This window comes from Amphiura filiformis, chromosome 3, assembly GCF_039555335.1.
Source record: "Amphiura filiformis chromosome 3, Afil_fr2py, whole genome shotgun sequence".
NCBI classification, from domain to species: Eukaryota; Metazoa; Echinodermata; class Ophiuroidea; order Amphilepidida; family Amphiuridae; genus Amphiura; species Amphiura filiformis.
In genome coordinates this window covers 53757639-53874062 of record NC_092630.1, presented here as the reverse complement: position 1 = coordinate 53874062, position 116424 = coordinate 53757639, and the positions used below count along the sequence as shown (strand labels likewise).

Here is a 116424-nt window from a genome sequence, read left to right as displayed (position 1 = left end):
CGACTTATTTCTTTTGATGTGTTTATATTGATTTTCAAATATATCCAAACAAAGGTAATTTCTTTTGTTGCATATTCTTTTGGAAACGCTTCCAACTATTCACATCTTTGGAATTAAATGTTCAATTTGTGGAGTTTTCTGCAAAATGTAGCCTTATACAATCATGTAAAAAACTGAAAAGAGAATATGCCTGACTTCAAACTCATTTTGCTTGTTCACACAACATGTCTTGTCTGTCCTTAGATTGTGAATAAGGAGTTTTAGATTTCCACGACAACTGGTTATGTGACAGTAAAACACCAAGTGTTGTTGTCGTCGACTTTGTAATGCGTCATTGTCCAAACTGTACAACACGCGAAGAGTCTGATAATCGTCGTGTCAACAACAACGTTTTGTGTATTACCATCGCAGAACCATCCGTCATGGAAATCGAAAACTCCCTATTATCAAAACAGCACTGGGACGAATTGGGACAGTCCCTAATCTTATTGTACCTCGGTAAGTTACCACTGCTGGGAATTGAACCCGAGACCTTGTGCACCTGAGGCGAAATTTCTTGTTAAATCGGTTTATCAGCTCTACCTTCCGTGCCAATTCCATGCCTTTTCATTTTTTACAACCGGTGGCCCTTCTCAGCTGACCAATTACAGGGCAAAGTGATAAAATAATGCATTCACAGGGATGTAATTGAGCAATATATTCATTTCCTGAAAATACATCTGGTCCTTGGACAGGTGGTCGAAGGCTTACATGCGGTATTGAACATTTAGGGGGGTTTGTCCAATTCCAGAAATGTTTTTCTCTTTACATTTCAGTAGTTTTCTTTTGGCCAAATTTCCGGAATTCTGGTAATTTCTGGAAGATTTACATCCCTGTATTCACCTTCCTGTGTATATAGGCTGCAGATACCCAGTGTGTAAGGTTGCAGATATCCCATCAACCCCAGACCTGCCATCTGTCCCTCATTTTGAGGAACTGTCCCTCATTTGGGGTTTACCAAAGTGAAAATGAGGGACAGTCCTGCTTTCTGAAAATATCAGTGATGGCAAATTTAAATGTTAGAACAGCCGAAAATGATGCAAATTGCACTTTTAAAATTTTGCTATAGCATTCTCTTTAGTCTATTGTGATAAATTCAGACCTGCAAAACCTTCTCTGAATTGCACACCTCAAGTCTTTGAATTTGTCGGTACCTGGTTTGTGTACATGTACAAGGTTTTGGTCTAAATGTCCCTCTTTCTGACTTCCGTAGGTTGGCAGGTCTGCAAAGCCCTTTTAAGTAAATGAAATGACAAAACCACACACAAAAAAGCTACTTTGACAATGCATTGTTATTTTTTTACTATTCAACACCATTTATATCCGCTCATCCCCAACAAGTATAGTACAGTGATATTGGTACCAACTTTGTGATAACACAACAATACATTATTACAATACAATACATATATGCACAATATACAGAAAGCCAAAGAAATGGCAAAGCCTGCTTTACAAAGTGTCCCAAACACAATGCTGCACCATACTTTTAAAATTGTCTTGCAAATTACCTTTCACAATTTTTTTTTTAAGTATTGGTATTTGTCATAGAAATGCAATACAATTAAAAATGGACAAGTCAAGAAACTTCAGCTTTTGATTTAAAATTGATGAAAATGATCACCAAATCATTTGCTACATCATTCTATCTGGGACACACATTGACTACCATCACAGCCCTAAAGGAGCTGCTTGGCAATCAACAAATTTTTTTTGTCATGTTTAGTACAATTGAAATCATAATTTTTGTTTGATAGCATAAATCTATAACACTTATTAATATCTAGGAATTGGCCAATTTGAAATAACAATTTGACAATTAAAAACAAATGTTTCAGTGTCAACATAATACATTTTTCCAATGTTTCATTTTGCACTGAAATGCAATATTGATCATTTTATAATCTACAATACAAGCAGTGTACATTTCAAGACAATGTACTGGATAAATTTCTGTACAGCATGCAAGTAAGTATTAACCAACACTTACTTGGTTTGGATCAACAAGCAAGTCCGCAAATTCACTCCACCAGCACTTTATTTCTGTGTCCATGAATTGAACATTGCAAAACTTAACTCCCTTTATTTGGTTAGTTTATTAGTATTCTTATGCCAAATTTATACTTTGATTTGGCTAGCTTACAGCACACCAGGAAATTTGAACCAATAAACATGCTTGCATCAACTTGGTACTTAGTGACCTCATATAATGTCCATGAAGACATCAAGCTTCACCCCAAATTTGCTTTTTATTGAGAGAATAAACCAAAAGATCCAATCTGACCTATAAAAGAAACTAACATAATTTAACATTGACACCCTCCCTCCCTCCCTCCCTCCCTCCCTCCCTCCCTGCCTAAAACGTAATACTGAAATGTTGAAAATTCATCATTTTCTTCATCAATATTTTACCGATCTTTTATAAGCTTTCACCTCCTTTTAGTTTCATTTATAGGACATTTTTGTTCTTTTGATCCTTCCATAACAAAACTGTGTAGCTTGTGATGATTGTACACTTGTCGAGGCATACCTCGCATTTTTACTTCTTAGTTTTTACATTCATAGTTCCTTGTCAATTCTAGTTCATACCCCGCAAAAATATCCACTGTGTAACCTGCTATACAGTGGTGTTATTAATCATGGAGTGAAAAAAACAAGGAATTGCAACTGGTGCCAAATATGACTATTTCACCAGTTCACAAGCCTCGATCTTTCGCTTTTTATGACATGCACTTATATGCAACTATTCCAGTTGAAGCACATACACTCCAATGGAAGACATGATCTTAATCTTCACACAGGGAGTGTGAATTTCAAATGGAGTTATCTGAATGAGTGACTCCATTTGAAATCTACACCGCCTCTGTGGGAGACAAAGGTTATATCTTTCATGGGGGTGATGGATCAGATATAGTAGTACATCACCATGCTATCAATCACCCTAGATTCAGTGGTGAATATCACTAACATTTACAATGCATCCAAAACAGTCCTACACCCATTGTAACACTTCCATAGGATTTAGGCCAAGGCCTATATGTTAAAGAGTGTGGACTTCAGCTAGGTTAAAGGACTTACGATGCATTACAGATTTGAGTGAAATTCAACCATTCCCTGCTCAGATTAGTTTCCAAGTCAATGTGCCTGCTTGTATGACAGTTATCATGGGAGGAACTAGTACTTCCCAAATGTAGATTACTTCAAACACTAAATACAACAATCTGCAAGGCAATAGTAATCATTTCTGATAAAACAACAGTTCTTTGTTTTATAAACCGACCCTGTGAATATACTGAAATATTATTCAGCCTCAAAATTCAAAGCGTTTATACTAAATTCTAATAATAATAAGTAGATAGGTATAACAGCTATGAGGCTGCTTCAGATAACACTAGTCATGTAATTGCTATAGAACTTAGCTCTACCTTGTAAAATGAGAAATACAATATCAAGGGCTTATTTATAAGATACTTCTATGTTAAACCTCTATTATGCACTTAGAGAAGATAAAGTTAGTTGAAAAAAACCTCATGTCTGCAAGTGAAGTTATTCTTCTGTACATCATATGTTGTATCCTTGCCAATTGCAAACAAAAATATGGCCACACACCTATCTTAGTGCATCTTTCACATCAATTAGAAACTAGACCCTCTGTATATTGTACCCATTGCTTTTCTTTTCTTCATTATCATTCTAATACCTACTGATTTAGAGGGTGTTAACCTATACAATTGAATATATGAATACAAAAGCCACCTAAGTCCATACTTTGGCCAAATTGAGTTAAGCATGGGAAATTGTTGCTATACATAGGCCTGTCATATGCATGAAAGAACAACTCAAATTCATTCTCTGTGTCTATTGGGCATGTGAAAAATAGCATGTATGAAAGAATCACCCAATTCCATGATTTGAGTCTTGTAACACATTGATTGAAATCCAGTATGTATAAAAGTCCACTTGTAACACATTCATTGCTAGAGAATGACTTTTGAACAAAAAATGGGTTTAATAAAGGAAAGTGTGTGGTTTATATTACATGGCAGAATGCTTATCAACATTATACATACCTGTGTGCTTTATTTTGTATTATCTTACTAGTGGTAATCTCATTCTAACATTGTTGTCTTTGTATATGATTCAAAAACCACCTAAGTCCAAAATTTAAAATGAACCCCACGAAGTCCCTGAAATGCTAATCGTCATACCTAATACAGGTTAATCCACTCATTTGCACGTAAAACTTACCATATTGACCAGGTAAATCTAACTGAAGGAATTAAAATGATACACGGGTTTTTCTCTCAAAATAACTTCGCATGGACTTAGGTGGCTTTTGTATTCATGTATTCAATTGTTTACTGGAATTATACTACCATATATGAGTGCATTAAATGACCCAGTTCAAACTCAATTGCATTAGGTATTGTATTACTACATATTTTTGTTTCTTAGTTATTTGGTTCTTAGCATGTCAAGTCAGAGCACTGTGACCAACTTATTTTGATAATATATTCTCAACATTAATGGTCATGAGGGCTGTAAATGGATGGCTTTTGATGGATATGTGCATCTTGCATCCCGACAGAAGATACATAGTTCAGCTTTTCTGTTCAGTTAAAAGCAGCACACGTTGTGCCATTTGAAATCCGCACTCCCCCTGTGGAAGATTATGGAAATATCTTCCATAGAAGGAGTATGCATTTCAAATGGAATTAAGACATTAGGCAGCTCATTTGAAACACACCCTCCTTCTTTGGACGATTCAGGTTGAATCTTTCTCAGAGGGTGTATGAAATTCAAATGGAGCTGCTAGTGTGCTAATTCCATTTAAAATTCATACTCCCTCTGTGGAACATATTTCCAAAATCTTGCACAGGGGGAGTGTGGATTTTAAATGGAATAGCCCAATGAGACTGGGTGGTTTGTTTTAAAAGTGTTAAGCACACACAACAAAATGTAACCAGGGACTGCCGTTTGAGAGGAGTGAGAGCAATCACTCCTCTACAGCTCTTCTTAAGTTGCATTTGCAAGAGCGATTTATAGCTCCTTAACGATAACTCGTTAAATTCTTTATGCTTTAATTGCCACAGGTGCAAACAGCTCTTCTAAAGCTCTTCTTGAAGAGACCGGAAGAGCATTCTACAGCTCTTTTCTAATTTTCAAAAGGCAGTCCCTGGTAACATGTTTTACAATGTTATGATCAGTAATCAACACACTGATCACATAATTCACACAAAACAGCAGTGGTACATAACCATTACTTCGATGGTAAGTCAGTGTATTATTCTAATAGCTTGCGTGAAAATGTTGATGTGGATCACCATTTTGGAGCCTACTCTGTCAGAACAAGGTTTATCCATCATGTAATAGCCTACGTGATATTAGGCTATTGTCAAGACTACATTAAAGGATCAGTTGGCTAACTCTTGACTATGCTTACATACTCAGAACAATCAGAACTTGAAAATATTCAAGTTATCACAAAAAGGATACCTGCATCTCCTATGAAATGGGCTATTCCATTTAAAATCCACACTACCCCTGTGGAAGATTTTGCTTAAATCTTCCTCAGAGGGAGTATGAGTTTCGAACAGAATAGACAGTTGTGTAACTTCTATTTGAAATACTCACTCCAGTTGTGGAAGATATAGGTAAACCAGAATACAGAGGGAGTATGGGTTTCAAAATGATTAACCCGACCAATTACATTTGAAAAACATACTCCCCTGTGGAAGATATATCCAAAATCTTCCACAGGGGTAGTGTGGATTTTACCCCGCTGATCCATGTCATAACACCTCAATCACATTGATCTGGAACCATTCGCTTATGAAGATAGCCCCACTGGCTACAAATAATACTGTTTTAAAGACTCCCAGTGTTGACTATTATGCATATCTGCATCTGCTAAGATCACAGGTAAAACATGTATGCCATTATGTTAAAACAATTTTTTAATCAATCAAAGCACCAAAGTTAATTAGTCACAGCTAGCTAGTTTCAACTGGGTCGTCCTTAGATTTAACATTTTATTCCTCAATTTACAAACTCAAGGCCACTCTGTGACATCTAAAATGAATATATGTTTACATCTTTTTTTGTTATTAAAAATATACATTGGTGAGAGCCTTGGGTCAAATGTCTTATAAGGTGTCACTAGTAAACTGATTAAGTTACAATTTTAAAACACTTTACATTACAGGACTGATTCAAGACAGACTTGAAGAGCATCATGATGCTTTGGTTTAACCCCCTGAGCTCTACCTGCCGATCTAACATTACCTCTGATTGGTCAATTACATGATATCTTCATTTTAATCACCAACCAGAATGGAGCGTTGAAAATAATTCACCCCAATTTTTTTGTGTGGTGAAATTATTCTGATAATGTTGCCGATTGGTCCAATTGATAATGAAAACTTCTTTTGACCAATAGGCAGGTAGTTCTCATGGGGTTAAGACAAGTGTGTTCAGTTTCATTGCATTTGGCCTATTTGTGACTGTAAAATGAACACTTCTTTAAACCATTTTATGAAACATGCCTCAGTTAGTTTAAGATAACTTCTTTGTTTTCATTTAGTTCTTATGCTTGTTAACAACATTGCATGTTTTTCTCTTTGAAGTTCCAGAACAATTTACTGAAGTGAAACTAACTTCTAACAAAGAGTGTTGGAACTCACCAAGTCTCATGATACATCTTCTGCATTAAAATCTAAGGAATTCTTTAATTCACTAATTATATACTGTTAAAGAGTTGTATTGATTCCAAGAAATATCAAATATCGGACATACGCAGAGAAGTTGTGATGATGTAGGAAAGTGACACAAAATAGGTAGGCAAGAAGTATTTGTACAGTGGCTTGATAGCAAATAAAAAAACTTGTGTAGATAATTTAATATCATGCCGACTATCTTTTAAAAATTCTGTGTGTGGAATCCAACCAAATCCATCCACTTGTACCTAGAAATTTGTGTTTTATTTCTTTATAATGAACCAAGAAACACAGAAATACCAAAAGTTTGCCACATGTGGCAAAATAAGTCACAGGAACACTATTTTGCCTTCCATGAGCAACATGCCATCAAGTCGGAGTTGGGACTCCTTGGGCCCAATCTCTTTGGATCTAGTAAAATGAGTGTCAGTTTAGACAAAATTAATTTGAGTTCATTTCGCATGATATTAAGCCTCATTTTACAGGTTACACAAAATGCTAACAATCAAAACTGAATTTATGTGGCTAAAAAAAGGGAAGTTGAATACTTCTTGTCACCATTTATCTCAAATCCATTTTGCCAATGTTTAACTCTTTATGCTCCATCTCAGCATATGCTGCTTGCTGCTGTATTTGAACCCCCATACGGACAGTATGTGATGTACTCAGATAACCAATGTGTCTATTCTAATTGAATGTGGCCATATCCAATTATCTTCCATCCATGAATAGATAATAGATAACCAAAGATAACATGAATAGATAATCTGTACATATCAGTTTGTAATGACACAGAATAGTGCAGATGTTTTCGAAAAGAGTGCTCTACAACCCTATCAAATTACTTAACACATAAAGATGCAATGTTAAACCAATATTGAATCGTTAACAAATTTAGACCACATGATATGAAGAAGTAAAGGATCAACTTTTGCAGTCCTTTGATTCCTCACATCAATTGTTGGGGCTATGGTGCAAATAAAAAAAAGTTGATCATTGCAGAAAGTTCAATAATTTATACTAGAGAGCCAAACTATAATATATCACCAAGCAATACTGACACATTTCACAGCTCAACCTTATCAAAACAATATAGAATGGAAAAGATTTAATGACAAAAAAGAAGTCATTCACATTTTTTGAAAAGTGCAAGGGGATAACAGCAAATCATTACAAAAAAGTATTTGTCTACATGATGAATGTATTGTACAAACAAATTGAAGCTGCCTCGGTGAATGACGACACAAAAAGATTCACCAATGGAGAACAATTTATACTCATGCAAAACAAGTCTTATTATGTGGATCTTCAATCAGTAAAGCTATAAGTGGCAATTAATTCACAAGCTGATGTCAAGGTACTTTGTATCTTGACATAGCCTTATCTGTGGTGTGATCAATCAAAAATCAGTCTGAAGTTGGGCATATTCACTTTTCATTTTTCTACTTTAATGTATAAAGCATTTACAAAGTTACATTTTACAGAAAAGCTCATTGAAATTGGACAAATTGTTCCAAAGATATGAGCAGTTGACAGGTTTCCAAAACAATAGGAAAGAGAAAAAATTATTTGTTTGACTATATCTCAAAATCAATATTTCCGACTTCCTACTGATTTTGCTTGATCACATCACATATTTAAACAACAATTTTTGTAAACCTAAAACAAGGGAGGTCATTTTACTCAAAATTACAAATTGTTTGTTAAATATACCCAAGTCACTGGACAAGGTTTATAAACCCTAAACTTTATTGGGAAAGTACATCCATTCAATGGATTCACAGTGGATACTTTTTTAAATTAAATAATCTGGATTCTCAGAATCAAAAACCGTCAAAAAGATCTGAATGTAAATCAACACATCCCTGCGTGCATGAGTATATTTTGCAGAACATTGTATAGATATACAGAGGTTTACTAGAAAGGACAGAAACCCTTTTTAGTGGCTTATGTTGCCTTCAATATCTAACTACAATTCACATGCACTTGTGTCCAGGCAACAAACAACCACTGACAAAAATACAAAAGTGTTTTTTTTTTAAATTATTCTTTTTAAAATCTTTTTTACATCAATCCACATCCCACTATGATAAGAGTCTATCCCACTAGTGAATGTTGTGTTGTGTCTTTTGACAGTATTAAGAGGAAACTACACCATTGTATTGTCACCACAGAAACAACATTGGTCACCAAGTATTTTTGTTACTTTTTTTTCTTCTTTTGTATCTTTCATATATAAAAAAAGGAAACATGCATTGATAATTGTTATTATAGTGTTTGTTGTGCACAGACACCAAACAGTCATGACTTTGGTATCTACTTATGAGAACGAAATCAAAACACAACTGATGGAAAGCTTATTTTACACGGGTCACCAACTTGTTAACCAGTGGTCAAATGGATTACAACTTCCATTGAATGTACCTACCAATCACTACCTGTTAAAGTGTCCATGAAGATCCCTGCAATTTTAACTGCATACAGTGGGATGCAAGCTGGCGTGTCATGATTACCTGTAAGTTTGTATGTTGTACCACTGAACCAGTTGTACATGGAGAAGAAAAGCACTCTCTTGCTCGTAGTGAGCATACATAGCGTACGCATTGAAGTCGGGTTCCGATTGACCGATTCAATCATAACATCAAAGAAGCATACAATGCAGAGCAGTGTTAATGAAAGGAACACAAAGCTGGGCATATGTTGCTCATTAACAGGGCATGTGTGTCGATCATAGCAAGGAAGTGGCATACTTCTCTTGAATAGTCCTATGACTATATCGCTAGAGCAGGTGGCACTTCGCTGCACCATCACCATGACCAGTATACAACCAGGTACACAATTCAAAAAACTTGCCTAGCACCTGTTTCAAGTAGTTTTTGCATGAATAAGACATCAAACTTTCAAACAGTGGGTCAAGATGTAACCCAATGCCCTCTTAATAAATAGACTTGGCTACTATTGGCCATTTCCTCCAAAGATTATCCACAGTTCTGAATGGGTTGGCAAATGACACATCTTCTAATGGAATGAAACTGTTGCTGAACCCTTACATCTTCATCATACTAAGCAATCTCAAGGAATATAGCCATTTTTTAAAGATGCATTTCTGTTGCTCAATTGAAAAAGTGACTCCTGATAATTATACCAATTGAAAGTTGCTAGCATGACCTAGCTTCAAGCAACCCCTCGATACAGGTATGCATTTGATCACTAGTACTTTCTTGGCGGATAATACAATTGCAAGTATAAGTATGATATGGGCATTAGAGGACATAATTTTACACATCCCACCAGCACAATACAGCAACCCACATAGTTCAGTAGCATTGTCTTAATACCGGTAAACCACTGGGTAAAAGTTGGTATGCTGGTCATCTTCTGGTAACAATGAGAGGTAAGTCCCACTGCTTCCCGTCAGCTGATCAGGGTTACAGTTGCATTTTGAAGTTCTTTCTCTCTAACACAGTTCAAGTTTGAACTGGGTTATGACTAGTATTTAAACATGGTTCAATATATTTCAAACTGGTTTAAGAAGTGGTTTTAACATTCACATACACAAGTTTTGTAACAGGTTTTGAAAATGAAGTTTATACAGCCATTTTCCTAATATAGACATCCCTGCTTAATAATGGCAAGAAAACTCAATCAATCACTATAACAGGCTGGTTCTTGTTACTATACATAGTCATGTTAACAGTGATATTTTGACCTGGACTCAAGATAAGTCGCACATCTCTCAGCCCTACTAGTATTATTCAATTTATATAAGGGACATGATCTCAAATCATGTTATCATCAATATTCATATATCCAGGGTCTCTCTCGCTTTCTTTCTCTCTCAATAGACATTAATTTAATTACATTGTCTGCTTACTCGTTTCATTTCAGCAATAATTGATGATCACTTGCTAATGAAATAAAATGCAAACCTCTGACAAGATAGGGTTGTGGACAGTTTTTAAGGCCACTTTTTCTGGGTTTTTTTTCAGGGCTGTGGTATTTGACTTATTTTGAGTCCTTGACAGATTTGTAAAATTAAAATAAAAAATAAAATAAAAAGTGTGAACCAATGATGGAACTTCAACTTCTCACATGTCAGTGGTAAACAGAGTCTACAAACACAAGTTTCATAGTATAATGATTGACTTTGAACAAGCGTTTGACCACCTTGATCAAGCTGTCAAAAAAGTTACACACGATTCATGAGAAGATATGTGGTGTTTGGTTGTAAGTGAGCACTGGGATCACACTCACATTGTCATACAGTGAAAGTTACCAACTACTAACAGGTCTTATAAATAATTTGCGGCCATCAGGGAACATACATATTGGCCATCAGGGAACATACACATTGGCCATCAGGGAACATACACACCTTGTATACATACTTTTTATAGTGTATACTACGTAAGACTCGGTCTACTCAACCATGTTATCCAGGAGGGCAACTGGTTCCAACTGCACCATACGCGTGTGTTGATGCTTGCAAAGCTGCATGCGTACCGAGTGTTCCACGATAGACACAAATTAGTTAGAAGACCTGTAGTTATGAAGTATATAATACCACGCAGTCTGTGCACGTGTAGATCCAGGTTTCTCTTCAACAATGTCAACTACTAGCAGTGACACGAAACTGATGTATATTATCAATCATCAGGAACAAGATTATTAATAAAATATTGGACTTGCACCCATTTGGTAAACACATTCTTGCTCCCAAGGAGGTAATATCATATAACTTTACCTAGTGAAAATAGATATAAGTACCAAAAGGTAAAACAACAGCAGAGTCAGTACAAAATAGTACACCTAATTTATTTTTATTAATTTGTCTTGAGATTGCATTATGGCCACCATATAGTCCTCCATTTTTGCAGGTGTTTTCCCATTGCATTGTCACATTTTTGGTTCTTGCTCTTCACTTTCCACTCAGGTGACTAGCTTTGTTCAGGCCTCTGGTTCTCCTTCTTGATGTTCAGCTTGGGTAATCGCCCACAAGATGTCGGACTATACAGTGGCCTTTAGCGACTGGAGTAGTATTCTCTAGCTCTATTCCCAAGTTATTCTACTTTCGACAATAAAACAAGACAATTGTGCTAGTCAACTGTCATGCCATATTATACTTCACATCTTCATCTCAGAAGATAGCTTTCACTGAGGTGACAATTGAATATTATCATGTAAGCCCAACACCACCACCACAACCACATCTTTTTTTGGCACTAAGTTGTGTTCATAATCTCTTTGGAACAATCACACCCACCAGATGTGACCGTTTGTATAGCGTTACTGGTTTGTATTTTGAGTCCCATCTTGAAGATTATATTATATATATTTATATATTTATATATATTTATATTATATACTATACAGAAACCAGCCAACTTTTTTGTTTTGAAATGAAAAACACATTGACATATAGATAACTATCACACCTAATTTTGTACTTACTTTCACTCAAAAAATGTTTTTTTAACATAGTTCACATGCTTATGTACTCTAAAATAGCAAAAACAACTTGTCTATTTGATAATCAGTCCATTAGATTTAACTGCAGACTGGGTATGTTTGAATAGACCTGATTCCTTATATTTTGGCCCATTTTATCATACAGTTCACCTCTCTCAAGTTTGTGACAATGTACCATTCAAATGTGCTATTCTACTTGAAATCCGTAAACCCCCTTATGAAGACATGATTTAATCTCCCACACAAGGGGTGTAGATTTTAAATGGAATCACCCACACAGGTAAACACATTTGAAATCCACACTACCTGTGTGGAAGATTAAGGTTATGTCTTCTACAGGGGGTGAATGGATTTCATCTGGAATAGCCAAATGCTGCTGCAACCACAGTAGAGATTCATGCCCTTCCCATCATGCAATCTTTCAGGGTCTTTAAAAAACCAGCACAAAATCAATGTTGCCAAATTAAGACAACACCTTTGACTTCAAACTTGGGATAGGGCCAGTAATATATGCGCACAAAGAGTATCCGTACACTTCAAACAAAAGCAATATCTTTGACACCAAACCTATATATGACCAAATAATGTGGTAAATAGATGAAGAAATTTTTATACTCATTTGGAATGATGCGATTTTATTTCCCCCCAACTTATACCAATTTAAGTGAAAAAGAGAGCATTTCAAAAGTGACAAGTTTGCATAGACTTTCTTTCTATAAAACTAATTATGAGCACAGTGAATGATTGTTGATCCGTCATGCTGTAATGATCCTGTTCCAAAAATCTGTGTGAATCGCCATGAAGGAGCATATATCCCAAATTTATCACTTTTGAAATGCTCTCTCTTTTTCCATTCAAATTAATATAACTTGGGGGAATAAAGTCGAATCATGCCATATGAGGTATCAAAATACACAATACAAAATTACCCATCCATTGTTTATATCATTTGGCAATTTAGGTTTAGTGTCCTTTAAGATATTGCTTTCATTTTAAGTGTACAGATTCATTTTGCTTGACCCTTTTGATGACACCCTATAATGCTTGCAAAGTTCTAGGTGCAAGTAAGCACCATTACACAGGAGATTTGAATTTCTGCTTTGTGTAGCACCTGCATGCAGAATACTCCAATGTCACAAATTTGAAGAAAACACAGGAAGCGTAGCTGCATCCAGCTATCTGGAATTTATTATTAAAATATTATTGCAAACGTCATATAAATTTTGTTCAAATCTATGGGTCGACATAATTCCCACCGAGTCAAGATTTGACCAGTAATACAATCATTATTATAGGACAGGTGTGCTTTTGCTCATTATAACACAATACACAAACTAGTTCAAAATAGTAAAATATTACAAACACTCTTCAAGTTGATGAATATTTTTCATTTTTTTTAACTTATGACTAGGAGTCAAATAGAGATTTTTGTGCATTTTTTTCAATGATTATTTTGTTTTTTTCATATAAATATAGGCAACACATGATATTCTGACACAGGATGATGTACGTATTGTATCTAGTAATAATTGTTCCCACAAAAAAATGGTTTTAAAAAAAGAAAACAAAACAGAACGCGGAGCCAGCTTTAAAAGACTGTCACCATAATTACACAATTAGTTTGTTAAAAACTGACGACATACCTCTTTGTTCTTCGTCATCCCGAGGCTAGGAAGGGTTGTACGACCACTTAAATTGCGTATTATACATGCGAAGTGGCAGTAGTAGTTACGTGTTCGTAGATGAATGTCGATAATTAAAAGTATATACATACCAATCTTTGTTTTGGTGTGCTGTAACACAAACCAATGCATGTACAGTTTTCATCCAGAAAAGATGTTAAAGTTTTCTTTCATCGCTAATTCTTCTACATCGGCAAACACTGTTTCGAGTAGGTCCTATGACTCTATTATAGACTTATAATTGTGAAAGACATACTCCAATGTCTGTTTGCTCTGTCTGTTTTGCCTTGCTACTATAGAATGCCTGCATCCTATAAAGATGGCTGCTAATAGCCCAGCTTCACTACTTCATGTTATATTTTCCTATGCTGGGGTTTCACATGGGATAAGTTTAACACATTCTTTGTCTTTGTGAGTCATGAGTTTTGCTGCCCTCACTGCCAGCAGCTTGCGACGACAACATATGTTAGCTACGACAATCGCACAGGTGTCATTGATGATGAGCATCGTTCCTCTGAAAGTCACAATCAAAACAATTTGCGTTATTGATATGTATCAGTAAACTTGATCATCTACAACTAATCCATTATAGCTAATAGTCAGCTTCTTAAACGGGATTAACTACTACTATCTAAAGACTAATTTTGAGTAGACCTTCTACTGTACTTGACTAGTGCTGGAGGATAATTTGGGGTTATATTTTTGCAAATTATTATTGGTGATTTTAATTAACAGGACTTGTGCACCAACAAAACTAGACAAAACGAGTGGAACAAAAGAAGAACAAGAAGAAGAGTAGTATTCTTACTAGTTTGGCGTTGTACATTAAGCTTTGTTCCCATAATAGAAGTTAACAACAGCACTTTAAAGTGGAGAAAAAAACAAGAAAAAAACGCGATTAAAATTGGTACAATTGATGATTGTTTTGATTCAGCATGCAGGTAGGGGTTGGAGTACATAAAAAGGTACAATTCATAAATCAATTTTTACTTTTGTTTTGATGGCTGTTTTGTTGTGCACATGAATATGAAATACAATGTACCACCGACACTAAGTACTGGTGCTCTCAAATAGTTTCAACATACAAGTTCTTTTATTTGGTGCCTGTCTGGCTGAAGTCGGAGTACAGGTAACATTAAGACAGCAAGCCCATACTTGCGGGTGCACTGTATTAATGACTTGCACTGAATTTTATACTGTATCACATTTCTTCTCTCCCCTTAATTGACAACCTTATCTTTCACATTTGAAGTCTTTACACTAGACACTTTACAGAACAAACCATGCCTAATTCAACTATAAGGTCCACAACTTATAAGTCCCCCCATACTTTTTAGAATAAGTCGAAAAATATTTAACGAAATGTAAAAATGTAACAATGTATGTTGTTTTACACATGTGGACCAATTTATAGCGTCACACATAATTGCGTTCAGTCACAATGGTTAATTGTGTAATTAAAGAGGCCGTTTTAAAAGTTACACCCGAGTCCATAGCAGTCAAGTTTTTAACAAACATATGAAAAGACCTGGCCTACTGTATTGTTTAAGAGTTGACTCCTATGGACTCAGATGCAACTTTTAACACTTTTGTTTAAAACAGCCTCTCTTTTTACATTATAATGAGTCATTGTGACTGAATGCAATGACATGTGATGCTATAATTTGGTCCATATGTGTAAAACAATAGGGCTACCCACACCTTTTTACATGTTTGCATTTTATCAAATGTTTTTCGAGTTATTTAAAAAAGTATTTAGGGGTAACTTAAAAGTTGTGGACCCTATATCACTAAGTAATTTAAATGATTCACACTAGACACTTTACAGAACAAACCATGCCTAATTCAACTATCACTATAGGTATTTTAAATAATTCTTAGCCAAGGTGGGACTCTTAACACGCTTACAGCTTGGCGATAAACACACTGGCATGTAACACGGTCCATAAGATTGCATTCACACACCTTACATGTACATGCATGCATGATACCCTTACAGGGACGTTCTACATTGGCCAAGAATTATTTAAAATACTACATGTAGTATACTATGTCCAAGTTAACTAATAAGTTTCTAAATGGTTCCATCCTATTGTGACATTTGTCAAGTGTGTATGCACATAACAAGTTAGACCAGGTATAACTTTAGACCCTGGTCTAACTATGGAGATTAGTTTCTCGGAGAAGGAAATTTTTGGTATTTACATACCTTATTCTATAATATTGCAGATCCTGTTTTTTGAAGGGCATATACATGTAGCTTAACATTAGATTGTTACAATATAATTTTTGGACTCAGCTAGGAGTAAAAGAGGAAATGAAAATATTAAAAGTGATATCTCCCAAAGGCTAACCTCCATAGTCAGACCAGGTCTTAAGTTAGACCTGGTCTAACTTGTTTTGTGCATATGGACCTTAGTGATCCTGCTTAATGCCTAGAAAATAGGCTGTAATAAATTTCAGGTGGACATGATTACAAGTACTTTAATTATGTGCCTAACTTAACTTTACACATATTGCATGTAACAAACATATATTTGACAGTGATAATTATTAGGAACAAAAGTCATATTAATCTACACTATTAGGTCCGTATGCACAAAAGAGTTGGACCGGGTCTAAAGTTAGACCTGGTCTCAGTGGAATTTAGTCCCAGGAGAAAGGACATTTTCCTTTACATTTGCTTAAGATATTTTGTATTATTTTTGAACTCTGCATTTAAATCTTTAAAATTTGCTAGCTACTTTAGGAAGGAGATAGGAGTAAAGGACCATTCCTGATGGAACTAAAATCCACTTAGACCAGGTCTAACTTTAGACCCGGTCGAACTCTTTTGTGCATACGGACCGTATTGTCAATTTTATGCTGTCTCATAAGTGATTGTGGACTGCAGAAACAATTCAAAACAAAATACATAAATGTGATGCGATCAAGCTGAGTGAGTCTGATGTCGATTAAAATCAAAATTCAGTTTTCAATTTCATTAAATGAGCCATTCTCAGAGCTTTGCTAAAACCCCATGATAATTAGACTTACTGTTCCAGAGATATGCCAATTTTCAGTGTTGCCCAGAACAGTTAAATACAAAGGAAATTGAATACTGTTATTGGCTATATCTGAAAATCAATATTCCAACATCCGACTCATTTTGTTTGATCACATCACAAATAATATTCCAAAAGTTGGGATTTTTCATTTCAAATCACGTCCATACTTTATATTGCTAAGTAACAAATACTCAAGTGAATAATAACAATATGCCTGGATTGGAGAAGTGTTTCTTTTAAAAATAAAGTGCAGCTAAAAATATCTCTGGGCTTTTTAGACAGTAAAACCAGGGAAAGTATGATGTTCTGCATTGATTTGATGGGAGTATATTGTTATTCCTTTGTTCCTCAAGTTCCAAAGTGATGTCAATGATTTTTTGTGGTAGTGTTGCATGCGTACTGTCACATCGTACTGCGTGATTTACATTACGTACACGATTCAAAACTGCAACCAGCAAAATAAGCACCTACGTCACTACTGAACTTGAGGCACACCAATGTGTATGAGTGTTATCATATTCAAGTTAGAAAAGTATTGTGGCATCACAAAACATTACAAACAAATGCTTAGACTTGCATCCCTATTCGTGTGCATTATCAACTTCATGTGATCAAAGAAAAAGCTGACGTTTTGCATAAAAATTTGTTTTTTTTGCTTTTCATATATGTGATCAAAGAAAAAGCTGACGTTTTGCATAAAAATTTGATTTTTTGCTTTTCATATATGTGTCTCAATGCCAGTGGATGAGGCTGATGTCGGCAAATACAAATTTACTGTAGGGCCAAAAATAGTCATGTCGGTGTTGAAAAACTAAAAAAAATTAAAAAATTTACAAAAATCATACCGACATCTCTTTCAAACCATATAATTTTTTTCTTCATGTTCAAAAAAGCACATTTCTTTCTTCTTCTTTTTTCATTTTTTCTCTGTATTTTGTATTTCACAATGTCCAAGTTCCATGACCTTTGACCGATCATAACTTTGTAACCGTAAATGCGACAGAGACGGTCCAGGTATCATTTTAGTCCATATAAAGTGCTTCATATGAAAATACAAAAATCTCAATTAACAAAGTTTCCAACATGAGCCTCATTCACTCGCGTTGGGTCACATTGAATTATGCATGTCAAAAGTTTCTGTCATCATACTGAATTGAAGTATCTCATTTTTTGTCACAGTAACAATCTTTCAAATAAGGGAAAACAATTTGCCTGAAGTTCCCACACAATAACAACAACAAAAGTACTATTAACAACTAAAAGTGATGACAATGAAAGCAAAGTCTCACAATCTCACCTTATTCCTAAATATTCTGCTGAAGAAACCGGGTTTGGGTGGAGGCGGAGGAGGCTCCTCTAACAAGTCTGACGTTCTTGTGTTGCCCTCACCAAATACATTCAGTTCTTTGAACACCTCAGTTTCTATCATCTGCAAATACACAAAAGCCATCCTTACTCGTTAGATTTTGTAGCTACCTTGAACGTAATTGTCACATACAAGGAAGTAAGCCATGTTTTAATCTTACATGAATTGGACCTGTGCCAATTAATCAAATTGGAGATTGCAGATTCCACCATGTTTGAGTATCGCATACGAAAGGGGAAAGTACACTTGCTGGCAGAAAAGAACAGCACTTGTTTACTTTTTGAAAGCATACACAGCGTAATCATTAATTACAAGAAGTGAATGTTTCTTATATTAATACTATGTGAGTTTTTGGAATTGAATCAAATACTGGAACTTACTCTTTTGCAACTTTGCAACGATGCATCTGGAACCACCAGACTTCATCAGGCAACTGACCCTCTGGACTGGTCACATGATAGATGGCTAGGTAACCCAATATTTATAACAAAGTTGCAAAAAATTAAGTTGCAGTATTTGATTCAATGCCAAAAACCTCCCTTAAATAAACTACTGGATTGACTTCATCAGGCAACTGACCCTCTGGACTGGTCACATGATAGATGGCTAGGTAACTCAATATTTATAACAAAGTTACAAAAAAGTAAGTTCCAGTATTTGATTCAATGCCAAAAACCTCCCTTAAATAAACTACTGGATTGACTTCATCAGGCAACTGACCCTCTGGACTGGTCACATGATAGATGGCTAGGTAACCCAATATTTATAACAAAGTTACAAAAAACTTAAGTTCCAGTATTTGATTCAATGCCAAAAACCTCTCTTAAATAAACTACTGGATTGACTTCATCAGGCAACTGACCCTCTGGACTGGTCACATGATAGATGGCTAGGTAACCCAATATTTATAACAAAGTTACAAAAAACTAAGTTCCAGTATTTGATTCAATGCCAAAAACCTCCCTTAAATAAACTACTGGATTGACTTCATCAGGCAACTGACCCTCTGGACTGGTCACATGATAGATGGCTAGGTAACCCAATATTTATAACAAAGTTGCAAAAAATTAAGTTGCAGTATTTGATTCAATGCCAAAAACCTCTCTTAAATAAACTACTGGATTGACTTCATCAGGCAACTGACCCTCTGGACTGGTCACATGATAGATGGCTAGGTAACCCAATATTTATAACAAAGTTGCAAAAAATTAAGTTGCAGTATTTGATTCAATGCCAAAACCTCTCTTAAATAAACTACTGGATTGACTTCATCAGGCAACTGACCCTCTGGACTGGTCACATGATAGATGGCTAGGTAACCCAATATTTATAACAAAGTTGCAAAAAAGTAAGTTCCAGTATTTGATTCAATGCCAAAAACCTCTCTTAAATAAACTACTGGATTGACTTCATCAGGCAACTGACCCTCTGGACTGGTCACATGATAGATGGCTAGGTAACCCAATATTTATAACAAAGTTACAAAAACTAAGTTCCAGTATTTGATTCAATGCCAAAAACCTCTCTTAAATAAACTACTGGATTGACTTCATCAGGCAACTGACCCTCTGGACTGGTCACATGATAGATGGCTAGGTAACCCAATATTTATAACAAAGTTGCAAAAAAGTAAGTTCCAGTATTTGATTCAATGCCAAAAACCTCCCTTAAATAAACTACTGGATTGACTTCATCAGGCAACTGACCCTCTGGACTGGTCACATGATAGATGGCTAGGTAACTCAATATTTATAACAAAGTTGCAAAAAAGTAAGTTCCAGTATTTGATGCCAAAAACCTCTCTTAAATAAACTACTGGATTGACTAAGCACATTCACTCATTTAACAATAACTCTGTATTTTGATTTCCTTTTTTCTTACCTCATTTTGCCATGGAATGGCTACACTAGCTGTATTGAATTTGGAGTAGAATTCATCATCCTTCTGGTCAAGATTGACTCCTTTCACCGTTGAGAACTGTTCAATGTCCAATACATCCTTGGCATACACTGCTCTAGGCTATTAAAGCAAGTCATACCAAAGCATACCATTATTAACATGATGATGATTAATCAATCAATAGTATATGTACCCAATCCAAAAAGTATGCTAACTTAAAACATTAAATACCTTGTTGATTGGAATAAGAAATCTTTTAGATAGTTAGTAAAATATCATACAATTCGCCTATTGCACGGTTCCGCCATATGCGAGGAGAGCCTCGAACTGGCAATAGACATGAAAGAAAGTATTATGTAACTTTACGCAATGTTATATGACTGGTTCAATTCCCATTCATGCATGCTGCCAGATCGAGGCTCTCCTCGCATATGGCGGAACCGTGCAATGGGTGAATACAGTAGTGAACAAATTGATCAAACATTTAAGAATTCAAAAAAATACAATTGTTAAGAAAGTGCAGCGACTTCACATGTGAGAGCATTTAACTGCTGCTTTGTGTACAATTCACTCTCCTAGCAACACAAGCCACTTAATTTACTGTTGGTGTTGTGATCCTGCTGACTAATAATGCATTTCAACATAAGATTTTTACACTTTTGGAAGTAGGTTTACACCAATATTGCAAAAAGCAGCTATATCATGCACCATCACACCCCCAATTTTGTAGTCGCACAATGAAATGATATTTGCACCCACTCACAAGGTTATACAACCTACATGATCTGCAGCATCCCTTGCTAATATAATTTATTAATTTTAACCCAATATTTATAACAAAAGTTGCCATTCTACACAATATGTAATTTGCTTAATCTCACCCTGAATCCCACAATTGAACTTGAATCATTACTTACATCTGGTACAAATGGAGGTTTAAACTTCCCAGCCTCTAGTCTCATAAAATTTATGACATTAAAGAATGCTTGGTCTTTCACTTCCTTCGCTGATCCATCTTTAAATCCAATTCTTTCCGTAACATCTTTCTGTAGAAGCTGCACAGTGTATAAATGATACGACACTACTGTCAAAGTATGTACATTGTGCCATACATCTCATCATAGCACACAAACATTGTAACTTTTCCCATAAACATACTTCAAATGACAAGTGGGACAAAATATTTTTGAATCATACCCTGGGACCATCTATCTACTATCTCCCCTGCCATTCAAGTTTTTAGTGTACTACAAGTGTCTTAATCAGAGCCGGTATCACAAGAAGAATTATCCTCCATGCATACATACTCGCTACATAATAGCGTGCAATTGATCGAGAGTCTGGTATAAACAATGTTAATGCCAGTGGGCCTGGATGACATTTTTTTTTATTAATAATGTTACTTGTTATTTTTTGTTACAATTTTGATGAAATAAGAATCACAAAATGTTGTGATATTTATGAATGGGGTTCATTCATATATTTTCATGACTAAACAATTGTTTATGCCTCCCTTTAGTCATGACAATATCTAAATGAACCCTAATTAAAGCAATGCTCAAAATCAGTGTTCAATTAAATTGGTAATCTGGGCGTCTTGACGCCCAAAACTGCCATTGGATGACCGGAAATTCACTGCAGATTATCCGTCGGATGCCCTTTTTTAAGGTTTTTTTCTTCTTTTGGTTTTGGAATCTCCCTGAACCTAGAGCTAAATGCTAGGATCATTCATGGTTGATTAAAAAAAAAGTTGTTTGTGTTTTTAATATGTAAAGTCATAAAAAGCGAAAACAAACAAATAACTTTAAAAAAAAAGATCTGTTTTGTTGGGTTTTTTTTTTAAATTTTGAAAACTTTCCACCTAAATATATATACGGATGATCAAATATTTTAGTGGATGACCAGATTGTTTTCCTTAAATTGATCACTGCTCAAAATCCTCTATTCCATTCAACACACATCATGCATTCTGCACCAGGGAGTCAGAGGACCTTTATGGAATTAGAATTACAAATCAAAGAAATCTCTCACAGACAAGTTCTGAACAAGGTTATTTTTAAGTGTGGTTTTTCTGTGGGTGGGGAATTTCAAACAAAAAAAAAAAAGGATGCTGCTTATATAAATGCACCCACTTCAGGGATTTTGAATTGAAGGTTCGCAAACAGCACACATATTTGTGTAGTCAAATTTATGCTCTTCAGACATTCATCAATATTGATAAACTGTATATCCTATAAAAGGTAAACATGCACTTCAATGTTAACATGGAAACTCAATATAAATATCAATTTAAATGACAATATGTGTGAATATTAGAACTGACAACATTAAATGTTAACACAATGCATAATTGACCCTATGTATTGGCAGTAAATACACAACCAACAAAAACATACTGTAAATCATCAGAATGACTCCAATGGTGATCATTCTAATCGAAATTTACATTTTTTGCTTCCATCCCAAACACTCCATCTAAACACATTCTTTGGAGAGATTGTAAGAAAAGCAATACAGCTATGACAACTGAAGATGCTTGTTCTAAAGATAAGTCACAAAATCAGAACAATGGAGCAGGTGTCAGTTTCTACTACAAGGGGGTTATCTACACCCTCTGTGCAAGTTTCATTAGCATTGAAACTGTAAGGACATAATAACCACCTCATTACATTGAAACTACATGACTTCTTTGCCATATACACTCAATGTGACTTAATCCAATTTTAGAACTAGGATCTTCAACTTGTAAAGGATTCATAAACTCTGTATGTGACGTTGTATGTGCAATGCAATCAAATTGCTTGTTAGTTGAAACAGACGTGTGTTATTGATATCCAACAATGACCTCCATGCCTAACGAATGAGGTATTGCGTGGAACAATGACTTCTGCGCGCACACATCCAATCTTAACTGATGCGCATTTATTAACCTGTAGTTCTTATCCTTCCAAAATTCGCTCAAAATAGTTTGCAACATCAATGAATTACAAAATGCTAAATAATTGTGTTCTTTATACCAAGTGGCACTTGTAAATCAATCTGTATCACAATGTCTGTACTGCTCTATTTAAATTACATTTTTCAATCCATCATTTCATATCATACCTTGCGACAGATCTCCTTAGCTTCGTCGTTGAATTTGGATGAATACTTCTCTTCGTCTTCCTTCACCCTCCTATCTACCTCCTCTCTCTTCACTTTCTCTTTCCTCGCTCTGAACGGCGCCCTCCCCTTCTATCATTTCATAGATGATACAACCAAGACCCCACCAGTCAGGACCGAATGTATACCTCTCATTCTTTACTACTTCTGGAGCTGTGAGATGGCAAGATCAAAAGTAACATAAATATTAAATGTGTGTTAGAAATTCTTTTAGGGGTGGCATCAAAGCCCAACCAGGCACAATCTCCTGTTCTGGTAGCTAGACTACCGGCGACCATGTCCAATCGACATTTCTGCTAGCTACGGTAATGGCAACCAGGCCCAATTATCTCCTGTTCTGTCAGCTAGGGTACAGGCGACCAGGCCCAATCACCAGTTCTGCTAGCTATCCCGGTTCTGGCAGTTAGGGTACCAGCGACCAGGCCCAATCGCCGATTCTGTCAGGGTACCGGCAGTCAACTGCTGGTTGGGTTTTGAAGCCATCCCTTATCTACATACAAATGAAGCAGTGTCTTTTTTATTTGAAGATTTTTACCTGTTTTTAGAATTAGTATCCATTAAAAATATTTCACAGTTACAGCAACCAGAACCTTTTATCTTCAAAAGTTCATTCATATACATCGCATCGTTTAACTAAATATAATATGAAATTGATCTTGACCAACCAATTAAGTAAAGATTGACCTGTCAGTTTTGGCCATCTTGGGCGATAGCCATCTTCAGAGTGATGTTGGAGGATCAAACTTCTTTGCAGTTCACTAGTCAACAACTGCCCAAAACTGTTGGGTCAGTCTTAATTTGACTGATTTTGTCAAGATGAATTTCACGTATCATGTAGATCTCTTCAAGAATATTAACTAATTGTTAAACAACAAATAATTTAAACAGTTAAACTTTTGGAAGAGAAAGACAGAAAATCAAGTCAGGTGAGCTTTGCATTGTCAAATACTAATTAGAAATTCAATTGTAATGGTCAAAGTAATCTTAAATTTTTATCTTTTAGCATTAGCCTGATATAAAAAATAATAATATTGAATGGTTATTATCAGGTTGCACAAAAATTACACTCTGCGATTCATCAAATATTTGATAGCTCTACCAATATCATATAATGCTCACATGAATGAGCTTGACTTACCCATGTATCCTACAGTGCCTACTCTCCCTCGAATTGTCTCACCTTCAGGTATTTCTACAGCTAACCCCAGATCTGAAATTCTCACATGACCTGTCAAATACAACAATATGTATCAAGTGTTATTACATAGCAGAAAAAATATCACTTTAAAATAATGATATATCTGTTTACTGTGTATTTTTAAGGAGGATGTTTCACATTTTTATTTACAAGATACAAAATAGTTATCTGCTCTAATATTTTACATATAAAACATTTAAACTATGGCGGAAAGAAGAGCGAGTAGAATCTGTCCAACAAGCTTTTTTCGGGACATGAGTGAGAATCTATTCAATTTGATATAGATTGGTTTTATGAGGCTTCAGAAAATACCTACGTGCAGCTCAGAAAATAAATCACAAATGAATATTATTGTAATTTATGTAAATCACTCTCATTAATGTTATTATACCCAGCAATATTCATCAAAATTTACAACAAGTATGTTTACAACCCAATATACAACGAAAAGTGTTTTTTATTTTGCATTAAACTACTGGGTTAACCTAAAAAAAAATATGTTTGAGAGTTTGACTTAAAAAACCAAGTGATTTTGACCTAAAATTACCACACAAATTATCCAAACTCTCAAATATTTGGCAAATAAGTTAACAGAAAATTTCAACATTGGTGCATCATTTAAACAGTTTGATTTTTTTATTACAAAAAAAATTATTTTTTTAACCAAAAATAACAAACAGTAATCTGATTTCATGGAGCCAGAATGTTTCTTAATGTATGTATATGCATATGATACTACTACATTTGAAAAATACAAAAGCACTATCATCTATGTAACTGTAACAATATTTGGACAAAAATGGTCTAAATTAGCTGAGATTGAAAGTCTTATTTTTTAATTGAGACTGCATAATATGATAAGTTTTATGCCGGATCTGGAGGGTCATGATCAAATCATTTTCCCTGTAACATATTCCACTATACATAGCTATATCAATACAACATGTTGGACTCAAAATAACACTAGACAAGTCTACTGCCCTCTAGTGCCCTAATGTGTGCATATAATTATGACTGAACCACTATACGCAATGTATTGCTGCTACCGTATTGATGCATTACTATACAGCACACAATATTGTGATCAATTAAAAAATCAAGGGTAGCTTCACAATACTCCCTGAATAATTAAAGATCTTCTGAAGGAATTTCTAGAAACCATGAGAAGTAAACCAATAGGTTATTTGGCGACACCTTGAAGATTACACCTTGAAGAAACATGCATATTTGTAGATGAAGCTTGTAATGGGCATTTCCATACTGTGGCAGATTTTGGTAATATTTTCCAGAGGATGATTGCAAATGGAATGAACATATTAGGCAGTTCTAATTGATTTTCTTACATCCTCTGAATCAACCTGAATTAAACCTTGAAGAGACATGCATATTTTTAGATGAAGCTTGTAATAGGCAATTCCATACTATGGAAAATTTTGGAAATTATCTTCCATAGGAGGATTACAGCTTTCAGATGGGATGAACATATTTAGGCAGTTCCATTTGAATTTCATACACCCTCTGAGAAAGAGTCAACCTGAATCTTCTAAGATTCAACCGGAATCATTTTTTTTTAATCTTTTGACTTTTCAACCTGTATCTTCTACCGAGGGAGGGTGATTTCCAAATACAGTTGGTTAAGTTGCTAATTCCATTTGAAAATCATACTCCCCCTGTGGAGGACTTTTCTTAAATCTTCCACAGAGGTATGACAGATTTCAACTGGAACAGTCCAATTATTGAATAGATGTCTCATCAACACTAATCATTTAATTGAACAGACTACCAGAGCTAGCGACTATTGTACAGAACAATAATTACATGCTATAGTAGTCTAATCATTTAAATTAATAGACTTCTACTAAGTACTACATTATTACAAGACTCATTAATTACTCTTTAATATTCTTCCAATTAAATGAGGACATGGTGGATCCGTAGTAAATGTTTTGACACAGTCATAGCTTGGTAACTTGAGGTCATTGCCACTCTGTTGAATGTATGCAACGCACTGTCGACATAGTAAGTAATACATGTACATGATTGCAGTACGTGCAGTCAACAAGATTTGTCATAAAATAAAAGGGAGTTCACACAACGGTGTCTTCTTTCTTGCTAAATAAAATTAGTTTTTAGTGATTGAAAAATTATTCACCCGACAAAGAATGTGCCAGTATCCACTACGCTAAAATATTGAATCGTATATAACATAACGATAGCCAAAACAACAATTCCAATCTGTTAAATTCTCTAAATTCTTCCCCTTCCCCACTCCAAGAAAATGCATGAGTACCATATTTGACACAATTAAGCATCATTTTCCTCATTAAACACCCATATGGACTATTAACCTGTTTACACGTCCAGTACAATAGACTTATAGCATTTAAAATGAAAACTAAATTTCAAGTCAAATCACACACAAAAAAGTCTCTCAGCTTTGAGAACTGAGGATTTCAGATATTGCATTATTTAAATCATAGCTAGTAAGGCACTGCCTCAAGACATATCACAGAAATTTCGTTGTTCATCTCAGAAGTTGCATTACATGCAATGAACCACTCGCATGTAAATTGGGGCTCCACCTGCATATTTTACCTCCCGCAAATTCTAAAACATGCATTATCTTCACTGCCAATTTGAGAACAAACACAGAGCCTAAACATAGAATGCACTCACACTAGTCAAATCACTACTCCCTATTCCAGAAAAATACAGAACTAATTTTTTGGGATTAAAAAAATATTTTCCTCTTTTGCCAAATGAAACATAGCTAAATCCTAATCCTTTAGTTAGTCCTAACTAGTAGCAATAAAAGTCCAAATTTAATATTTCGCCAATTTTTGGAAATAAGGGCCAAAAACATGCGTTTTTAGGGTGTTTTTGTATGTAGTGATCATCAAGCGTAAAGACTTGTACTAAGACTAATTTCAGTTTATGCATCCAATTTTTGAAAAAGACATGTTTCAAAAGCATATACTCAAGATTTCCAAGTCTTTGATTTTTGTGACTCGATTGTAAGAAAACATGCCGAAAATGCATGTTTTTAGCTCTTTTTTCAAGAAATTAGTAAAATAGTGATTTTTTTTCTTTTATCTCCAGTTAGAACTAAATGAATAATTAGGATTGAGCTATGTTTCATTTGGCAGAACGTGATAATATTTTTTTAATCCCAAAAGATTAGTGCTGTATTTTTCTGGAATAGGGAGTAGTCATGAAAGAAACTGGCTGCACAAGTCTAGGAAGAAATGAACCAGTTCCAAAAAAAAAAAATCAAAAGAAGACCTGTGTATTTACATACCATCGTCATCCAAGAGAATATTTTCGCTTCATATCCCTATAGACAATTCTAGCTTTATGTAAATGTTCCAGACCCAGTGTGATTTCAGCAGCATAAAATCTGGCCCTTTCCTCCTCAAAGCCAGGTGTACCCATATTGTGTATGTGAAATTTGAGATCACCACCATTCATTATGGTAAGTACTAGACAGAGGGCGTCTTTCGTCTCGTATGCATATGCTAAGCTCACCTGAAAGTTAAAAACAAAAATAACCAACATTCATTTATAAACATGTGGTATACCTGGAGTGAACAGCAATGGACACCTGCTACACTTTCTTATACAAAACTAATCTGAATTTGTGTTTTTGGCAATGACCAGCTGTAAGTAAAAAGTAACTTGACTCCTCAAAATAATAATTTTGATTTTTGAATTATCATACAGCATTTGAAGGAAAACAGTTATTAATTCCAGTTGATATACATTTGTTTTGTAGTGAAACTGTTAAACTGTAACATAATAAAGGTATGTGCCAATCAAAGAATTTCTGTGCAAAGCATATTGCCTACCTGCACAATAATGTCGACTATTAATAGTAACAGCTTATGTTTAGTGCATACAACATTGTAAATAACATTTCCCTGAAACAGTTTGTGGGTATTCCCAGCATCAACTGCTCTGTATGCATGGTTTCTGAATTTGAGAGGCTCACTTGAGTGTTTGATTTTGTCGCTATTTGATTGCTAATAAGTGGTTTATCAGAACATTTCATCGTGTTAGAGCATGAAAGTAATCGGGACCATTTTGCACAAGAAGCATTTGTGTTTTACACAGGCTTCAATCATGTTAGCTCATACAGCTATCATAGTCCACACAAATTGTCAGTGACCAGCAATGCAGACCTTCATATAACATACATTGGTCACCACACCAATGTTTCCAACAACAACACACATACTAAATGTAGGGAAATCTGATGTGATATTAGCTGCAAATTATCACAACACCACACATACACACCATCCATACAGTCTGTCCAATGTAACTCTGTTCAGGGAAATCTCACTGACATCTTCACCAGTGGTGTGATATCAGCTATAACTTATCACAACAACACACATACACACCATTCATACAGTCTGTCCAATGTAACTATGTTCAGGGAAATCTCACTGACATCTTCGCCAGTGGTGTGATATCAGCTATAACTTATCATAACAACACACATACACACCATTCATACAGTCTGTCCAACATGTCCAATGTAATTCTGTTCAGGGAAATCTCACTGACATCTTCACCAATGGTGTGATATCAACTATAACTTATCACAACAACACACAAATGCACCATTCATACAGTCAGTTCAATGTAACTGTTCAGAAAGAACTGCAAAGAAATCTCACCGACATCTTCGCCAGTGGTGTAATATGAGCTATAACTTATCACAACACCACACATACACACCATTCATACAGTCTGTCCAATGTAACTCTGTTCAGGGAAATCTCACTGACATCTTCACCAGTGGTGTGATATCAACTATAACTTATCACAACACCACACATACACACCATTCATACAGTCTGTCCAATGTAACTATGTTCAGGGAAATCTCACTGACATCTTCGCCAGTGGTGTGATATCAGCTATAACTTATCATAACAACACACATACACACCATTCATACAGTCTGTCCAACATGTCCAATGTAATTCTGTTCAGGGAAATCTCACTGACATCTTCACCAATGGTGTGATATCAACTATAACTTATCACAACAACACACAAATGCACCATTCATACAGTCAGTTCAATGTAACTGTTCAGAAAGAACTGCAAAGAAATCTCACCGACATCTTCGCCAGTGGTGTAATATGAGCTATAACTTATCACAACACCACACATACACACCATTCATACAGTCTGTCCAATGTAACTCTGTTCAGGGAAATCTTACTGACATCTTCGCCAGTGGTGTGATATCAGTTATAACTTATCACAACAACACACATACACACCATTCATACAGTCTGTCCAATGTAACTCTGTTCAGGGAAATCTTACTGACATCTTCACCAGTGGTGTGATATCAGCTATAACTTATCACAACAACACACATACACACCATTCATACAGTCTGTCCAATGTAACTCTGTTCAGGGAAATCTTACTGACATCTTCACCAGTGGTGTGATATCAGCTATAACTTATCACAACAACACACATACACGCCATTTATACAGTCTGTCCAATGTAACGCTGTTCAGGGCAATCTTACTGACATCTTCGCCAGTGGTGTGATATCAGTTATAACTTATCATACATACCACAAATCTACTGTTGACTTTTTGAAGCAGCAATTTCTCATTGAGTGCCATAGCTTCTCCTTTCCGTTTCTTAATTCTTTTCTTTTCCAATTTCTTACAAGCATACATCTTTCCTGTCGCTCTTACTTGACATGCGCATACCTGAAAAATACAATCAAAAATAAAATAGTTGCATTACAATGGCAATGAAAACTCAATAAATACATGCATTTTTAGTACAGTAGATTAAATATATGTTGTAACATGAGTCAAACCCATCAAGATGAGATGACGACTTGGCTGGCTTAATTTATCTAAATATCACAAAAGTCATCCCAAAACATGCTCAAAATACAAATACTAAAATTTGTTATAATCGTGTATTTTCCAATGCATATATTTCGTATCGAGTACATGTATAACCATTGCTTGTATTTCTTGTTCATAAACACATTCATTAAGGAAAATTCTGCATTTTCTGTCCACTATGTGTTACTTACCAAATTAATTATAACTGAATAAAACAATTTTTTAAACGGTAAAATCCAATGAAAACATTGAAAATAATGATGCGAGATAGATTGATACAACAATGCATAGAGACCGCTGTGATGCATATGAACTTTGATCTAAGCTAGCGAGGGTCACTTGTCACATGATCACTTTCCTTCGTTGAACGAAGCGAGCATACACATTACAAAAATAGCTTCGTCAAGCGCAGTATTTATTCTTTCGTCGTAACAACCTTTCTAGCTTCGTTGAACGAAGCAATTATAATCTTCGTCAAATGAAGACATGTGCGTATACATTAGAAAATAATGCTTTATAATCTTCATTCAAACTTAGTTGAAAGAAGAAAATTCCATAGTGTGTACAGGGTCAAGGACAATTTTCCACTTTAATTAGTAAAGATTTGTTTTCACTGAAAATAAACATTTGCATAAAGATTCTGTATGACAGATGAAATGCATTAGCCCTGCAGGTACATACTATATGATAACATGACATTTATTTCATTATTATATTAATATGATCATTTTCATCAATCATTTACTCTTACAAATCCTCCAGGCTGTCTGCATTTAATATCTATGAAACTTTTATGAAAAATAATACTTAATTACTTGTCCGAAAGTACAAGTACAACTAAATGCAGTATCTAATACTATTTTTCACTAAACTTCATTCCTCTTCAATACAATTTTTTTTAAATTTTTGATACACTATAAAACAAACATGATCTGTGGGCATGATCTTCCCCAGGGGATCTTCTTTTTTTTCAAGTGAGAGAACTTACTAAATTCACATCAATAAAGAATGTCTGAAAAAGAAATCTTTCAAAGTAGTCATATTCTGCAAATTAAATTGTAGCATTCAAATTGCAAATTTGTGCTTGTTTCACAGTACGCATTTGCCTTGGTACAATCATTCCTGACCCTGAAGATGGTTTGAATGAAGGAGCATTGGAAGTGACCTCCCCCCCCACCCACCCCACCCCCCACCCCAAAAAGAGGAACTACCCAGGCTGTAATGCATTGCAGTATAGGAAGAGCAAGTTGTCACAGAGGTTGTTCTCTTGCCTTGCCACTGAGTCCCGAGTTCAAAGCCCCAGCCATGCCGAAGGACTGTACGTGCACTAGGTTTATCCCAATCCATGAACGCTTTCAAAGATTTTCTCCAGGATCACCGGTTTCCTTGATTTCAAAATCGGCAATCAGTTGTTTGGTTATCAAAAACTTCCTTCACCCAATAAAATTTGGGGAGCTGCACACTGCACAGATAATTGGTGGATATAACAATCAAAGTGCAGATAGGTTTGCGCCGGGTTTGGCTGCAACCGGCCTAGGTGATACAATCAGAATTCTGATGATTCACCACTGGCAGCGAAATTACAGTGCTTTGAATCCTGTGGAAAACGTGCTACATATATATACCATAACCACTCGGGTATAAGCCCACCCAACCCCTAGATGGCAGATTTCACTTTAAAATGGGGCTAGTATTTGAATTGGGAAGGGGAAGGGGAAGGGGCTAGTATTTGAATTTAAAAATAAGAACAATCATCCCCATTGGTATATGTCCGATGTACCAATAATTTCTAACATCTATCTATGTTTTTTCCCCATTTGTATAAATTATGTCCGATGTAATTTCTATCATGTCAATGTTTTTAATTATAAGTATGGAATGTTAATTATCAACTGATATTCTTGTTCTTAAATATGAGAGAAAAGCATTGATTTGATTTTTAAAGAACTTCGACAAAATTACAACCAGACTTATACCCGAAAGTGCACCTTTGTTCCCAGTATGTTTTGAAAAATAGGGGGTGGGCTTTTTGCTGAAGGTGGGCTAATACCCGAATGGTTGCGGTAAAAAAAATTATTTATCTATTTATTTATTTATTTATTCAATAAAGTTATGTTAATTGCTGGTACCAAGCCTGGTCCTATGAGATTCAAGTTTGCAATTTTATACTACGTATTTACTTCGTGATACTGAGTAATAGAGAGAATTTTATTTTCGGGTACAAATCATGCTATTTTTATAACAATATTTTTCTGGTCTATGAAATCAATTTCTAGAAACAAGATCCATAATGCAGTGAAATTTATCAAATTCCATTCCAATTAAGAGATGGTTTTAAGTACAGCACTTCAGATTGATAAGACCTTCATGAATGAGCTGGACTTCCATCTCCTGAAAGAGAAAATCTATATTCTACGCAATTATGCGGTACAATCACTGCATTGTGCTTATTTATTGCACACATTTTATCCTAATGAAACATGCATGCTTTTAGTCAAAGTCTTGCTTTTCAATATTATAAGAGTACCAGCAAAATAATATGTCAATTGAACTTGTCATTATAATCGTAGAAGCATGATTCAGATTCTAGCCAAATAAAAAAAACAAAGACTTAATTACAATGCTGTGACGTCAAGGTTGGACATATAAACAGTTTAGATGAAGAAGGCATGCCAGAGGCTAAGAGAGAAACTGCTGTGAAAATAGCCATACACGGACAGCAGTACTAGGTAAATTGTTTACTCAAAGTAACTCAATTTTCATAAATTGACACATTGCGTAGTAGTGTACTATCTTTTATACATTAGTGAGTGATGTGATTTTTTATGCGCATGAGTTAATGCATTATAGTAATACATGTAACAAATGTGACAATAAACGTGATAAAGGACAAAACAACAGCAAGAGAATGATAGTATTTCTTTCTTCTTCTTTTTTTCTTCTTTTTTTTTTTGAATCGGTCAATGTGCTGGAAAAAGGTAAAGAATGTTAACTCAAATTCCTCCACTGCTATAGATGTAAAATTATTATAAACAGTTGCATTTCTAGTGATATTGGTTTGAATTGTTCATCTGTTCAATTCTAGGGGCAAACCCAAAACATCCCAAAAACTGAATGAACTTGCAGACTTGCCATGAGAAATGATTAAAAGGAATATTGAATAAATATCAATTATCAAATATGCACCATCATAGCATCATGTATTTCAGGTGCAGCATTCAGCCCTAATGTATATACATCTTTCAATACAAACTAAATTGTGACATGATCAAGAGGAATGAGTCGGATGTCACCACGGCTGTCGCTAATATTGTTTGGGAGATATTGGCAAAAACAGTGTTCAAATTCTTTTGTATTATAATATTGTTTTCAGCCATTGACAATTTGCTCATAACTCGGTACCCAAATATCCGATTTTGTTGGGGTTTGCATCAAATGTAGCAATCGTAAACTGCAAGGTCAAAAACTTCAAATTGAATATTGCCGACATGCGATTCATTCCCCTTGATCGTGTTACAAATATTTTTCAAACTCTTTTTAAAACAATTGTTCTGTTGGCAGTTTTATCATCTGCATCCGTGTCTCTCTAAATAAAAATCTATGGATTCCCAGGGATCAAAATCATCAAGGTCCCTTCTTCCATGAATAACAGCCCATTTGCAACCCCATTATAAAAATAGACCGCAATAGAAACAAGTATTAAGTCACAGCAATAAAAGCACATATGTCAAGTAATAATTACTATGTGCACTAAATGAAATCATCATCCTGACATGGAGAGAGGGAGAGAGAGAGGGGGAGGAAGAGAGATCTAATTACAAAACGTACATTATATATACTGATAAGATCATTTATGTGAATAAGAATTCAGAATGTAAACTCATCCGTAAATGAACAAAAAAATTGTCTCCAGGAAAAGAAAAAATTCTTTGGCATACAAATCCTTACGATTGAATCATTCAAAACACTACCCGTAATCACAAGCAGAGCACTAACATAACGCACCCCACCCATTCTTTCTCTTTTAACCTTGGCAGCAATTTGATAAATTACGTATTGTGCATGTCTAGAGCAAGAAAAAAATGTGTGCTTTTTTTTCTTCCTTGTGATGTGTTGACACAGACAGCAACCACAATGCAGCACTTGCCAATTCAATCATATATCAATTTGTATCTAGAAAATGGGCTATTCTGGTTGAAATCCACACCCCCTATGGAAGACATGACCTTAATCTCCCATACAGGGGGTGTAGATTTCAAATGGAGTCACCCATTCAGTGTCGTCTACTCCAAAATGGGCTATTCCAGTTGAAATACATACACCCCCATGGAAGACATGACCTCAATCTCCCACACAGGGGGTGTGGATTTCAAATGGAGCCACCCATCATTCAGTGTTGTCTGCTCCAAAATGGGCTGTTGAAATACATACAACCCCTATGGAAGACACAACCTTACTCTCCCACACAGGGGGTGTAGATTTCAAATGTAGTCACCTATTCAGGTAGCCCCATTTGAAATTTACACTCTGTGTGTGGAGGATTAAGGTTGTGTCTTCAGTAGGGGGTGTGTGGATTTCAACTGGCACAGCCCAATGGGAAACCGGCAAGAATGAGTTAAGTGCTAGTGCAATGTAATGTACATACATAAGCTTAGGCATGTCCATGCTTGTGTTAACATTAATATATAAGCATTACGCATTAATGATGCCACTATGCAACTATAAAGCTGTCCGTCCACTATATGAACTTCCCGCTTACAGCTGCGCAGATTTTTAAAAATTGCTGTTTATTTGAAGGAAATGTATGGAACAAGGTCATCTTGTACTTAATTGGAAAGCTGGCAGCAGCAATCTACATAAGTGTGAAGGTTATTTTATATAAGATGCAAAATTATATAGAGCACTTGCTAACACACTGCTGAAATAAATAATGTTGACAAATAAGGGCACCTTGCGCCCATCCCAATTTATTTCAAACCAAACTGAGAAAAATAAGCATCAACCTTGGATGATATACTTATAGCATCCTACATGTAGGTGCTATCAAACTGAATAGAGTAAATACCAACAATGAAATGTCATGCTTCAGATGTTGCAAGTACCACCAATTTGTATGGTTTAATAAGCCTAATCGCCATTGTAACTTCCGGTTTTTGAGAGCACTTTTAGGACACTTTGACCTCTGACATATCAGGGAAATTGCTCTAATTATTATTTATTTATCTATTATTGTAAAAATGTTATCATTAAAAATATTTAAATAATTAATTTATATAACAAATATTTTTTGGATTTGTTTTTATTCTAGTAAAACTTTTTTAAATTATTTTTGTATGCACAAAACCAATATTTCTGAATTTTCGCGATAGGTCAAAGGACAAAGTGTCCTAAAAATGCAAAAACTGTCCCACAATGCATTGCAAACTTCTAATGCCGATTTGGCTTATTTGCAAAATGTGCTTGTGTAAGTATTAAATGCAAATTTCAGTACAATGACACCTGTTCTTACAGTTCCATTATGTATTATGTAAGAAATGTGTTATTAATTCTTTACAGCTTTTGGAGCTTTCTAAGAAAATTGTAGTTTTTCTACTGCAGATATTTACAGGTAATGTGCTGATGAACTGGACACTTTGTTCTTAAATGGGAATTAACATTTCAGTATGATCTGCGCTTCCCGAGTATAAGTTTCAAGCTTAAAAATGATATTATTGTATGTTGATGAGCCAATCATCTTTTAATAATCAGATCACAGGATGATTAGCCTGACCTTAATTTCACCTCGGCTATCTGGATGCTATTAACTTACCAGTCAACCTTGATACTAATTCACCTATTGCGCCCTCTCTCTCATCTAACTATTGAACACAACAACTATTGTCTATTGATCACCTGTTCGAATCATGTCTGATATAATTATTGTTGTCTGGAATCCGTGTTGGACATTTTAATGACAAAGTAGAACATAGAGTCTACCTCCAACATGGCTGCCATTTCAGATGTTACTACATTGTACCATACTAATGTCCATACTTTCCTTGGGGCAGGAAAGTAAAATCAAATTTTGTGATTTTCTTAAAAACTGCTCATTTGTGCAGGGAACTGTTATGCTTGTTGGATTCCTTGCATCATTTCCTTTCTGAAAATGTATACTTTTATATATTTATTATCATTATGTTTTGAGATACAATAAAAAATCCAAATTACTGTCATGAGGAAGGCATACGGACTATAATAGATTTATTGCATATATTAATAGGATCAATTTTAAAACTGTTCAGCAATACGAAAACCTTCCCTTTCCCCATTCAATATTGTTAACAAGAGGCCTGATTATTGGAATGGTGCTAAATACTTGCTCCAACATCACTTGCAATGGGATAGAGGGGATTTTATAGGTTGTAATCAAATGAATTCCTTGATTTACAGTGCAAGGTGTCCAAGTGATTTGGTACTGATAATCTGCTTGTTTATTATTGTTTTGGTTTCAATAAATATGGAAGCTATAATCAAAGACAGAATTAAAAAAGACTAGTTTGCGTCTGACATCATCTGTCAATCAAACTCCCCATGAACTTATGGTACTTTTACAAGGCCAAAAAAACTTTTCTTGGCATTGTTGACAGGTGCCTTTCAGAAAGAAAATTTCCTATTACAAAGACCTAACTTTTGAGGCGGTTTGTATGTCTGAAGGCGACAAATCAACCATAAGGCACAATGTTTTACCGCCACATTCAGAAACTCGAATCACAACACTTGTAAACAAGTAACGACGGCTACCCAACTAAAGGCTGCTAGTCAGGTGTAGGAATGCGTGAATTTGGATTCCTCTATAGGCTTCTGATTTTGAGCAGATTCAACAACAACACATCATTGACATTTATACATCAAAGTCAACAACATACAAAGAAGCGGGATAATTCTGGAATACCTCAAACACTAATCAACCTATAACCCTAACACACAGGATGCACAGTGTAAATCAGAATTATGCCAAGAAACCATTCTTACCTCCCCGAAACCACCTTTTCCAAGTACTCTGTATTGTCTGAATGTATTCTTTGTTACTGGTAAACTGTAAATAAAAAAAACACGTAAGAAATGTTACAATATACAACTGTATAACAAAGGCATTATTCAATGTAAAGTACAATACAGCAATACACTTGACAAAATCAGGTTATCAGGAAGATGTTACCGCCGTCGCTTTCCTTCCTGGTCTGTCTACAGGTATCATACATTTCAGTCTGTAATTTTTTTCATAAACAACTACATATTTCTAATACCTGCTCATGAATGTTACTCAATTATGTTGATACCTACAACCCTAGCTTCTTTCTCAAGTAACATACATTGTTGAAGTATGCCACATGTGTTTATTGCAAAATATTTTGTTGCTAGTTTTAAATCTGTAAGATCAATAGTACACTGATCTCGAGTTACTAATAGAAGTGCTCCACACTTCTTTAAATAGAATACCCAAATAAAACATTGACTTTGCTAAATGAATTGAATAGAAGACGCAGTAAGAATGTCGTACACGTACATTAGCAGTTGAAATAATTCAATTGTACAACATAGTGACATGATATAGGTTAATAACGCATGGCACATAATCTTGCTCAGTATTGCATCAGTCTTAACAATACTATTTGCAGTAGTTAATAGAAAAATATGCTACATATAAGGTGTATTTCCTGCAATACGTCAAAATGACTAGCATCATAATCGATTAAATTTGTACAAGGAATAAACGTAATCATTTACTAATGTAAATGTCTCTCCACATCAAACTGGGAAAAAAAGGAAACTAAAATTACCCATGGATATCTGTACAGCTTAAACTTGACACATTTCGATACATTTGAAAATTGAGTGGTAGGTGGCACCATGGGGGAGGGGAAGGGACAAAATACCCCCAGTCAGAGATCTTGCCCCTGCCCCAGTTTCCGCCCAAATCCCAATAAAAAATAAATAAAATTGAAAATTAAACATTTTTGCAGCAATTTTGCGGAAAATTTAATGATTTTTGAGCCCCCTGAAATTTATGTTTCCCCTCCTATGTTCCCACTCCTCCCAGAAAAAAATTCTGGTGTTGCCACTCTTCATATTGGCAGAAAGAGAGCAGTTAATTATCGATGTGCTCTATCATTCAATAATGCAAACTTCTTTAAAGTGACTTCTGCTTTACACATGAAACTGCAAACTGCAATTAAATTTTCTGATATAATTTTAATTTTACTTCACAATTGCTATGCTCAATAAACCGGCAGGTAAATTGTTATGACCAGCTCTCGGCCAGTCATGCCCACTGTTAATATTGCCAGAGTGTATGAACATATTGTGTTTATTGCACCTCATATTAAAAACGAAAATAAACATATTGGCACAAGGTATGGTGAAAATCAACATATTGGCACAAGGTATGGTGAAAATCAACATATTGGCACAAGGTATGGTGAAAATCAACACACACCTACATATCAAGTGAAAATGACACAGTAGCTTCAAACTGAAAAGAACTGCAAAAAAACATTAGTTCTGCCAATAAATGGTTTAACTGTTGCCATGGCTATGGCTATTGTAATAAACCATTTGCAGGAGTGCTAGTGCGTTTGTAACCTAATAGAAAACATGTGATTTGTTGGACGTTGAAGCTCCAAACAATTGTTGGGTATGCATGCAGGCAGTCAGTCAGCTGGCTGGTCAGCAATATTGCATTAGAGCTAGCCATTGGGCTATTCCAGTTAAAATACATACGCCCTCTATGGAAGACATGACCTTAATCTTCCACACAGGATTTGCAGATTTCAAATTGATTCCCCATTCAGGTAACCTCATTTGAAATTCACACTCCCTGTGTAGAAGATTAAGGACATATCTCCAATATAAGGTGTATGGATTTTTAAGTGGAATAGCCCATTGTCGAAGCAGATGACACACATCTTTTTTCAGGCAGAAAATACACTTCAATGAAAAATTGAAAATACAGGATAAAATATCTAAAATCTGGTAACAATGCTCCAAAACAGGATAAAAATAAATACAAGCAAAGAAATTTCGGCAAAAAATAGACAACCGAAAAACAACCACAGGAATTTCTGTTTAAAAACTGAAAAATTCTCATGCCTGTTTTTTTTTTTTAGTCCTGCATGCATTATGAAAAATTTCAGCAAACAGTTGAGGGTCTTCAAACAGAAACCTCAATTTTTACTTTGATAATTAAAAAAAACAATAACAATTTAAGACCAGCCACAAATTTTACAAGATAGTAAGCTTTCCTATGATTTCTTATGTATTTACATTTACAAGAAAAATTTCCCTAAAATTCACAAAAATTCCTGGGAATGAGCCTGGATTCTACATTTTTTCCAGGCATGCTTTCAGTTGATTCAAAGTATGATCACATGACGCAGATATCCTGGTCATTTCAACCACTGATATGAAACAGAGCTGATCTTTGCTACACCACTGTAGCACTGTGATCTTTATGGTTAACAGTAATAATTGCTGATTGCAGTTTTCAATGGAAAAGTGGCTAATTTCGTGCGCAATTTCCTCATATTCGTAACTTGAACAGTTAAAAGGCAACAATACATGTACCTGATAAACTATATGAGTTAGACGACCATAAAGTCAACCTGAAAAATGTTAACCTAAAGGTATTATTTAGAACATACTGAACTGCAACTACCTTACACTGGCAGTATGCCCTCAATTCTGAGAGACCGAGTGTAAACATACTAAAACCCGAGTGATGTTGTGCAGATGAATTTTGATAATATTTCAGCAAAAATGCCAAACAATGAGCGAAAACACACAATTTCATAGCATCAAAATTCTAAAATCTAACATGGTATTTTTCAGTGATTTTAAAGCAGGTTTTCAAAATGGCCTACAACACATAGTTCCACGCTTTATTTTTAAGCATTGCCCACTTGACGCCCAGGCCTATAACCTTATGATTATGTCTCAAGATAATTATCATTATTATTTTCTGTAAATATGGCACTGGTTTTGGGTAATAATAACTTTTGAACGGTAGTCTACCCATGTTTGCTAACACAACACACAATTGTCAAATCCTGAAGATCACCGCATGGTTATCTCAGCTTGTATATGTACATGTAATATTTCTTTTCAACACAAGACACTTAAACACGCATAGCAAAGATAACTTGAATGCAGCATCAACATATATTGCACCAATTTAAACATAGCTCACAAGAGCAAGGAACTTTTCACGAGGTACGTATCAATATAAACCTGTCATGGAGCAGCACATGTCTTCATATGCAGCATACTTTCAGGTTAGGTAGGAAAATTATGACACCCTTACATCAAATTCTCAATCAAAATGTGAGTGCTATTTATATCTATCCTGGACAATATCTGGCTATTCCAGTTGAAACTCATACACCCCATATAGAAGATATGACCTTAAATCTCCCACACAGGGAGTATAGATTTCAAATGCAACCCCCATTCAGGTAACCCTATTTTAAATTCACACTCCCTGTGTAGAAGATTAAGGTCATGTCTTCCATAGATGGTGTATGGATTTCAACTGCAAGGGTCCATTTTAGTCAATATTGTGATGCTAGATTTTCCCCTGATGTGTCCAACCAGGTAATAAACAAATGTGAACAATATATCAATTCACACATGCCATCATGCCCACAACAGTCAATTCTGTCATAATTACATTGCATTGCACCCATTGTTCAATGCATATTGTGAACAACAAAAACCAGGAACAACAATCAGGCCTTGCCTACCAAACAAGGAATGGTATCAAATGTAAAATGCCGCATGCTAAAGATAGCTCACCCGTCCGTCACTTTCTGACGTCAACAACAAATTGCTACTTGTCACTTGGTTTATGTAATAATTTAATGGAAATGTTTTGTGTATAAATCAAATTTTGTTTTCCTTTGTATATCACTTAATTAACAAGTCCACTGCCTCTTATATTAGTAATAATGTCCTTGTCCAGAAGTACTGATCAATAGCTCATCATTCGTCTGTACAAACAAATTTAACAAATTAGTTGACGAAATGCATCACTTACATTAACATGACTCATGAAACACTCTCAGAAAATCAAAAAATTCTGAGACGAATTCATTTGAAAGTGTTTCCTTTTTAGCAGATTTTTATCATTGTTTGCAAAAGAACCAATCGATTATCCAACTTTGTTCGCAACAAAACCGATAATATCAGTATGGTGCAATATTTCATTGAGCTGAAAGCCAAATGAAACCGAACAGACAATATCACAAAATAGGCTCAATCAGTTACTCTATTAAGCTACTTGCGGTTCGCCATTATGCACTATGTGCGGGAGAGCCTCGAACTGGCAGCATACATGAATGGGAATTGAACTAGTCATAACGTTCTGTGTAAGGTTACATAATTCTTCCTTTCATGTATGCTGCCAGTTCGAGGCTCTCCCGCACATAGTGCATAATGGCGGAACTGTGCAAGTAGCTTAATACTCCTGTATTTAAGGCTGGTTACAGGGAAGCATGGCCTAGAGGTACTTGCAATTTTGAGACAAATATAGCTGACACACAAGAGGAATGGTATAAGGTGTCATTTCCACCCCATGTGCATGATTTTTCTCAGGAGGGAGAAACACTCAAAACCTTTCGTTTTGATATATTACTGGCCGTAACTAAAGAACAGCAAGACCTATGGAAATATAAATATGATAACAAAGTTTTGAATCTTTTACTGGAACTTACTTTTACAACTTCCTACATTGCGTCTGATACCATCAGACTTCATCAGGCAACTGATCCGCTGGGCTGGTCATGTGTATTAGACGCAACATAGCAAGTCGTAAAAGTAAGTTCCAGTAAAAGATTTAATTCAAAACTGTGATTTCAACGACTGGAATGACTGAGAATATTCACTATTTTTTTATAAATATCATTACTCTTGTCATTCAGCAGTACGTCTTCATTTCCAGCATATTTTCTAGCCGAGCTACTTACTTACACAAAGGCTATCTGGCTTATCAAAATTATCTATTCCCAAAATGGTCTATTCCCAGTTCAGAGTCTCATTCTAAACTCCATTCAGTTGCTGAAAACTTTTAAGACTTCGTAGTGCCATGAGATGTAATGGACAAAGATCTGTGTTTACTGAGCAACACAAATCTTAGCCTTCTTTACTTACTTTTCTAAGAACTTCCACTGCAAAAACCTGTCGAAATACATGCTGTTCTGGTATTCCTTGAAAGGTTCACCTTTCAGATATTCTCTAACAACTCTGTCAGGACAACAAATCATACAAAATAGAGCATTATATAAAAAGAACAAAACAAGAACATCATCATGAAAGGTAAATTATTCATTAAAATATTAAATGAATGCTAAATATCAAAACTTTTCATTGAATGGGGGGACAAATGCATGTGAAGCGTGTCAAAATTTGCAATTCGAAAGTGGGGAATCTTGATCCCAGATTAAACTTCATGGAACAATTCCCCCTTGCCCACGTATGAACCAAGACCCTAGCTACGCTTTACACATTAAAAATATTTTCTTCCTGTGTATCAGGCCTATACATTCTCATACCAATTACCTTTCTAACTTTATGTTATTATTTTGTCTCCAATTTATGTTATCAATTTCATCTATTCGTCTTTTTGCATTTCAGAAAGGCTAACATGACAATTCTATTGCTGCACATGAACCATAAATTTAATTTACTATTAATGTACACGAATATCTGCAAGTAAATTATACATTTGTTACTAGTAGTACTCACATTCTGCATTGTTCAAAAAGATCTTTGCTAGGTGAGTTCTCCAGGCCTTCTTGACATTGTGTCACTAGTTCATTGCTAATCTCTTCTATTCTTTCTGGGGACTGTACCAGTGGGGAAAAAAACGAGAGAACAAAAAGAACAAACGCATTAAAGCGCCAGATCATTGTGAACCCCAAATAGAATGTGGGTCTGGTTTGACTAGCTGATTCACCACAAAGTTGCTAACCCTTGACACTGGCTACATTAATCATTTCTGTGTGTAGTATTTCTCATGATTGTTGATATGCCCTCATCTCCAGTTTTCTTTTACAATAATTTATAAATTTACAGGATTATAAAATAACTTCCACATTTTACCACTTATCATTTTATGTATATAGGCCTACATGTATGAATGCAGGAAAAACTGCAGAGATATTGATAACATTTTGAACATCCTATTCTAGAAAACTTTGCAAATACTAAGTAACCATGATAACTCCTGACCCAGTTAATTTTACATTTGCCTCAGTGTTTTGAAATAAGAACCCATTGCCTGTCCTTTCATGGCCTTTATACCAATCAATTAGCTGACCACAAAATGTACCTTAGTATTCAAAACTTGATATTTTCCAGATTTTTACCTGGCGCTTTGGCTTTAATGATGTACACCAGTGAGAGCCTCCAAATGCATTAGGCCTAGCTCTTGCACTGCTACATGTACCCTTCTGCAAATATAAACAGTCTACATTTGTCAACATTCTCACTTATCACTTGCCATCAATCGCGTGTAACAATTATTACCAGAGTGTTGCGCATACTACTAGTACTAGGATCCACATCATGCTCATCTATCAAGGCACAGTTCTTTAACCCCAATACATTTGCACATTCATTGAATGAACTTTGAAAATTTGGGTACAAAAATTCATACTCTGAAACTTGAGGTCAAATTTGCACTACGATTATTTAATTGAGGTTATTGAACTATGCCACTGAGAATGAGGCCATTGTGGTCCATAGTGTTATCAGGGCTGCATCAAAATGGTGGCTTGAAATTTCATGGTATGTATAGATCTTCTCCTAATAAGTGAGACTGATTATGGTTTCATCCATATATGAGTAACATTCACACTTTGTACAGGTATACATACATGTAGTGTCACTAGTTGGAGTTAAAATCTTATTGGATACTTTCACAAATTTCAGGAAAAGGTCATCAGCTGATATAAGATCAGATACATGCCACCATTACATGCATGTTTGTTTTTAAGAAAATTATGTTCATTCAATTAATGAGAAGTTTGTTTACTGAGAAAGTCCCACACTATGTTTTGCTGAGAAAGTTCATTTAATTTACTAAGAAAGACCACAAGGCTTTTGCTTTTCTTTAATAAAATTTAACGTCATGAATTAAAAACTTTCTCACATATCATGGTTCAATTCCTATGACACACTATATGTAATTGATATAAAACTCTCATAGATACAAAGGGTTCACAGAAGGCTCTTTTGAACTGAACTGGTTTAACTTCATTATAAACTGCATGCGCACAAAAAGTATCCGAACTGAACACTTAAAACAAATTATCAAAACTAGAGCGATAACCGCACCATAGCTGAACCATGTGGCTTCGGCAGTATATTGTGGTAGGCCTTTACCACTGTCACCCAGAGTCTGTAATGGACATAATCTCGAAATGCTAGTTGCTACAAAGGTATGACCGCCCGAGTGGTGTTAATGAAAGAGGAAAAGTAAAGAATATAAAATAAACTAAAGCAACTGTGCCCTTTGCACGGGCACGAGGTAAGTTCTAAGGCGGATGACTGTGACGATCTGATCAAGCAACAATACTGTGCTGGATAGTATTATTTTTAATAAGACTGTTTCATTAATTGCCGTTTTAATATACAGTACCTTGATCGTGGAAAGCTGGCATTTTGAAAACTTGACTTTTGACCTCTGTATGACCCCCTTAATGACCTTAAATGAATTTTAAAATATTTTCAACATGTTTAGAATGTCGTAAGGATCATTGCGTTTAAATTTCAGCGCAATCGGAGCATTTTGGGAAACTTGACCTTTGACCCCTTTATAACCCCTAATGACCTTAAATGAATCGTAAAATGTTTTAAAAATGTTTAGAATGTCATAAGGATCATTACATATAAATTTCAGCTCAATTGCAGCATTTTGAAAAACTTGACCTTTGACCCCTTTATGACCCCTTAATGACCTTAAATGAATTTTAAACTATTTCTAAATGTTTAGAATGCCATAAGGATCATTGCATTTAAATTTCAGCTCAATTGGAGCATTTTGAAAACCTTGACCTTTGGCCCCTTTATGACCCCTTAATGACCTTAAATAAATTTGGAAATGTTTTAAACATGTTGAGAATGTCATAAGGATCATTGCATTTAAATTTAAGCTCAATCAGAGCATTTTTGGTTAAAATGACTTTTTTGACCCCTGTGACCCCTGGATGACCTCTGACGTTTGGAAATATTTTTATTATATTTATGTTTTCCTCTTTCATATGACACCACTCATGGGGTCATACCTTCGTGGCATTTAGAGATATGTCCATTTTAGACCAAATGGTTAGTGAGTTAGTAAGCTAGTAACTTAGTAAGCTAGTAACCTATTGTCTGTCCAGTTAACTTAGACACCCAGTTTTTTGTTACTTATTTGAAAAAATATCCACTTTCAAGGAAAGTCATGAAAGAAAAGTGTTAACATTCGCTGAGACCTAACGGGATTTTTGTGTTTCCAAAGCATTGAGTGAGAGTTTACCAGAAATTCTATTGAAATTTAAAGGTTTTTCTCAACACTTTAAAAATAATCCGTAGAAGTTGGGTACCATTATTTTGGAAGGTCTCATTATACAGATTTGTAGGTATTGTGATTTTGGATAGTGAATGGATGAATAGTAAATTAATTATACTCCTCACCAAAAACATTTTATAAAAATGAAAAATATAATTCAGTTCATAAAATGCAGACAGTGTTTCTTATTGGTATATTTATTCTTAGTGTATTAACGCAGTGATCCCAGTTGTCCCTCAACCAATTACAACAATTCGGCGCGGTATTTGAATCTTGTTCTGTGCATGCTTTTGGCTTGGCCCAATTCCAAGAAAATACAAATTGTATGCCCTATGAATTAGGGTGATTCACAAAAAATGAAATTGGTATTTTTCAACGGGACACCCCCTCATTTTGTTCATTTTGGTAATAAAATCATACCTGCAAAATATGAAAAAATTCAAAAAAGTTTAGGGGTGCTACCGGTCAATGAACTTTTGTACACAAAGTCAATGGGATTTATGAGCCATTTTCTTTACAACACAAAAAAGCCATGTTAATTTTCCCTGATTGTGCCAAAAATATTTGATCATAGTGTGAGTAATGTCCTTAAAATAAATGCTAAAGAAAATTGTAAAAATGTTACCCGCTTTCCAGAAAATTGCATTTTTGTGAAAACTGTTACATTTGGGGCAAGGCAGTTGCTGGAACAGCCAAAATATTATGGTACTTGGCTAATATAAAGTTGTGTTTATGGGGCTCTAGTTCTTTTTTTTTTTTTTTAAATGTATGTAGGTTTGTAACTGTAAATTATGTTATTCAAGTGTTGAATGTGTGTAGGTTTGTAATTTTATGTAAGTGTAGTGTAATGTTTAATGTGTAATCCAGTAGTAAATGAGTCTTAGCCACTCTAGCTCTTGTCACAAGTACCTTGCACAAGGTGTAGTTTTGAACTGGCCACTATCCAATGTTGTGACCCCAATTTATATACATTTCTTTTCAACCATGGTGAATCTAATCCTTCCTGTGGTCATTCAATTCAAACAATACAAATCTTCATCAGGTATATGGCCATAATGACCACCCCTGATACAGATGTATGGATTTTGATAGTTACTATTACATAAGATTTCAAAAGCTGGTATCACCATTGGGGTAAACTAATATGTGAAGAATTTTAATCTTTTTTTTTTATCAACAGTTCAGTTCAATAAGGTATAAATTTGGGGTGCCTGGTGGGATTCCGGGGATATCCCAGGGTATTCTTTTCTTGAGCTACACTCCCTCTGTCACTTTTGAAACATTTTTTATTATTACAGTCAACTATGAACTTTAATTTGGTAAAAACTCATGTTTTCACAAAGTTAGGTATATCATTGAACATTTACTTCAGTTTTGCAAGCCTGGTAGACTTTTTAGGCCCTGAAATAAGCGTTTGAAATTTTTGACAAAAAAATCCCATTGACTTTGTGTACAAAAGTTCATTGACCGGTAGCACCCCCTAAACTGTTATGAATTTTTTTCATATTTTGCAGGTATAATTTTATTACCAAAATGAACAAAATGAGGGGGTGTCCCGTTGAAAAATACCAAGTTCATTTTTTGTGAATCACCCTACTATGAATGTTCTGATGTTATTGGTGAGGAGTATAATTCACAATACACTCCAGACGCACAGTAACTTGCCCTATCATTTGTTATAATGCACCAACTGTGACATCTTTTGAGTTATAGAGGTTGTGCATGAAATTATTGATTGGCTCCAAACAAAGGATTTGAACCGGTGTCCTTCACCGAAATCCACAGTCCATTCAATCAAATATTGTCATCAACCTATTTGATCGTAGTGTATTTGTTATGCGTGTGAGACGACCTCTCGCGGTGATTGCAAACATGCTTTTGTTGAATGCATTCGAGTAGACCGCCATTATTGTGAATTAGTAAAAGGATCAAAGAAAAAGGGTGTCATCACTGATCAATATGCATGACTACAATGTTCAAACACCCCTTACTGTAAATAGATTATCCCATCAAAAGTTTCAAGTCATTAGGAATATTCGGCTGGACCCAGATATCTTGCTGTAAATCGGTCAAAATTGAATAAAACTAGACAAGGAAGAATATTTTTTTTTTTTTTTTCTAATAATTTCTGTTAGGTCTGACCGTGTTTAGCAACTTTTCTTTCATGACTTTTTGCCAAAGTGAAAACTTTTCGAAATATATCCTAAAAAGCGGGTGTCTAAGTTATTTGGACAGACAATAGTAACATTCACTCATATAGGCTGATACCATTTCATGGTTCAGCAAAAAATAATCAACAATGGATACTTTTGTTCTGCACATTTTGATACCTCATTTGGCTTGATGCAACTGTATTTCCCAATGTTATACTGAATTGAATGAAAAAGAGAGCATTTCAAAAGTGACAAATTTGGGTTATGTCCCTTCAGGGTGATTCCTTCCAGCTCTTCTATAACGAGCTCATTATAGTGTGACAGGTCAACATTCGATCTTCGTGCTCAGCCTCATAATTAGCATGTTTTGAGAGATAAGTCGATGAAAAGTTTTTCTCTTTGCACCGTGCTGTATTTTAAGTGTTTGCACCGTGCTGTATTTTAAGTGTTTGCACCGTGCTGTACATGTATTTTTAAGTGTTCTGATACTTTATTGTGTAATTTACTTATCATGCTTATGTACTTATGCTTGCCTTTGTGGTAGGCCTGTGTCTTTTATATGGTTGCCAATATGATCTGTCTTTTATTTTTGTATATATGCTTGCCAATATTGTTATCATTGTTGTAGCTTAAGGGATCTAAAATGGCGTTTATTGCGTTTCGACAGTATTTTTGTGGGACATGAGAGCACCTCAGACCTATCAATTGTATTCTGAATCTGAAGCATGTCTTTCTGATATCAAATAATTTTCATTTTTGAAAATCACAATATAATACAAATTTTATGACAAATTATAAAAATTTGATATTTTTCAAATTTTTGATATATAACAGTCCTCGAAGTAAATTATATAAATCTAATGATATATTCTTAAAGTGTATGTAGCTGGTAGGAAAAGCCGACAGTCAATTGAAATTTTTGACCTCTCATATTGAAGATATGGATTTTTTTCCCAAAAAGACCTAATTTTTTTTGGTGTTTTTGGAAAAAAAATCCATATCTTCAATCCGAAAGGTCAAAATTTTCAATTGATCATCGCTTTTAATCCCACCTACATACACTTTAAGTATTAATCATCAGATTTATAAAGTTTACTTCAAGTACTGTTAAATATCAAAAATATCAATTTTTAATGATTTGCCATAAAATGTGTATTAAATTGCGAATTTCAAAAATCAAAATTATTTGATATCAGAATGACATTCTTCGTATTCAGAATGCAATTCGATATGTCTGATATGCTCTAATGTCCCAAAATAAATACTGTCCAAACGTTCATACCCCAGCCCTTAAGATAGTACTTTTAAGATATTTACCTAGCTGGGGGGTTTACACCCCCAGCTAGGTACTGTAATGCTCTCCGATTCTTCTTTCTTTCTTCTTCTTCTTCTTCTTCTGGCAACAAACTTCAAAATGCTTCTCCTCCTACATGTTACACCCTACAATTACGTAACTTGCACATATGTATCACCTATATCCAGTGCCCATATGGTGCAAACAAAATTGGGATCAAAGGTCATTAAGGGGCATTTTAGGTATATAACCAAATATCTTCAAAATGCTTCTTCTGCCACATATTACATATTACAATGACGTTACTTACACATGTGCATCGGCTTTACCCAGTGCCCATACCTTGTACACAGAATTGGGGTCAAAGGTCATTAAGGGGGTAAAATCTTACAATTGCATTATCTGGACATCTGTAAGGAGTATGGGGCTCAAACTCAGTGACAATAAATCTCATGACCAGGGGAACATTTTGCAGGGGTCACGTCAAAGGTCATGTAGATGTCAAATTTTCTAAATGCATTTTCTGGACAGCTGTTAGGGGTACGGGGCTCAAACTCCACAACAACAAACTTACTGACCTGGGGAACATTTTGGAACACTGTGCAAGGGTCATGTCAAAGGTCATCTGGGGTCAAATCGTAGAATTTCATTTTCTGGATATCTGTAAGAGGTGCGGGCTCAAACATGGTGACAACAAACCTCAAGACCAGGGGAACATTATGGAACATCATGCATAGGTCAGGTCAAAGGTCATCTGGGGTCAAATCTTAGAATTGAATTTTTTGGACATCTGTTAGGAGTACGGGACTCAAACTCGGTGAAAACAAACCCCATGACCAGGGGAGCATTTTTGGAACATTGTGTAGGGGTCAGATACCTCCACAACACCAACATGCCCCAGCTAGGTTTGTGGTCTATGACCACCATTTGCCACTAGTTTATATTTGTAGTTTAGTATCATCATTGTAAAGGCGCCTTGAGGTCAGTTCTGGCATAAGGCGCCCCATAAATACGTTTTTATTATTATTATTACTTTTGGTGTGCAGTATATGTATCAAGTACATTTTACCTACAGGCAAACAGAGAAACACAGCTAAAGATACATGGCTATTATTTTAAGAGCGCACAATATACTTCCTCCCCAACTGTATAATGTACTACATGTACTTCCTGTTACTAGGTTATATACAAAGTACATATTTTAACAAGGTTGCATAACATCCAACTTTCAAGGTAATGCTATCTATTACATGTACCTGTTATACACAATGAAGCCAAACTGGAGTGCATGTTACCAATACCACTCTCTGTCTTTAGAACCTGCAAGATAAATTGCTCCGATCCATATTTCTTACATTGGTCAATTTCAGACCTATAGCATATTCTTTCATTTTTTAAATGTTAAATTGGAAAAATAGAGGTGCTTATGTATTTTTTCAATGAAAAATGCACTCTTGTCTTGTGCTGATACTACCCAACACCCCCCAACAATTTGGGAGTCAACCAGGTAGAGTACCTGGTCATGGAGACTAGTTGTTTTGCACTTGCAGGTAGTTATTAAACATTGTTTATTGCTTTCTTGAAGGTTGCTTTGTCTTCGATGTTGGTTAAGTTTGCCCGTAAAGTATTCAAATCGGTTATTGTTCAGGGGATGAAGGAAACTTTGTAGCCGTCATTCTTTGTTGATATTGGTATAAAACAATTCACTGCTTGAGAAGTTTTATATTTAGGACTACAATCAAAATGTTCATGTGCTGTTTGCACATTCTTTGCACTTACAATCAAAATTTTCAAAGTATGCACGTGCACCTTCTTACCAATTTCACATTTCTTGACCTTTTGAGAATAATTTGTTTTGGGGTTGTGTATCCGGAAGGGGGTCATCCTGACTGGGGGTAATAAAACCTTGACTCTGGTCACTGACATATTCATAACCCCCCAACCCTTATGACTGCCCATTAGATGTTGACCAAACATTCATACACACATGAAAGCTACTACCATGCTTTCTGAAAGTGACATGTTCAGCATACAAAATAAAACCTTATTAAAATATTTTTGTTCCAAGAGCTTTTTTATATAAATGAAGGAACCAGCAAAATGAAGTTGCTTCACCTCCCCAAAAGTGATCTGAATGACAGAATCAGGAAAAATCATGCAAAGAATATTTCAGAACATGTAAACAGACATAACATTATGATTATAGCAGTATGATAGCACTTGTCTTGAACCTACCTTAGTTATCGTTGCAGACCACAAGTGTGTAAGTGTGTGATATTTTTAAAATGACATGCTCACTTCTATTTGTCTTATTGATCCTACATAACTTTGGGTTACCTCAAATTCGGTAGTGACATTAATGTTTTTCCACTGTTGCGCAGCAAGCGTACCAACAAACCGCCCTTGTATGCATCTGTGCACACTACGCATTTACGTGTGCCTTTTGATACTGCTACCAGTGAAATACTCACCGCGTCACTACCGAACCTGAGGTGAGCCAAAGTTTAGACTTGCTACTCTTGACTTGAGCAAATGAAATTAATGATAAAGAATGAGGAACTTACATCTGCATAGAGGTATTTGGTAACAATTTCGTGAGCCTTTTGACCACGGCCATCTGTTGGTGAAACTTCATATTCACGCTGGAGAATTAAAAAAAAACATTGCAAAATTTTTACAGTTTAATTACTATGACATCTTATATTCATACCACAAGGCTACTAAAAAGTACATTTTGCATTTTCCCTGGGCATTTTCCTCTTTGCACAAGAGCAAGAGCTGCACAATTACAAAATTATAATTTTAGAGCAAAGTAGGGGAACCTTACTGTGAATTTTTCATCCTAATCCATGTAAATTATTCGTACTATCAAATCCAGTGGCCCACTCAACATTTCTTCCTCTTGGTTGTGTATCATCAAACATACTCATCTGTCAGTATGCAGTTCTTTAACCCCAATAGGCTTCTACATGCATAGAATGACCTTTGACTATGTTGGGGACAAAAACTCGTACTTTTAAACAACTTGAGGTCAAATTTTAAGCTATGGTTGTTGAAAAGAAGTCATTGAGCTATGACACTGGGGATGAGGTCATCATGGCTCATAGTGATTGTACAATAGAAAAATGTTTCTTCCAGGAAGTAACACTACAAAGTAATATTGATATGAATGCATTTGAATACATTTTCATCAGTTGCATAAATAAAACCCTACAGGGCAGTCAACAACAAAATAATCAAATAAACAGTGCAGACAATTAAATTATCTATCACTATAAATTTTCTTCATAAAAAACTTAATAAGAAAGCAAATGTGTAGTGCAAAAAACAAGTAACTCAATAAAATAATGACCTTCAATTTAATATATTACCATACACTTACTATGAAGTAGGGCTGCATTGGCAACTTGGATTTTTCATGTCAACAGAACACTGTAGTTTATTAAAAGTGTGAGTGTGTTTGTAAGCAGTAGCAAACAAGGATATAGATGATAGTGGGATGGGACACCCAGGAACCTTTGATGTCAATGGTTATGGGAGGGGGATGATGGGAGTGCAGAGATGCCAACATTCCAGAATAGGAAATAGGGAGGTTTTGCTGAAATTGTTTGAGGGAATGAGGTGACCGAGCCAAAATTGGGTGGGGTACAGGGGCCCTGTCTTAGGCCCCTGGCAGGGGTCAGTGCCCCCAAGCATCTGAATTTTAGCTTTAGGGAGGCCCATTTGACTGTAATGTTCTCACCAATTCTCGGTACCCAAATCTTTTCTTTTTCAAAGCTGGATAAAGTTGCATGTTTTAATTACTTTTGCTTCTATTGAACAGCCAGAACCGCAGGGTCAGTCTGTACTTGTATCTAAAGTCTGCACAAAAAGTAACTCAGCTATAGATACGACTATAGATTCAGAACTAATAATTGTTTTCACAATATTTCAACATAAAAAGAAGGATGTTTTATTTACGCGCATTTTGATACCCCATTTGTCCCATTTTGTTCAATATTGACTATACAGTAGTGTTTTGAAAGAAAATTACCCCAATTTAAAAGTTGCAGTTATTTGTATTGATTTGAAGTAAGCGCGAAGATAATGGCGGGCTTTACGTGTTTACAGTGCTGGCATTATAACCATTGATCGCTGTAAACTGCAACTTTTAAATTCGGGTATTTTTCTGTAAAAGCACTACTGTGTTGTTAATATTGTACGACATTTGACGAATGGGGTATCAAAATGCGTGTAAATAAATCATCCTTCTCGCTATGTTGAAATATTGTGAAAACAATTATTAGTTCTGAATCTATAGGCGTATGTATAACAGCTGAGTTACTTTTTGTGGAGACTTTATATTAAATAACCTTAAGGGATCTAGAATGAGCGTTTATGGAGTTTCGACAGTATTTTTTTGTGGGACATGAGAGCACCTCAGGCGATCGATTTGCATTCTGAATACTGAAGCATGTCTTTCTGATATCAAATAATTTTCATTTTTGAAATTCACGATATAATACAAATTTTATGACAAATTATTAAAATTTGATATTTTTCACATTTTTGATATATAACAGTCCTCGAAATAAATTTTATAAATCTAATGATATATTCTTAAAGTGTATGTAGCTGGGAGGAAAAGCCGACGATCAATTGAAAATTTTGACCTTTTATATTGAAGATATGGATTTTTTTTTCCCCAAAAGACCTATTTTTTTTGGTGTTTTGGGAAAAAAAATCCATATCTTCAATACGAAAGGTCAAAATTTTCAATTGATCGTCGGCTTTTCATCCCACCTACATACATTTTAAGTATAAATCATCAGATTTATAAAGTTTACTTCAAGTACTGTTAAATATCAAAAATATCAATTTTTAATGATTTGCCATAAAATGTGTATTATATTGCGAATTTCTAAAAATCAAAATTATTTGATATCAGAAGGACATTCTTCGTATTCAGAATGCAATTCGATATGTCTGATGTGCTCTAATGTCCCACAATAAATACTGTCCAAACGTTCATACCCCACCCCTTAAGGGTAACAATTCAAATCCAGGTGCATCCACAGTTGAATAGTGAATATGCCATCACTGTCCACAGTTGCCAGTTATTTCATGTACAATGTATATGTGAGTGCGAATTGTGGGTGGGGGCATACGTGTTATGTGCGTTTGTTTTTGCCAGCAAACGAGGACATGCACTCGCACTTCACATTCAAACTGCGGACCACCCTGCAATGGGGGACCGTCCTTGGTTTCTGGAGGTCTGCAAACGACCGCAAATGCACGTACATGTACCGTAACCACCCGGGTATAAGCCCACCTTCGGCTATAAGCCCACCCCCTATTTTCAAAACATTCTGGGAACAAGGGTGCACTCAGGTATAAGCCCAGTACTAAATTTTGGCCAAGTTCTTAAATCAAATCAATACTTTGCTCTCATATTTAAGAACAAATATAAAAAATATCAGTTGATAATTAACATTCCACACTTATAATTTTAAGAAATTGACATAAAAGATAGAAATTACTGGTACATTGGGCATATACAAATGGGGTGATTGTTCTTATTTTTAAATTAAGCCCTTCCTCGGTTATAAGCCCACCCCATTTTTGAAGTGAAATCTGCCATCTAGGGGTGGGCTTATACCCGAGTGGTTACGGTATTTGCGATATACGACCTCTATCGGTACATAAGAAATAACGTCCGCAGTTGCTAGGTTAAATTCCATACACAAACAAAATGGCGGAAAACATCCTCAGTATGTTGATTGAGTACGGATTCAGACTACCACGTTTGCATGGTCCTCAACAGTGTCCACGTTTGGAGGCGATCACATGTGGGGGTGTGTGGGTAGGTGTACATGGCTGTGTGGTGTAAGCAATATGGTAATATATTCCCAGCTGAGATTATTACCTATGTTGAAATCCATACAACCCAACGTGGAAAAATATCAAGTTCAAAGCTAACCCAGTGAAGTTCAAATTACCACATCCCTGATACACACAAATACAGTTATAAATAAGTACATGACCAATATATTCTAAGACCACAGGAGAACTCTGACCATGGACGGAAGATATTACAGACAAACTCAAAACAGACAAAGTCTGTTTGAAAATAATCTGTATTAGTCTGTGACTATGACAATATCCTGTGCATGAACTACATTGCACCTATGCTCTACACAGTCCACATGAGTCTGTGCTATCTACTGAAGATAGCAAGAACATGTCCATTGGTATGCAATTAAATATGTGGCTTTATTCACCTATTAAAATTATACCTTTCAAGACCAGATTCATTTATGCAAAGAAACAAATGCACTATGAGATATGCTATAGAACAGAACAGTCCAGTATGTCAACCATTTTCACCACCAAATTTAATATAAATGACTACATCAATAAATCGAATCACAACATGAAAATGTTGAAACAAAATATAAAAGGAAAGAGTATACACAAAGAGATCCAATGCACCATTTTGCATGTATTCTGCTAATAATGGATTTTTCTAAATTTTGTTGTGCTCTTCTCTTTTCCTTTCAATCATGCAGAATTTTACACAGCCATGATTTCCCATCCGGCAAGAATTACAAAATATGATAATAAAACTACTACCAAAATTAATGGCACACTGGTGGTATAAATTACCTCATCTTGTAATGGTGAGAAATGCAGATGCTCTCCACCTGTGGCCACAAATAGTCTATCCTCTACTGCTGCATTTGCTACATGTTATAAATGGGATCAGTTCAAGTCATAAATCAACACAGAAAATATCACAGCTTGCTTGGAGTGCTCGGCATATTTCTCTTTTAATATGTGCACACATACATAACCTATTTTTTTCTATTCAGCATTAGTAATACAATCAAAATATTGGTGACCTTTCTTATAGTTAAAGCTATACAATATAATTTATTTTTAATAATTAATCTGAAATTTATCACAATTAATAAAGCTGTCGTTGCAATTACATTTTGGTACAAACGCCTCATTATTGTTTCAAAATAAGCAATTTACTGAGATGACACAAACTGAAAAGACTAAGATTACAAGGTCATTATATATGGAGCTCTATGGTCACGTCACGTCTGTTCATTTCGTTACTGTTGTAAATTTCACCGGGAAATTTCGCCAATATCTATGCTGAATGCTGAAGCTGAAAAATATCCTTGTTTCCAAATATTGCAATCTGCTGCCTTCACTTGTACAATTTATTTTAATGGTTGCTCTGTTTGGAGACACACATGGGTCCTAATGAGGCCATGTTCAAGAAAAATGCTCAAGGCAGGTTAAAAATTTAAAGGTATGACAAGATAAAAACGCATCATATAAATTACAATTTGACAGAGTATGTGCATGTCTTTAACATACATCGGCATACTAAAATATTGACAAAAAAACTCTAGCAAAATATACCATACAATTAATCACTTATTTATATTAGAAACTTGTGTCAAATTATCAATCCAAAATTAAAATACCCATTACAATACAGTCAAATATGACAATTGCTCCAATTACCAAGTTGAGAAAATCGACCCAGTGAAAAATTTGTGTTAGCCTTGCATTGCTATGCGCACAAATTGCTATAAATAGCCACCAAACACTTTTCAATCACCAAATCTAGTCTACCAGATCCAGAGAAATGACATTCCCTAAGAAAATTGTCAAATACAAAAATAAATATGTAAAAAAAAAATTGATGTGATAATTCTATTTTTAACATTTTAATGCCACCCACAGGCCGCGGGCTGTTTTTAATGGGGGCTGGGCTAAGTGGATGCGCCAGATGGCATAATATGCATGGAGGATGTAAAATGCTTCATAATGAACTAGTGAAAACAGCCTATCTACCAGGTTCATCTTCATAATAATCGGATAACATCAGCAGAAAACAGACTGTTTCGCTCAGCTTATAAAAGAGCTCCTGTGATTTATATGCTTAAAATAGTTCTGACCACTGTAAAACAATTCTTCAAGGGTACTTCAGAGTCTACGTTCAGAGACTGACACACATCTCGGCACTTTCTTTTCTCCTCCCATGATACATCGGACATGACTAGTATCACCATAACCGTCTTGCTCAATCTGAAATTTATTTGCAAGTATTCTAGGTACATGCTCTGAGAAGATGGTTATGTCGCTATCTACCTCTTTCTCTGTAAGTCTAGCAAGATTGGAAAAAATTACACATACAATAAGCCTGCTTACTAGCGTTCGCTCAGAGTGCTGGCAACCTGGCATACATACACACACACACGACTAAATACGCCAAATATATGTGCATGAAAAAGCTGCCTCAACGCGTTGACGTCACTGCCACATCAGGGTGAAAAATGGTTTAGTTCTATTTTTTAAGATGGCTTTGATGGCTATGGTGTCATGCACAGAATTACTTGAAATAATATAGGAAGTGTGCATTGATAAGAAAACCTTACTTGCTCGATAAGTGTAAGTAAAAAAACAATATTCGTTACCATTAAAAAATTCCAAATATCCTTCTTATTTACCGAAATATCTCCAGTCATAATCGTGATAATGATGCTATTTCAAGAAAACTCAGTGATTTATCAAACTATGGCAGCTTAAACAGAAGGGAACTGAGAGAGGCTTTATTAAATAGCCGGTTCTGAAAAAAATATGTATACATAATTTCATCTGTTATAAACATGTACATTAACATTTCATGCAATCAATCAATTTGTAAAGAATCTTACTATAAATAGGGGAATGTTGTATCTATCTATCTATCTATCTATCTATGTGTATAAAGGCTCCGTCAGTTTCGATCCAAATGTCGCCAAATTCATACGGGAGATCGAAGAATATACCGAGACGGTAATGCGAAAATTTGGTTGAAAACGGTCAAGAATTGGCTGCAAAAACAGTGAAAATATGGGTAAAAGCGGGTTTTTGTTATGAAAATCGGTTACCAACCTACGCGTCACTGCAGCTGGCCGGCAGCGTCGGCGTCGTGTGCGTAATCGCGATTACGCCAATGCTTGCAGAACGGCGCAGAGCCACACGATTTTGCGAGCCAGAGACCAGTGGACATGATAATACGGAAAGAAGGAAAAATAATAAAGGACAAAAAGGTACACATGGACGGGTCACGGGATGAAGCGGTACTATAAAGAAAAATTAAATTAAAATGAGGACAAAAAGGTACGAGTAATTAGACCAACGGGTTAAAGTAACTAAATGAAACGGAACGAAACAAAGAAGGAAAGAAACTATTCAGGAAATGTAAGAAAAAAAGAAGCTAAAATAATGAGAACAGAATTAAATAAAAAACATGGAACGGGAAATCACAAGCAGCAAATAAAAACAGATGCTAAAAGGGAAATGTACCTTTTCAATGATTCTACCTGTTCAGTAATTTTTCTTGTTATAGTGAAGGCTCCCATTTACTCATCTAGCGGGGACCCGCGCGAAGCGCGGGTATCCCGCTAGTGATTATAATTCATAATTACAATATTTATATTTATACCATTACCGAATACATGTACATATAGGTATAAGACTATAAAAATACAAATGTACATGAGATGTGGACAGTGGATACCACAAAACGCTAAGACCAATCTTTTTAAATGGGATGAAATAACGTCATACAAAATTATAATACTATTTAAAAAAATATGTCCCACAGACCAAAAACTGGATATAATAGAAATTGATTTAATCAGTATGGCAAAATGGCATTATAAATAAAGATATTTTTTTAATAAGTATATTTAAAAACAAATCAAACGCAGTATAAAACCATGGCAATGAGGAGGCAGTAGGCAATTTGATTTTGAATCTTTTAGAATTCCGATCGCTCTTTAGAGCCATGTACTTTAAATCAGCAGAGAATATTTAAGCCCAGACGATAATTTTGGGATCGCTCTCACAAGAGAATATGTAGAGAATGCTGCCTCAAACAGAAGAGCATTTGGATAGGCCTATCAGGCCTAATTGTCAGTGATGTCAAGTGTATCTTTGCATCTGGCTAAAGCGTTCCTTGCTCAGCTAGATAGTGCAAGAACTGCACATTTATGCCAGGAACAGTTAAAAGCACATAATACTAGTGACAAAGTCAACATTCTGATTCAGCAAGTCATAAATTGCGATTTAACCAATGTAGTCTATAGGATGTTGGCACAACCAAGAGGAAATTAAAGATAGAGCGTGTTTCTACAGAGCCAAATACCGTTTTGGAAACGGTACGGAACCGTTAATCACTCCTGTGGAAACAGCCTCCAACGCCTTTTTGCAACGCCTTTTCAACGCCAACGGAAACCTCGTTGGAGTAGGTTTTTGCCGTTGACGAAGCGGTTAGATTTTCTGTAGAAACAGACCTAAGCTGTAACTTGCCGTTTATTGAGCAAAATCAGGCAAAATGGCTGTTAATCAATATGTAAAGCCACGATTTCTCCGTGATACGGAAAATGGAAAAGTTCACACAATTCGGGGTTTGCTCACGGAAATTTGTAAATGCCACAAAATAGTGAAAAACTGTATAAAATGTCAAACTTTTCTGTTGATTTGCAAAATGTAACAAAGAAAAGTGAGACTCAGTACACCGGTCGATCTTACCGTTTCCGATGTTGATTAAGATACTTCTTGCATCGATCCCGAGATGCGGAAAAACCAATAGTCATTTTGTCCCACATAAATGAATAAATAACAAAACCCCGATCCCCGAGTGGACTCACCCATCCGGTGACGTCACACACGATAATCATCCTTATCCTCCTTGGTTTCTAGATGAGATAGACGTGTGGATTTTTCTTTACCAACGCTAAGTATCATTACGAACCAAAGGCCGAGATATACAGTTTGTTTGTTACACCTGAGGTAAAAAACCAACCAGTATAGTACGCTAGGGAGATAGTTTTGACGACATTTTTCGCTAGAAAAGTGACAAAAACGATCCAAAAACTTAGCTTGTATGAGTGTTTCCGTTCAGTATACGGGACACACGTTTTCAAAATGGCACGCCCTTAGGACGCCATTTTATTTTTGTTCTCACGTAAAACAACTATAGCAGACTAGTAAGTTACAATAGATGTTTGTACAGTACTGTGTATACATGTATGGTGAGTGATTATCGCTATGTTTATGGTGTGCTCTATCGTTATATCTTTCAGTACGCGTCTGATGACGAGTTACTGCTAAGAGTTCGTGGGTTTCGAAGGACCAGCCTGACAAATCTATAGCAAAAGGTTTTCAGTTTTTCATCCCTTTGTACATATATTTTTATATCATACCACTACATCAGCGACAGCCACTGTGCGTGTGGGTCTGTTTATTGGGCTTGAGCTTGTGTTCGGGGGGGGTAGTGCTATACGCTCCCCGATTACTACAATGTCCAGGCCTTGTCAATCATGCCCTTCCCTTGTGGCAGAGTGGGACCCGCATCCACTCTGCTACACCCACAGGGATTGCTCTAAATCGAATAAGTGTGCTTCTTTTTGCATAGGCTTATCGGACATTCACTTCGAGGATTTAGAAAGTAGCGCTCGTTTGGGTCTTCGACACAGACAGAAGACGAAGACCAAGAAACAGAAGCCTACAGGTAAGATTGATATGGTAGGTACTAGCGCGGCCGGCAAGGGCCACGCTAAGGTAACCTCTGGGGCTCCGGTCCCGGGCAAGCAGGCGGACCCTCCGGGGACTGCTAGCGAGCCCGAAGGCCTAGCAGCCAGCGAAAGCACTGACATAACGTCTAAGCTAGTAGCAGGCAGCAGGGCGGTACTTGCCCTAACAGGCGAGTACCAGTCTACCAGTGAGATCTCTAGCGAGTTTCTTGCAGGTGGACACCCGTCTATTGCTGGATAACGAGCGGGTCTAGCACCAGCTGAAGTAGCCGGCGACGGACAGTATGCCAAGGGTCCCCCGGGCTCGCCTCGGTCGAATCCTAGCATACAGCGCGCGAACGGACCTCCGGGGTTGCCTCGGCCGGTCTGTAGCACGCAGCGTGCCAGTGGAACCCCGCGCTTGCCTGGGTTGATCCACGGCACGCAGCACGCCTTTCGTTCCCGCAAGGGTCGAATGAAAACGCGTGCATGGGTTTAGCAGAGACGATACCGGGCTAACGCTCGGGTGTAGTCTTAGCAGAACCAACTGGGGTTGTCACACGGCAGCGTTCCATGGCGGGACCGCCGAGTGATGCCCTGGGCCTTGGAATGGCTGCCGGCTGTCCTCCGGGACTGGCTAGCGGCTATACCGGGTTGGGCTCGCAGTCTCTCACGGGACAGCGACCCAAGTGCAAACGGTGGCAGCTACCGAGACGAAGCACGGCTCGACTTCAGTGGTAGCCACTATGCACGCCCATAGCTGCCGTGAGTGGTCCGCCACACACAGCGACCTTGGGCGAGGCTCAAGAGGTTAGGGTAGGTAGTTTGAACAGCCTGGCTGATCAACAACCCACTTATGTCCTCGAGAGCCAGCAGAGCGTGGGTGATCCATTACAGTTAATGGGTCGATTACCTCTTATGATCGATCACTATCTATTCAGCGGAGCATGGCTCCATTGATTGATACTGCCTATTCAGGTAGCGAGGTGACTGATCGAGGGTATACACGCTCAGCTACCCGTGATACTAGGCAAGCTCCTTCTAGCCAAGGGACAGCCAGTATAGCGGGTACCCATACACACGGCTTGATCCTCTAGCGGGGAACGCTGTGAGGCATGGGTACAGTGGTACGCAACCGGGAGCCCTACCGGGCACCTACGCTACAACCACGCAGGTACCGCAGTACTCGTCCTGGTTGCCACAGTCTCTGTGGCAACAGGGGGGGGGGAGGCGGTACTGGTACTGCCGTTCCATGGGGTTTCCCTGGTGGCGGATCCTTTCAGGGTCAGCTACCGACAGGGTATGCCCCGTGGTATCCGCCGCAGGGTGGTTTCTTCCACGGTCTAGCACCGTGTCAAGTGCCGCCTAGCGATGGGCAAGCAGTACCACCAGCTGTTACCCAGGCTGGGCGGCGAGTGGCTAACCCTGATACAGCTCAGGGTAGGCCGCGACGCTGCTATGGCTAGGGCGACAGCAGCGAGAGCGCAGGCGGATCCCGGGTGCTATGGCTAGCATCTCGGGGTCTGGCGGAGTACTCCCTCTTCTGCTGGTGTTCAGTTGGCTAGCCACACGGTGGCGACACCTCCCGGGCCCCCTTCAGATGCCCGTCGTCAGATCTCTTCCTCATCAGAGAGTGAGTCAGAGTCTGAAGGCGAGGGAAAGGAGTCGGAAGATGAAACCAGTAGCGACTCACAGTCTGATGAGGCTGTGCAGGTAGCTTCAGGTATCCTTCCCCCGCTTCCCCGTGAGGAACTCGCTAGCAATGGTCTGCCTGCGGACACCGCTGAGGTGATGAGCCGTGTGGCCCAAGGTTTGGGCCTGGCTTTCTCTCAGGAGGAGTCCGTTCAGGAGGACCAGGGCATCTTTTCGGTAGGATGCCCAGCTAGCGCGTCCACACAAGGGTCGCCCGCACTTGCATTCCCGGCGGACCTCAAGGGTAGGTTTCGTAGGGCTGTCAGGCTCGCTGGAGCTTCGACGCCGCGTGCTTGCACGCTTCCACTGCGTGTTTCGCAGGAGGACTACGAAACCTACCTCAGGGTCCCTGACATGGATCCAGGCGTTGCCAAGCGCCTGCCGCTAGCGGCCAAGGCGACGGGTCGCTTCTCCCCCAGTGGGAGGAGGAGCTAAAGCTCATCGATAAGCGAGCACGCTCGCTTATCAGAGTCTCTAGCGACGCTACCACGCTTGCCGAGCACCTCGGTAGGAAGGTAGCTAACGACCACGGGGCCACGTCGGAACTCTTCCGCGAGGTTAATCTGTTAGCGGTGCTAACAGCTAACCTCAACGAGAGTTCTATGGGCCTAGCCCATAGGATGTCATCTCGCCGTCGGGAGAATGCCTGTCTGTCCCTCCAGTCAACTTATGGCTCCGGCTTTGCTGAAGCAATGAAGAAGTCAGACTCGGTGGGACAGGGGCTACTCTTTGGACAGACCTTTTGCGCTACGGTTGAGGACCGGGCAAAGAAGGCCACCAATGAGAGCACTCTGAAGAAGTCAGAGGCTGCCCTGACCAAGGGGAAGGGCAGTAAGGCGAAGAAGAAGCACAAGAAGAAGAAGTCTTCAAGCGTTCTTCAGCGCCAGCTCCGGCTTCAGCAGGACGCGCACCACAGACTACACCGAGCCCGAGGCTACTCCAGCACCTCCCAAAAAACTGGGAAGCGCAAGAGTAGTGCTGGATCAGATGGCAAGCCCCCCTAAGAAGAGCCGTTCTTCTAAGGGTGGCAAACCAGATCGGTCCTGAGGGCACGGCGGTCGAGAGGCCATGCCGGCAGGCCTTGGACTTCCCACAGGGGATTCCCCCTGTGGGCAGCCGCTTATTGCATTACGCCCAGAGATAGCATGCCATCTCACCGGGCGCCTGGGTATTGTCAGTGGTCAGTGGGGGTTACAGGCTGGAATTTACCAGCCACCCCTCGTGCGCCTGCACGATTCAGAGGTCCACGGTAGTGCCGCCAGACGGCCCCCAGCGTCGGGCACTACTGTCAGAGGTCACTCAGCTTCTCACGGCAAGCGATTGTCCCGGTCTACCCCCCCCTTTCACCAAGGGGTTTTGGAGCACTTTTTTTCTGGCTCCAAAGAAGACCGGCGCACGGCGGCCCATATTGAGCCTCACGCCGTTGAACGAGCTCATCAGGCCCAAGAGGTTCAGAATGGAGACTCTCGCTTCGGTGCTAGCCTGCCCCATCAAGGGTATGTGGGCGGCATCGCTAGATCTCTCGGACGCATATCTGCATGTTCCGATCGCACCTCAAGATCAGAGGTTTCTACGCTTCAAGGTACAGGGTCAAACTTACCAGTTTCGATGCCTGCCATTCGGCTTGTCCACCGCCCCCAGAGTGTTTACACTCCTGGTCAGGGCGGTGGCAGCGTACCTGAAGCGCAGGGGAGTCAACATGGGGTGCTACCTGGACGATTGGTTCATTTACGGACGCACCCGCTGGAGACACAGTGTCTCGTGGAGTTAGTAGTCCGTGCGGTGCGGGACCTGGGATTTCTGATCAACGTCAAGAAATCCAATTTGGTCCCGACGCAGACACCACTATTCTTAGGGGCCCAGATCAACCTCAAGGAGGGGATCGCGGCGCCCTCACCCGAGAGGGTGACGAACATGGCGAGGTGTGCCCGACTCTTGGCGAGTCAGAGGGGCACCCGCTGTGGCATGGATGAAGGTTTTGGGCCTTATGGCCAGTATGGTAGACCTCGTGCCGTGCTGCCGCTTTCACATGAGGCCTATACAACTACACCTTCTAGCCTTTTACAGGCCCAGTCGTCATCCAATATCCCTCGCGGTTCCGATGTCGGAGATCGCGCGAGAGGAACTCTGGTGGTGGACCCATCAGCCCAATTTGACTCAAGGTGTCAGGTTTCCTGCACCAGCGGTGCGGCCACGTAGTGACGACCGACGCGTCAAAGCTGGGCTGGGGGCCACATCCACGGGACTCAGTCTCGGGCCTATGGTCGGCCACGGAGCGGAGTTCCATATCAACCTTCTCGAACTTTGGGCAGTGGAGAGAACTCTCCAGCATTTCGAGAAGGTGATCGTGGGATCTCATATCGTTGTCCAAACAGACAACACAACCGTGGTGGCCTACCTCAACAGACAAGGGGGCACCAGGTCACCACGGTTGTGCCTGCACGCACTACGCCTGATAGGGTGGTGCAAGGCCAGGCAGATTACGTTGAGAGCGATGCACATAGCGGGAGTCACCAACATCCTCGCGGACGATCTGTCACGAGGAAAGGTGTCGGGACCTACAGAATGGTCCCTTGCTCCGCAGGTCGCCCAGGACGATCTTCGAGGTGATGTACCACCCTCGATAGATTTGTTCGCATCTCATCGAAATCATCAGCTGCCGTGTACTGCTCGAGGGTCGCGAGACCCACAGGCATTCGCCGTGGGCGCTCTGTCCGTGAGACTGGGGAGGAATGACTGCTTACGCTTTCCCCGATCTCACTGCTCGCAAGGGTGGTGACCCAGAGCGGGAGGGAGGATTGCAACGTCATTCTGATAGCACCGGTCTGGCCGAAACACCTGTGGTTTCGACCGATGGTGGATCTACTAGCGGCACAGCCGCGAGTACTCCCCGAGTTACCAAATCTACTCCGGATGCCCGGAGGAGAGGTACCAAGTCTACCACTAGAGCACCTGCAGTTAGCTGCATGGCCCTTATCAGGAACGTGCGGCGGAGGGAGGCTTTTCATCAGAAGCTGCTTCTCTCATCGCCGGGGTAGACGAGAGTCTACCTCCGTCACGTATAGTCAGCGTTTGGCTCCCTACTACGCATGGTGCGATGAGAAATACATCTCCCACTAGAGCCCCTGTGCCTCTAGTGGCAGATTTTCTGACAGAAAAGTTCAGGTCAGGACTTCAGCAGGCAGCGATAGCCAACTACAAGTCAGCCATTCTCTCGATTCATCGGGGATTTGAAGACGGTCGACTATCAATTCAGATGGGTCCCTAAGTCTTCTTCTCGACGGTATGTTCAACGGCGCCGCCGGAAAGGAAGGTGGTCCCTCCATGGGACCTCAACACAGTCTTGGAGTATATTAAGGGTACCCCTTTTGAGCCCCTGTCAAAAGCGACCCTTAAATACGTCACTCTTAAGGCGGCCTTTCTTCTGGCGTTGGCGGGACGGCGCTGCTCGGAGTTGCACGCAGTCTCGAAGTCAGCCTCCGTGATTTACTAACAACGGAGCGACGCTGTTTCTTCGCCCGGATTTCCTTGCAAAAATGAGCGAAGTACATTCCGACACTCGCCCCTCTTCCTACCCAGTATTGGGCAGGGTTCGTCAATAGCCGAAGACAGGTTGTGGTGCCCGGTGAGGCGCTACAGCACTACCTTGGCGAACACAAACCTTAAGAGGGGCTCATGACCGCTTATTTATCACCCACGCAGAACCGCACGGTCCAGCCGCTAAGCAGACTCTGGCACGGTGGCTGGTCCAGGTGTTGGTGGACTCGGGGGTGGCAAAAGCCGCTCGCCCCAAGGCCCACTCAACCAGATCTATCTCATCATCGTGGGCCTACCATGGGGGGGTCCCCATTGAGGAGATTTGTCAGGCTGTGTCCTGGAAGAACCCGTCGTCCTTTTCCACGGTTTACTACAAAAACGTGAGCCAACGACCAGGCGATAAGTTCACCAGGGCTGTTCTTGGGAGATAACATGGTGGTTGGGTATCAGGTGTTTTGCGGACAATCAGAATTCCAACATGGTAAGAACCAGTGTTTCTATTCTTAACCACTGCACTTTCAGTTCAGGGTTTTTTGTCTGTTCACGTAGTCTTTCTGTTTCCCGGCCGTGAGGGGGGGAAATAGTTTGACCTCGCGATTACCATGCTACCCACTCCCGATCCTTATCAGATGCTGGCCAATCTTGTACCTCCATCCGTCGGTTACTTGCTAGATCGATCTTTCAGATGTTGATGCAAGAAGTATCTTAATCAACATCGGAAGCGGTAAGATCGACCGGTGTACTGAGTCTAGTCCCAAACAAAAATGTTTGGTAGACTCATAACCGTCGCGATCTTACCTTTCCGATGTTGATTATCCGACCCCGCCCCCCTACAAGTTTGGCGAGTAGGGGCTGCCCAAGTCGGATAAGGGATGATTATCGTGTGTGACGTCACCGGATGGGTGAGTCCACTCGGGGGATCGGGGGGTTTTTGTTATTTATTCATTTATGTGGGACAAAATGACTATTGGTTTTTCCGCATCTCGGGATCGATGCAAGAAGTATCTTAATCAACATCGGAAAGGTAAGATCGCACCGGTTATGAGTCTACCAAACATTTTTGTTTGGGACTATTATTTAGCAGTAATCAACCATTAAACAATCCATTCTAGCATTAATTCTAGGCCTACAATGCAAGATTCTGGTCATACTACAGTAAAGGGTATGACAAAATATACTTTTAAATACAGTAAAAGGTATGACAAAATATACTTTTAAAACACGTTTGTTGGTACGATGCTAGGGTAGAGGGACATCACATGGCGTCATTCAGCTTAAGCGGTATGAACACGCTTAAGCGGCAAAAACCTGTCTGTGGAAACAGCAGGTTAAGCGGTAAGATAACGGTAAGATACCGTTATCCATATAGCGGTAACTTAGCGGAGCGCCTGTAGAAACACGCTCATAGATATTGTCCAACATATAGCACCAATAATATCAAGACAAGGCCAACCACAACCACTACAATCGGTGCTCCGAAATAAACAAAAGGTCTGTATCAGGTCCCAAACTTGGAGCACAGGGGTGGTCTAGCTTAGACCATATGCAACATACAACGTCTATGTATTGATTTCCATTATATTTCTGCTTGCCCCTGTTCAAATCCTGTTTGTCTGACCTCTGGATTGCATTCACAGGTGCATGTAAACTAATGTGGTATGGGTGGGTCTCATGCCCCACAGCATGGCCGTCTATTGCACAGGGTCTATCGATGTTAAACTGATGTGGGGGGATACCGGTCCTACTAACTAACTTCATTATGTTTATCAAATATGTAGAAACATGGGTGAACATGTCAATAAAGTGTTAATGTGACCATTATTAAAATTATTTGTTACAAAGAAGTAAGTCATGCATCTTTCATGTTGGAGGTGGTCATATAAAAGTGGCACTGGATGGAGATATTTATAATGTTTCCCCCTACATATGAAAACCCAATACACAGTGGCAGTGTATAAGCATATAAGCAACATCAATCTACCATGAAATCATATCCTGGAATGTGCCTTTCTTTCCTCAAACCATTTGTTTTTAATATTTAAACCTGCACACACCATGATATGTATTTGAACAAATGGAATGCTACAGTAGCATTCATTATTTGTTTCTACAAAGCTACATTTTGCCCTTCAGGTCAATTTCTACACTGTAACTGTAAACATTTATGTGACTTCTAACTTATTACCTATTGCTTGCCAAGAGAAAAACCCATTCCGTTCCACAAGGTGTGTTTCATCTAAAAACACAATTTACTCATATATCCATAACCATATCAAGTGATCCCGTGCATAAGCAATGCTACTAAGTGGCCCAGCATCAGAAATGTTCCGAGCCGTACACATGACTCCATTACGGTTCAATTTAACCAAGCTGCCTGCGCTGAAATGTAATTATTGAAGGAAAGATTATACCTAGTAGTCACCTTCTATTATTCATAATGTGGACCATGCGAGCAGTAAAAAATAACAGTTTTGAGATTTATGAAACAGAGAAAGCTATATGCACATTTTGTTTTAATTTTGATTTATAAACAAGTCCCTGGTAAACGAAATGATTTGAAGGAAAGTGTGAACCCAATAATCCAATATAAAAAAAAATTACATAAAAACCATTTGTTAGACAAATTAGTATCTACATGTACTGTACTAATTATCTCACACTTATGCGCCCATTTCCAAATAAAATTGTTGACGTATTTGTGTTCAGGGTTTGATTAATTTACTTGCATAGCAATTTTTAGCGAAAACATTATTAACATGATGTTCTAATAATATTAGCATTTAAATGTTTACATTGTAAAAAATTGCTACAAAGCTGAAATTTGTGCAGCAGGTTGTCCAAAATGGGGAGCATTTTCCTCCGCTACACCAGCTAAATCGAATGCTGTTTGTATTACACTAAATAAGTGTATGAGCCTGACCCCCTCAGATGGGGTGTTTGGTACCAGTTGAGAAGAAACTGCACTGCTACCATAGATAGTTGACATCATGGGCTACAAAAAATGCCTGATAGCAATTGAACCGGAGTAGCTTTTGGCGGGAAAAGGTCATCAAATTTAACAACTTTAGGGTCCAATTTCAAACTTACTCAAATTGTGTTATAAAACATCCCAATGTATTCCCAGTTATAAGGATGCAGGAAATGTATAGTTTGACCTATCTAGTACGTACCATTCTCGAGTTATTACTGTTTATGTTTTTGGCTCTATGAAAGTCAAAAACATCAAAGTGCCCTGATTTTGACAAAACAAGATAGGATTGCATAATCTAGAATGTTGCGTTACTTACGCAATGCATCAATCTAGGTCAAGGTCAATTAGCCTCAATTACTTTGGTTATAGGGATGGGTCCAAATTTCTTGGAAAATTAGTATAATAGCCAAGGGTTAATTCTCAGCACCCAGCAGCACATCCCTACCAAAACTAAGCTTGAGTACCCCCCCCCCCCCACCCAGATTTCTCTAGTTTTAGTCATTTTAACTACAAAACTACAGTGTCTTTCTTGTACATTGGTCTTAAATTAATATAGGAAATGAGTAAAGGAAGCCAATAATTCCATTTTTCCACCTTCCAAGAAAAATCATGCATATGGGGCAGTGATAACATCTCTTCAAGCCTTGGGAACTTCTTTATCATGTTTATAGAACCGATATCATTCCTCTTGTGTGTCAGCTTTATTTGAGTGCAAAATACCACTAGGTCATGCTCTCCTATGACCCACTTTAAAGATTTTCAGGCAGGTAAAATTCCTCTACTATAGGGCTGTCACTTTTTATTGGTTATCAGTCCAACTGAAATATCTTAGGTGAACCCTAGCTATAATATAATTACCCATTTCAACAACAAGCATGTCATTTGAATGTATCATTTCAAGTTCATTTACAGAGAAGATCTGTACTGACAAGTTCATGTAGCAATCATCAACCTTCTGCATACATACATGTAGTAAACAGCTGCAGATGAATGATCATTCATACATGTAGCTATTAACCCAAAGTCATTTACTACACCTGTTAAAAAGATGGCTGCTGTGTCAAATACACCACATTGCCGTTCACACAAATACATGGGTATTCTACACTGGCTGCTTGCTAATGCTGGGCTCAAATTTCAAAATTGGGCATACATGGATAAAAAAAAAACCATTCCTCTCATTATTAGGATTGAAAAAGTATAGTTTGACCGATCTCCGATGTATAGTTCTTGAGTTATAGGCATAAAGGTCATGTCAAATTTTGGTCATGTCAAATAACCTCAAACCAGTGATACATATAAAATATACATGAACAAATCAGGGTTATGTATAGTATATATATTTAGTACAATTACCAAACTGGGTACAACTTGCTAGACTAGTCCAGTTCTCGTATACGGAGTTTAGGCTTACGGTTTAGGGTTGGGGTAGGGCAGTCTTGTAATGAGACTAGTAGAGATGCATCCTATTCGGTAATCGCTCCTAATATTTCATGGTGTACATCTGTCCAGACCTGGGCTGAGGGCTCATGCATAATTCTTTGATCAACTTGCCTGTCATGGGGCTGTCATGCTGACACAAATTGGACCAGACACTATGGTTCACATGGTACCTACATCGCAAGTGAATCATCTTCTCTGTATTTTCAAAATACATATGTTTAGTCGTGTTCACATTTTGAGTTATACCCAGTGTAAACTTACGCTAAAAATTCCACAAATATTTTCCCTACTCCTATTGTGTGTCCACACCTAGCCTACTGCTAGCACTACACCAACCAGTTCCACCAAGCATTCACCTGTGGTCGGCATAAACATTGGCTACCACTTCCAGTGTTTCCATGACCTTTTTCAACCATGCGAAATGTAATTTCTTATGCAGCCGTCACAGAGAGTCTTGAACCTACCCTCCTCAAGCCATTCACCTTGATTCACCCTTCAAAAATTATTTTTAGGCAAAGATTCACCTTCTGTCTAAAAATATTAGTTCAAGATTCACCACAAGAAATAATTATTAGGTCAAGATTCACCTGATCTGTGAGTGCTGGTTCTATGTAAAAGCATATATAACACTCCGCACGAGGGTAAAGATTAGTCAAAGATTCACTTTTGCAATTAGTTGTTTGGAAAAAGATTCACAGCATCTGTAAACTCATTGGTTCAAGATTCACCCTATGGTTTTGTCCTGTAAGTTTATTAATAAGATAAACGCATTTTCACCAACGACTTGGTGAAGTCTTGAGGAGGGTAGGGTCAAGATTCCCTTTGACGGCTGCATTAGTCTCAACCAAAAAAGGTCAAACTTACACCAAATGTCAGATGTAGCAGCATTCAACTTCAACTTTATTTTCCACAATCAAACAAATGGACAAATACTTATTAGATACATTATGATTATTACAAACAAAACGATTATTGAGGGAATGATCAAAAGACCAATAAAGCCAGAATTGACCATCCCCTTTTATTTCTAAGACAGAAAAAAGAAAAGCAAAATGAGAGACTATCACACAAGACACAATAAAACTTTAAAAACTTGCTCCACAATTAAATGTATGATGAGAAAAGATGCAATTTGTATTTTTTTCGGAAGTTTTTCAACGATTTAGCTTCTTTGACATTTTTGTTTATTCACATTGCAACATACGCCTGGCGGAGACTACATGCACACCCACCTCCCTTGTCAGGAGTAAATCGTCGGACGTACGTCTCAGTGTAACTTACGCTGACCACTGTTCACACTGCCACTACTCCTGACAGTGCCTACCGCTACTCCTAGCAACTTGCAACAAAGTTCCGCCAAGTTTTAATATCGATCTGACAATGTGAACACAGCTCATATCCCTCAAGTATCAATTGCCAATTGACAAGTGCCAAATACATGCGAGTCCTAGCCCTGAGCATCAGTAGTCCTATAGCAATATTATGTCCGGGGGGGTTCTCGATTTTGGATTGAGTAGGGATGTGTAGCGTTGTGTGCCGCTGGTATTCCATACTGTGTAGGCCTACGCCCCAAAGTATACCAATTTAACGAAAAAGAGACCAATTTTCTAGACTTTATTTTGATATTAAGGTAAATTTGTCAATTCTGGAAAATGTTGGCAAATTTACTTTTAAAAAAATGAGAAATTATCACTTTTCCAGACTTTTTCATAAAATTGTGCAAAGTCCCATTTTCTACATCAATTTTCTGAAACTTGCTCCCAAATCTAAACATATGTACATAGTATGTATGTATTCGAGCCTAAAAATTCTCCAAATCTGCCAAGCATCCCCATACCGACCTTTAAATTAAGAACCCCCCTCCTTAAGCATTCCATCTTCTGAGCCCAGGGGGGTACTTAGTACAAATGACCATACGGGGACGTGCCACAAATATGGGTAGCATTTTTGGCCTTTTGGTATATCAATGACCCCTTTTTCTAAGCCAATTTTGGAATATAAATGGGTAGTTTTTACAAATATTTTTCAATTTTTTTGAAAATAGCCAAATTTGCCTCAATCTAGCCAAAATTTTGCAATTTTCCAAAAATATTTTGAGAAAATTTGTAAAAACTAGACAATTTGGGTTCAATTTGGCCAAAAATTTTGACTTTTGGTATATCAATGGGTCCATATTTCTTGAAAAAATGGTATATTTATGGGTCCACTTTCAAATTCTCAGCGGCACACCCCTACCAAAATCAAACTTGAGCCCCCCCCCCCCGGCTTCTGAGCTAAAGCTGTGTGCCACACACTCATAGGCAGCTGATCATCTGTAAGCAGATTACACTAAAAGCTTGTTTATTTTCATTCAAGGTTCTCCCTTGATTCAGACAACTCCTGTCAAGTCAAGTTTAGCCATATAATTCCAACCTTGAACATTTATAGAATCAGATCAAATTTGGATTTGGATTTTCACATATTCCAACAAAAGGACTTTGCGAAAGTTTTAACATTAGCCTTAAAACCAAAGTGTCAATTTTTAAATTAAAATTTGATAGTTTGAAGCACACTGAACACAGTCCAACATCCCTTTGAATATCCGATCCCCTAATTTCTGTGGTTCCAGGCCTTGAATTTCTGTGGTTACAAAGGCCACTGCCTTATTTTTTATGCCTTTGTGCAGTGCCCCTCAGTGTCAAAGCCTTCTTCAGTACATGTCCCCGGGGACATGTCCTTTGTGCCCTTTGCTCATTGCTCATGAAATAAGTGCCCTTGAAAATTTATTTTGAGGCCTGCATAGTGCATACTACAAGTACATGAAGTAATCAATTGTCTTCATCCCAATCAGCAGAATTATGATGCTATGCTGTCATTGCTCCATCTCATGAGCTGTCTAAAACCAGGTTAACACTGCTTATGTTGTCACTCACACCTAAATATATTTGGAATTATACTATGTATTTATCCTTAGGGGTGGTGCAATAATTATGTGTACCCAGTGAATTATAGGGGGGCAAAGATTTTTGGCAGGCCAAAAGGGGGGCAAGCATTTTTTTTGGCAGGTCGAAAGGGGGGGGGGTCAAGCGTTTTTTGGCAGGTCGAAAGGGGGGGGGCAAGCAATTTTTGGCACAGATATTTTGGGCACCGTTTCTATATTACGCCCTAAAAAGGCGTAGGAAAATGTTAGGAACACGTTAAAATATGCAAAATTTCCTGCTCGCTATGCTCGCATTATATGTTAAGACAATTTAAGGTTTTAAATTCGGGTTCCCAAAATCTTGCATGTGTAAGGGGGGGCAAAGATTTTTGGCACGTCAAAAGGGGGGCAAAGGTTTTTGGCACGTCGAAAGGGGGGCAAAGGTTTTTAGCACGGTCAAAGGGGGAACAAGCGATTTTGGCAGACCATTTTGAGAATTCACCCCGGGGTACACATAATTATTGCACCACCCTTACCCATGGATGACTTTGACATGCATTTCTGTGATTAAATAGTGCATATCAAATTGACATTTTATTTTCTGTCAATCTTGAGGCTTACTATTGAAACAGGTACATCTAATTCTCGATAAACGATGAAAATATTGTTAAGTGATTTAAAAAGGTTTTTCTTTTCCATTCAATTTCATGCCACTTAATTTTACCTTCCTTTCTTCCTCCCATCTTTCTTTCTGCCTTCCTTTTCTTATCACTGTACATGACTTTTCTTGCATTTTTATTTTCCCTATTTGTCATTCTTCTCAGATCATTTCTATGTCTATTCTTTATTTATAAATTGACAAAAGGTTTGGCTACATGGATTCAACCATTGTCATCCATCAAAATAAGAATAACATGCATCTCCATCAGAATTGCATCCTTGATTCAATAATACATGGTACAGAAGCTACAAAATTATGCATGCCTTCACACAATTTCTATGTAAACAATAAAACAATTTCTTGTAATCACAACAAAATGAGAAGACTTTTGAAAAGACCTTCCACGTTCCTGGAGGTGCAGGTCCTAAATTTATTTATAAAATTCAAAGATTTGCTAGTTTGTTTGGACAGGAATCAATTTGTGACGTTCAATGATGATTTCTATCATGTGTACACATATATACGACGTGGTACATGTATATCGAAATGAGACAATTTTGGGCATACATGTATGCTTCAATCTAGTGCTGGGACACTTCCACAGTTCAATGACCCTCCTGCTACCCTTATTCAATTTGCATACCAAACGTCTCAATTTTGAATTTCGTTCGTTTCCGCGCACCGTCAGCAAGGACCCGAATACCCCCAATTTTCACCCCATAGCTGACAGCGCGATTGCACATAGCGGTATAGGGAGTCCCGGTTCTCCTTCTCTAATTCTCTGGAATCTATACAAATATATATGTAGAATATCAAATGATGAACATCACTGACTTGGAACGGGCGCAAAATATGAACATGTGTCCCACAGAATTTTGCACTCGATTGTAGGCCTACTACAGCGTTAGATTTACTTTGAAAAATTTGCATAGCAATTTTTAGCAAAAGCATTATTTAGGTGATGTTCATATGATATACAATTTTGGGGTAGGAGTGCTTGGGGTTGGGGTGTGAATAGCATTAAATATCCTAAAAATAAATAAACATGAATGAAGTACAGACATATTATACATAACTTAAAAGGAGGTACCATAGGTCAATGCTCTTGTCAATTTGTTCACCAATGCTGCTTTTTTATTGATCAATATTGGAAAGGTGTTCTGATCTATTCAGTCAGTGAGGAAAAAACATGCTGATATACTGTGTAAATAGCCTGCATTTTGGGGCTATTCCAGTTGAAATCCACACAACCCATGTGGAAGATTTGGCTAAAGTCTTCCAAAGAAGGAGTATTCAAATGTAATTGGTCAGGGTTAATCATTTTGAAACCCGTACTCCCCTGTATTATGGCTTTACCTATACCTTCCACAAGTGGTGCGAGTATTTCAAATGGAAGTTACCTAATTGTCTATTGTATTCAAAACTCATACTCCCTCTTTGGAAGACTTTTAAATAGCTAAATCTTCCACAGGGGTAGTGTGGATTTCGACTGGAATAGCCCATTTTGAAGGAAACAGCCAATTCAGTGATTATTCACTTGACTTGGTTCAAAATGTAAGTTGAAGCTTCAATGTTTATGTTAAATGATATAGACAGCGTCGTTTTGGTCTCTTGTTTCAAAACATGACACACTCAGTGTTATTTTGTATTCTATTTATTATTATCACTGTATTATTTTTGCTTATAAATCAAGTTTGTGTGAAGTAGTTAATTTCTGTGTGTAGGGGGTATCCCATAATCCTATTCAAGTTATTGCATACCGTACTGCATTTAATTCCGAATAATGAAAGTTACGAAAATAATGAATAAAGAAAAAGTTACCAGTTACCTGGCTTGTTTTCTGAAAATATGTGATAAGAAACTCAGAATCAAGTGCTAAGGGCCAAATAGATTTGACACACAACACTTGGTTTCAGAGAAGAACGACAGTCCCTTGCTCAGACTGACGCGAGTGCCCTGTTAAAGAGCGACATACACAGAGCTTTGTGTTACCTTCAAGTGCGAAGATCTGCACAAACCAGTGTAATCAGCCAATCAGATTATCGGTCTGTTATGATTGTCAGACAATTGAATCAGCCAATCAGAACCCCACTTCTGTGTTTACGTTATGCACGCTCTCAAAATGTAAACTGCCGTTCTTCTCTGCCACAAACTGTAAACCTGGATCTCATACCATGTGAATAGATGTAAATGCACACGCATAGAGGTGTTGCACCCCTGCATCCCCCTTCCTGGCCATGTGCCTGATTCCATTTTTTTTTCTCAATCCTATTCCAAGGAAGGAATTGAATGCAAATAATACATGACTCAATTCACAGCACATGTCCCTTTTCTGACAGGTTATGGATTATGAATAAGACTGGTTTCTTGATGGCATTTCCATAAATGTAACATTTGTCTGATTCCTAACTTACAAAAGATCATGACCCAGCACCAGTTTTCAAATGACTGTTGTGTTGATAGCTGGGCCAGCAATGAATGTGCATGGTAAACCTGTTTTGGGATGGCTTGGGTTTTCTTTGCCAATTTGCAGTTGTGCTTGCAAAGTCTTTTTAGCTGTGCGATTCTGTACCAGGGAAATGTTTGTGTTTGTCTGATTATCTGTATGTTTATTTCTTTGTTTTGTTATTTGTCATAAAAGTAGTGATGTAACAGGATTAATTACTGTGACGATAGGTCTATACTATTTTTGAATGTAATGCCTTGCACTATTTTGTTACACTGTTCATCTGCAATTCTGCATTACACCATAAATTATCACAGAACATGGATAAAGACCTGGATTGTAATCATAGAAATTTAACATTATGCTGAGTCCATATGTATGTTTCTCTTGCACCTGTAAGATTAGTGTCTTTGAAAAGAGCTGGATGCTTGCATACAGACACAGATGATTTGTGCAGCCTGCTTATAGTGCACTGCAATACATTAAAAACTAGAGTAGTTTAAAAGTTAACCTATCGCTATGGTAACTTATCCTGTTATATCACTACTTGTACAGTGTATGGCAAATTATAATTTGTAAAGCAACATCTCTGTTGGCCACATTAAAAAAAAATTCATTAAAAATTTCATTAAAATAATTTCATGAAAAGTGTTGATTCAATCAAATTCCTCTGTTCTGTCATCTTGAAGAAAACACTAATCTATTCAACCAAATGTAACTCCTGCAGAGATGCCACTTTTCAGGTTTTTCAGGTTTTAATGTTTTTTGCGAGTCCACATTATTTTCATTTTAATATTAATTTTCAGCCTATTCTGAGGCTTTTATCTCACAGTTACAGGGTTTTATGGAATGGAGTTAAGTGGCATTTCTGCTCCTGTACCACAGTGAATACTTACTACTGATTCGAGAAATGTGATTGCTTGGTTATATTTTTGATGCACTTCATTGTTTGCACAAAAGTCTGTGAAGAGTATTCGGCCGATCGGCTGTTCATCACATATACTGTCAAAATTTCTATCTGTAAAGACACAAGAAACAATATATAAAGAGAGAGTCAATGCAAAGGATATAGTACAACATGGTGAGGTAGTGTATGATAGATATAACAATTACATTTTCACATTGGATTTTGATGTAAAACTATAATTATGCAGTTTTCAATTTTTAAGTCATAAAGTCATTAATATTCATAATATGCAAATAAAAATGACACAAACTACAAGTGGTTATACTCTATCACCCTACCAAGTTTAAAGTTCATCAGTTATAAGCTCCAAAATGGATAAATTGAATTTTGGGCACTATATCATATGCAAATGCAAATGCAAAAAAAAAAACCTGACACAAAACTATACAGCACACAAGGTGATCATACTCTATCATCCTACCATGCATGCATGTAGAATTTAATTGGCTATTGTGTGTAGGCTGCAGAGTGGATTACCCACTGCTGTTTCTAGTGGGTAATTAGCCACTATTGTTTCTACAGCCACTGGCTTGTTACTCGCCAATACACAGCACAGGATGACAACAGTCTCTCAGTAGAAACACGCTGGATGTGTTAATTAAAAAATACAATTGGACAAGGTCACTTGAATTTTCAATCAAAAAATAACATTTTAAATCTCAATCGTCATTGATTTGGAATTTATTTTTAACTACAGAACAAACAAACCTGTTCAATTGTGACCCTGAAAAACAATTCAATATTCTTGTCTATAAGAAAGAACCAATAAAAAAAAATCCACATTCATCACTTCACTTTGTCACATTGTTGATAAGCTAAATGTCACATTCAGTGCTTTAGAACATGATTTTAACTCAAATAATTTTAACACATTTTGTGTATGAACAACTTTGTAAGAAAGTTACCCAAGAGCTGTAAACAGTAGAGGTAACATACATGTACAAATGTAGGACAAGCGAAAGCTCATATTTTCTTTACTCATTACTGTGCCTTTGATATACACGAATCTTGTCAACTTCTTGATTATGTAACAGGATCAATGACTTTAACTTAGGATCTAATTGTGATGTACATACATTATGTATGTATGTATGTATGTATGGTCGCCAAACTCATGGGTGCTCTACAACAGCATAAATCAATCAAACTTGATGAAAATGATGCACAGATGCAGTAACATCGGCTAGAACAAAAGGTGCAGGACATGGTTTATTTTGAAACCTCTGTGGATGAAAACTAAGGTTTAAGGCCAGAGTAATGGAAGACACATTCGTCCACGCCCGAATTTGAGATTTCTTGATTTTTATCAACACTAAGATGTATTCTTTCACTTGAAACTGATAAAATACAACTTGTTAATATTTTCACGTATTTTTGCTTGATTTATTTCACTCTTTTCAACTCTAAAAAGTCACATGGCTCAAGACAGCTTAGTAAATTGGCGGAAATAATGAGTCAGAAATGCGCGAATGCGAAATATTGTGATTACTGCAGCTGCTGATTCGCGGGCGTAACGCAGCATAACTCTGCAGCGTATGTCCAATGCAGTCAAGGCGCATTCGGTATGTTTTTAACGCCGGCAAATGCGGTGTAAACAAAACACAAATTTGCAGTCAAAATGCCACTTAGATTTTTTAATTATGTTGAATTTTGGCGGACTAAAAGCAGACATTATAAATTCATTGTTGCAAAAAGATGCATATTAAGACCATGCACCAGGTACAGCTTTTGCACGCGTGAAAGTCTTGCCGTTTTAAAATATAAGGACATTTTGTGCATAATTTTGACATTTTTTACTAAGCGTCGATTTCTCATAGTTCACTTTTGACAATATTGCACGATTTTTGTGACAAGATAACTCGAAAAATATGCAAGCAAAAGGTAAACTTTTTGCACTATCGTTTAGAGTACATCAAAGTCTAGGGAAGGTTTTCTCATTTTTTCAAAATATTTTGTTTTAAACAAAAATATACACCATTATGTGCAATTTTTAGCTGAATAGAATGACAAAATTGCTTTTTTCACATGTTTTTTTTTCAATATTTCGAAAAAAGAGACGAATTTCAAAAAAATAAAAAAACCTTCCCTAAGTTCATGTCTCTTCTTCATTAAAAGCTAACTGATTTTTTTTACTCCGAACTGATTTTTTTTAAGTTGTCACAAAAAATTGGGGTAAAAAGTGATTTTTGTGATTTTATCAAAACTCGAGATTTTTGAAAAAATCTGACGTCACCATGGGATTCCTTGACTCATTTCCTTTCCAAAAATGTATAGTTTTATATACTTTGGAGATACAATTCGGAAATAATAATGCTCGAAAAGGTCCATGTTCTCTCCCATTACTCTGCCCTTAACTCCCAATGCTCCCAGTGTTTTTTGGTGATGGAAGGGAAAAGAAGTTCGAAAGAGAGAAAACAAACAAAGAAGTTGTTTGTTTAGGTCAGGATTCGAACCCGAGACCCCTTACATGTACATGCCAAACACTAGGTCAGCGGGTAGGAGCCCTATTTACATGTAGAAGCTTTTAATTCATTATAATGCTGCTAGATGCACTTTCAACTCAACAGGCCAATCACATCTTCAGATATATACTAATCAAGAAGATATAAAACTCGGAGAAGAAAATAAAAAACTAATTTCCCTGTCACATTTTGGTCTTAAAATACAACAACCACCTGACCTACAGAAGTGTGAGTGCAATATTCAAATTTAAGTCTAGGCAGATTCCTCTCCAACATTACTATGCATGTGAAACCTGTGGGACTCAACATTGAGGTACAGGACAAAAATAGGAAGAAGATGCTCACTCACAGCCATGGCCCGTGGGCCCAGTTTTATTTAAGCAAATATTCTAAGAATACATCCAAGAGCTGTCAAAATTACTATTTAAGGTTAAGTCAGTGTCACAGTAAACATCCTTGTCCTTCATTTACCATGGACTTCAGCCTTCAGAATAATATAGTAATGCTTTGTAAAAATTGTTGAAATACACAATATTTCTGGTTTGCTAGATAGATTCATGCATGTACATGCATCACATGATAATATTGACCACCATTTAAAATTTGAAAATTAGGCTCCTTCAAAATATGTACATGTACAAGGGTATGGGAATCTTGGGAAATGATTTTTTTTTTTTTTTTTTTTTTTTTTGCATACTGGGGGACAAGGACCTTTTAAAATTATCACAAATTCTCCCAAATATCTTGGGTTGGATTAGGTTTAACATTTTTTGGGTTAACATTTTTTTGGCCAAGGGTTTAAACATCTTGGAAAGCATTTTGTGCACAGACATACATCCGAAGAGACATACATCGGAGTTGATTTTATAATCCCCTTCAAAACTGCATTTGGCATAGACATAATGCTGTGTAAAGTCCGGCTCTTACTCCACATCGCAGCGCAATGCGATGCTGCGATGCTATAAAAACTGAAATCTGAGTCAGGTTTTTACGAGCTCGGCAGTAAAAATTCTCATCACGCGGTGGAAATTTCGGTCCGCGATGGAGTTGGATTTTGTTCAACTTTATAGCATCGCACTGCGATATCGCAACCGTGCAGGCTTGTGATTGGCTGCTGGAAAATCAAGGTTGGGAGAATGACCATAAAAGGAAATGCAGATTCCACATGCTTTTAAATTAAAATGTACATTTTAATTTCATCGCGCGATGCTGAGAGGTTTTTAAAGCATCGCAGCATCGCATCGTGCTGCGATGTGGAGTAAGAATCGGACTTAAAGCAGTCTGTACTACGTGTAGGCTACATGGAAGTGAATCTTTAAATTTGGTATCTCCCTGTGTATACATGTAGCCTGTAGGCCTACATTTATTTACAACAAACAAGGTACAAGCAAATAACACTTGGGAAATAAATTCAATGCTCTAAAAATGTCGTCTGAATTTTTGGACAACTTACATGTTGGTTTATGTGGAAAGGCACACACATGAGCAATTGCTGCTTTCTTCAAGAATCTAATAATGTGCTCTTGAGTGAGCTCCAGTTGCCTTGGTAACCAAGGAAAGAAAAAAAAGCAAGCAAGACAATCTCTGATCTTAATGCATTTTCTTACATTACAGACCTTCTCAATTCAATCAAAAGTAACCTGTTTATTTTTCAATTAGTGAGTGTGATTGTTCCTTGTTTATCATTTTGTCTCGTATTAATATTATTTTAGATATCTGTGGTACAACATCCACAATATTTTTCATTGTTGTCATTACTTATTACATCACAATTTCAGAAGTGACATTGGTGCGTATTTTGCTGATCGCAGTATCGAATTGCCACATAAAATTAAATGCCAAGAGTGTACCAGTTGCCAGGGCAGTTTATAGCATGCCTGCGGTGCAACAACGAAAAGAATCGATGTCACTACCAAACTTGAAGTATTGATAACATGATTATTTTCAGTATCTACAGCTTCATTTAAAAGTGCAATTAGTCCAATCACCGCAGAATTATTTCATAGACAAACAAGATCTCACAATTCAGTTTCAGGCAGGGTTGTTGATTTTTTTGATTTTTTAAAAAAAATCAAAAAAATCGGATTTTTTTTATTTAAATCGGATTTTTTGATTTAAATCATTTTTTTTTAATTCCAAGAACTGCTATACCCCATAATAAGTTCAAAAGAGACCAGTGGAATGCTAGACATATGCACAATACTCTCAGGTATTTACAAAAATTCAAAACGTGTTTTTACATGTGAAAATTTTGAAGAAAAAATTTGGCAAAAATCATGGGGAAAAACCTGTTGAATTCGGCACCTTGGAGATGAATTTTTAGCAAAAGATAAAGTGACATCATAAAGGTATTTTAATTGTATCCAAAGGTTGTAGATTCTGTAGAAACATCAGGAATGATGTAAAACAGTCAAATTAAGAAAGAAATTAAGTTATATTTATCAAAAATGGAAAAAAATGAAAGAAGTTGATTTAAATCAGTGATTAAAAAAAAAAAAATCAAGTGATTTAAATCGCGATTTAAATCACTGATTTAAATCGATGTGATTTAAATCAAACAACCAACTTTCAGGAAAGAGGAACACATTGTGTTTGTGTGTCTATTTCTTCTTTCCTGGATTGTCATTTAAATTGCTTTTAATGTTTTTTTATGTTTGTATTTTATGACAATTGAAATAAATATTATTATTATTATTCACAATAATGTCCTGCGGGGTAAAAAATTTTCCACCCAGATCATGGCATTCCCCAAATAATACCAACTTGACAAGACCTGTCCCGAAAAATTTGGAAAATTCTTTTTTTTTTTTTGGCACACCAGACCAGCTGATCCGAACTTCTGTTAACCTCATCCTGATCCGTTCTAGCTTTTCCAAATTGGATCCGAAGTTTCAAATCGTATCCAATCAATGTTAAATGAAAACTAAGCATGACCTTCATGTATGCAATCCCCATATTCATAATAATTATTAAGGCTGTGGATTTCCATTTAATGGGTTAAAAAAATCAGCCGTTGAAATATTTTGAACAAAAAAATTATTTTTAACAAATATTTTTGGCCAAAAGCCAAAAAAGCACAGTCTGGTAAATTATGGCATGCACTTTTAAAATTTAGTGAGCACTTTTTTAAATAATTTCAATTGTTTTAAAAGGGTTCCAGGCTTTGTTATCAACCATTGCTGCCTTGTTTTGTCCCTCCAATAGTTTGCTTTTTTGGCCAAAAATATTTTTTACATTTCTTTTACATGTTTAGAGATTTTTCTTAGCGTTTTAAACGGCTCCCACGTTTTGACACATACAAAATGCTTAAAGAAAACCCTGCGTGGATGTAGTGATAACACTTTCCAAGTGGGTAGCATTTTGGTGCATTTGCAGTTCATATAATTTATAAAACAAACATGAATTTTCACATTTTGTTGAAATTTCCTGTTGTTAAGGACACAATGCAATATAAATGATTTTATCATGTTTATGGAGCAAAGAAATGACATGTACACTGATGCATGCATATTAAATTCCTTACCAAATGATCATTTTTGTCATCTAGTTCTAAATCTAAGGCAGGTTTATGCATTAATAATGTCTGCAGATTTATGCCAGGCAGTTTTCATTATGTTCCGACATAATTTCACTCAGAATACAAGCACTGTTGCCATGGTAACAAGCCCCATCTACCAAGCTTTGTCAATACACACCAAATCAAATTCAAATTATGCTTCTAATTCGTGTCCTCCAGCCTTATATAAATTGAATTGCCCAAGATGACTTTGTTTCAAAACCATAAAAACCCATGTATTATTTTGCTGCTTTCACTGCTTACATCTGCTTTGTATTGGAATTTTTCAATTGCAAGTCTGATATGTGCAAGGTTAATTTCTTTGCACTTGAAGATGATGAGAACGGCACAGACGAATTGAATTACATTTTCAAAATATAGCTCAAACATATATAGCAAATTTACTCCATAAATCAACATTGGTTCATGTTTTTGCAACTATCAAGAAATATGCCTTTAAACTCTTGAATTGCACTACATAATGTATCCATAATGTAGGGGGCCTATAATATTCATCCCTTTCTGTTTTAGTATCTATGCTAGAAGTCATGATGGTTTCTAGTTCATGAAAATTCCTGTGTCATGTATACATGATAAGCACATGCCTGTGTATTTTAGGGACATGTATTCAGATTTATACTGTTCAAGAAGAAACACTTCTATATTTGTCCAGCATCAGCAGTGATCCAATCTTTTAAACAGTTGATATGAAACAGGACTTAATTCCTACTAGTAACATTAAGACAGCAAGTCTGGGACAGCAGAAGTTCTATGGAAAGCATAGGCTGGGTTTTCCCCTTTTGTTCCCATTATGTATTCCAATCTTCAATTATTTGAAAACACCTGAATTTCCCATCTACATAAATCTGCAACAAGGGAAAAAATGTATAGAGGCTTAAGGCTCTTATTTCCCACTGGTTACCATGAAATAGCTCCCATTTAGCCTCTTGTAATGTATAACCTGACCAGGAGCACATATCTTGGAAGAAGGGAGCTACTTTTATTTATGAAACTGTCTGATGCCAAAAAGTCCCAATATCTCATACCCGGGATCTCATATTTGCATGCCAGAATACATTAGCAACACTTATGTTTGAACTCTTCTTGGTTGCAAATAGGCCCTATATACTGTAAAAGTGGAAATTTTCATGCTACATTTATTTTCGCGCTTTTCGCATTCCAAGCTGCTACCCTGAAAATAACAATGCGCGAATATATTCCTTTTGTGTTTAGGTCAATGTAAAGGAAAGTTTAAAAACAAGGGAAACAGATCAAAATTGACAAGCGCGAAAAATTAATCGCACAAAAATTTCCACTTTTACAGTAGTTCACAGTTCACAACAAGATTTAAGTTATGGAACAATTTTAATAAAGCATCATAAGGATGCAAAAAACGTGGAATTCCACAGAAACAAGGAACTCTCACAGTCACATCCCTGCAAAATAAGAGCCCAGTTCAAACCCAATTTTCACCCTGCTACAGAAAACAGACAGAATTTTTTTTTATCCCATTATGAAAAATCTAAGTTTGACACATGAGTTTCTGAATGTCACCACTTCACCAGAGACTTTCAAAAAAATAAAATCCGAGACTGACTGAGCTATACATAAAGCTGAACAACATAAAACTTACAGTAAAAGTCACATTCTGCACTATAAACTGATTGCATTGCAACCCTAGATGACCTGGAGTGACGTCAAACCTACTCACCTAGAACAATAGAATCCAAAGAAATGACTTCAAAAGTTCAAGGCTATTCAATATTTTATTGTAAATTTCTTTCCCCAAGTAGCAGAATTTAAAGAAATTTTAAAGTCATAGAAATTTGTGCTTGATAAAAGAGTTCGAAAAGGTTAAGATAAATAGAACAGGAACTGAATGCAAATGGCAAAGTTAATGTTTGATTATTAAGCGATACATCAGATTTGCATCCGTATGGTCTCACATCGTCTTACATGTACACCTTGCTAGGGTGAAGCATACAGGGTGTATCAAAATGATTGGTACCGAAGACTTCTCATTTTTTGCCGATTTTTTTACTATTTTTTGTGCCAGTTTGGGGTTAATTGTTTAAATATTTGTAATTATAGTAGTTTTATCTTCTCTAAGAATTTTAGATCAGAAAGATAGCACATTCTATTCAGAAGTTACATGACTAAAGGAAAGTAGGTGTTTTTACACTTTTCATCGTAACGCTGGATCAGTAGCGCACCATTTTCAAAGCTCTATTTTACTGCAAATACCTTGTGAGGATGATATGTTGAAAATCATGGAAATATTTAATATTTTCCTTGCCTATTTCTTCATATAGAAATGTTATAATCAATATTTATTGCTTGAGAGTAATATTATTGACTTGAATAATTTAGGTGGGGTGAAAGAAGTTTGTGTATCAACACCATCCAGCATGTCCAGGGCGGTAATTTAAATTGTATTTTTGAGATTACTAAGTAGATGGTGTGGCAGAATGGCTATAGACTGTTGACAGTGTAGGTTAGTTTAGACCTGGTAAAAGTTATTGGAATTACTCCACAGTATTCCACACTTCAGTGTGCATTCATAGTTAAGAATCACTGGTCGACACAAAGCTATGGAGAAGTGCAGAGAAAATTTAGGAGACAGCTTCTAAGAGCAAGGCGTATCCCATGCAAACATGCTAAAACTTGCAATGCTTCAAAATTTGATATGGGCAGTTACAGAATGGACCCATCCCAGGTGTTAAGTTCTTTCAAGATAGGGCTTCACCTCACACTGCCAGAGTCATAAGACAGGTACTTCAGGAATTATCTTTCTAAAAAGCATGTGTAAAGCAATTTTATGTTATGTACATGTATACTGAGGTGAGATATTGAAGAGTATGTATGCAATAAATGGTTCAAGCAGTGAACCTATTCATCCTGTGTTGTGTAAGTCAAACCATGATTACGTCGATCTTCATTTAAATGACAATAGCTCCCAGATGCACCAACCTATCAACTTCAGATTAATAGATCAATAAGTTAACATATGCCCCTTTCTATTTAAAGTACAAAAACTATATTAATTAGCAATTTCATATTTTTGATATATTTTTGAAAATGTCACATAGCCCGGTACCAATCATTTTGATACACCCTGTAAGATATAGGCTGCCTCATTTATTCAGTATAATATCGTACAATTTTACATTCAGTAGAATACAGTTATAATTCCTTCATGTAATTTTACACAAAATTAGGGTTAGGGTTAGTTTAGGACTTAGCATTAGGGTTAGGGTTTGGATTAGGATTAGGCTTAGGATTAGGCTTAGGGTTAGGGATAGGGTTAAGATTAGCTTACACAGAATAATTACATGTATGAAGGATCGACTCAGGATACAACAAAGGGAATTTACTTGTAATTTGAATAAACTGTATCCTCTTCCTCTCTTTCCTAGAAGCTCTTTTCTTTTCCATCTTTCTTCTTCTCTCTGTGTTCCTCCTAGCCGAAGCATGTACATGTAGCCCCCACAGACTTAGTGAGTGCATAGCACCAGCCCAGCCCAACAGGCTGGCCTGAACAGGAAGCAACCTCTCTGGATAGTATAATGAAGCAACAGAGCCTGAAACTAGGGGGCTATGTCCCACCATCACTCCCCCTCCCTACAGGCTGCCAATTGGTACCAATGCATGCCACAATCTTTTCAAAGGGTTGACCACTTGACCTCAATTCAAGATTGAACTGATTGAAGGCCTATCCATACGTTGAAAATTACCCAATTTCATCAAAATGGATTTAAGTTCCTGCCGATCCAAGAAAAACAAAATTATTTCCCGGGAAGAAGCAGGCCTGGAACAAATAGGACCCAGGAAATTTGTGTTTTGGAGGGAAATTGTCAAGTTCTAAATAAAGAAATACATAAGAAATAGTGGGAAATTTCAACTATGTTCCCAGGAAATTGTGCCCTTTTTCCAGCCATAATGGGAAGAAGAGCCAAATCTCTCACAAAAGTAGCTTGCACTTTTCCTCCATGAAATGGCAAAATTTCCCTGGAAGGATACCACATTTTTTCCAGGCATGAGATATGTATGCTTTCATGTTGTGGACAACAATGGATTACATGTACTATACTGTAAGAAATTTGCTGATTCTTTGGACCCTAAAGTATCTCATTTGTCCATTTGGACAGCTTTACAAATTAGGCCTACATTTGCACATGCAACAAAAAAGGTTCAAAATACATGAGTCTCATATCAGGGCGACAATAGAGAGATTATGGGATCCACTGTCTGGAATCTAAGTCGGCTGTGTGATAGGTTGGATCCGGATTGCATGAAAGTTTCACTTGAATTAGTTGCCATGGTAAAAGCGCAATTGACGTCATTTTACTTGGACAATATATTATTATTATTATAGCTTTAGAAGTGCATCGATCGTACAATGAAATTATTTCAAAGAAAACTTGAGCTTGAACCCTTTCACCTGTTTTCACTGGTACAGGTAGTTATGTCCTATAGATGATTGGTACAAAGTCTAAACTTCAGTCAGTGAAAATGATGGTATATAGTCATGATTGGGTTGCTTCCTTGTTTTGGTGTTCAGATATACCTGTGTATATCCTGTACTGGTTGATTGCTGGACAGATTGTGCTGAACACTGCAAATACTATGTACAATGATGTACAGGTGCTCAAGTTTTATACAGGAATATAATGTAATATTGCAATGACTGTTTCACCTTTACATTGTATATGGTCATTTTCACGGTAAAGGGTGTAACTTTGGATTTTTAACATTTTAATCCGTAGTGTTCTAATAAAGCCACAGAATTCCATAATTTTTGGCCACATAAGTCATCTAGTTAGCAGCTACCTTGGGTAGCATAATCAGCTTTGGGAGTTACTGCGTTCAGTTTTAGCAGGCTTAAATGTACTTAATATTGCCATTTTGAAAAACTATAAAAAACAGTAACATTTTTGTAAAACCCTGTGTTTTCTTCAGTTAGTTCATGGATAATTTTTCTTATCCTGAAAGTACAGTCATATGTTCAGTAAACACTGCCACATTAGATTTAATTGTGAACGGCCCTGTATTTTTGAGAACCGGACTTGATATTTGTCGTTTGGAGGCTTCATTTTCCGTTAACAATTGTTAACAAACTTTGTGGGTGTAGCTTTGGTTCATAATTCTTGGTTATTTCTTCACTTCTTCTTGATTTATAACAGTTGTTATCTTAACTTGAAATGGGTAACAAAAATTAGCCGATTTGCAAGCTTTTAAAATTTTTATAAAATCTTGACTTCAAATAGCCGTTTTTCCGTTAACTTTTTTGAATTCTTCGAAACAAACTGTTCAGCAAGCTTGTGCAAATATAAATAAAAGAGCTCATCCAATCTATTTATCAAAATGTAGCAAAGTAGATCCTCAAGTCACATGTTTTTAAATCGTGGAGATATATATCACCGTTTGAAAATGGGACCCAATACAAACTTTCCGTTAACAATTGAAGCCTCCGAAACAAATGAAGCCCGAAACAACAGTAAACTTAATTATCATCTATGCATATCTAAATTGGTGTGTTTCATACTGATATCTGCATTGTAATTATTCCTTGATATGTGCAGAATGTCATAAATTTAAAAAAAAATTGACATTATGGTTAATGTTTGAAAAATATACTGATAACTTAAAAAGCCTGTTTCGGAGGCTTCACATGCAAAAAACACCATACTTAACAAATGGGTGAAAAAATTAATGTGTGATAAATCTACAATATCTGCCGCATAAAATCATTGATTCAATACACACAAGAAAATAACAGCTTAGATGATCCCAACACTGTTGTTTTCAAAAAAACTACTTCTGCAATGTTTAACAATTGTTAACATGAAGCCTCCGAAACAAAAAAATGACTTGCTGTGATAATTTAATTTTTGTCACAACTGAAATTCAATACTTAGAAGCAAAGCATGAAAATTGGTAATTGTGATATTTTTTACCTATTTTTTATGTCAACTTGTAGTAGTTAGCTAAATATTTTACTTTTATGATCACCTGTGTTGTTAACTGAAGCCTCCGAAACACAAATCGCTTGAATTGCCAATTCTAAAAAATAACTCCAATTTCTGTGAAACTTGGCTGGGAGGTTCCTTTCATCAAGTAGTATTTGTACATGAAGTTAGACATTCAAATTATTTTAGGAACCCAATTAAAACTTAAAAAATATGTTTACGGTTTGGAAATTTCCATTGTAAATGACACTTGATGTTAAAAATTTTCAAAACTGCAATTACAAACATAGCAAAACATGGTATAAAATTTAACTTATATCTGTTGACTTACTTTGGAATGGAATTTCACATGTATTCCAGCTTTCATGTCAAAATTTTCTGAGGTTATGTAAAATACATTTTTCTTAGATTTTAACCAAAATGTTATGCAAATGTCAAATTTTTATTAGAAATCAAAAGGTTTAAGCCTTGAAACATTATTTTACTTGAATTTAAGTTGCTTCTATGCATGATTTCAGTAAACAGAAACATATTTAAGTGGTTTGAAATTTTGACCCTAAAAATCAAAAGTTACACCCTTTACCGTGAAAATGACCATATTCATTATTCAAACACTCAGCAATAGCACCATAGGTACTGGTATCTCATACAAAATGTACCTCATACATGTACAAATAACACAAACCTCTGGTACTTGACTGCCAGTAACAGTAGCATCTGGTACATGAAGGTAAAATGTTAAAGAAGGGTACATTTGTATGTGCAAGGTAAATTAAGCCTACCAGATAGACAACTGACATATCACTAATCAGCTATGTAATCTGGAATAAATTGCGAGAAACATATATCTAGACCATTTTAATGTTTGGAAATTTGGATCCCAAAAATTTGGCATGTACAAGGGGGAGTGCAAGGGGGGGGGGGCAAAGATTTTCTGGCCGGCTGAAGGGGGAGATTTTTGGCAGGCCAAGAGGGAAGGGGCAAGCAATTTTGGCACACCATTTGGACATTTTACCCCCCCCCCCCCTCATAATTATTGCACAACCCCTTAGCAATTAATCAGACAGTGTCAGGACTGTGGTTTACCACACATTGAATCCTAGGCCTACTGTAGATCTGCAATTCTACACCACTCAAGAGTCCAAAAGGTGAGTCTTGTGTTATGTCAACAATTACAAAGAACAATGAAGTTGCACTTTGGCATTTATAGTATTTAAACAACATTAGACGAATAATTTTTTTGGCATTAAAACACAATGTACAAACAATCAAGACCCAAAATATAGAATCAACTCGATTGAAAAAATATTCAATTTGCAAAACCAAAGGGCAATCTATTTATGGCAAATGATAAACAACCTATTCTATAATTAAAATATCATTGTGATCAGTGGAATCATGAATAATGAATGCACACCAGCCAGGCATTACGTCATCATGTCCATACAGTCCAACCTCCTCCGGTCCTATTTTATGCAGATCTCTCCATCCTGATGTGTGATCTTCATAGGAAACATTCACACCTTATTTTTATACTCTTAGCATAAATTAAAACTAGGACAAATTCATTGCATAAAGCATTCAAATACCATCATTCATTACTGAAATGTAAAGGTTCATTCATACTACCACCGCATGTGCGATGCGTTGCTTTGCGATGCCGATCAGGGCTGTCAACTTTTTGGAATTGCTTGGCGTGAGACAGAGGCGTACCGGGATTTGCCGACTCCAATGTTGAATTTTGTACCATGATTACTTGAGCCACGGCGCTCGACAATGTGAAAAGCGGGGGGTAGGAGCAACAAATTATTCATGACGATGCGTGAGATTTTACTAATTTTCCAGCTTTTTGCGTGAGATTTACTACCTAGGCGTGAGATTATACTACCTTGGCGTGAGACCGTGAGAAAGTGACCCAATGCGTGAGACTCACGGCCAATGCGTGAGAGTTGACAGCCCTGATGCCGATATATCGATTACTTTTGCCGCAACTCAACGCAACTCGTCGCATTTGCAAGTTAAAATGTATTTAACTTTATTGCGATATCGCAATGCAGTAGTTTGCAGTACAATGCAGTACGACAATGCACCGCATCGCAAACAATGCATCGCAAATGCGGTGGTAGTATGAACGGATCTTAATTCCATTGTCTTTGAGTCATCTTTGATCTTTTACTTGTTTTATGTAATCCCATTGTTTTTAGTCATCTTTTACTGTCCAAATTTTTTTTTTTTTAAACAAATTATACAGGCATGAAAATATATTTTCATAAAAAAAACAGGAAAATCCAAAAATGCAGGGAAATCACATAAAATGTGTCATAATGCTCCAAAATGGGCTAAAATGAATACAAATTTATGTGATGTGGGAATTTGGGCAACAAAAATGCAGGAATTCCTGTTAAGTTAGGACTTTCTCATGCCTGAATAAAGCACTTTAGCCATTCAATGTTACTGTCAATAAATCCTGAATTGTCACTTTATCTGGCCAATGCGTACACATGTACAGGGTGTCCTAGAAAAATTCCAAATTCATTCACCTGGTAATTTTTTTCTGGGACACCCTGTACATGTAGCTGGGGAATGTACATGTACATGCATACTATTATCCAAACTGATTTTCTTGTACATGTATGTATCTGGGGGCACTCATGAATATATCTGTATTCTGTACAGCTCTGTACGTACCAGCTGGCAGCATCACTGTCTAGCACTGTCAAATGCTGCCCTATTCTGCCCTTTTTTAATAAATATTAAACCTAGTACATGTATAAATTTTTTCTAAATAGATAACATATAAAGATAAATTTAAAATATTAAAATATTAAAATAAAATACTGAGATGAGATCCAAGAGAGATCTTATATCTTGACATTCTATACAAAACTATGCAGACATGATCTCCACGCCAAGTGTGCATCAATGGCATATAGTTTTGGAAGGGTGGAGTAACCAATCAACAAACAAACAAACAAACAAATAAGCTGCAAGGCACTTTTCTCCCTGTGGGAGCAATGTGGGTACACTAGTTTGTTGCAAGAATATTTGCGAGTCATGGCCCCATTTTACAATTCTAAAAATGACCCAATTTGAAGACAAGAGTTGATGTAAAAGTTACTGTCAAACAGAAAACATTATTGATGAAAAGGAGGCCTATCAGTCAGGGATGTTAAGTAGCTGTTGATACTTTGAGGAATCATGGGAAATGTTGCCATTTTAGGCTGAAATTTGAACTGTAGAGTCTATGGTACATTTGGATTGGGCGGGGGGCAATTTTTCCCGGATCCGGATCCCAGATTTTTTTTTTTACATTTCAGAAGAAGATGATGATATTTCATCACAAAAAATTGGGGGCGATACCCTCATAGCCTATTCCCAGATCCATAACGTTCGCTATTAAGGAAAGTTCTCCGATCAAGCACGCTTGGCTTTGATCGCACCTTTTCAGGGATTTTTTCAACAGCTACTTAACATCCCTGACTGACAGGCCTACTTCTCATCAATACTGTTTTCTGTTTGACAGTGACTTTTATATCAACTCTTGTCTTCAAATTGGGTCATTTTTAGAATTGTAAAATGGGGCCATGACTCGCAAATGTTCTTGCAACAAACTAGTGTACCCACATTGCTCCCACAGGGAGAAAAGTGCCTTGCAGCTTATTAAGTTATTTGTTTGTTTGTTTGTTTGTTGATTGGTTACTCCACCCTTCCAAAACTATATGCCATTGATGCACACTTGGTGTGGAGATCATGTCTGTATAGTTTTGTATAGAATGTCAAGATGTAAGATCTCTCTTGGATCTTATCTCAGTATCCCAATTTTTTTGTGAAAAAATATCATCATCTTGTGAAAAAATATCATCATCTTCTTCCAGAAATGTACATAAAACATCTGGGATACGGATCCGTGAAAAATTGACCCCCGCCCAATCCAAATGTACCATAGACTGTACAGTTCAAATTTCAGCCTAAAATGGCAACATTTCCCATGATTTCTCAAAGTATTTCCTTACCAGCAAATTGGAGCAGCAAACTTTCCCTCCGAATCCCAAAATTACCATGGAATAGGCTTTTTGGATCCCAATTAGATGCACCTTCCTTAAATTCAAAGTTTGTCCATAAAATACATAACCCCCTACTTTTGTTCCTTGAAAACTGCAAATTACTAGTACATGTAATTCATCATTTAATGCACACATGTTCAGTTCATGCAAGATAAAAGAGGAAGATATTAAAATATAGGCTAGATGAAATTGACACTGTGTCCCATGATAACATTGCTATTTTTCCTCCACACTATAATGCTTATCCTTTGGGTTATTGTTTTGATTTAATTACAGGCTTGATGCCAAATGTACAGTAAAAACTATTTTCCTCTTGGCAACATTGTTTTTAAAGTGGCACGCAATACATCATGTATGGGGATTCTGTTGAGGCCTAAACGAAACAAAATAAAATGATAAATATGTCAGTGCAATAAAGATGTGGGGTTTTTTCATATTATTTTAAATATTACCAGTTTTATTTCAGCATAATGTATTTATGGCATACAGTACTTTAACAGTACGGTACATATCAAATTACCGCATTGCTTTCCTTTCACAACATTATTATTATAGCATCAGTAGCCAGTTGGACCAGTGATTTTAAAATGTATTGTCCGGCTTCAAAAATTACCAGCTTTAGCATAATCTGGTACGAACATGTACAGGGTGTATCAAAATGATTGTTCTCCATCAGTTCTGATACCACATTTTGATGGTTGTTGAGAAGGCTGCTTGAGTGCTTATTCCAAATGCAGACTGGGATAATTGTGAAATGACCATAATTACAGGTTTATGACCCTTATAACATTAATTGGCAAATTAGGTGGATCTAATTTAATGTTCTATTTGGGTGTGGCAGTTTAGTCCACCATCATACATGTATGTAAGTAAATTTTATAAATCTAATGATATGTACTTAAAGTGTATGTAACTTTGATGAAAAGCCGACCATCAATTGAAAATTTTGACCTTCCATATTGAAGATATACAATTTTTTATCAAAAACACCTACATTTTTTTGGTGTTTTGGGGAAAAAAATCTATATATTCAATACGAAAGGTCAAAATTTTCATATGAATCATATGAACATTTTAATAATAATGATGGACAGCTTTTCATCCCAGCTACATACATTTTGTACACTTTAAGTACTGTACTTATCATTAGATTTATAAAATTAACTTCGAGGACTGTTAAATTAAAAAAAATAATATCAATATTTTTAATCATTTGCCATATAAACATGCGTATTATATCGCAAATGTCAAAAAATCTAAATTATTTGATATTTAATAGAATGACATTCCTCATATTCAAAATGCAATTCAATATGTCTAATGTGCACTCAGGTCCCACAAAAATATGTGAAAACATCGCTATCCAAGCCCTTAATATGAGCTATCATTGTTAAAGTGATTTGAAATGACCAAAGAATGAGATGATAAGTGTGCCGGCATCCACTTTCTCAAATTAATGTATCAATGATAATAAGTAAGAAATAAATGTTTCCTAGTATATATTTTACTCTCTTAGAAATTTATTTCAATGTTGCACTGCTAATATAAAGTATTATCTCAATCAGTAAAATCATGCACAATAACAAAAACATACTTCAAATATGTTTAATTTTAGCATTTCTTTTACGCTGAATTAGGTAAAATACAGCGCAGCTTATGTGAGAGAGGATAGTCAATGGTAAATTAAATGCAACTCAATATTCTAACAGTCATACAACACTTTCTATATTACATGAATGTAGCCATTTTAATTTTCATATTGATTCATAATTGAGTGTCCATAAAGCAAGATTTTTTTCCGGTTAAATTTTCAGCCCAATAAATTCACACTTTGAGCACATTTCTTTCATACATATTCCTTCAGACTCTTAAGCAGACTACACAAATTTGCGTACATGCTTGTCAGGGACTCTGGCCCAAAATGAAATGAGCTAAAAATAGATGCAATTGTGTTGCCAGTCAGGCAGCCACCGGCAAGCAAATCGCTCACATCAAGTTGCTACACAGCACTGAGCACGGTTTCTTTTTTCTCTTTCATCCCAGCAGCATAGCTCGGAGACAAATGTTATACGTATAAGAAGGTTTCACCAATTTCTCCAGTGTAAGTGTCTGATTTTTCCTCGCTAATTCTACATGTACGGCTATTCAATTCCTGTCCCGAGCCTGCCAAGTCAACAAGTTCAATTTTAGTGCTAGTGACATGATGATGCCTTGATGCATTTTATTCTTCTGGCCCCTTGCAAGACTGCTGAAAATTCTTTTGAATGCTAACAGGGATTTCTGCATGTTACCTCGGTAGTTTATTTCAAAAGCAATGACAATGAACAAGTACATTCTGTGTGAATACATAAAAAAAAAATGTTCAATTTGGCAACACCATTTTCTAAATATCAAAGGTGAAATGGCACATTGAAACACACCTGTCTCAATGTTCCTTACCTCATTGTCTGCTCAGATGTGACCACCTGAAAACCTTCACAAAATTAACATTTGCATAAAAATCATGTTCTTCAAGTATTTCACATTGAAATTGCTGTCATGTCCGCTGCAGCTGAATACCATGGCAGCACAGGTTTACTTCGCTTTGCATGTGCATCGAATCAAGTATGTGCTTGGGTTTTGTTGACATTCTTCATATGACGCCATTTTGGAGACAAATCTTGGGAATCCATGTCTGCATGTTTTGATATCATTCTCATAAAAACATTGCATTTCTAATAATGAGTGAACATGTTGTTTTGGGTAAAAACAACTAGAATTACGCTGTTCATAATAAAGAAACAAACAAAGAATTGGACAGCCAAACAACCAGACAGGCAACCATTTGGATGATAAGCCTCACATATGTGCCCCCTGAAAAAAAAACCAACCTACATACATGTACAAACCAGCATAGCTAATAATTCCAAAATATTGATTGCGTCAAATATCAAAATAAATAATTAATTTAATATCAAATACGAGGGTTGTAGTGTATGAAGATATTTACAAAACAATATTTTTGGAGGGCATTTTTTTTAATTAACCACCTATAATCCTAGCACTTAGCTTTAGGTTTAGGGACTCTCCAAATCCACAGGGAAAAATAAACCCACAAAAATTGCCAACAATGTAGTTTCCCCCACCCTTCAAATGTAAAAAATGCATATTTGGAGCCCAAGAACATCATTTTTATTTTTATCTCTTTTCCCATTTTGATGTACCTAATTTGATAAATTGCCTGGTTTTAATTACGTGTGCATGCACCAATAAACCCAACCTACCATGGCGAGACTTCAATACATTACATGTATGTGCGCATGGCTAGTCTCCTCTTGAAAGATGGAACATGGTGAATGCCCTTTTCTTTCAATTTTACATCCCATGTGAAGATATCAATAATTATTTAATTTATCACCTAATTCTTCATTGATATCATGTTCACTTCAAATGCTACACATTTTGAATTTAATTTCAATCTTTTATGTTCTATGGTGGTTTTTTATGAGATGTGGTTCTTGGTGGGGCTACATGTACTTGTTTATGCAGGGTATGTGAAGAATCATGTATGCTCCAGTAAAATGTACACACAAAAAGGTTGTGTCATTGGGATCAAGTGGTGTGCACATCAAGGAAATACAGCTAGTTCCCATACCTTGCAACCATACGAAGTAGATTCTATTAACTGTAGAAATATTGAAGAAAATACATGTATTTTGAGTGCAATAAAACATCCATGGTCTTTTCTACACTATTGATGTTGTGACAAACTTATGTTTACTGCAAAGGGTACTGGTTCTTCCAACAACAACATTATTATGTTTACTGCAATGGGTGAGCTATAGAATTATTGAAGGGAAAAAAATCACATTTCTATTTTGAGTGCAATAAAACATGGTCTTTTCTGCCTCTATTGATGTTGTGACAATCTTATATTTACTGCAAAGGGTGCTGGTTCTTCCAACAACAACATTACAATGGGTGAGCTGTAGAATTATTGAAGGGAAAAAAAGCACATTTCTATTTTGAGTGCAATAAAACATGGTCTTTTCTGCCTCTATTGATGTTGTGACAATCTTATATTTACTGCAAAGGGTGCTGGTTCTTCCAACAACAACATTATTATGTTTACTGCAATGGGTGAGCTGTAGAATTATTGAAGGGAAAAAAATCACATTTCTATTTTGAGTGCAATAAAACATGGTCTTTTCTGCCTCTATTGATGTTGTCATGGGCGTAAATCGGGTGGGGGACAGGGGGGCACATCCCCCTCACTTTTTAAAGTGGGGGACACAATATGTCCCCCCCACATTTTGGTCAAAAAAAAAAAAAAAAAGGGAAAAGGGAGAAGAGAAAGGGAGAAAAAGAGAGAGAAAAGGGGGAAAAAGAAAAGAGAAAAGGTTGCACGTAATTTAGTAGGCCCATCACTGCCCATGCCTAAATAACCGCACAATCGGGTCATTTGTATTAGGTCTGACGGTTATTTTAGGCATTGCTTGCAGGCATGTCCTTGCCCAAAAGGTTTCAGGTTGATGATGATTTTATAAGCCTCAATTTAGTAAAAATAATATGCATGAACCATCTGCAATGGCTTACCTATTTTCTCCCTGAGTTCTTGGCACAATGCGATATTTGGGAATTTGAGAATTTGTCTCCATTTTTTGCTCCGTCCTTTCCTTTTGCCACCTCCACCTGTAATGAAAAAATATTAATCTTGTTATGGGTACAAATACAAGTCACCTGCAACTTACCACAGAAGAGAATATGATTTATTACTGAAATAAATTCAATCTACATGTGAAACTTATATTTGCTACAATGCTAGCTTTTCAATTATCACAGATCCTGGACCTGTTTTATACATAATTTCATCCATGTGTTGGCTACGTGTAATATTAGATGATCTATGATGAAACAGGCACTTCCTCATACTGCTTTCTTGTCAGTGTCACACATGGTCACCATTTAAACTAGACACATGAAATTATACATGTATAGCTCTATAGATAATATATACATGTAGCTGGGGAAAAAACACCAATCGGTACGGTATCAATAGACTCCTCTGATGCGGACATTTTGGAAGTTCTCCTTTTTTCCAAATTCAGAATGCTTGAAGGATTCAAGCATTTTGAATGTGGAAAAAAAAAATAAGGGGTTCTCAATCCAGCCTGCCAAAGCACCAACCTTGATATATAATTGGCCCTTCAACAATTCTATTAAATGTAAACATGGTAAAGGAAAAACTGAGGTGTATTTTGGCCCTCAAGCATGTACAATGTAAATATGATCCTGTGTCATATACTGGGGTACTCAAAAAGGTAACTTTGTTACATTTTGATGTGCAGCTTGGATTTCAAAACACTGTCTCTTGAGTATTCCTTCACTTAGAGGATTCAATTAGGTCTTAAATTGAGGCAAATTTATTCTATATTACTCATGTTTTTAACCCGTTTTAAAATAATTTTAAATTATTTTCTTATGACGTTTGGCATGAAATGTGCCAAGGGTGGCTGAGGATTAGGGGGAGGGATTTGTATCGTAAATATGATCTAAAACCCCCATTAAAAATTTGAATCTAGTAAAAAAATGTCTAAATGAACTTTCAGACATCTAAACCAAATAAATAAATACAGAAGGTCATTTAAAAGACTAATACTTGCTCAGAATGATTGTAAATGTGGAAAAACAAGGTGAGGTTAAATCCCACCTACTTTGTGATTGCTTTTGCCCGCACTCTCTCATTTTTTAACCGATTTCCACAAAAAAAGGTGTCAAAATGCTCAGGAAGATGAACCACTTCAAATGAGATGTGTAGGTAAAATGTTTGTACCATTTCACTTTTTTACTATGTAACACAAAGGTACCCCAGGTTGTGACACAAGATCAAATGTTTGCAATGTGGCCCTCAAAATGTTGAAGTTGAGAATGCTGCACTAACTGTAACAAATTTGTGACTGTATACCCCAATATTCCCAGGGTTTCCTAGATTTCACATGAAACTAGAATTATGTGGTTCGCAATTAAGGTGGCATATAACAGATTGAACAGAGGTTTGTAAATAATGAAGGGTTATGTAAATACAAAGAATATGCAAATAAAGTCATTCATATTCATAAATGTGCAAATAACATGATACAAAACTATAGAGCACATCAGGTGCCCATGTCCTATCACCCTACCAAGTTGATTAGTTATTCTGTTGGAGATGCAAAGTGGATCATTGATTTTGGTATGAAGCTATTAATCCTAACTTCCATCAGGGTGGTTTGGTTGGCGGTGCCCTCTGCAAACTTCCTGCAGGCCTTGTCTTTTGAGGCGAGTGAGAGTGATCACTCGCCATCACCCGCCTAAAATGAAGCTAAGGAGAGCTTTTTATCACTCGCCTTCATTTGGTGTAATACTAATACAAGTGATTAAAATCACTCGCCTACAGCTCACCTGGCAAGTTTTGAGGAGAGTGATTTGTCACTCGCCAGCAATTTTCAAAAGACAAGGCATGCCTCTGTGTTGCCTGGTCTTGGCCCACGGGGCGGCACCCACTGAATACATCTGGCTCTCGGATGCAGCAGGCCTCAAAATTTAGGGAAGCCACTAACGCCATGGCCTCTGGTGCCGTTAGACTTGGCCTTGGTGCCCGGCCACTCATTTCAAAGCATTCTTCAGTCTATTATTATTGGCCTTCGTGCCATTTGTTCATTGGCCTTAAAATGAGTGCCCTTGGTAAATAAAATTTTGAGGCCTGGGGTGTGGTAGTCTCTTGATGAATAAGGTCATGTGGAACACATCCATCTCTAATAAAGCACTCTCTGTTTGTGGGTTTAAGATGTTGGCTCTGTGCAGAGACATGCTTTGGTCCTAATGGGACCAGACTCAAGCAAATGTTCATCAGGTTCCATCCTTCATACTGCCTGATATGAACATCCAGCTATAAAAAAGCATTTCTCTTCTTATGTTCACATGAGTATACATGTAGCAGGTAGGGAGACAAATGATTATCATAGTACATGTCAGTGTACAAATTAAGTGGTCATCCAGTCATCCTGAAGTCCAGATTTGCTGGCGGATGACCAGAAATTCACTGCAGGTTATCCGTCGGATGCCCATACTTTATTTTTTTTTAATTTAATATTTTCCCTTTTGGAGTGTTACTTGACCTAGAGCTAATTCATTAATTGCTAGGATCATTCATGGTTGATTTTTAACAAAATGTGTTTTTAATATGCAAAGTTTTAATTTAACTTTAAAAAAATAATATACGGATGACCAAACATTTTGGCGGATGACCAGATTTCATGACCTGGTACATGTACAATGTAGATACTGGGGGAAATATGAGTAGGTCATGTAGCATAGATCCACCAAGCTAGACCCCCTTCATTCATCAGTAATGTTTTTGTTTATCTTTCCATTGATTCAGGAATACAACTTTCTTCCACTTCTTTGCCGGAAATGGCTTCAAGATATGAAAGTACAGGCTGTATCCTTTGTGAACCGTACATGTACATTGTACAGTGTACAATGTACCCATATGACATCAATGTTGCCTGCCTATACCAGGAACTAAAAGCTTCCTGTAAACTTCACAATCAGCAATTTTAACACTGAGCCTCTCCTGAATAAAAGCCCAAATTATTGTTTCAAACTACAATGTACTGTGCTTAAAAGCACAGGCTCACTTCCTCTGATTGTGTCGCTGGTAGCGAAGTATTTGTAAACCAAGACACAAAGTGCATTTAGGGTCATTCCTCCACAGTGGTAGCAATCTTAGTTCACATATCACTTTTCACATAATCACTATGTTTCCTCTGTGGGTGGGAAGTTCCAGGTGTCGGCCACGTACACGATCTGGCCGAATTTTGAGGCACAATTTTTGGAATAGTCAACATTCTTTAAATCCCCAAAATTTGATCTCTCAGCTATCTTTTCATTGGAATACTGTAAATGTATGCACATTTGAATACATTTGTACTGTAAGTGATTCACTTCATATGTAAAGTAAACTACTTATATTGGATGAAATATTACCCAAATTGCTTACATGTATATTGCAACTCAACTCATGTCAAACGTCTTGTACCTGTACTTTCAAAAGTGGCTCGCCTAAAGATTGCATTATTTCACAGCAAAATGCACCCATTAAATTATAGGTGTAAAGACTACAAACAAGGAGCAAAGAATAGAAGCATTTAATTTAAAATGTAATGTAAATATAAAGCCACAATTTCTTCAATTACACATCACTAACTCAACCGACCAGTCAAGTTATGCCATTAAAAAACTGTAAGGGGTACTGTGAAGTTGGCCAGACTGAAAATGTCGGGTAAATATATATAGTACATATATAATATGTACTTTTCTTCTTTTTTTTTTCAAGCCACATTTTTAACCTCACCATGAAATTTCCCCATCAGAAAAATTGTATACTTGTAGAAAAAGTTGTAGGGTATGGCATACTATTTGGTATATGACCTCAAATGACCTTTTTTTTTACCCCTCCATGTTGCATACCTGGTATACCTAAATTTACCCATAGGCACTTGGGTCCAAGTATTTGGGTCCAAGTTGCATGGACATGGGATTTATAAGTGGGAGCAATTTAAGTGGAAGTGGGAGCAATTTAAAAAACCAAGTACTACATTGTACAAATGTATGCCGTACCTTCCACAGAGTCAATTCTACATAATAAGCTTCCACAACCTCCGCCCTGGCAGCCTCCGCTTCCACTACTACCCTCAATACTCAAAATACAAAAAGACATTTCATCAGTATCCTGCAATTTTATATCATGATCTAAGGGAGTTTAAGCGGATATATATACCAAAATCAAAGGTGTACAATGTACATGTAGCTATTTGTGAAGTTTACAGTGAGCAGTGGTGAGTAAAAAGAATACAGAAATGTGCTGTTGCCTCAACCTTTGTATGGTGAGTTCAAGACACATGGACATAGACATCTTTGTGAGACAATTTGAAAAGTACTGCTACATGTATCACAGATCCTGATGTACATGTACCTGGTATGATTTCTAACAATGTACATGTGAGCATAGTGCAGGGGTAGGGACAGCATTCGAAATAGGGCCGGTCAGCCGGCCATTGGCCTGTAACTTTTTGGCCTGGCCGGTAATTTTTCTGACTGGCATCTAGTTGCCTGCCCGGCTGGCGGGTAACTTTTAAGGTCAAGCCGGCTGGTCTGTAACTTTTTGAGGCATATTTCGAACACTGGGTAGGGAGTGGGTGTAATAAATGACCTACATCATACATGTAGGTACATGTATTGGAGTTCTATGTATATAACCTGGGCCCACCAATACCTCCATCCACATTTCACACAAACACACACTGTATGAAGGCATGCTACATATACCCAGGGCTCAAAAAAGTGGGGAATTGAGGAAGCTCCTTCCCAGGAAATAAACATGCCTCGCGGGAAATCAGAGCTGCCACCAAAAATAAAATTAATTAAAAATAAAAAAAACATTATACATTTATTTAATTTTTATTTCAACATAAAATAACGATCTTTAAAAAAAAGAAAATACTTTGTACTCAAAGTTCCGGAAAAAAAAATTCTTTAAACCCACTTGTACGGTACCCTAAATGTACATACGATATACCGTATTTCTCGAATAAACACCCGGGGCGTTGCATTTTCCAAACGGGGCGTTAATTAGAGGTCATTTTTAACATGACAATTCCCGTTAAAATCATTAGGTAAGTTTAAAAATCACGCTAAAATGATGAACTATGAACTAGAAACACTGACTTTTGGTTCACCTCCGGGTTTCCGATGCAGATTTTCACCAATTATTGCTGCTATTATCGACCATGTGAGCAACTTGGTAAGCTTACTACACAAGATAGCATGGAAATATCAGCATTTTGAAACATCTTGGTTGAAAAAAAGTGTTGGGGGCGTTTGAGGGGGGTGCGACTATTCGAGGAAATACGGTAGCTGAATAATCATGTTCTCTTTTGTTGACAGACAATTCAATACCCAGAACAATAAATTGATACTCAAACCAGTATTATTTTTCACATCTTCACTAATTGTATTGTTTTCACATCGGTAGCTCTACATGTATGTGGAATCAACAGATGGTAGAAGCTCATATCATGTCATATGTCATGTTTTGACACATGTATGCGGCTGTTTCCCCATTCTTTGTACATGTAGGTCTTCACAATTCAGTTTGACAACATGGAGCTCATGTATCACACTATGGATACATAAATCAAAAGGGCAATTCAGGTTTATGGTTTGCCAGTTATTATTTAAATAAAGAATTACTTTAGTCTATGAACCCTCACCCGCACTTTGGTGGTGCAAAAAACTAGCCTGATAATGTAGAAATAACCCATTAGATCCTGATATGTACGAACATTCCTGGAAAGATGCATCAGCGGTTTTGCAGACAATTGCACAAGTCTGTATTTCACAGATTATCACACATTTTCTGTACAAAATATTTTGTTTACTTTAAACTGCACCCCAAATGATCAATAATTACATGTATGTAAACATGATGAAGGCCCATTTGCTAATATCTCTTGACAATTTAATAAAATTTTCATACAACATTGCTGATATTAAATACATGTTACAAGTGCCTGTATTATTTTGGATGATAATAAAGGATGAACTGTGCAGTGCTGCCAAGTTCTCCTTGACATTTGCTGCTGTACTGCAGTGGCCAGTGCAATATCCACAAGCCTGCAAGCAGTCCTCAAGAGTTTTATCCACTTGAATCTGATTTGCGATGATAAATGTGAACATTTATTTATTTACAATATTGTGCATGTTGATACTTCCCTGTTGTATTTTTTAAACCATGTCATTTTGTTAACATAGTCTTGTTCAAGACGCCCGGTCTCAGTATACATGTACTATGGCCAGCTAATTTCCTCAGGCCCCGGCCTCTTTATACGGCCAGTAAAATCACCTTAATTTCTGCACTGATCATTTATATTTAACACCATTGGCAAGCCAAGCGAGCACAGCTATATTGGCACTGTCAGTTATACTATTACCGGGTACTAAGAGTAATTGCACACATTTTTTAACACAAACAACTTACGAGGAAAATATGTGTTATTTTAATTATTTTTCATCTTTTTTTTTCAAATTCACAATAAAAAAAACCTTGCATCTTTAAGGAGGCATATATAGGAAAAACGTGCATATAGCTTAACCCTAACCCTACCCGTGGTTTTTGTGCTATCGGAAGGGAAAGAAGGAGCGAAAAAGGAGAGAAGATGAAGAAGAAAGTCACTTGGCACCCCGGATTCGAACCTCGGACCCCTCGCATGCCACGCAGAAGATCCCCAGCATGTAGCTACACAGGTGGCGTTGGCCCGCCAGCGATTCCCTGGGTATATATGACTTGGTCTGATTGCGTCATCAAGTCCCGTGGAATGCATGCACGCAGAGCGGTTTTAATAGTGAGCTTTAGTGAGTCCTAGTTGGGTTAGGGTTAATCGCGTCACCTGTGTAGCTACATGCTGGGGATCTTCTGCGTGGCATGCGAGGGGTCCGAGGTTGAATCTCGGGGGTGCCAAGTGACTTTCTTCTTCATCTTCTCTCCTTTTTCGTTCCTTCTTTCCCTTCCGATAGCACAAAAACCACGGGTAGGGTTAGGGTTAAGGGGGAAACCAATAAGCCATGATACATGTACACATTGATAATTTGGCAGTACATCTTGTAGGCCTACATGTAATGTCTTTATCATCAAAGTGGGCAGTAACATCTCACTGTCATTGTTGATCGGTGCCACAACAGTTATTGTACATGCACATCCTTTACATTTTAGCATGTGAAATAAATAGTCACTGAAGAAGTCCATTTGTAAACAACACTCAACATCTGGGCTCCCGCTAGCCATCAAAAGATCTGCGTCCGACGCACAACTGTAAAAGCAATATTTGTGTGCGTCCGTATAACTCCGTAATCAGGCAAAACACTTTAACAGGTCTCTGGGTCACCGGTATTGCATCGCATTGTAGTTTGATTATTTGATACAAATATTTACAAAGCTCAGTGATCAACACTGTTTTCCAGTTTGGCCCAGGGGTCAAACAAAATACATTACTTAACAATACCATTTTAATACCATAAAATTAATACCCATTTTAATACCCAATAACAATACATCCGTGCTGGCTGGCTGCAGTGCAATAGTATCCACAGGATAAAAAGGTCCAAAATGTGGGCCCCAGGAGCAGAACGCCAACTCAATGATGTGAAGGGAAGTGGGCAAGCAGACGAAAAACAAGCAACCAGCTCTGCTAAAAGAAGCCAACAGAGTATGCAGCCCCCTTATGGCATGCAGGTCTCACAGTCAGAGCCAAGAGGACCGAATGGAGAGAATTCAGAAGCGTGTTTGTAAGCTCCTCCTTGGCAAGGAGTATTATAGATCTTAATCCGACTCCCTTGCACCTTGGATCTTGAGCCAGAGCTTGCCTCCAAAGCACTGTTACCCACATATGCACAATCAAACTTGCCAACCGAATTTCATCTATGCAAATGAGCAAAAGCACTACTACTAAATAACTAATGAGTATCACATGCTCAAAACCAGCCAATCACGTGCGTGAGATTGGTCACTTTTTGGTAGAATTTCATGAGAAAACCATCATGAATATTGCTTGCGAACAAGGAAATGCACGACCGAGCAATGTAAACAAGAGCATGACTGCATGAAACAAACTTCCATTTACGCTAAACTAATTCCTTCTTTACCATAACAAATTTTTTAATCTAGTTACTACAGGATGAAATTTAAGCTTCTATGACACTCACAAATTTGGTGTGATTTCATGCTGGTAAAAAGTCATTTTTCAAACAGCTATAACTTCCGTTCGGTAGCATGTATTCCCATTCTGAAAACTGTAGTGACAGCCCGCCATCTTTAATTTTCGAAAATCATCAATCGGCACTTTCCGGATCTTCATAAAAGCTTGTTTTCATTCATAAATCCACCTCGGCTTTTTCCGATGGCTGCCGAATCTGGTCATGTACTGGGCTCATGAATAATTAATTAGGTGGACTGGCTGGTTTCAATTGGGGTCGTGCAGTGGCGCCATTGCCGGTCCATGTAATTTGGTTCCCGGTAGCTTCTATTGCAAAATCCTGCAGTGGCAATGGGGCAAGTTTGATTGTGATATGCATGCATCTAAAAATTCCCCGGTTAGTAGTTCCCTCCACTGATTATTCATCCTCATGATCCTAAGTTTGACATATTTAATTAAGTTTGGGTAATCTATGGCCACGCTGTCCCTTTTAAAGGGATTTTTATAATAATTATAACTGAAATGCAATGCATAGCAGTGCAGTGCTTTATATACTGTATTGGCTATCATGCAGTGTTTACCTTCACATGCACAGTGCAGGACAAGGTCAGTGATCAATGTCATTTTCCCCATCATGGGCAACATAGAAAGTGTTCCCAGTGTCTGACCTTTGACTGCATATTCAGAGGCACTCAGGCAGTGAGTGAGTATCATGGTATAGCAAGTATATTGCTACAGACAGTGGTAGATGGAAAATCGATGTGGTAGAGTGACTTACCAGTTCTACGTTTTTGTTCTTCTTATTTCATCAAAATAATAACAAAAATAACAAGTAACATGATTAAAAAAACATCATTTTCCTTCATTTTCCCTACCCACGATCGCACATCCAGGCCACCGGGCAGAAAGTTTTTTTGTGCCCGGCTCTCGACCAATCAGAGACACAGAAATCCTCTTTTTATGACATTTTCATATGGACCACGAAAAAAGCTTATTCCCAAAATTTCAGTTGATTCCAATTTGCATAAGCATTTATGTATTACACTGCTCCATAGCGATAGGCCACTATGTTGAATTACGTTCTGGTACATCTGAACGCAATTCAAATTTGGCGATATTTTTGCAAAATGACTTCATCGGCACAAAAATTTTTGTACAAAAAATATGTAGCCAGAGCAGAGGTTTCCAGTGGTATTTACATAAAAATCTCAACTTTTTTTTGAGAAAAGTAGTGGGATGAGGCTGTGGATCACAATGCCCTATGAATGCATAGTAGGCCTATACATGTACATGATTGTACAATTCAACAATTTAACATCTCTCAATTCTCTGTAGTCATGTTAGTAAATAAAATACAGTGCAGCGTGCACCTGTGGAATTTCCCACTTGTGCAGAGGGTTCCTCAAGGCCTGACAGCCTGTGCACAGTGAACACACTGACAGTTGCTACAATGTTCTAACCGAGCTCTTCACATTCTATGCTAGAGACCATTGCATTCAAAATCTCGTCGGATTTGCTGAAGCATGACACTGTGTAGAACCAATGGATTGGAAGTTCAGAAGTTAAGTTTAGTAAACACAGCCGATCTTACTCGAGAACTCTAGCTTCAAATTTGCACACGATAGTTACGCATTCAATGCTAGCTAGAGTGCTTTGCCATCGTTTTTCGGTCAGACAGCGGTGCAAGTTTTTTCACGGAGGTTATTGATAGAGACTGACCGATCAGATCGGGAGCTTCCTAATCGGGCCGATTATTAGCTTATCGGTAGGCCACGCGTTTTAAGTTGGGCCCATTTCGTGTGACACACTTTAAGTTTGCGCAAATCGCGTGTATTTTCGTTTCAATGGCTATAACTTTTTCAAACTATGCATTAACCCCACAAAAGTATACATTTTCTGGAAGCAAATTGCCTGAGGAGTTCAAAAATGCACTTAAAATTAACATAGGATGTACCCCTAAAAGGTTATGAATTTGAGAACCTCCAAAATTCATGAAAAAAAATACTATTGGAAAATTTTTTTTTGAAGAAATGCTGCATACCCTACAAGATTAATTATTGCAGATTTGAATTCCTCACAGTCAGAGCTTTCCAAGCATATATAACTTTCTATACCTCGGCAATGTTTACCATATTTTTGCGCGGGGCTAGAAAAATGACCCAACAGATTTCATTTTTTTAACAGAAAATTTTACCTTGCCATGTTCTTACTGTAACTCTCCCTTGAGGACACCAGACATGTATTAAATGGTCTAATTCAATTTGATAAGGCATGCAGAAGCAGCAAACCTACTAAAATAGGTATTAATTCCTCGTAATAAACTGCATTATCTCGTTGTATACAAATGCGTTGACTTCAGTGAAAATTCTCCATTTTTTGTACAAATTTGCTTTACAGAAGAGTTATACTAACTACATGTATACAAAACAATTCAAATCATTGCTAAAAACAAAATTTACATTTTTTGTACTGAAACGGGGGTTAGGACGGGGGTTGTTAACAAGCAAGCAGTAATGATGGTCATGTTCATTGTCCAGATTTATAATGCACTTGTACACATAATGTCTTCATGGTCCTCTTTTTTCTCGGTCTGCTTTTTGCTTTGTTGAAGACTGATACCACAATATTTTAAAACACACTTCTGTGGTACTATGGCCTCCTCTCTTCCTTAGCAAACCTTCCTTTTTCCTTTAACATAACAACCTTTGTACCTGAGTGCTATACATATTTTGATTATGACCATAAACTGACTGCATATTGTTTTCAAGAGGAACCACGCCATCTGATATGACATGAAGCAAGAAATAGGAATATAGCATCAGATGATGGTTGAATTGCAGTGACAGCTACATGTAGGTCCTTTTAAAACAATCAAACTGGTATAACCTGTGTCACATTTGAATCGGTTTCTGTTTGATCTGCAGAGTCCTCTGACACCCTCTCATCCATATCATCACTTGCATTCACTCCATCGCGACAAATAGGCCTAGTTTCTCTTGTGTTTTTTTTATTTGCTCAAGTCATAACCAAGTTTGTCAGTAATATATGCAAATGCTTTTTAATTGGCTTGATTATGCTAAATATACATGTATGAGGTTCAGTTTCAGAATCTATGAATCAATTTGAGGCCTTGACTGCAAAACTATGACCGTCCTGATCAAAGTACTTGACGTACAGTCATAGTTCTACCAATGCAACGTAGGCCTGTAATTTTAAAATAATTCTTTAATTAAGGTAATTAACACTCATTAACAAGCATCCAAATGATCAAAATCTGATTAGTTTTAGTAATTAGCCACAGTTTATGTACTCAAATGCAATAAATCCTAATATGAACATGATTTAACTTAGTTACACCACAGATGCCAATTTCGCTGCGCCAGATCCTCCTGCGCCAGATCCTCCTCCACCCTGGAGCTTCGTTAATTAACAAGTAATTAACAGAACATAATAAATTTTTTACATGTGTTATCACTTCTATCCTCTTGCCCTGCATGAGTGCTTTAATTTAATACCAAATTTAGCTGTATATCTTGCATAATTTTAGAGAAAATTTAATAGATGATGTCATTTGTGCTGCGCAAATGTCACAACTCCACCTATATATGGGCCCAGTTCAAAACGCATGGCCGGTAGTGATCTGCATCGGCCGATTTTTCCTTCATCCGCCGATGTAATGCACCGATCACCCAATATCATGAAAGTAATTGTTGAAGCTTAATAACAAGTATTCATTTATTGGTATATTTCTTTCTTTAAATCAAGCGAAATTTAGCAAAAGAACAAGCTTTGTAGGCGATAAACATATATAAAATCATACCGTGATCGGGCACGCAGCTGAGATAATCCGGTAATTCCCCGCATGCATATGTACAATTGTAGTTCTTACTTCCGGGTTACACACGTGCGTGTCAGATTGGAGAGAGCTACAGGCCGTGTGCAAAACTCAACACTTCCGGGTTACACACGTGCGTGTCAGCTACGGGCCGTGTGCAAAACTCAATACTGACTTGAACGTAAACACAATATTAAAATGGTGCGATCGAATGATTTGACGGACTCGGATATCAGGGGGAAAAGGTAAATTGAACTTAGAATAATCATGGTCAAATTAAGTATTGTAAATGAGCACGGGAGTGTAGTTTTGTGCTCAGAGCATACATAATTATGGTAATACTTTGCGTACAAGTACCCTTTCAACATACAGGTGAAATTTACTCATGGCGATGGCAGCCATTGTTTACAATTGGGGAATTGGTAATCGGTGATCGGTGATCGAATCGGCAGATCAAAGAGGGAATTGATCGGCCAATCGGCCGATTCAGATCCGGCCGATTCAGATCTAGGGACCTGATCGGTCAGACACTAGTTATTGATTCTGTTTGAAATGTTGAAATTTGGATGAAAGTTATTTTGATGAGTCAACTGAGCAAGATTTGCCTATTTTGGACAGTCTAAAATTTTGCTGAAGTGTAATTTTAGCAACTTTTTTGATGCAATCGCCTGTCTTGATCGGCTGTGTTTACTTCTGAACTTCCATTGCTTTACACGATGTCATGCTTCAGCGAATCCGACTAGATTTTGAATGCAATGGTCTCTAGCCTAGAATGTGAAGCTATTGGTGAGCAAATTCTTGGCTAGCCGATCATGATAGGCGATCGCATCAAAAATGTTGCTGAAATTACACTTCAGCAAAATTTTAGACTGTTCAAAAATAATGCAAATTTTACTCACAATACAAATATCAATTTTTATCATCCGTTGCAAAAAATGTCAACACTGCGCTGTCCGACCGAAAAACGATAGCAACATTGAACGTACCGTGGTACTCTAGCTTAGCTAGCATCGAATGCGTAACTATCATGTGTAAATTTGAAGCTAGTTTCTCGAGTAAGTTTACTGATCATTTGAATTTGATGCAGTGCACAAGTACAAATGTACAGACTGTGCACCTGTGGAATTTCCCACTTGTAGTTGTACAATGTGTTCCCTGATGCTGACAGCCTGTGCACACAGTCACAGGATTGGCACCGACACAACAGGACACATTGACAGTAATCTCATTACTGCACACTTGCATCTGATGATCTGTCAGGTCCACAATATTTCTTATCTGAATTTACATAGGTGGAGAAAATGTTTACATTTCAAATAAATGTCACAATCCCAATCTCACTCATGTAATGTATGGGTATTGGGTAATCAAATCACAAAATACAATTCATATCCCAAGTGTGCAGAACCTTGACCTTAATTGCCACAGGCCAAATTAAGCATCAGCATACAGCCGGCTAGCCACGGCTACATGAACTACATACACAACGTTCATGGTTACTGAAGCTAAAATCAGTTCTGCAAGAGCACGGGCTGTAAATATCGATGGAGCTAGAGGACCTGCGACGACATTCTACATTGTTTTCACGACAATTTATCGATATAAAATGGGAGAGGGTGATGCTAAATGATGCCGATTTGAACAGTAGTTCTTTAGGTGTAACGAGTAGCCTTCAAAGGAGTAAAACAAAAAGAGGAAGTCACATTTTTTGGCTTCGAATCAAGCTTCCGTCAAACGCTAAACACACATCAATATGCACGACACATTCAACTCACCTTCGCGAGCTTTTAAATACACCGTATTTGCTACGATATTTTCTAACTCCATATGTTCCTCTTATGATTATGTCCTTGTGGTTAATTCAAAAAATTATCCTGTAGAATACAGGCCTACAGGTTAGGGTGTGGTGGTACAATCACAACATTACATTATTTTGACCATTCTCCATTTACAGATGGGCTCGATCTCTTTCAATATGGCTGGCCAACTCCTTAAATAACCTCATCCCCAACTCGCCTGTACACCATGTTGCTCCAGATGTAATTATATTTTACGAACAATGCGCTACAGATGAGAATACAATTATTATGCCGTTCATAATAAATGAGAGAGGGCGCGCATCAATTTTTTTTTTACCAGCCCTGTTTTTAACTTACAAAATCTGGACAATTTCAGGGTCTGCAAAAAAATTAATTAATGTCAACTCCAAAGGCCTACCCTCATTATCATTGAAGAGGATAATCGTGTTATTCACAAGGCCCTAGATAAGGAACGTTCATAAATACCTTTATAGTGGGGGGCTGGAAAATTCCAGGGGGTCAAAAAAGATTTGACCTTCCAAAAAGGGGGCCGGGGGTTTAAAAAGTTTTTGACGGTCGACGTGGCAAAAGGGGGTCAAGAAAGTTTTGACACATATAGGCCTACAGTGAGGCATTTAAATCAACATGTTTATTTTTTAATTATGCAGGAAAGTTATCAATTTTAGCACATTTTGCAGGAGATGCTATTTTGTGGTCAAATTTCATTTGATTTTTATGTTTGAAACAGCTCATAATATTTCACAAAATTCGTTGACTTATGATAGCTAAAATTCTGTTTTTATTTCTATTTTCAGTAGGCTTTTCAATAAAGAATTAATTTGGACAAAAAAATGCTGGCCGCTTGATATTTTTAATTTTTAGGTCTTCCCCCTCTCCCACTTGAATAGGCGTAGGCCCCTAGATCTTGGGGTCGCATAGGGGCCTGGTCCATTATCCCCAGTGTTGACGCCTGTATTATGGGTTTCTGACCAAATTAACCCCATATTTGGCCATTTAACCTAAAAAGTAAAAAGTGTCAATTTTGTTGCGCGCATTCCTACCATAAACTAATTTTGTCGCCGAAAGGTGCTGGATTCAATAGACTACAAGACATTTTTTCCAACCCCACCCCCATGTCAAAAACTTCAAAAAGAAATCTAGTACCGGTACCACTGCCCACTTGACTTGGCAGTTTTTGACAACTTAGGGGTGGACCGCTGAGAATATGAATGTGCATGTAACTAGTTATATAGGCCTACCAATTTTTAAAGAAATTTGGACCCATCGATATACCCAAATTGTCAAAATAATTTCCCAACATTTTTGACTAGATTGAGGCAAAATTTGGCTATTCTCCGGAAAAAATGAGAACATTTTGAATAAAGGATCCACCCATCCATGGTGGAAGCTCAATGAGTCCGACGGTTCTTTATTCCGACGGTTCTTTAGTCCGAAGGTTCTTTAATCCGACGGTTCTTTATTCCGAAGGTTCTTTATTCCGACGGTTCTTTTATTTCGAAGGTTCTATAATCCGAAAAAAAAAGGTTCCCTAATCCGAATATTAAAAGAGGTTCTTTAATCCGAATTTTAAAAACGGTTCTCTAGTCCGAATATGAAAATAGGCTTTATAGTCCGAATTTAAATAAAGGTTCTCTAGTCCGAATATAGAAATAGGTTCTATAATCCGAATTTTAAAAAAGGTTCTCTAGTCCGAAATTTCAAAACGGTTCTATAGTCCGAAACGGATACCGTGTTCTTTAGTCCGAATTGGTAAACGGGTTCTATAGTCCGAATTTTATTTTTATCATTTGTTTCAGTGTCAAATCATTGTTAAATACAAATCCGCTGAAGTTTATACATGGTTGGTTTCTCTGGATATTTACCGTAGCGTACATTGACGTGTATATTTATTCTGGTGATATTTTCTTCATTTTTATCTGTTTTTTATTCCATTATAATACTATATACTAGTAATACTCTACGATGTATTCGAGCATTATATTGTCGAGTTCAAATTTTCATAGCGCCATCCCGCCATGTAAATACTGCGGCTTTTTTTTAAACATTTAAACAAATTTAGTCATTTAAACAAATTAGTTACAGAATAGTTAAAGTTTACCATAAACTCTGCTTTAGTAGCCTATTATTTATCTAGCTACACTGCAAAAACAAGTGTTTATATTTAAACACCATATTGTGTTTATCAGAGCAACACTTAATAAACACATAATTCATGTTAATGGTCTAACACTAGTATTAATTTTTCTAACACTAATGTTCATAAATTAACACTTGGTGTTATATTACAAACATTAGTGTTTGTAATATAACACCAAGTGTTAATTTATGAACATTAGTGTTAGACCATTAACATGAATTATGTGTTTATTAAGTGTTGCTCTGATAAACACAATATGGTGTTTAAATATAAACACTTGTTTTTGCAGTGTAGAGGGCGCAGTAAATGTTAATGTTTTAAAAAATCGGACTATAGAACCTTTTTACTGATTCGGACTAAAGAACACGGTATCCGTTTCGGACTATAGAACCGTTTTGCAATTTCGGACTACAGAACCCTTTTTTTTAATTCGGATTATAGAGCCTATTTCTATATTCGGACTATAGAACCCTTTTTAAAATTCTGACTATAGAGCCTTATTTCTATATTCGGACTATAGAACCCTTTTTTAAATTCAGACTATAGAGCCTATTTTCATATTCGGACTAGAGAACCGCTTTTAAAATTCGGACTATAGAACCTTCGAAATAAAGAACCGTCGGAATAAAGAACCTCTTTTCAATTTTTTTCGGACTAGAGAACCTCTTTTAAAATTCGGACTAGCGAATGCTATATATGAACACATGTTCGGACTAGCGAACCTTCGTACTAAAGAACCTTCGGATTATAAAACCTTCGGATTATAGAGCAGTCCCCCATCCATATACCAAAATTGGTCTAGAAACAGGATCAGGAGTCAGTATACCAAAAGGCCGAAAATGCGCCGGCTACCCAGCACACAAAACAAAACGTTTTTGACATCATTCGCAATAGGTTCAAGGTTGTCAGAAAACGTTTATGTTGTTTTTACAGAAATAACATTCCAAAACATTTTTGAAAACTTGATACAAAACATTCTAAACAGAATGTTATTTTAGGGTTGAAAAAATATTTTGCAAAATGTTTGCAAATAATATTTGCAATAACGTTTTTAAAACGTTTTCATGACCTTTATATAACCCGACATTTAAATGTTATTAGCCTACAACGTTTTGAAGAAAAAAAACCCACTGTTTTAAGAACATTTCTGCCCCGGGATTTCTGCGTTGCTCCGATTTGCTCGGTGCAAGTGTTGACAAAATATTTGGCAAAAAATAGTTTACAATAACATTTTGAAAACATTTGAAAAATATTGTTGTTGTGTGTTTTCATACAAAACGTTTTAAAACGTTTTTATGACCTTTAGGGCCTATATAACCCAACATTTAATGTTATTAAAACGTTTTACCTAAACCAAAACCTAAAATATAACTTATTTAAAACGTGTTTGTGTTTGCTGGGTACCCATTTGCGGCACGTCCCCGTATGGTCATTTGTACTGAGTACGGTACCCCCCCCCCCACCCCCCGGATTTGAAGCTCCTTTCCTGACCATTTGAAGCCACCATATGCGTAGATCCCCGGGCGGGGAGGTAAAATCTCCCCAATATTTTGATAGGGGGATGGTCCATACAATTACCCCCCCTCCTCCCCCATGTTGACGCCTATTATATGTGGATTTCTCAGTGACCAAATTGACCTCTTATTTGGCCATTATTCATCGCTTAAATTGGCCGATTGAAATAATGTTAAACTATTTTTAACGAAATCTTTTAACGGTTTGATGATATGGATTTTTGATTGACGCATATGCCTAGGCCTACTCTGGTTGTAGACGGATTTCACTATCCAAGTGTTATTCCTAAAGTAGCCTACTGACAATGGAGCTGAAAGCATTGGTTAGAAGCTGTTGGAATAAGATTTCAAACACTTTTAAGAGTGAATATTTTTAATCTTTTTTTTAGTTGAAAAACATAGGCTTAGGAACCAGGTGTGGGGGGGGAGGGCTCAACCCCTCAATAATTTTGGTGCGGGCTGGAATACCTTTCAGCCCCCCCCATAATCATAGGTGAAGTTAAAAAAGTGTGATAAAATAGATAGAAAATGGTTTGTTTTTTCTGACTCCGAGCTGGGACCCCCTCGGCCCGACCCCCCCCCCATTTTGAAAATCTTCCTAAGCCAATGAAA

At 37.1% G+C, this 116424-nt stretch overlaps 1 protein-coding gene and 1 long non-coding RNA gene across 2 annotated transcripts; both read right to left on the bottom strand.

The window, feature by feature from the left end:
• Window positions 1–2463: 2463 nt before the first annotated feature.
• Window positions 2464–7054, bottom strand: LOC140148733 (uncharacterized). The gene is made up of 2 exons (XR_011858517.1): window positions 4191–7054; window positions 2464–4132 (listed from the first exon to the last, which is right to left on the bottom strand). It is a non-coding gene; the product is annotated as an uncharacterized lncRNA (long non-coding RNA).
• A 2893-nt stretch (window positions 7055–9947) lies between these two features.
• On the bottom strand, window positions 9948–112343 carry LOC140148731 (G protein-coupled receptor kinase 5-like). The gene is given in 17 exon segments (XM_072170780.1): window positions 9948–14420; window positions 18251–18382; window positions 20201–20338; window positions 21136–21273; window positions 23324–23449; window positions 23451–23533; window positions 24519–24608; window positions 27877–27902; window positions 27904–28103; window positions 30185–30325; window positions 37484–37547; window positions 42656–42748; window positions 43250–43350; window positions 52070–52147; window positions 77615–77736; window positions 98312–98407; window positions 112117–112343. Coding segments are annotated over 17 exon segments (1704 nt in total). The 5' UTR covers window positions 112169–112343; the 3' UTR covers window positions 9948–14396.
• Between the last annotated feature and the right edge of the window lie 4081 nt (window positions 112344–116424).